General features: G+C 37.9%; 2 protein-coding genes and 1 long non-coding RNA gene across 4 annotated transcripts in view; 2 read left to right on the top strand and 1 right to left on the bottom strand.

The window, feature by feature from the left end:
- Positions 1-31,962: 31,962 nt before the first annotated feature.
- Positions 31,963-42,961, bottom strand: LOC140323670 (uncharacterized). Of its 2 annotated transcripts, none has more exons than XR_011919420.1 (2): positions 42,843-42,961; positions 31,963-32,387 (listed from the first exon to the last, which is right to left on the bottom strand). It is a non-coding gene; the product is annotated as an uncharacterized lncRNA (long non-coding RNA). The 2 variants fall into 2 exon arrangements; XR_011919419.1 differs by lacking the exon at positions 42,843-42,961 and adding an exon at positions 41,895-42,018.
- On the top strand, positions 41,858-105,572 carry ERGIC1 (endoplasmic reticulum-golgi intermediate compartment 1). Its single transcript, XM_072400949.1, has 10 exons — positions 41,858-42,127; positions 60,800-60,861; positions 64,836-64,908; positions 75,430-75,524; positions 76,178-76,302; positions 77,542-77,646; positions 80,833-80,893; positions 82,254-82,354; positions 82,691-82,813; positions 98,246-105,572. Exons 1-10 carry the CDS (start codon positions 42,108-42,110, stop codon positions 98,351-98,353), a joined length of 873 nt encoding a protein of 290 aa, XP_072257050.1. The 5' UTR covers positions 41,858-42,107; the 3' UTR covers positions 98,354-105,572.
- Positions 105,573-142,883: 37,311 nt separating this feature from the next.
- RPL26L1 (ribosomal protein L26 like 1) overlaps positions 142,884-144,179 on the top strand; it is a 5,266-nt gene continuing 3,970 nt past the window's right edge. The window contains exon 1 of the mRNA XM_072400948.1: positions 142,884-143,015. The gene's annotated coding sequence lies outside the window, so the exon portion shown is untranslated. The remainder of the gene's footprint in view (positions 143,016-144,179) is intronic.

Here is a 144,179-nt window from a genome sequence, read left to right as displayed (position 1 = left end):
GCACCCTGCTGACCCTTCTCACCAGCCAGGATCTGCCTGAATTGCTTAGAAAAGCACAGGAAGTCAGTAAAGGTTTAAAGTAGGGAACACACTTAAAATGGGTTTTATTTAATGTAAATGTACATGCTTTATTGATTAGAGGGGGAAAGAGAAACCATGGAAGTTAAAAAAAATGCAGCATAAACTTTCACTTTAAATCAATAGGCAGCGTTAGGTTATGTTTATGCAAGATGGCTCTGTCTTCATCTGTAAAGGATGGGAGTTTGGAGTTCCACTCTAATAATATCAGAGATCTGCATGCCACCATAGATCTAGCCTTCTGAGATTTGCTTACAGTATTATGCTGGCTGTTAATATGAGGCCTTGTGGATTGCGGTGAATTCCTTTAAGCCAGGCCCTGTTCATTGGCCTGATCTGGTTACCGTTACACCCTAAAAGTCAGTGAGGACTGTTATCTTAATATGTCTGCATTCCATTACTGATGAGGCTTTCAACTTGTTACAGAAAAGCAATGAATACACTTTCTAAGCTTAAAATATATGTTTTCTGTTTTTTACTACCTAATGACTTTCATAGTCCAAAAGCCACCTCAAGTCTAAAATTAACCTATCATTGTCCTAAATCTTTTAGGCAGAATCAGATCTGTAAAAGAAGTTAACCAAATTAAATTATTTGTAAGCATAGCTCTCAGTGCCTAGTTATTTAAAGAAACTTTAGAGCAAAGCATCTGATAATTGGATCTTAGTAGATATAGAAAAAACGCTTCACTTATGATATGTAAGTATGGAAAGTATGGCATTCTAAGTCATATCTGGGTTTGCAAAATTCAGTTTACCGATCTGTAAAGATTTGGTATCTACTCTCTATAAATTAAAATTTTCCAGTATACACCCCTTGTAAATGTTTTAATTTACAAGATAGGTAGACAAATTAGACCGTGTAACTTTCTCCTTTGGTTAGTACTGACTCAGCAAAGGCTTTCCATGTTGCTCTAATTATAGGCATCATATAGCCTTCAATTAGAGGATACATGGTCAGGGTAATAATTCTGTACTGATGAATGTTACAGTATATAAAAACCAAAACTTTATCCCCCATTTTAGAGTAATAGATTAGTGAATGGTCAAAACCAGAATTTTATTACCATTTTCCTCCTATTGGGAAGAACTCACTTGTCCCATAGGCACAACAAGAATAGGCACAACAAGAGAAGAAATCTCACTAGTTACCTGTTGACCTAACTGTCTAGACTTTATTTTCTATGGAGAGTTGACAACAGGAAATATTTTGCAAGTGTGTTGTAAGTGTGTTGCAGTTGATGTTCATATATTTGAAGGCATTCGGTGCAGATTTGCATCTGGTGATAGTTCACCAGATGCAAAGAAAGGGGGTTGTGCCAGAGGCCTGCGTCTAAGCGTGAAAAAAAAAATCTGTTGTGCACAGAATAGCTGTGTATTCTGGCCAACTATGCTTGCACACTGCACCACACCTCATTTCCTCTCAGCTCTGCCCTAGTTGGAGGGTCAACCAGATGGGATGATGTGATGCTACTAGATTGTAAGCTCTTCGGGGCAGGGTCCTCTCCTCCTGTATCACTGTCTGTATTAGTCTGTCATTTGCAATCCCTATTTAATGTACAGTGCTGCGTAATATGTTGGCGCTATATAAATCCTGTTTAATAATAATAAATAATAATAATGCCTGAAAGTAGAAGGAACAATAGATGCCAAACGACATTTCCTAGCATCCTTGCATTACAGAGGAAACTATGTGCCTTCATGAGGAGGCAAGACTTGTAGTCACAGGGAGTAGGTTGTGACCAATTGTCTGACCTCAAAAAGTAGGAAACTAAAAGGCACATGAAGTTACATGAAGCTACCGTGTTTCCCCGATTTTAAGACATCCCCATTAAATAAGCCACCCCCGATTTTTGAAAAAATAATTAAAATTAGACACTCACCCGTGAATAAGACATCCCCCGATATTTGATCCTGTGTGTGTCTCCTTGATGCTGGCTGCAGCACGTGTCTGCTCCTGGCTGCAGTGCAGAGTGAAACTGAAAGTAACAAACCGGCATTCTGCACCAGGAAGCAAGCTGCTGATCCCTGCCCTAACGGAGATCCCTGCCCTAACAGAGATCCCTACACTTAATTGCCGGTAAGTGAACAGAAGGGGACAATCAATGGCATAGAGTGATCAGAACGGGACAGTCAATGGCATAGAGTGATCAGAAGGGGACAATCAATGGCATAGAGTGATCAGAGGGGGAAAGTCATTGCATAGAGTGATCAGAAGGGGACAATCAATGGCATGGAGTGATCAGAAGGGGACAGTCAATGGCACAGAGTGATCAGAAGGGGACAATCAATGGAACATGAGTGACCATGAGTGACTTTCAACAATAAATGTGTACTGTAGTCTTCTTCATGGAAAAATAAGACATCCCCTGAAAATAAGACCTAGGGCATATTTTGGCATTTCAAAAAATATAAGACAGTGCCTTATAATCGGGGAAACAGGGTATGTAAATAGGTGTACAACTACAGCCAGGCTTAGATTTACAAAGGGTTTTTGAAATGGTTTGAAATTTACCACGGGTAGTACTTACAATTTATGCTCATAACATATTTGCCTAAATATTTTGCTTTGTTCAATGTTTTAGTCTTAAAGTTTTTTTTACAGCCAAACCTTTTTCTTTAGCTATGAAGTTAGGAAGTAACCCAATAATCTGCAGACAACTTCCATGGGAATCCTTGTTAATTTCATTGACCACATTTGGGGGAAACACGTACCAGAGAACTTGGCCCACTACAACTACAAAATTATGTGGTGACCCATCTCAAACACTAATTATAGTCCCATGAAATAGTTCAAGAAACACTATAATGGATTATTCTTCCTCATTTCCTGTTTCAGCACAGGAAGGGAAAGGTAATCTTTTTAACAGTTCACATACAGTGTTGTGAACCTTTACTATATATATAAGTTACTTTAATTTTGAAAAATGTGTCCTGTACATGGTATTTTAAAACATAATTAGTCAACCATATAGTGAAACATGTCAGACTGCTTTGTTTTCACAACATCTTTCCTACAGATCATATTGATTACATAGAACTGCAAATCTCTACCATACAAATGCTTACCAACACTGAATAGTTATAAAGTCTAAACCTTTTGTAATGAAGCTAGTAAGCAGTGAGGTAGCAGAAATGTGATCAGTGATTGTAAAGTGATGTCAGAGGAAATCGTGTCGGAAGGTGTGTTGTGTCATCATGTGTCAGGAGAATGATTAGTATCAGAGGCTTGTGTGATGTATTGTAATAGCTGGCAATGATTGCGTAAAGGTGGGTCACATAGTGACATCATATGAATCAACCCCCTTCCAGAAAGGCTCAAGGAATGTGGTGGTGGAAACCGGCAGCACATAATCACAATCAGTATTCTTTGTGCAGATCACAGAATCTGTCAATGATTCACTTGCAGATTGCATGATCACTAATCAGAACCAGCGCAGAAAATAGATATGTGGAAACATTGGCTTTATATTAAGTAAGATATTCACAATAGCAAAAATATGTAATCAGTCTCATAACCTGTAAAATACTGAGAAAGACACACTAAATCTTGAAGGTATTAGACTTCAGAATATGTGTAATTTCTACATCTCCAGCATGTGAAGAAGTACTATTATTCTACCAGCATGACCCTACATCCCAGTGAAGCTTTATGTAATAATATGTCATGTTTGTGGCCTTGTGGGGGATTAATGAGACAATTGATTTGGAATGCATATGTGTTCCAAGTACAAGGCGTGTACCATGATGTCAGCACAACTGTTTGGCTAGTTGACGGAGCCATCTCCAACCGAAAACTTCCTATTCAGGGACCTGTTCTTTGTCTGTGACCATAATTTTGTGAAAAATACTGATATTTAAAAGATTGACTAATCCAAATTAGACATCGTAGTTATTTATAGATGGCAATGAGTTGAATCAACCACTCAATCGTTATATGTCCATAGGACTCCAGCAGTCTGTCTGCATCATTTCCTGAGTGGGGATTAGTTAATTGAGTTCAGAAAATGTATTTCACGTTGATGAAATTTCACAAAAAAAAAAATCTCTTGCATAGGCAAACAAAAACAATCAATTCCATTTGTTTTTTTTAAGGGGGGACTTGGGGGAATTTAGTTTAGTTTAATAGATTGCTTTAATGTCATTTGTATTTGTAATGTTTACCTTTTCTAAACACCAGATTGGTATTTTTATACTTGCTCTTCATATTTTTATTTTACGTTTTTTGGTCTCTGTTTACTCTGTGAAAAATTAGTGAGTGACGATTTTGAAGCACAAGAGCAGGTCCTAGATAATTGAAAAATGCTTCTGTAACCTTTAAAAGCTATAACAAAACCACTGCACCCTGTCCCCAGACCATTCAATTCAAAATTGGAAAATTGTTCCATAAAAATATATGTACATACAATGCATTGAATGCATGGTATTTACCTTATTATTATTATTATTATTATTATTATTATTATTATTATTAATATTAATAATAATAATATTAATAATACTAATTAATAATAAACAGGATTTATATAGCCTCAACATATTACCTAGCAATGTACATTAAATAGAGGTTGCAAATGACAGACACATTTAGACAGTGACACATGAGGAAAGGAGCCTGCCCCGAAGAGCTTAAAATCTAAAATTATTTACCTGTAAAAACTTCTCTTTTGTAGACATCCAAAAATCCCAAAAGACTTATCCAGAGCATTTACCATTTTGGATGCCATGCCAACAGCCCCAGTAGACTTAAAGCTGCCACTAAAGTGCTTTTACTTTCAATTTTTAGGTTAATGATAGGGTCTCTTTACCTACAAACAAAACACCCTCATTTGCCCTCATTGTTGCCAAATTTTACCAACAATTTCAGTAAAAGGAAAACTCTCAATCCCCTTTTTGCCACTCATTTTTGACACCATATGAGCATAAGGATTATCTAACTTGCATTGCACCAAGATAAAAGCTGTTCCTGTTGCAGCTAGTTTAATAACACTTCATGGAACTGGATACTCAGATAGAATGATCTCAACAATTATTACCCCTTAGAGATGCAAGAATACTGTGACTGATTCAGCCAACCAGTGTTTCTCCATGATTAAATGCCAGGTTTTGGTATATTGTGGGCAGCATAGTGGCTCAGAGGTTAGTGCTCTGGTCTTTGTAACACTAGGTCCCAGGTTCACATCGCCGCAAGGACACTATCTGCATGGAGTTTGCAGCTTCTCCTCGTGTGTGTGGGTTTCCTACCACATCCCAAAAACATTAGCTTCATTCGATTTCCCCCTAAACTGACAATAGACTGTTTTAAAGGCATATGACTATGATAGAGACATTAGACTGTGAGCCTCTTTGAAGGACAGCTAGTGACATGACTATGGACTTTGTACAGCACTGCATAATATGATAGGGCTATATAAATACTGTGTAATAATAATATATCAATACTTCTGTAGTTATGTAGATGAAACTCAACACAGACCTCCTAGTGTATTCTGAATATCAGAGTGGTCCTAAAACTTGGTATACATAAAAACATTTTAAATCTACCACTCCAGTACTATAACTGAGCATTTTTGGTTGATCTTGCCCCTTTAAGACTACAGAGGTTACATCAGTAGATTCAGCAAAACTGAATGTGTCCTAAACAAGTGTTTGATTGTACTGTTTAAAAAATAGTGAAACCACTGATGTTTTTCAGCATTCCAAAGTTAAAATAGCTGAATTAGGCTGAGGAGGGTTAATGGCTCAGGAGATGGCTCTGTAATATGACTCCCAAAGGATACAAAACAAATAAACAATTGCATATCACACATTCCAAGGCACATCTGGGATAAAGCGCCTGATGTCACAGGAATGGAATCGGAGCCTCTGGAAGGTGCAGTGTTATTTTTTTAGTGTTGAAATTCCGCAGAGACCACCAGGCCTAACTACCTCATCAAATTCATGTATCCTTCACTTTTCATATACAGAGGGGCCAAATCATGTGCGGAATGTATATTGCAGCATATGTCTGGCAGTAATTACATTCCACAAGAGCTGGCCCTCGGCTCACATGCATTTCATTCCCTTTTTAGGGGGAAATATCATTTTGTACTGAGGAGTATGTTGGGTAGGTCTTAGAACAAATTCTTAAAAGCAACATTTTTTTTTTTATAAATCTTTATTTGTGAATAACAAAGGAATATAATAAATACCCAATCAAATTTCAGTTGACTACAGCTGGATCAGTAAAATATGTTGTATTTTCAAGAGCAGTTTTGTTAGGTGCATGTATATAGAATGAGAAAACTAAAGTAGATTTAAACTGGATTTTTCTAAAATTTGGATCTGCAGACCATGTGAAATAGATCACAGATCCATAATTTTTACCGTTTTTAGGCCAAATAGTTGTTTTTGTAACACTTGCTTATTCTTTAATTGGTTTTCCCTCCCCTGTCAATAGAATTCTAGAGTATATTAGATGTTACATTATGCCTTACATTTTACTAACACTACCAGAAAACACCTTAATACCAATGTACGCTGTATGTTTGTGAGTTATTATTTTCAAACTATCTTACAGTATGAAGGCTTCACGTCTATATGTAAAAAATATACAAATGTCTTGTGCATTTTCATAAGTGAAAGGGCAATGAAAGCCTATGTTTAGGTTAATCATAGGTAATCATCTGACAAGAATGAGTCATTTATTTTAATGTTTACACACACTGGAAAGTTGTATGCAAACACCATACTGCATACACAAATGTTACCTCTGGCTGTATACTAAACTTTAACATTCATCTGAAGACTGCAGAAGACAGTTAATGACCCACATCCTGTGATAACATCTCTGAGAATCTCAGGTCTTTAGATAGAATTGGATAATTGTAGACGCTCAGATACCAATCAATGACAATATCAATAACAACATGCAGATTTTGTAACAAGGTAATTATGATGATGATAGTATTATTAAAATGAACATAGTGGCAACATCTGTCCAGACTTTTTGCAAGTCAAAATATGCAAGGCATAAAACACAGGTAAGAATATAATATAATGATTTCTCTAATACTGTCATTGGACTCCTTGTATCTGGTATCCTTGTATGTGGCCTTTTTTTATGAGAAATGCACACCCACATGTATCAATGGACAGAATGGTACCAAAAAGTAATTTGTTCTCCAAGAGTTCTGGTTTCCCTTGTTTTGCATTCTTGCTTGATCTATTGAACTTTAATTTGGGTAAGACCCAGCTACTGTTTAGACTTCAGCTTTTTACTGTTTTATTAGCTTTTGATGCTTTGTTTTCTTCTAGATGCTGTCTTTTGGTATGTGTTATTGTTGCTAATGTTGTTCAGATGCTAGTGCAGAGTGGCTGCATGTTGCTGGGTTTTGCCTGACCTTTTGATTTCAGGCAGACCAGGCTAAAGTCCTGACCAGATTTTTTGGCAGATACTGGGTAACTAATAACCGTTAATTATTACTGGCACCACCTACAGAATGTCTCATATGAAGGTTGTCAGCTGTGAGACAAACCTGTGGACTTTTATTATACTATTATACTGTTTATTTTTTAGTTAAATCCAGTCTTAAGCTACGTACACACTTCCAATTATTATCGTTTGTAAACGAACGACGAACGATCCTGCACGATATCTGCGAACGATCGTATAGCACCAATCCTGTACATACAGATAACGACACGATCGCTCAAAGATATTGTACACACATATATATACACAGTATGCACACAACATGCACGATCACTGAACGACCGTACACACGATAGATGGTCAACGATCGTCGTCCAATCCGATCCGCCGGTCCGGTCATTCATTTCCAACGACTATCCTCGTTTTTTTACAAACGATTTTTAGCCAATCGGTTGTTCGTCGTTTGTTCGTCGTTCATTTCCAACGATAAAAATTGGACGTGTGTACGCAGCTTTACTTGTGAGGATCCATGGTGAAGGCCTATCAATCTAGATTCAATACATCAGGCCAAGGCTCAGTGTAACAATATGTTTTTCTAAAGGAAAGAGGTTATAATAAATACAGACATAAATATGCACTGCAGCACTTATCTATCCCTCCGCAAAGTCTCACAGATATTTGTTGGTCTAGCCAGTGAAGTTTGACAAATGCAGTTCCTTGTGATGGGTAAGGATTGTGAACCTGCTCTGACTTTAGGATCAGGGCAGCATCATTGCTACTTTTATGAAGACTGGGCTTGTTTGGGTTAAGATGAATAGAAGTTGCAGTGGTTGTATTTATCAACATAGTCACCAGGACCAGGCCACATCTAGTCTAAAGCTGCGTACACACCTGCAATTTTTCTCGTTGGAAAGGATCTTTCACGATCCTTTCCAACGAGAAAAGACTGCACGATGCATGAACGATGCTGTACATACAGCACCGTTCATGCTCTATGGAGAGGGGAGGGGGAGAGCGACGGAGCGGCACCCTGCTGCGCGCTCTCCCCTTCCCTTTCATTAGGATCGGTCGTCGTCCATCGTCCATGGATCCGCCAGGACGGTCGTCGGACGATGGACGACGACCGACTGTACACACGGCAGATTTTCGCCCGATAATTGGCCGATACCGATTATCGGGCGAGAAAAATTTGCCGTGTGTACGCAGCTTTACTCTCTTCTTTCTAGATTGAGAGCACAGCATATTCTGCTGAAACCCTCCCACCATGATCTGTGGTGTCTGGGAGTGGGAGAGAGGGTAAGGCACAAATAAAAGAGGAAAAAGCAGGGAAAATAATATTTATTTTTTAACTTTATAAAGCTTGTGCACCCCATAGTAACTGGATTTGTCGCTTATTTACACTGTCACATGGCAACCTTTTGATGTACTTTAACTTAGGTGAGAGGGATATAATGTAAACCATAACTGTAACTATTTATGGGAAAGGTCCCTTTTGATAATGATTTGAGATATTTAAGGTTAGCTAAATGGATAGATGAGGTGAGCATAGATGAATGTCTGGTGGAATGGAAAAGCAAATCTCAGAGACTGGGAGTGAGCGACACAAAAGAAATCTTAGAGGTATGAATGAGAAGTAAAAATGAGGACGGCAAACAAGAAATTTGAGAGGAAGAAGAAAGTTTAGGTAGGAATATTCCTGAAAACAATGCTTTTTCTAAAGAGGTAAAATAAAACTGGCTAGAAATACTGGACTGTGGGGCAACATGGTGGTTTAGAGGTTAGCACTTTGGCCTCAGCAAAGCTGAGTTCAATTCTCAGCAAGGGCACTATATGCGTGGAGTTTGTTGTGTTTGTGTGTGTTTCCACTGGGTAAACTGTTTTCCTCCAACATTCCAAAAACATGCGATGAGGTTAAATATCCTACCCACTAAAATTGATCTTAGACTGTGGTATTGACATATGGCCATGGTGGGACATTAGATTGTGAGCTCCATTGAGGGACAGCTAGACTATGGACTTTGTGCTGCTTAATACGTTGGTACTATATAAATACTAGTTAATAATACCTTCCAATGATAAATTGGTGTATGACTAAGCTTAGAATCAAGTAACAGCCCAGGAGCTTGCCGGAAATCAATAACAATGACAAACGCAGTAGAGGTAAAGGCAAATATTATGAGAAGATCCATTGGTATCTTCTAGACATATTTATTTGGTACAATAATTAACTCAATAAGGTAGCTGTAAAAAAGATGCTGAAAGTTTAGGTTCTTTTGCTTAGGCTGTGGCTGCTTTAAAAAAAACAAACTGTAGGACTTTGCATGCCTTTTGTTTTAATGAACCTGAAATGTATTTAGATTATTTTACCTGAAGGTTTAGTTTGGCCCAACATTTTTTTATATTGAGTACAGTCTCTCAGTACTGTGCTGAAACCATTTTTTGTCATCCAGTCCCAGTCAATAAAGAAGGCTGAAATGATGACTGAATCAGGAAGTGATGGCATTGGATGGGAGCATTGACCTTATAGTGCAGGAGAATCTTCCTTTTGGCAAGTAAATCTGCACAAATCGTTTCTACTTTAAATAATGAACCGCAATATATATTCAACAAATTTTCTGATCTCTGAAGCCAGGTTATTTACAATTTCGTAACCTCGGCAAAGTATTCTAAAATAGCAGACAATAAAAAAACAATAGATGTGAATAAACCATAACCAAATAGGCTGCCCACTAAATGTCAATTCTATCATCTTTCTTTTCAGAGAGAACTTGTTTTATTTATAGGCTAAACAAGGTTACAGAGCTATAATTGCTACAATGTTAAGCAGATTCTAAGAAATTGAAGTGTGGTGTACTGCTTCAAACCACAAAACTTGCAGAGTGCATTGCCGAAGTATTAGAGAAGACAACTTTGCACAGGAAGTCATACGTGAAGTAAACAGCCTTCTATAATTAGCAGAAAGTAACACTGTTTAAACAGTTTGTATGTTTTGTCGTTAACAAAAGGCCAAAATGTGCAGACCACACACTGCCCTCAGAAGTAAAGCATGATCTCATGCAGTAGCAAAAAGGTTTCAATTGTTCCTTGTGAAATTTAAACATTGTAGAGCTAAATGTTTTCTTAGCACAGTAAACAAAATGAAAAATGGTACACAGCCTAGACGAACTGCCGGCTAGGCCGTATCTGGCCTAAAGGCCGGAGTTTGCCGACCCCTGATCTAAGTCATGCCCTTCAACTTTAGAACTTCAGAAAGAGGCACATTGATGCGTAAAAGACATGCAGTTCAAATGTGGGTTTGGCTAAATTGCACTCACTACTGGAGGTAGAATAGAATGCTCTGCCCATTTACTTCTGTAGCTTGTCTAGGGTTGTCTTGCCCAGGGAATGTCCTTATTCTTGTAATCATGGCGTGGCTGCTGCCTATTCACTTTGTGACTAAAGGATTCTGTTCATATTGTGGGACAGTCCTGCAAGATCTATGACAAGTGTGCAGTATGCTGAACGAGGACACTTTTGTCTTATTTGGCTTTGTGTCATATGATTTACTTTTAGTACATACCACCGATATAAGTAACGGAGGGGCTCCTTTATATGTACATTTATTTTCAACTGTGCAAATCGCTAAACAACAAATATTTCCTAAATTTTCTTGGGATCTCTGACTATGTGGTGTCTTTGCCAAACTATTCTCTTTTTGGATTTTTGCAAGAAAATGGCCAGAGGTGATCCTAAGAGAGAAACAAATAGTGGAAAAACTTATCTCCGTTTGTGAATTGGTTCTGCTCCCTTTAACTTTAATGCCCTAGATCTGGCCTCTTTGGCCTCTTCTAGTGAGGGGTTAGTAAAACATTTTATTCTGTAGACTAGTAGGTTGCCAATTTTTAGCAGTAGAATTTCTTGAAGCTCCATTATAACACTGCTAACAGTATTGGTATCATATATTTGATGGCTTGTTACTCCACTGTTATATAGTCTGTACACAAGTGTAGTATTCTTTGTAATATGTTCATCTCTTTTGAATTAAAAAGACTGCTAATGCTTGGTGGAGTTGAGTGATTGGTTATCGTAAGTCAGAATTCACAAAACATCCAACCATTTTTTATCCATGCAAGAATTCATCTTAAGTGCAACTTACATTTCACTGGCAAACCTAAATCACTCAGTGAACTAATAACGTGGTCCAGATTGCATTTGATCCTGGCCTTTTGTAATTAGAGTTACTAAACACAGTGCTGTTAGAATGAATGTGATTAAACAGCGCTTAGTGCATACAGAAGGCAAAAAGCATTATGATTGGGTAAATATTGGCTGTTTTTACAACATGTTTTGTTCTATGGAATGGTGTATGAGGAAATGTCTTTGCAGAGTGAATGTCTCACACAGTGTCAGACCCTTACTAGAACACTCTGTCCTAGGCAAATAGTGTAGGCAAGGGTTATTCAGTGGTCATTGTATCATAAAGACTGGAATTTTTCAGTGATGTTACTGTCAGGCTATGATTTAAATACCGTAGGAATAGTGAAAGGTGTCTCTATGGTCTCTGAACCATAACATAACCTCAATGTTTAAACTGTGTGTCACTTTTAAACCTCCCCTTTACTTTGTTATTTATACAAAGTAGCACATATGTTTAAAGCAGGTAAGGAATTTTGAGGCTATAGGATGTCAGGGCTAAATGCAGCTGTAAGCTTTAAACCAGCATGTTAAAGAATGTAATGTAATAAGGGCCATCAAAAAGTATAAACTGAAAGCATGATATATATATATATATATATATATATATATATATATATATATTAATATACAAACAATACAAGGACAGCAATAATGAGAATCTAAAGATCTAAAGGTATTTCACTGTCAGCCAAGGAGGAAGGAAGGAAAATGAAGATCTATTAGTGACAGACAGTAATCCTATGTGTGGGTGGCTGTGTGGTTCCCCTAAAAGTCCTGCTGTCTCACATCATGGCCCATGTTATCATAGCTTAAATCTTGCACAGCAGGTCATTGAATGGTCTGTAAATGACTTACTGTTTCTATGGCTAGTAAGACAACAGTGTGGATTTTCAATACCTGTGTTTTTTTACTTAAGCTATGTACACAGGTGCAATCATTGTCGTTGGAAAGGTTTTTTTACTTAGGCTATGTACACACGTTCTGCTCTATGGTTCTTCTCTGCCCCCCTTCACTTCCATTATGATCGTTTGTCGTCCATCGTCCGTGGATCCGCCAGGAAGGTCGTTTGGATGATGGACGACAACTGCTGTACACACGTAAGATTATCATCCGATATCGGCCCTGAGCAGATTATTGGACGAGAAAAATTGCACGTGTGTACCTTAGCCTTAGTGGTCTATTTATAAAGCAGTAAATATGACATAACCTGAAACATTCCCTAATGGAGAATCTTCCACAGTTAGAAGCAATTGTTTCAGAGAATGTCAGATTCAATGCTTTTTAAATAGACTCCTTAGTATTCATATGGCTATAAAGAATGAAATCATGGATGGGAGCTTTTGCTGGTTGGTGGTAATTCTTGTTTCTGGAGGGTAGCGCTGCCTGGAAGGACACAATGGCTAAAATTACTTCATAAAGTACTGTGCCCATTACGCCAAGACGTATTCCTCCAGCTGTTAAATTATATCTATAGCTAAAACCTTTTTGGTAGCATGTGAGTTTTATTTTTGTCTGTGTACCAGCTAGAGAGATTTGTCATGTCTATTTGTCCTGGTAACCACTGTCATTGGAACAGAAAGTGAAGGGAAATCCAACACAATAAAAAACAAATACATTTTAAAGATTCAAAGGTGTTTTTTTCCTATGGCATACAAATGAAAGGCTTTGTAAGTAATAAAGGTCCTGTGCCCACCAATGTGGGCTGCTAAGCATATCTTTGCTTACTTTTTTACCAGCATTTTGTACTGTAAGAGGTTACAGCTGTAATATAGAAAAAACAATGGTTTACAGAGTTCATAAAGCTCACAGTATATGTTGTTGTAACGGAATAAAAAATCAATGGGCATGTATTGTAATATGTGATACTTGCACATGCACTTCCAATGCACATGCACTTCCTAACATACCCTCATATACAGATGTGCCTACTTTACTGGAATTTCACAGAAAGAGGTATTATCATACTACAAAGAATGAACTACATCACCACATAGCAAAGATATAAATCTGTAATAGTTTGCAGATCCGGCAAAAGTTCCCAGAGTATGCGATGTTTGCTGAGTTTGGGTTTTTCCTCACTTTGAACTTTGAGTCTACAGCATGTGGTAATAACATTACACGTAACAGGGCAGGGCCACGTCAAGTCAATGATTGTAATGTAACACTTGCTTTTCTGTCCATGAATGTCATCAAGGAGGAAGAATAATGATGAGAAAATACAGGTGTGGGAAAATGTCTACTACCCCACCCCTGGGATGACAGAACATGTGTTATTAAGGATGAGTTTACTCAGGGAAACAAACTGTTCCATATCAGTTTTCAGTCTAAAGAACACACTTGTTTAGTAATGGTAAACCACTTTAGAAACTGAAAGTTCATTCTGTGCAGCTTCTTAAAAAGAGAGTTACGATCCATTTAGGTTAGAGACAAAATGTGTTACCTTTAATTTTCCCAGTAATTTCCCTACTGTAATGTGTTTAGTCAGGTTCAATGTGTACATAAAGCTAAAATCTAATCTTTGCAATATACTCCTAGAAACATGATTTGCTTGAAAAAAATAACTATATAAATGTGCAGCATGAAGTTAAACATACTTAAAATATATTTTGGGATATGTACACTTGTAATTAGGTTTACCTACTTGATTTTTCCAAAGTTTGTTATGTGCTCTGATTTATATGAGCCTTTAGAGATATATTTAGTGACATGATTTATGTTTTTATGTTTTTTTACACCTCTACATTGTAAGCAGTTAGACCAGTGTTTCCCAGCTTTTTTTAACATACGGGAACCCCTTGAGATAACTTTCACGGACCCCTGCCATAATTACTATATCCACAACTCATAGTACATTTTGGCTGGACCTGGCTGGATCAAACATTACCTAAGTGCCCATTCTTAATGTTAGCACTATCTGCTGTAAAACCTGTATCTTAATGCATGTTACTGTAATACATGGTAAATGCAAATGTCATTCCTTGTGACATGTGAACTGTCTTTAGGTTGTAGTGCTATGAAAAGTCTGTTGTGGTGAGTTGGCAATAAATTAGCTGCCTTATAATAGCATATATTTATGCACCACAACATTGTAAATCCGGACTTTTAAGTTCATTAGTTGTTGAGTGCTGACATATTACACTTAGTCTAATAGAAAAAAATGAACTGTTGTATCTTGTACCTCAGGCTGTAGAAAGGGGGAATTGATTCCATGGATTATAAATCTTTTTTTATAGAGCACTTTTATATAAGAATATTATTATTATTATTATTATTATTATTATTAATAATGAACAGGATTTATATAATGCCAACATATTACGCAGTGCTGTACATTAAATAGGGGTTGCCAATGACAGACAAATACAGAGAGTGACACAGGAGGAGGAAAAGACCCTGCCCAAAGAGCATACAATCTAGGAGATGGGGGAGTAATTCTCTTTTTCATAGGAACAAAGTGAATAATCCTTTATCACATGGTCATATGTTTGGCACCAGAGACAAGAACAGCAAGGATTCAATGGTCTTTTAGTGTAACTGAAAGCAAGATTATATTAATGGAAACCCGTTCAGAGTGTATGTTTGCTTTCATATGTGTGAGGCCCCAAACACATATACAGTAAATACAGAAAAGGGCTATGCTTTTGTCCATACCAAATTTATGTCATTTTACTGGACTAAGGGCCTACCCTAAATCACTCAAAAGCGTGTCTAGAATAGAATTGAATAGACAGCGATGAAAAATTATGATTTCCTCCTAAAATGAGTATTGGACCATATCCTGGAAAACACACTCTCATTTAACATTAATTGTTGGTGAACAGGTGTTAAAAATAATGACACTTGCTGCTTGGGAAAAAGATGCAGTGATCCAGATCAGCACAAATACTTCCAGTCCTGTTCCTGTATAGATAGAGATACCTTTAGTTCCCACACAGATTAGCAAGCCTGGCCAGGAGGCAGGAATTGCAGGATATTTCCTATTGCGTATGAAAAAGCACATTAGGTTTTTATTACAAACATAAAGGAAATGGGAACCATGATGATGTCTAACCTTTTCAGTCAATGCAAAAAAGGCACGCTGGGCTCTTGCGTGTGCTAACTTGTTTGCCTAAACATGTGTATCAAGCTGTTATGTCCTGAGAAATGACCTGCAAAATGCCACTTTATTCCCCTATTACATCTGACAAAAGATATGTAACTAATACATCACTCTTGCAGTAAAACCTGCCTGTTTTAAAAGGCATTCAGAAAACAAGTTAATATGTAACTTTTATTAACACTGCACTAAAATGATATGTATGATGTGACCTGCACGTAACCACTGTAACGGAGATGTTGACATCGGTTCTGTATAAAGAAAGAGAACCTTGTAAGAATGGTAAATAAAACAGAGGCATGTGTCTATATACACACATTCATACCATGAACATGTTGGGCTGAGTACAACTTTTGTCAATGTTTACTCCTAAATGCTTATTGTACCTTATCGCCACCAGTTTATCCACATTGTCGGAGAGGAAGCTTAAAAATACTTGTATTTAAACATATAAATGCAGTTAAATGTGCTTCATACATCTAATTTCTACCCCTTGTCCATGATGTCCAGGTACAAAAATCTGACCACTGCTGTCTACTGCCTGTCCATCCATTATGACATTATCTATATAATTTACTGTCTACCTAAAAAAAACCTTAGAGGTAGACAGGAGTGCTTCTACTGGCAGGAGATATGGGCTTTAGCAGTCTATTGCTAATGCTGGAAGTACCTCCTTGGCTATCAGAAGGCTCTGGCTACCAGATGCTCCACCTTGATTTTCCAAAGTTTTCAAAAAATTTTTGGGGTGGCAAAAAGCTAACCATACTTTTGTGTGTCAGTACAGTGATCCTCTAAAGCAGTGTTTCTTAACCAGGGTTCTGTGGAACCCAAGGGTTTCTTCAGTTGTTGATAAGTGTTATCTTGAGACATGGAAAATGTGTGCCTCCCAGGTGAGTTTAACTAACATCAATGATCTTTTTGGCTTACTTTAAAGATTGACATTCTTCCCACTGGCCAGCAATGTAAGAGACATGCTTCCGACTGACCACCACGTATATTTACTGTAAGTTTTGGATATTGTTAATATTATCAGGGATTCCCTAAACATGTTTTTTCAGGGTTCCTCCTTGTTACCAATGTTGAAAAAGGCTGCACTAAAGAGTGGGGAGGAATTTGACCAGTGAAGTCCTTTTTGCTAAATGTGTTCCAGTGAGATTCACCCACCTACTTGTCAATTGTTGCTGTAACAGTGAGTGATGGGAAAATAAAAACAATTGGAACACCTCTCTCATCTGTCTGGGATGGAAGTTTTTATCACCTTGGAAAGATTTCCTCACATTCCCACTTTAGACCATTTAATTTATGCTGTGATTTTTTACTATGCATGAAAGCACAGAAACTAACCAAAAACTGAAAGACAATTTATGTTTAGATTTGTTTGGCAGTATGCAATCATTGAGTTTTCCTAATAAAAAAAATGCATTTTCAGAATTTGGTATGATACTGTAAATGATGAAGACCTAAACACAGCAGATTCCTCCTAAACTTTCTAATGTGCAGTCAGACATCCTCTTCCTGGGTATCCTGCTACTCCCCTGCATTAGCTGGGATTTTGGTTTCTGTTTCCTTTGTTGTCTACTTGTTCCTATTGTTCCTTGTACTTTTTCTTCTGCAATGCAAATTCCCTACTGCATCCTGCCATGTATAACAAAGCATTTTCTACATTCAGGTATACCGTAGACTTTTTTGTGCTGATGATCATCGAATAATGAAGCAATGTGAATCCCCCAGCCACCTATTCCCCTTTTCTCTTCTTCTATAAAGCAGATGCAATTGGAAAAAGGACATTGTGGCTTGTCCTTTAAGAAGGGGACTTTAGAAAGTTTATTGGTATCAGTTGAAGTCTGAGTCATAGTGGTTAAGCTCCTGTGCAAAGTGTTTTGTTTAGGAATTATGAAGGTCGTGTTATTTATTGATGGTTAAATTACCAAATTGGTGAATAGTAAATTAGGCCAATAATATGAGCTTTGGCCAAATGAATATAACCCACAAGGCAATGCCTCCTTTTTTTTGGCTTTGCAATGATTTATTAAAAGAAAGATGATGATTTGTTCGATCACTAAATTAACACTTTAGGTCTATTGATTAATCTGGAAGTAAGTATAAGAGACATCTAGCTCTAAGCAGCTTAATGAGATCAATTTAAATTTTTGTTTTTTACTCTGAAATCTTATTATTGGGGCCAGTGTATCTGAAAAATATTCCTCCCTGTGCCCAGCCAAGCTTGTTCCAACTGGCCATTTAACATCAGCACCTAGCATCTAATGTAAGCTTACTAGTGTAATTAAATATTATATTGTATTTTATTGTAAATTGTTATGTATACATTAATTATTAGTACATACAGCATGTTCAAAGATTCTATATATTCTATATATTAATTGTTATTTGTAGATCTCCTCTTCCTTAGGAAGCAGACATAGACTCTGCGAAATGCGTTGAAGTTGTTGGAATACCTCATTTGGAGAGGTTTTCCACTGGGAGATCTACTGAGTGTTTCTCTTTCCCAGTGTTTGTTTATAATAATGTTTATAAATTAAGTGTAATTTTTTTTTTTTTTATATTTTATGGGTATATAACTTCTGACCCTACAAAATCGGGCTTCCCTTGGGAAACTGCACTGTATCTTCCTTTCTACGATATTTTGGGATGTGGTCAGGATAGATTCAAGTCCTGAAGGGTACTCATGCTATGTACAATATTGTAAAAAGATCACCAGCACCATGGAGATGATCACACACAAAGTGCAGATGAAATCCTTTATATTTATGCTGCAAGGACAGATCACAAATGAAACAACATTGCAATGCAGTGTGGTTTATGTCCCTTTATTCATTACAATGCCACCACCATAGGGAAGCAGGAGTATGTGATGCACATATGTGTTAAACAGTATTCAGTAAGTGACATACAGGATGCTAATATGTCAAAAGGACATAAATGAAAATCATTTCAAAATAAAGAGAAGTAACAGAGCACATATTTGAAGTCATTAATGTAAATACATCTGAAATAACTAACTCATTTTACATGCTTGATGTTTCTATGTTTGAACAGGGAAGTTCAGACAGGTATTAATAGATTTGCACCCCTTCTAGCAGTTATTTCAGACTGTGCAATCGCCACCTTTGTTGAGTGACTGGTTCTATTACAAGATAAGACATTTACATAGTTTACTGCTTTTCATCAGCCTATAGACAAAAAGCGACCACTACTACAAATCAGGAAGTTGTGATGACCTCCCCTTCCATAAGTGGTGTGCCTAGCCTATTTGACACTCAAGGGCAGAATATTTTATCTCACTCTCCGCACCCTACAAATTGACAGAAAATAATGATACAGCAAAGGTTTTCTTTGTTAAATTGTTGTGTGCAGAAAGTCACCAACAACAGCCTGACTTTTGCAGTCCCTATAGTAAAATAAATTGTCAGGACAGTATATTATATAAACAATGCCCACAAAGGTCACGCATCTCACTTCAATAATCATGAGTGGTTTCTCACACAAAAGGATCTTAAGCCTTAACACATTCTTTTAGTATGTTTTAGGTAAGCTGAGCCTATAGCTTCGGACTACAGAAACTTAACTGCTGGTCTGTTTAAAGGTTTATGTGGTGCTAGATGAGGGTATTGTTGGGAAATATAAAGGCTGCCATTGCTGTTTTTTTTTAAATACTAGTTGCTTGGTTGTCTCCAGCTTAAATTCTATTCAGTTCATTGATGTGGAACAAGTGAGATGAACTAATGTTTCTCCTCAAATGTGGATAGGCCTGTGTACACTCCTGAACATCTCTGTATTCTAAGGCTGCCTGAAAAGATTAATGCCTGGTAAAGGTAATATGAACCCACCTCTGTCTCTAATTAGCTATTAGCTTCTATCAGCAAAAGGTAAGGGTGAGTTCACATATGCAGCACAGATTACAGCATTGTGTAAAACAGTTAATAGGCAGTACAGGCATTCTAAATCAAGTTAGCTAAGTTCTGCTCTGGTGCTCAGATTTATTATAATATGACTTCAAGGAATGCTTTTATAAAGCAATTATGGCGCCAAGCTCAGCAAAGGGAAGGAAGGAACAAAATTGATCATACATTCCTTTCTCCTTGTCGCAGAGTGCCTGCAAGAAAAAATAAATAAAGACTTTGAGTTTTGTCCCTCCCTTTCTCTGTTCAGCCAGCCTCTGTGGTTCTTTTATTAAAGTCACAATAGGGTGACGTGGAAAAATAATGAAGAAAATGTCAAAGTAAAAACTCCAATGAGTCTTTACATTGACATGTGGGGATGATGGAAGCCAGTTGGATATAATAACAAACTACATGTATCTGCCTGCCTTCAAGCCTTTATGTTGATTATGATTTGGTAAAAGGAAAACTAAAAGCTGCACTCTTTCACTTTGGGCCTGTCAAACTTGCCATTCTGTTGCTGTCAAGAATTTGTGGCATGATAGCTATGGAGGAAATAGCAGGGCAGGGAAACATTCATCTGCTTTTACATGCTGCTCTCTCAAATGCAACACTGAAAATTTGACAACAAGAGAACAATGTCTCCTCCATCCAGCCAGTGAAGAAGCAAGCAGATAAGTGTACTCCCTACACATGTTAGTGATCCTGAGAAAAGGTTTGTAGTTGCATTACTGTTCTGAGATGCTGAATGTCAACTGAGCCTGTCATTTTGCACATCTTATCAATCGGAGCTGCCATGGCAGGAAGTACATTGGAAGAAGAAACAAGGCAAGATGAAACTTCTGAACTTACCCTTTCACATCTTTGAATGTGTCTTAGCATGTGCATTGACAGATGGGTAAATGCGCAACATTGTGTGTTGTACTTTGTGCATTCATTTTGAGAATGCAACTATTCATTTTAAATAGGCTCCCAATGTTCGTCCACACAGCAAGCATGGGCCTTAACACTCATTAACACAAAAAAAAAAGAAACAGTTGACCCTTACACTGCATTGTGATGGATACAATAGGGTTGTGTGCATTTTTTCAGTAAATGGTCCTGCATTCACGAAATCCACAGAAAATGGATATTATTTCATCTTTTAATAAGCTCCTAATTTTCATTCAGTTATTTGTGAATGGAGTTCTGTTTTAGAGATTTCCCACAAGCTTGAACTAAGATCCCTACAAACATGCTAGGAACGCTTAAACTTAATTTTTTTTCTCAAAGTTTTAATCCTTAATTATGTAACATCTCAGTTGGCTAATTCTTAATCCCTTATTTTGTTACCACCGCCTGCTAGGATTATATAAATGTAAATTCTTTTCAACTAGGAGGGAAAGGCACAAGCATCGTGGCTGTAGATTTCCATATCAAACATGCACTGGCTTAGTCCTGAAGTCACTGGCTTAGCTCAGTTAAGCATGGATTCTTTCAAGCATAGCACATAACATAACTTTTTAAAAGCGGGATGACCTCACTGCTGGACTAAAGTGCCCTCCCGATATTTTAGTCAACAGCTCTTCTCCCCGCCACAGGATGCTAAACACATCTCACTTGACTCTTCTTTCTACACTTAAGGCCCTTGTTATTTTTAGGCTTGTAGCTCAGCTGTCCCCATGTCATTTAGGCAGAGCAGCTCGCACTAGTCTATTTGTTCAAACTGGATAGCTCTGGATCCATTACAATAGCAAACATGTGAAAAGCAGTCTGTTGTTTTCTCTCATTTTTTATGTTGACAGCATGGCTTATCATTTGTTCATGTTTACCTGTCATTTCACTCCAAATAGATTGCTGTTTTAAAATAGCCAGATAAGTGTTTGTCTTGCAAACAAAAGATGACTTATGTTGTTTAATTTACTTAGCTTTTACTCGCTTTTTCTATAACATCATTGGGGTCTGTTTTCCTCATTATAAATTGTTATTGGTAAAGTTCAAAGACAGAAAGAAGCAAAAGAAAAATGAAAAACCAATTGTTCCCCAAATAAGTAAAACGTTTGATGTTTTATTCCCTGTAAAGTGCTGCAATTAAGGTTTTACCTTTATACCAATTAAAAAAATACAATATTAATAAACTTGTTTTAGATGTAAAAACTGTGCCAAAGGTTGAAATATTTGGAGAACCTCACCAAACAGACAAAATAACATGTGCAGTATAATGATAAAATATAACATTAAAGTCAACCATGCCAATACATGGGCATCATGGCAAACTTAACTGTTGCCTTTCTCTAGCATTTGCAGGACAGTGCTACTTTTCCAAGTCTATCTTTTTCCCCATTTGACCAATAGGCAGTCACTGATGATGTACCTTCAGCACGTACACAATGGAGTTACATTGTTCCAGAATCCAGCATCATTCTTGGCTTGCTGAGTGTGTGTGTTGAGATTGTTGAGAATGTAAAAAAGACATGCATTGTCTAATAAAATACCTCTAAGCAATCTTTTTGGACTTCAGTTCCATACAGTGAAGGTCCTGGGGCTCTTATTTTTAATCTTTAAATTTCTTGGTGAGCTGGAAGAAGCAGGTATATACCAGGCAAGTGGAACTGATTCTTGTTGGACTGAAAAACATAGAAAAGAGGTCAGTGTTATCTGCACAGTCCACTAACCAACACCATAAACCTTAGCTTTCTGTATGAAAATGTAGGCACTTGAAGTCCCTTCAGTTTGATTGGGCAAAGTTTTTTCCTTGTATACTTTGTGGTATAGAAGATTGCCTTTTGATTCCCTTACAATTTTATTGGTCAGACGCAAAATTAAAACAATAGGCCAATAGAAAGATTGGGTAGATGAAGAGAGTGGGCAAGCTTTGACAATATCAGAAAGTATCAGAGCTTTGCTCAATTGTATGGGCTCAGCATTCAGGCACAATAGTGGGACCAATGGCGGCAGTAGATATATGGAAGCCTGTAAATTGCCTGTACTACATTTGTCAGCAGTATTTTAAAGTCACTTATAATTGGTCACACATTTTGCAACCTTTTGGCAGTTTTTTATTCACTCACACTTACTAACAACTTTCTAAGGCAAAGACCTACCTAAAGAATTGAATTCATCATACATCCTGTTGTAAAGACCCTTGCATTCTAAAATTTCTGAAACATCCAAAGGAGTTTGCACAATTGGACAGTGGTCAGCTTTAGGCATAAAGTTGCCTATAAGCATTAGATAAAAGTTTCCTGTTTTACCTGTTTCCAGCACATCTACTATTAATTACCCAGCAGCAATTAACGAACATCCTGGAGATAATATGATGCCTGATTGCTCCTTACCTTATTGCTCCATGGCCTAAACAGGAATTCTATCATTTTGAGCATTACCGTTTAGGAAAGAAGAGAATTTATGAACTGGTTTATTATTATATATATATATATATATATATAGGACATATATATATATATATGTCCTATTTGCATTGCCTCATGGAGAGCCCAATAATAGTCAAATCAGAACAATGTGAGCACCTGTATTACAGATAACAGAGGCTGATCTAATTTCGTGACATACAGTATTTTGTACATTTAACATTTTACAGCATGTATTATTTGTTCTATACCACAATATGTACATCTGATAAAGATAACAGTTCTAATACATGTGCACAATTCTATTAGGTTGCATCAACTATGACATTTTTTGCAAAACATAACTGTTGTGAAAATATATTAGGAAACCTGACCTTTGTCCTTCCTTTTTTAGTTACATGATGTGCCTTCCACACTATGATGCCCTTTTATTAGACGTAAATGTGTACTTTAGAAACTGAGGGTGTGAACAACTTGAGTTCAATAAAGTGAAGCTCACATTAGAACAATAATCTGCAAGTCAACTACATATTTATAAAATATGTTTTTGTGGCATTTATTACCTAAGTTCCTATATTGACCTAATGGTTGACCAATTACATTAAAAAATATGGGTGTCATGGTGTGGAAATTTTAGCCACAAGACATCGCCATCTGATAGGTGAATAAAGAAGCACCTTTACTAGCTTTCTTTTAAGAATAGTCAGCTAAATCAAATTGCTAATCTTATTTGACTTGGGCACCCTATACCCTCTAGACCAGAGCTTTCAGGTCTTCAGGGAACCCCTGCTACTATTAAAATAACCACAGGTTGCAATAGGCTCAGTAGGAAGAATGCCTCTTACATTAGTGGCCAGTGGAAGAAATGCAAAAAAACTAGCAAACTCTGGAGGAACCATAGGGTTGAGAAACGCAGATCTAGACTAAAGTAAATAGTTGATGGGTTTCATAACTTACTTTTATTGTTATAAAAAATAAAATAAAAAAAGCAAATGCTAACGTTAGTGGATACAAAGACTAAAATTTAAGGTGTGCAGCCCAGCAGCCTGCGTAAAACACTGTAAGATCTCATCTCTTATTAACTACTTAAATGCAAACTCCTATGGAAATATATTGATACTGTGGTGCTGAAAGCAGAGGCAAAGGAGGGCATTGGTGCAGACGCAAATGAAGATGGCGTATGTGTAAGAGGTGGTGAGTAGGGATAAGGGAGAATGCCTCTGGCATTCTCCAGAAAATTTCCTCGAACTTCCGATGGTTCTGCGAAATGCTGGCGAACCGATTTCACGAAACCATCGGAAGGTTAATTAACCTCTAGTGCCTGGGGATCGTAGTGGAACTTCAAAAAAACTCTCAAATGGAGAAACTCCATTGAGAGTTCTTCTGCAGTTCCACTGCTATCCCCGGGCACTAGAGGTAATTACCTCTAGTGCCCAGGGATCGCAGTTGATTCTCAGAGCTGCAGTCATTCTTGCAGTCCTGGGAATCCGGTTTGCGATCCCCGGCACTAGAGGTTAAATGGGGATATTAGCTGGGGAAAGCTTTCCTCAGCCAATCAGAGAGCACTAGAGGTTTTGAATGGGGAGACTTGTAAACCATTTCACCTCTAGTGCCGGATATTGCACACTGAGCTGATCAATGAATGCAGCCGGCGCTGCATTAATTGATCAGCGCAGCCCGCAATCCATTTTTCAAATTTTTCAAACTGCCAAATTCCCAGCGAGATCAAGTTTTAAAAGCTCACTCGCTCATCCCTAGTGGTGAGACAAGAAAAAGGAGGGGGTCAAATGCAGCAGTATAAGTAGGGGTTGGTGTGTATTAGGAGGTGAATTGGGGGTCACCTGCATTCGAGAGAGTGCAGGGCATGGCTAGAAGGCACAATGGTTTGGGAGGTTGCAGGAATCTTGGTATAAAGGGTAGTGTAGGTACAGTGGTAATGAGGGGGGTTGGAGAGGGTTCTGGAGCAATGAGGTGGATAGTTATAGGTGCATCAATATAAGTAGTGCCTCCGCAAGGAGCTGTCAGTTGTTACTGCAACAGAAGTTGTGATAACATATAACAACTTTATTACCTACACAACTGAAAAATGAGTTACCTAGTTTTTGGTATTGTCATAGATGAATGATTTTTTTTTGGATTTTACTAGAACTTTAGGTCTGCTTTAAAGATGGGATTTTACTGGGTGTCACCAAAGAAGTACATTTTGACTTTCCCACAAGACTAACAGATTACGTTAGTTCCTCATTTTGATGACCTACGCAGAGAAGTCTGACTACTGAACCGTATATCATATGACTTCATTATGTTTCCCAGACAAGACCTTTGGAAAATGATGCTCAGTAGTCAGAGGACTAAGATTTCCATAAACACCTTCAAGATGGGCAAGAAAACCACAATGTATATTTTTGCCAAACAATAAAGGAAATTGTTAACAAAATTCCCAACTGATAGGCCAGTTCTAGGTAAAATTCAGTGAAATTCAGAAATATATTTTTATTAATCTGACATGTTATAAATTTAGTAAAGTACAGCCTACAATGGAATGGCTTAAAAAAGAACAAGAATTAGGGTTGGGAAGTAATTTTGTCATTTCGGTTAAGGATATATGTAGAAAAAATGTTTTTTACTGTCATAGTTTTCAACCCCAAACAACACACTATTACCCTCTATATATGTTTTTGGATGAATCACGTTTCTATCTAAAACTGTGATCTGTATGATCAGTTTTTGATGTCAGTCCATTCAAGATATTTTAGTAAGCTGAACTGTAACCTTGCCTTGCCTTCGGTTTTGCACCCTTTGCACGGGTTCATCTCCTGTACTGAAGTTGCTTACCCTGATTTCACTTCACATAGATAGAATCTACCTGCAGAGTGTGGTCCATTCCTTTTCATTCTGACTGTCCCTGACCTGCCTCTTCCCTATTTTGCAATATTGTTCTTTCAATTATGAAGCTTCACGTGTGGGTGTGTCCTAGGGTAGTCCGCATGTCCATTGAACACCCATTATCAACTGGTCAAGGCATTTTATTATCACATTCCCATCACTTTCTGTCTTGGTGACAATGGTCACCTAGATGAATCGAATAGAGGGACATAGACAGCAGGAAAAGGAGTTCTTCCCTACTATAGTTAAAATTTTTACCTATATATTTATTCTCTGTAAATGTTATTCAAGCAAGTTATTATTGTTACAAAACATGTATTACTTTTACTATTTAGGAATCCCCCAGTTCTAAATGGGGGAAGCAATAGTTTCATTGTGACAGGCAGAAGTTTTGGATCTTTGTCCTGTTTAAACTAGTTAATTAATAAAAAAATGTTGAACTTTTTCCTAAGGGGTTAACTGGAAATATTAAGAGGAAGTGACTTTAGCAAGCCACAAATTTGCATCACACATGAGCAAAATGAATGGCTTTATCCGGTAACAATGAGGCAAAGAGGAAACGCAGTGAAATCAATGCACCATATATGCTAATATACAGCTCCTTGTAAACAAAAGGTTTGTCCCGTAAGTTACACATTATGTAAATATATGTTATATATGTTATATATTTGTATACATTTATTGTTGCTCTTCCACCACATTGCACACAGCTTTACGTAAAGCCAGTTTATCCAAAAAGGTATGTGTGTGTACAGTGTGTGATAACCTCTGTAAAAACAAGAGTAAAATCTGGGTCTGTCCATGCCATGTTATGGTCAAGTATGTGCGTGAAAATAAACCTTAGCCTTTCAAAGCAAAAAGGCAGAGATATATGTCAACCCAAAGAGAGGTTTACCTGTGTAGAGAGGATTTCCCTGTACAGACATTAGTAAAAATAACATCTCTGAAAGTACTAGGCTTAACAAAACCCCTTCTTCACAGGATACCCCCTCAGTCTCTACCCAAATCACCAAAGTCAGATTTTTAAAACATGGACATACACTATCCCCCCCATACAACCTTAAATTGCACTCATTCCTTTAGAGCCCCAATATTACAGTGTGCTGGCCATTCTTGGCCTCTTTATTAGCTGCATTACCCCTTACAGCACTCTCTCCTCATAGCCTCCACATTACATTGCACTTTCCCTTCATAGCTCTGTTATAATATTGTACCCCTCATAGACCAACTACAATACACTGCTTCTCCCCTTTCATAACACCCCTTAGACTGACCCCTTACTTTATAGCCCTAATATATTACCACAATCTCTTTTCCCCAATCTAATAGCCATGGACATTACCTGGAAATGACACTGTGCCCCTCCCCTCACAGCCTGCACACAGGCTTACTTAAGCTACGTACACACTTCCAATTATTATCGTCGGAAAACGAACGACGAACGTTCCTGCACGATATATATGAACGATTGTATAGCACCGATACTGCACATAGAGGTAACGACACAATCGTTCGTAGATATTGTACACACAATAGATACGATCGTTTAAGCGATAGAGGAACTATGTGCACGACAGGAAAGTGAACGGACGTTCGTTCATCACGCATGCTCTGAACATGGACGATCAACGAACGACCGTACACACGAACGATGTTCAACGATCGTCGTCCAATCCGATCCGCCGGTCCGGTCGTTCGTTTCCAGCGACTTTCCTCGTTCGTCGGCGTCGTTGGTTACTTTTTTACGAACGATTTTTTGCCCAATCGATCGTTCGTCGTTCGATTGGAACGATAAAAATTGGAAGTGTGTACGCACCTTAAGCCCCATATAACACTACAACCCCTATTACCTCCCACAGTATATACAAAGCCCCCTTAGGGTTTTCCAAGCCTCCAGAGTATGCATATTACACTCAATATCTGAACTGGTCTCAGTTCCATTCTGGTTCTAATCTACAATACACAAGGTAATGTCACACACTGTACACCAACCAACAATATCAGGTACTCACTGGTCCATGACACCAGGAACATGCTGTCTTAAGGATAGGTGCAAACATTAGCCTGTCAGCTGGTTAGCCTGTGCTGGCTTACGTCTGAGATCATCTTGTGTCACATCCAAAGAATGAAACTAAGTAAGTTCTGTAAAGCACCTGGGTGAAAAATTACCTTTGGATCAGGTCAAGTATTCTATGTGTATATGAAAGTGGAAGAAAGGAGAAGAGAGTATATTCCCTTGCCTAAAGAAGTATTTAAAGACCGACCCCTTATATAAACATATTAAATTATATTAATGGAAGGAGACAGAGAAAACAGGGTTTTGTTGGGGTGTGTAAAAATACAAAATATTAATAGTATAATACAATATACAACTTATGTCTTTAAACGATGCTTTAACCCATTTCTCATGACGGGATTCAAAGGCTTAGTCTGGACAGATATTACTCTGACATATACATAGACAGTTTCTCTTCCTATAGTGAATGATGAGGATAAGCAATGTATGTTTTACACGGCTCATTAACCCAATGTATTTCTCCCTTGGGCTTCCTCAGGGATACTGGAGAGGCCGTAGAGACACAACTAGTACAGATTATATAATAGTAAAATTAGTTTAATAGTCATAAGTCAAATTTCATGTAGAAAGTGTAGAGTTAGTTTGATAGTAGGGTATCAAATTTCATGTAGTGTGTAGTTAAAAGTATAGTAGAGAAAGTTGAGAAAGTAACTACAATTCCATGATGAGATAATGTACATGTGAAGGAGTATATTAGAGTATCAGTAAATGTGAGTTATGATTCTTGTTTTGTTATTATAGTGTGAGGGGGTAAATGAAAAGGGTTCTTACATGTTGTCTGTAATGAATGGTAAGAGGATGTCCATAGGATTCACTGGGGTTGACGCTTAACCTGGTTGGCGAAAGATGTAATAATTCAAGGTAGTGGTCATAAATACTATTACAATTAATTCTAAGAGTACTTAAATGGGTGAAACAATGACTGGATAAAGCTTGCATTAGGAATATTGAGGGTTTGTGCTGGTATGATGATAAAATTAAATTTAGTAAAAGGATTCCTAGTTGAAACGAATTGAATAAAGATTGGCATAAATTACAATAATGCTAAAGCCTTTAAGAAGTGCCAGATAAGAGTTATAATTGTGAAATAATAATGTAAATGAAAGTAAACTTCAGTACTATCAGGGCCATATAATGGTCAAATATCCCGTACATGAATGACTAATGCTATTACCGCTAACTTTTGCAATCTTTCCTCTGTGCCTTACAAAGGGAACTTTGGGTCTGAATATTGAAATGATCCCCTAAAGGTTTCTGAGTCATACATTTACTGTTGTCACTGTTCATTCCTTTTAGTTTTCAGCCTTTTCTTCCAGTTCTTAATGTAAGGTTTTACAGTGGTTACACTAAAAGCACTAGGTTATAGTTCTACGCTATATAATATTATTGTTATATATAGAAAACAACACTCAGGGCTCTATTTGTAAAAGTAGGAATCTGACAGTCCCTCAGACATTCCCTGCTAGGAATCAATGACTGCCATTGAAACACATGGACCTGGAAGATACCCATGAGATAATGTTTGAGGGAATGTCCGATTCCTTGTTTTATAGAGTTCTAAAATAATATTAATACAGTTTTAATGACTTGTGTTTACTAACAGTGAGTAATTTAGTAGCCCATGAACATGGCAAATTGTTCAGTAGAATAACCAGGATTGTTACGTTAAATTATTTTGACCATGTATAAAAAATATAAAAGGGAATGTATGAAATAAAGCACAATTCTCATAAAACTAACATGTGAACATTAGGTTCATAATTAAGGACAGTCCACTTCCAAATGATACTTCAGTGTTTGGTAGATGATAAAAAAAAAATTGATAATTTCTACCTCTTAGGGACTTGCTGATGATATTTCTGGGCTTAAGTTCCTTGACCAGTACAGCGGAAGTACAGAAATATCACCAACAGTCCCTAGCAGTTAGATAGATAGCTAGATAGATAGATAGAAATGCATATTCATATGCTAGCTTAAAAATGAATATGCCTTATTTCCATATTTTCCCAAAATATTTTTACCTAACGATCCTGGTTATTCTACCAAACAATTTGCCATGTTCAAGAGCTACTATAATACCTAATGTTAGTAAACAGATATCAATAAAACTGTATGAATAATTATTTAGGGCTCTTTTTATAAAACAAGGAATCTGACAATCCCCCAAACAAATTGTGTTGTGAGAATCAATTACTGCCATTAAAACACATGGACCTGTAAAACCTTCCCATGAGGGAATGTTAGATTCCTTGTTATATAAATAGAGCCCTTAGTGTATTGCTATTGAAAAACCTTACACTAAGTAACTGGATACAACAACAACAAAAAATGAACAACTAAAAAGTGTCATTAACATTAAATGTATGACTCAGAATCCTTTAGAGGATCATTTCAATAATCAGACCCAAAGTTCCCTTTGTAAAGCACAGAGGAAAGATTGCAAGAGTTAGCTGTAAAAGAATTAGTCACTCATGTACGGGATGCTTGACCATTACTTGGCCCTGATATTCCTGAACTTTACTTTCACATAAGTACAGAATATTTCACCATTACATTACCTGATAGTCATAAAGGTTTTAACCATGGTATGTCATGAATGGTATGTGACCACTACATTGTTCTGGTAGGGCTGAAGGTTAGACTACGTATGATCCTTTCCAACAACAAAAGACTAAAGGATGCATGAATGAGCGTGGTACATACAGCGCCATTCTGCTCTATAGAGAGGGGAGGGGGGAGAATGAGCAGGGGGCACCCTGCTGCGCTCCCTCTCCTTTACTTGTATTATGATTGTTCGCTGTTCGTGGATCGGCCAGGACGGATCCATAGATGACGTCAGACTAGTGCTGTATACACGTCACTGAAAAGATGAGAATCATCTGACGCGTGTATGTAGCCTAATTTTCATACACAATGGGGGTACTTGACAATGACATACCAGTCATATCACCCTGAAAGATTGGGAGTCACCAAGGATTTCAAGGTGGTCTCCCAAGAGTTTGACATAATTTCATTGTGTCATTGTTGGGATGTGGCACAAGATGATCTCATGCTTTAGACAGCACTGGCTAACCTTCCAACATACCAACTTTCCTCTATCATAAAGATAGCACTGTCTTGCTATCATGGGCTAGTGAGGACTTTTTGCTTTTGGTTGGTGGACAGCGTGTGACATTACCCTGGGAAAGAGAGGACGTAATGACTTGACTGACTTTAGAATAGAGCTGCTGTGTATTGTGGATAAGAACAGGGATGGTGAATAAGACAGACGCATAAAAAAAAGAAAAAAAGCAGTTCAGGTATGGTGGGTAATATGCACATATAGTGGAGGCTTGGAAAGCTCATAGCTAGGCCTTGTAGGAGGCTATAGGGTGGCTCAGCTCAACCAGAGCACATTTCCTCTTACAGGCAGCTGAATTTAGTTTGTTCTTACAGGACTCCAGAACTACAGATGCTCTGTACAAATGCTAAATGATTGCTCCCTGAGACAAACAATTGTTATCATCTTTGGTGAAAATTTAATAAATTTGCAATAGTAATAAATCCTCCATGGCAGATCACTAAACAACTGAGTGGGGACCACTGCCGTGTGCCAACCGCTTGTCACTCCCCCACAACCTTCCCAATACGTAGAACTGAACAGAGTTTTGTATACAGCACTTTTTCATTTTACTCTCAGGGAAAACAATAAAAAAATTGTTTTCAACAACAGAAATGTAACTTCTGTGAGCAGCTTTAGAATGGAAAATAGGCGATTTTACAGGTGTATCAATTTATGGGTAAATACTAAGAGTATATATTGGTAGCTGCTTGTGCATACATTTGTCCGTCACTTTGAGAAAAGACCAGTTTGTGTCCCCATAAACCAGTTTTATAATATTGCCTTTGCTTTTGTACTTCTGTGATCGTAGCCTTAGCAAAGATGTGATTGTTTTAAATAAGTGGGCATTTTTCTGCAAGCAATAAAAACTGTCAGGGGTCCAAATCAATTTCTATTTTTTATTAAATTACAAACATACAATACAATAATACAGCTTCAAAATGACCCCTTGGATGTCAAGCTGAAGTGAGCTATTTGTTACAATATTGACATTTTTTTTTCTTATATCCTCATTGCTCCTGAATGTTTTGGTGTACTGTAATAGCAGAGTAATAGGTTTACACACTCTTTCAAGTTGCTTAGTCTGGTATCACTCCTCCAGAGAACACTTGATATAGGTTTGTCAAATTTGGAAGCTGCTCACTTCACTTCAGACACACTTTCTATGTTTCACCCCTACGCTCTACGTCTTCAAGCCTTGCCACGCAGTTCATTCTCTCTCAGACTCTCGCTCTGTCCCTTTCAGTTTGATGGCGTTTCCAGCAGTTCATATGAAAGCCACCTGACACCAGTTGTAAAAGAATCATGCTCCCTGTTGGAAATCAAAAAAAAGTAAAAAATGAATAGCTCTCTGTGGAGTGTTCAATACAAGGCTAGACTTTATTTCTACAAGAGGGACCAACTGCTAGAACAGCTGACAAGTTCCTAACAACTAGTTCTTATTCGAAGCTATAAATACATTTGATATGTGTTGGGTCATGGTCTGTTACCAGCTTTTTTTTTTTTTTTTTTTTTTACAAAGAAATAGTCAGTTCATTGTAACATTTCATTTAATCTCTTTCACCTGCTTTCACTTTCTCCAAAAGCAAAAATATATTTATTTTTTGTGTGTTGCCAGCCATCTCCAATGCATGTGCAGCAATGTACCGTATAAATTCTTCAGAATTTAGTATTTTTAGGACTGTTGATTATCTAGTTCCCCTTATTACTAAGAGGTTCCATTTGTCAACCTTTGGTGGGAGGAAGTTTCAAACAAAGCAAAAGCCAGTTAGTAGACTGGAGTTTGGTTGTACAGGCAGATGGAAAGATTAATACTTATTCTCTTCTTTTCATGTAATAGATTTGTTTTTGGCATAGCTAGTTACCTCTCTACCTTCAGCCTGTGTTTGAGCAGTGAAGAAACAGCACTCAGCCCTCTCCCCCTGTCCTTATTTCTCCCCTGATATAGGCTTTAAATACTTACCTTACTTACTTCTGGTTCTATCTTCACTGTGGGGACCTCCCCAGCTCTTCAATGTAACCATCCCCACTGGATTCTCTTTAAGTATGCTTGCACGCCATGTCCCTAATTATTTCAATGGGTGAGCCATATAAAAGACATCCATAGGAATGAATAAGTGGGGACACACCAGGAGCTGATAGGTTTGTGTTATGCCCAACAGGGTCACACAGTAAAGATCACTGAAATGGTTGCACATTAGTATTTTTCTCTACTTGCAGGGGGAGGTGAAAACCTTTTTCCTTTTATTCCTGCCTGTGTCTTCAAATCATAGTAACAACCACTCACTTCAGATTTTTTGTCCTCTCTGATGTCACAGGGACAGGTAGTGAGGATGATCTCCTTAAAGCAGACCTACCACAGAGAGATTATGTAAACTGCCATTGCTGAGCTCATTTTAAAATATCATTGCAATGGGACTCCCCAATTGAAAGGAGTAAATACTTTAGTCTCAGGAAAACACAAAAAGCACTTTTACTTTGACTAAAGCTACGTACACACTTCCAATTATTATCGTTGTTAAACGAACGACGAACGATCCTGCACGATATCTGCGAACGATCGTATAGCACCGATCCTGCACATACAGATAACGACACGATCGTTCGTAGATATTGTACACACAATAGATGCGATCGTTTGAGCAATACAGGGAGTGACGTGCACGACAGGAAGTGAACGAACGTTCGTTCGTCACGCATGCTCAGACCATGGACGATCAACGAACGATCGTACACACGAACGATGGTCAACGATCGTCGTCCAATCCGATCCGCCGGTCCGGTCGTTCGTTTCCAACGACTTTCCTCGTTCGTCGGCGTCGTTGGTTACTTTTTTTACGAACGATTTTTGCCCAATCGATCGTTCGTCGTTCGTTTGTCGTTCATTTTGAACGATAAAAATTGGAAGTGTGTACGCAGCTTAACTTCATACTTTGTGCCTTTGGCAGATTATACTAATCTTTATTTATTGCACCAGGCTGTTGGAAGGCCATTGGTTACCTTTACACTTGCGATTACACACCTTGTGGTAAACCACTCTCAGGTGCATAGCAAACTGCACCACAAACACAAGGGCAACATGGGCAAACATATTAACCAGAGAAAAAGCAACCAGATGTCCAAAAGCGAGATGTTGCTTCCAGGACCTACACCATTATCCAACTGCAACTTCATGCTCAAAGTGGTTCCCAACTGCTCCAATGGGAGCAGTTGGGAGCGCAGCTGAAAATGCGGTACAATCCTGTACAATCCAAGTCTGAAGTTGACCTACAATGCTAAGCTATTGGGCTTGCATTGTAGAGGATGACTTCATTGTCCTTGGACCTTAACATCCTACATATAGTAGGTTGTGGGAAAACAGGTCACACTAGGAGGGAAGGAAAAGGTAAATGAAAGTTCTACATATGTTACCCCTAGAACTAACTGATCATTTAATACCTATCAAGCCTATTTTTAAGCTAGAGATGAGCCTAGGGAACCTGAGGAACAGTTAAGCTCTGCCTTGGCTACAGAACAATGTCCTTTTAGTTTGGATGAACAGCATACTGTTCTAAGAAATATCATACTTGTATCAGTTACTCCCCTCCTGCATTTTCCCATAGAAAGAGATTGTCTGCACAAAGAAGATAAAAGAGGAACATGTCCTGCCACTTTTGTGCCACTAGCTTGAAGTCAGACATCAGTAAAATTGGCATCTATATGAAACATTTTCATTTGGCGCCTCAGACTGAAGCAGGAAGCAGTGTTTTGTGTTACATCCTGTGTAAATGTTTATCTAACTTCTACAACGTGCCAATATTCCCTTTGTGTCACTGTGACTTATATCTTTCACTGCAAGAAGATATGTTTACTATACAAATTCAGAGGAATTCAGTCTAAAATACGTCTTTGGAATACAGTCACACCAGGCATATTGTGGGAACGGAGAGTCATTCACAGAGCTTGGAGTCCACAATGAAATTACAAGCTAAGAATGTGTTTTATAGTCTGGAAATTATTTTAAAAAAGAAGATTATAACTGTGTGTAATTTTTTAAAAAGATTCTCACCAAAGTCCACATAAGAAAGCATATGATGGAAAGATGCTTGTTTTAAGCTGCATACACACGTGCATAAATTGTCGTTGGAAAGGATCTTTCACGAACCTTTCCAACCACTAAGAACTGCACGATGCATGAACGAGTGCTGTACATACAGCACCATTCTGCTCTATGGAGAGGGGAGGGGGAGAACGACGGAGCGGCACCGTGCTGCACGCTCTCCCCCTTCCCTACTATTAGGATCTTTCGTCGTCCATCATCCGTGGATCCGCCAGGAGGGTCGTTTGGACGATGGACAACGGGCGCTGTACACACGCCAGATTCTCATCCGATATCGTCCCCGAGCCAATTATCGTGCAAGAACCATTGAACGTGTGTACGTAGCTGTACAGTGTGTTCTAACAAATCCAATTTTTCCATAATTGGGAATGTACTGAACAGCGAGACTGTACTCCTATTGAGGAAAATGTTATGAGTATAGCATCATTTTTAATGATGTATTTAAACAAAACTGGAATGGTTTTGGATCATTTCTATTTTTAACAATCTGTGTTTAACAGTAAAAAATGTCATACATTAAAAAGGATTTCTAGAAAATGTATTAGTTTTCCAAAAAGATAGCATAGCAGTAAGTTTTTTTTGGAAGTGTTTTTTCTGTTTAAAATGTCAGAGACTAGATACTAGAAGAGGTGAATGTTATGAATGAAATTGCTATTGAGCTCTGTAAACAACAATCTAGGAGGTAAGCATGAAATGGAAAAAAGTGATCTTTAAGCTGTACCTGATGAATAAGCTTTGGTTTTTTGGATCTAATTGTGATTATAAAATTAAGATTATTTTTCAGTATAGTATATCCATGTCATAATAATAATACGTATCTTATATATCATGCCTCTATTCCCGATAAAGGGTGATCAGTAAAACCCCCTTTTAGGTGTTAGCTACTTATGATTTTTTGATTATTAAAGAAATATTTTTAAGTACATCTGTGACACTTTTTGCTCCACTATACTTATTGCTGCTCATTTATTGTTAGTTTTAGGTTACGTAATATTAGCCACAATGAGAATATATATTTTGACAATCAGATTTTTTGTTGCAAGAGAACAGATTAGCATTAGATGCCAAGCTATCAGAAAGCACAGGCTGCATATGGAACAGAACACAAATATAACTTGTACAATTAATATTAAACATTATACATATAAATTATATTTTACAACCATTATTGCAAATAATTAATTACAATGAAAAACAAAAAATAGGTATATCTTTATAAATCTTTAAAATGACTAAATATTTCCTTTTAAAATTTACAAGGCCAAACCAATCTCCCATAAAGGAAGTGGTTGTTTGAACAAGGTCATTATGTGCTGAGAAAATTAGAAAGAAGAAAAAATAATCAAACCTTACTTTAATAATGGGAGGGTTTTACTGTTTATTAAACTAGAGGCAAACTAAAACTATTTTTAAGAAAGTGATAACGAGAGCCAAAGCTGTCTGATTAAATAAACCTATACATGGCAGATGTTGACACTGCCTAAAAAAAAAAAAAAGTCACACTTTAATTTTTCATTGGACCACATGCTTTTAACTATCTCACAAACATATTGTCGTGCTTGTGCAATATCACAATGTTTGAGTTCAATATTTTGTTGCCCTGTATTAATGATGGGAGACCTAAATTCTAACTAGACCTAGATTCTCAATGGAGTTAGTGTCTGGACTCTGTGGTGGCCATGTGTGATAATGATGTCTCATGCTCCCCAAACCAATGTGTAACAGTTTAAGCCCAAGGAATTTTAGCTTTTACATCTTAGAATATGGCCATGACATCAGGAAAAAAAAAAAACATTGATGGAAAAACCTGATCATTCAGTATTTTCAAGTGGTCAGCTGACCTCATTTTTTGGGGCTTATAATGTTGCTGAATCTAAAACTGACCAAATTAAACAACCCTTAGATCATAACACTACCCACACAGGCTTAGGGACTTTGTTTGCCATGATGTGTAGATATTATTTTTCTTGGAAATAAAATCCTATGAACGTGCGTTCAACACATTTTTATGAAAGGCGTACTTAGTTTTGGAGTTAAAGTAGATCTGAACCATGAGTAAAGCTGTAAAACAGACCTTATTCATCAACATTATATAAATGTGTGGCTATTGCTTTTATATAATAGAGAAAATGTCCCCATCTCGCCTGTCTTTACCACAGCAATAGAGGAGACTAAAGGGGAAATATACAACTTTCTGGGATACTTGCATCACATATTCCAGGAGGCTGTGGGCTGCTCCTTCTGTGGGTTTGAGTTATGTAAAGAAGAACTCAGAAGAAAGAAGATGGCTGCACTGGATGGAACGGCTAGGGCAGGGGTGTCAAACTCTGGCCTGCAACATCCTTTTTTTTGGCCCCCAAAGGAATCCTAAATATGATCTGCAGCTGAAATAGTGCCGCTACTACAATTCCCGGCATCACTCACCTCTATAGACCAATGGCCTTTCTGCCTATGCATGGCCCCGCATTGGACTACTTTAAAGATGCAAGTAATGCCAGGAATTGTAGTAGTGGCATCACTCACGTCTATAGACCAGCGGCCTCTCTGGCTATATGTTTTTTGACTGTTTTATAGACGCAGGGAATGTAATAGCGGTGCTATTTCAGTTTCAAGTTTGGCCCATGACTTTGTCTAATTTTTTTAATTTTGGCCCACTGTGTATTTGAGTTTGACACCTCTGGGCTAGGGTAAAAAGAAGCAAAAACCAAGTGGGACTCACTGGGCTTAGTTATTGGATGAAGCACAGGTTTTTCATTAATAATTTAGGAGGTTTTGTGCGAAAGTCCCGCCTACCACAGATAAAGGTTACAATATAATGCAAGACAAAACCTTAGGATAATGCATCTCCAAATGCAGAGTACTGCTGAACATCAGAAAATGTGCCCTTTAGATGCTCCCCATTGGAGAAAGGCAGGGACCTGGTATGGGCAAATTGGAAGGGGGAGGGTGTAACTTGCTGACCTTATCATTTATCTGGCCAACCTGGTCCCAAACCTGAGAAAAAGTTTGGTTTTAATTTTGGGTGGGTGAGGGGGGAGGTGGAACCCTGAGCAGTTTTCATTTTTTTTTTTTAATAAACACCAACAGCTTTAAGGCATTCCAAACATGTTGTGTATTTGATTTGTGTACTACCATGTTACAAATATTTCCCCCCAGCTGCAGCCAGCAAGTGTCCCAAGCACTAAAAAATTAAATTTTGTATTGCTTATCTCTACATTGGATGCCAATGAGCTAAAGTCGCTCATGCAAATTCTTTACCACTGAAATAGGAGATTTCATTAAAATTACAAGATAGCAATGGTAATGATTTAGAGTGTATTCAATAAAAACAAACAAGTAACATTTGGCATCCTGCCAATTTTTCTATTGCGGCTGGATTTGTTTTTTTAGCCCTTTTCTTCCTGGTTACCATCTCCCAGGTCTACAAGACTTATTTTTGTACATTATCTAAGAAGCAACATTGTCACCCTAGGACAGTGTGTGACCAAATAACACCTCCTTCTTTCTTCATCTCATAACACAAAGGGAAAGTGGTCTCTAGGTTTAGAGATAGCAGTGAACAATGTAACTGATAACATTTAGCACTGGTGGAGGAGTTTGGCTTTTATTTGTTTGTCCCCTCTTTAAAGACAATAGAGTACAAATGCTGTTGAGCATTCACACCCTGGTAATGTAAATGAACCATTCCAGATCTATTGGCAGACTCAACAGGTAATAATGAAATGGAATGATGTAACTTGGAAGATGATAAGAGTCAATGTTTTTGACAGATTGTATCATCTATTTATTATCAGATATTCCCGATAATATAATCCTAATTTGTAGTGCCTGTGTCCCACTGCAAGTGATGAAAGCATGTTAGGTTTATGGGGCAGCATTTTATTGCTATGATTTTAATAACAAATTGCAATTTCTTTGTCGGTTGGGTTTACAACATTGGGATCTCTGCAATACCAATACACAGTGTGAATCCCTTCCTAGTCTTGCAGAACAAGAGAACAATACTCATGTCATAGCCTAGGCTGTTGCAATATCAATGTACTGGGAAAAAGATGCAAATTTTAATGAAATGTTTAGCATCAATAAACATACTAATAACACAAACATAAACCTAACATGACACTTAGCATAGTGATAGCCATTGCGATTGCTGCTAAAACAAAACAGAGGTGTTCAGAAGCTTATTGCTTAAGTTTCATCTGCCAATAGTTTGCCTTCCCTGGTCTCACACTCAACAAAATGCTTAAAAAAACATTTTTCCATTTTCATCCGATTTTAAAATGAGCATCATTGCTGGGTCTCTGTGCTTACTAATGCAGGCGGATTAGGAGTTATGGAAGGGGCTAAAAGATTGCTGTACACAAGTTCCTGAAAATACCCGTGGTATTGCCCCCATGTGACGGCAAGGGGTGAGCCAGGGGATGTGCAGCTCGGGACAAAAGAACTAGATAATGCTGGATGTCCCTCAGCCAGGAATTGAGGCAGGCTCTATCTGACTTGTTGGGGTTTCCAATGTGTGGGTTACAGTGTGCAGTGAAATCAAAGTAAGCCATTCCAGAACTGGAGAGGAGAATGTACAACTACGCAAGACTAAAGGTAAGAATGTAGTTCAACATTAGGGCTCTATTTAAACAACGGAATCTGACATTCCCTCAAACATTCCCCAAGTGAAAACCAATTACTGCCATAAAAAATATAATAATAAATATAAAAACACATGTACCTGGAAGATTCCAATGAGGCAATGTCTGATTCTGTGTTTTATAAATAAAGCCCTAATGTCAGATGTTGACACAAATGGAACTTATCTTACACATAATAGCAGACACTTTAGGCATATATTCGATGAATCTTATCTATGTCGCAGAAGCCAGGAACCTAAAGTACTTTAAAATATTGGGCTACGTACACACGTGCAATAATTGTTAGAAAACGAACGATTAATGACCGATCAACGATTATTCACGATTATTTTGAACGATTGTATTGTGCACGATTCTGTACATGCTGTAACGATACGATCCCTCCAATATAATCCACCAATAATGTACACACACTAGATACGATGGTTTGAACAATGCAGGAAGTGACATGTAAAGGAGAAAGTGTATCACAGAGCCATCCATGATCACTGAACGACCGTACACACAATAGATTGGGCATGATCGTTGCCCAATCAGATCAGTCGGGATGGTCGTTCCTTGCCAGCGACATTCCTCGTTCATCAGCATCATTGGCCAGTTGTGTTGTTAACAATTATTGGACGATTGGTCTTTAGTCATTCGTTTTCAACGATAATTATTGCACGTGTGTACGTAGCCTTAGTTACCCCTAGATAGCGCCTCCCTCTCTCAGATATAAACAGTAATGACATGGGGCACTGCAAATGCATAACTGTGCATATTTGTAAATTAACATATACTGATATGAATAGCTATAGGGGCTGCAGATCATTTGTCCTGAATACTAATTAACGAAAAAGTGAGTAAAGCAAACAGTTTAATCATATTTACTGTGAATGCTCATTCTTTAACATAAACAACCCTTAATCCTTTAGTAAAGAAACCCCCAATGTTTATGAGCTGCATTAAAAACATATTGAAATAATCAAAGCGTATCTAAACCCGAATTATTCTACTTTAACTAATAAAGATAATCTCCATTACATAGTAATAGAGATGAACTTTTAAAGTTAAAGTAAATGGTTAAAGTGATGGAACTAAGACTACATAAACACACTAGAGAATTGTTGCTCAGGATGAATGGTCATAATCATCTCAGGTGAGAACCTAGGACAGCTGTCCCATGATGTTCGGTAATGAAAGCGGTGTAAAGCTGTAAATTTTATAGAGGAAAACAGCAGAATGCCTCCCGCTTGTCCTCCCCTTTCCATAGAACATTGCTGGATGTATAACACTGGTGTTCTACTGTCACTGGAAATGATCATAAAAGATGGTTTCCTGTGATAAAAATCTAGAATGTGTTTTAGGTTATGCAATAAGATGTTTGCTTTTTTTCTCCCAAACTCACACTTAATTTCTAGCAGGATTAGTTGCTGAAAATGTTCTTGGTCAATAAAATAAAAACAAAAAGTACAACCATGTTTTTGGGTTTAAATACACTTTAAACTTTTTACTTTCCTTCTAAACATGTTGCAATCTGACCTCCATTGCGTCCTCTGAAAAAAAATCAATAAGATGCATCCAACTGGATCCGCCATACTCTACCTTTCACAAAGGTGAACATTTAATTTTCCACAACTGAAAGCCTCTCAGTGAACCTTACAGGGTATCTGCTTACCTGCAGACAAACAGTATTTGTAGAACAAATCTGCAAAGTGTAAAGATCAATATTTACTACCCAAACAGAAGCAGCGAGTCTATAGAGTGACACCAAATAACGGATTCTACGGCGACTTTTATTCACCCTAGGAAGCCATTATATTGCAATATAAAGATCTTATTAAAACGATGAAAAGGTTTATGTCTGAGATTGCTAGAAATGTACAAATGATGCAAGATTCACATTACAGAGGCAATAGCTGCTCCTGTGCGCAGCAGGGGAATCATTCTAAGAAATGTAATCATGTATTTTTATTAGGAATGATGATGACTTGTTCCCTGGCAGCTATAACAGCATCCGTGGGCTCAGTATGAAAAGTAAACACAGCACATCCGTGTGATCGCCCTGCAGCCAAGTGCCAGGCACGTCTAATATTACCCCACGTGGCTCTAGCGGAGTCTCTTTAAACCGGGCCCGGAAGTGTCCTGTCCTCTGCGAGCGGCGACCAATCAGAGGTCGCCCGGCCAGCTCTGCTGACGCCAGTTCCTTTGTGTCTAGCCGGCAGGCTTGAAGAAGAATTCTGACACAAGCTCCTAGCGCTCAGGCGGGGCCCTTTAAATCAGTGCCGGGTGTCAGTAGGAGGCGGCCACAATGCCCTTTGACTTCAGGAGGTGAGTAGTGTGGGCACCATGGGAGGAATGCTGCCCCCGGGGACATGGCATGTTCTGCAAGGCACAGACACTGCCCCATCCCCTGTCAATGAATGAGCTGCTGCAGGGCTCTCTATACCTGTCAGCTGTGTGCAGGGCAATGCAGGGCTCCCTATTACCTTCTATTCAGCTGTGTACACTGGCTCTGTATAATCCTTACACACATTATACTTCTGGCCATGAATTGGCACTGGGATGTCTGTGCTGCATTATCTTTATGTAAGGATGCATTCTATGATCAGCCAGGTGTTCCCGGATCTAGCATTATATCAATCAGCTGAAAATCCAACCTGCCTGCTGTACTATTCAGAGATGTAATATAGCTGCCCTATAAACACTCCAAATGTTTTATACTGCAGCTTTCCTTGGATGTAGTGGCTGCATTAGTTTTCCATCCTTTTCCTTTATGCACATGACAGCCTTTTCTGAAGTGACAACGCTTACTCATTTGACTGTAGAACTGGCATAGTTGTCACCCTGGGATAAAAAGTGTATCAGGATTACAGAGCACCTATAATTTAAACAGGTAACTAATGATGCCTTACATAACACTATATCGTATAAAGGAAGCGCAATGGATTTTTTGCAAAGCAACAGGTGGTATGGAACAGATGAGACAAGGCAAGAAAAATGTTTAAACAGAAACACCTTATAACCTGGCTCCCTGCACACTCACCTAGGTAAGGATGCATTCACTAGGACTGAGAGCCGTGTACCTCATCAGATCTCTCTCCTGTATAATGCTGGAACATGATTCTCACATTTCCTGGGATATCACAGGGATGTCACCTGTGCCTGAAAAGCTTGGAAACCTTTTTATGCTTGATTCTGTTTATTTTCCTAGTTTTTTGTATAGATAATAGATTGAAAATTGTGTAGATGTAGATAGATTAAAAGTGTAGATTGGTCTTGCTGTCACTTTCCTGTTTACATACCAATACACTTTGGATTCCAAATTTCACCAAAATGTAGAATTTAACCTGAAAATCAATCTCTTCTCAATACAATCTGCTGTGCTCAATGAAACATAGCACAATCCATAACACATCAGGAGGAAACTCAGAACGGTCATCTACAGCTGTGGTCCCATTCCTCTTTTTGCACCTCGGACCATGGAGGGAAAGAATGTTTGTCCTCATTGGCTGCAGTCTTTACAGGAAAGATCTGTGCCCTCTCTTCTGTCATTCTGTGACTCTGTGATTGGCTTCATGAAATGATAAGAGAGAGGACACAGATCCTGTGACAGTGAATACTGCAGCAGACTAGAACAGCTATATCTGGGTCAGCACAGCCCATGACCCGGTACCACTCCACAGCCTGGTTGTTGAGTAGCTTTGATTTACACTACAGCATTGAAGAAAATGGGGGATCTACTAACTGTAGTTTGCTACTAAACTGTAAAATAGTAAAAGTCGCTAAACCCACTTCCAAAGTAATACATGGTTAGCCGTCCCTCTTTAGATAGGTAATCACTTATAAATAATAGAATAGAGAGAACGGGGGTTTCTTATGTGGCAGGTATAGGTTGTATTAGACAAAAGAGTAATATTTATCTAACCATGATAATAACAAAAGGTTTCTTAGAACATAGTGAGTGTCATATCCCATTAAATTCATGGGGGACACAATTCTAAGCTAGACAAGGGAATACCCTAATTGATAGCAAAGAGCGCTGTCTTTCACCCGATGCGTTTGGCCATCTGGCTTCTTCAGGGGATGTTTCTAGAGGCCGTTTATATGATGTAGGCACAGAATAATGTTCATAGAGAAGGTAAAGTGATCATTTAGGGTTATTGGATATTCCAAGCAAGGTCTTTATTGAATACAAAGGATTGGCAAGGGAATGGTTAAAAACCTAGATCCATGCAGAGTGTGTAGCTAGCTAGGACTGTGTTTACTGCATTGTTCAAATGTATGAAAATAATGCCTGTGTACATGAGCTCTTACAGTGGAAGTAAATAATACCAAATGGCAGAAAATAATCTTTTTGTGTTCTTACTAGATTGGGTAGGGAAAGGAACAAATCTAAAGTAACAAGTCAGAATTCCTATTTTAGTGGTCTGAATTGAATAAACATGGGCCTGATGACAAGGACTTTCTACAATTTACACATTCCCTTTTACCTGGATCCAGTTAGTCTCCCATTGGGCACTGTTATGTTTACTTTTGTACGGTTTAGGAATAAAGCCAGGCTGTCAGTCACCGCTCATTTAGTCTTTAATAAAGACATTAAAATGTGTCTTTGTATATTATAAGGTCCAGGGTAGTGCTCTGGTACAGAGATAAGTTTTTTTTTTTTACTTTTTTACATCATTAATCTGCAAAGGCTGCACTTTGGGTGAAGAAGACATGAATCTGAAACTGATGTAAGTAATGTATAATAGTACCACTCTAACTACATGCTTGGGAAAGTAAAAGGTTCAGTTTGAGGCCAATAATGATTGATTCAGGAGTTTGTCTTTTGTGGTCCCATCTGAAAGATGTACCCACCTGTTGTCACCAGACAAATAGGTTAAGGTGAAGGCCCCCGAATGTAGGTACAAATGACAATAATGTTTTGACAGAGGATACAACCATCAGAATAGTTTTTTTTCTAGTATAATGAGGCAAGGCTGGAATTGCAAGCTTATCTTTGATGTGTTTGTCCCTATTAGATGTTTTTCCTTATTTACCTATTGTCTTTCTTACAATGTTTTCACTGGGGAAGAAAGTGAAAGGATGTTTCCACAATACAATATTTCCCTGTGTGCTGCATCTCTTCATCAACCAAATCTGGGGACATGTACCAACAGATTTTGGCATGTATTAAGAGCAAGCAGATTGCTCCCTCCCTGCTTTTTTCAAGGGGACACCTGTAGAATAACTATCCGGTTAACTGAGTTAATAATGGGGAAATTAGGAATCCCATTGGAGTAATTGCAGTGCATATGTTACTGCAGGTATTGCATTTCAGTTTGCATGATGCATCATGCGCAATTTAGAATTACTGCTTTGGTTTGTAAATCTGATGTTTCAAATGGGAAATAGATCTGCACATATCTCTCATTTATGCTGTCTTGTCTTCACCTCATTAAGTAGATTGTATACAGTTGTCAGTATTTTATCTTGCCTACCCATACACTTTAATAATGGTTTCAGTGATTGGAATATTGCTTCTATATTACTGCATGCATGGGTAAAACATACTAATGTCAGTGGGTTTCAGATTGCTCAAAAAATGAGGCAGTGCCAGAAAACAGTCATCAGGCAAATTGATGCCTCAATGAGAAAATGATAGCTATTTTATATGGAAATGATAACTTGCTTGTTTTGTTTTAGCAGTTGTTCAGATATTAAGCTTTAGGAGCGTTTTTTGTATTGGTAAAGGGATCGCCAGTGATGGTTGCTTGTAAGTCAACCCTACACACACTTTTCTATATATTTACCCAATTTGTGGTTAAAGGTAAAGTTTTTTTTGATACAGTACAGACCCAACCCATGCTGGCTTGTTTGCTTAAATTAACATTTTTAAGAACCCCTGAGACATTCTGATAATTGCAGTGAAAAGTAAAAATCAACATAAGACTAGGCCCTGCTTCCTTTTTAGAACAGGAAAGAGGAATAGCAAATATAATAAAATCAATAAAATAATCAATCAATGTTTAAAATGCCGAAAATTGTTAATCTATTTTTAATTCAAAAGAAGGTAAAACATTTCCAGCTAAGTGAAAATGTCTCTATGAAAAGTCCAATGAAAAATCAGTTATTCAGAAGGTAACTCTTGTCAGGTAGATAACACATTCCATGAATAAAAATTATATAGAACAAGTCAACAGACATTAGCATTATAGTGAAGGTAATTCAGACTGAATGCATTATTTTATTTATTCAACAATACTCAATTTATTCAATAATATGCCTATTATCTGGCACTATATATCAATATTTTTTTATGCTGCAGCTCAATGCACAAATTGTACTCTATTGTCAGTAGTCTGTAGTGTTCTTTCATCCTTGTTCCTGGAACTGTATCCTGGTTGCCTTACCTAGCTGGCATTCTTCTAATTTAAGGTGAACAAACATACTACATCCTTGAGCAAGTTTTATTGCTGGCTGGCAGAAGAGTACAACAAACAATACCTATACAGTATTCAGTTGTTGGAAATACTTGCTTGTTATTTTTATTTAACCAATTTTTTACCAGTTGTTGTACATACACATGGGTTGGTTTCTTTAACAAAAACTCCAGTGGGTCTGTTTTTAAAGCAGGGAATTTGACATTCACCAAAACATTTCCTGGTCGAGAATCAATTACATGCTTTGAAGCACATGGACCTAGATTTTCCACCAGGGAATGTTTTAGTGAATAACAGATTTGCGTCTTTACAAATATACTCCTCAGACTCATTTGCATGGCCAAATATTTTTTTTACATGTTTTACGGACATATAGGGTTTTTTTTGTATAATTTTTCTATAGACAGGCAAATATGCAAACATGGGGGGTTGTCATTACAGGGAACTGTAACAATGTAACATTGATTGTAACTAATGCTGCTTGTTTAAAGTCTATTTAAATTTAACCCAAGCAGTCAATACCCACCTGTAGTAAGAAAAGGACACGGGATAAAAATCTGATGAAAATAAGGCTACAAATAGGCACTTGTTTCCGGAAAAGCTGCTTCTTCATTGTGGGAGGAATGGCAACAAATGATGGGGCTAGTAGGTACATTAAGCCATCCAATTTGGGAATTCATGAACCAGTTGGACAACAGTAAAGCAGTGGCTTTTCACGGAAGTTTTCTTTAAGCAGGTTATATCCTTAATTATCTGCCACTAGGCTGGCCTGGGTCAGCACAGTGGTTCAAGTGGCTAGCTGGGCTGGTGTCCCAGGTTCAAATCTCAGCCAGGACACAATCTGTGCACAGTTTGCATGTTCTCCATGAGTATGCGTGGGTTTCCTCCAGGCACTTTGATTTCCCCCACACCCCAAAAGCATACAGTTAAGAAAATTGGTTCCCCTACAAATTGTCCTTGGTATGTATGGAAAAATAAGACCCAAAAATGCATATCGAGAGCTTCCATAGTACTGGGTTTGATCTAAATTTGCAATATAGATGATATTAATAAATGAAATAAAAAAAACAAAGTGTTTTATAATAGAATTCAAGAATCTGAAAAACTGTGTTACTTTGCTTGAATACAAAAACCTTTATGTAAAAGCAAAAAGTTAGTCACCATCTCTACTATTACCTTTAGAAAAACAGTTTTGCTTACAGTACCTTATCATTGGGAAGAACAATAATCATGTTTATCCAAAAGGTTGCATTCTTTCATATTTTATTTCTGCTTCTGTTTCAGAAATTAGTTTCCTGCCTGCCTTCTTTCCTGTATTATGTAACCTAGCTTTTTTTTGTGGACTTTTTTTTACTGAACAGGTGTTACTCAGCTCTGAATATCCGCTTTTGGCTCTTTTGGTTTTCCTCCTACTTTCTATACCTAACTATAAAAAAATATACAGTCAAGTTAAATGGAAACTTCACCTCATGGAAATTTTTGACTTTAACATATTTGAATAGGTTTAAGATGTTCATTTAAACAGTGCCTACAGATAAGAGTGGTAATATTTGAACAAATGACACACAACATTGTCATGGTATAATATTTCTCCTAATATAATTTTTTTTCACATGCAAAATACACCACAGCCCTTTAAGTCCATCAAATAAGGTGCTCCAGAATGTGAATGACTAGAGTTCTTGAAGAGCATGTAGGTGGAACCTAATTTATTTATTTATTATCTCCAGACAAATGTTTTGCCTTATCTTTAAAATCTTTGCTATTGATGAGTGTTGGATCATTATGACCTGATTAAAAGGGCCTTAGAATGAAGGTTGGGGATGCAGCAGTCTTTTTTTTTTTTTTGCAGCATTTTTTTATTTTTTATTTTTGGCAGTCATTTCACTGTAAGGAAACCTACTTTTGGGACTGACTGGCCCAACATCTTTTGTCCAAAAGATGATTTTGTTAACGTCAAAAAAGTCATCTAGATCCCAAAGTTGATGCAGAGTTTTTCAGGTAACTCTTAGTTGGAGTGTGTGTTCCTGTGATCCGAAAGAGATTGCACCAATCTAATTTGCATGCATGGTGTGCAGGAAAAAGGCTTTCCTCTCCAATAAGAACATTAGCAAGAATATTATTGTTATATAATATTATAATTGTTTGCTCTTTAATTGGTAGCCACTTGGTAGACTTCCCTCCTTCTGATTAGAACACCATCTTTAAAAACCTCATTAAAGGTTGCAGTTGGCTCTTCTATGTCATGTTGACTTCAGAACTATGCAGGCTTTAAATGGAAAGCCATAGTTCGAGGAACCCCTGCCTATGGAGGAACCCTGGTTGAAAAATGCATGCTGTACCACTCTTTGTTGTATTTCCTAGTTTGTTTGTTTGTTTTTTGTTTTTTTAGAAAACCCAATTGTCAACCTAGTTAGTAGCTTGGCTAGAATATGTTTTTTTTTTTTTTTTAATGTGAATAGTTACAAATGATAGTAATCAGTTAAGGGATAGTTAAACATCAGAAATGCTTTACAGACATATGATAGTTTTGTATCTTGTTTGATAACTTTGGGTTCATTTAACAGATAGTAATATATGGCATTAATGTTTCCTCCTTAGCCTTAGGTTTTTGTAAGGACAGTATGTGCATTGTACTGTTCCCTGTGACGCAGCATCATCCTTGTGTCGGACATCAAAGCAACAGCATGTGCTTCCTGTCTGTTAGCATATTCTTGATTTAATTGTTTCTGATTAACTTACGGAAAAACTTAACAAACTGCAAACCAAACACATAAATGTTCTGTCTTTCCCTCATATCCTCCCAATTTTCCCTTTTTTTGTGTGTGTGTGTGTGTGTGTGTGTGTGTGTGTGCTGGCATAATGATGTTACCAGTCATGGGACATTCTCATGATCCTCGCCCTCGTCACAGTTGGCTGAAGAGTGAATAATGGCTTAATAATTTTAACAGACCTTGAGGAGCCTATGTGTTTTTCTTTGCTTGAAACACTGTCGTCATAGGAATTAAAAAGATTGAAACAAGTGTTCTGGATAATCTATATTTTAAACAAGTATAAACATGTATTCTCTCTCTGTTAGGTTTGTGTGGCTACTATGCTTTTTTTAATTGTATGGATGTGCTGGTTTGTCCTGTTTAAATGCAGGATTGTCGAGCAGGGGGTGTGGCAGCGAATGGAATGTGCAGGAAAGCAGAGAAGAGGGTATAGCGGTAAGCGGAATGTGCAGGAAAGCAAAGAAGAGGGTATGGCCGCAAGAGGAATGTGCAGGGGAGGGGAGGGAAGGGTATGGCGGCAAGCAGAATGTGCAGGGGAGGAGAGCAGAGGATATGGCAACAAGTGCAATGTGCAGGAGAGGAGAGTGGAGGGTATGGCGGCAAGTTGAATGTGCAGGATACAAAGTGCTTGGAATATGTTGGTGAATCTGGGGGCTAAAATACAGTTTATGGCTGATTACTGCTTTTCTGAGATAACAACAGCAACAGAATTGGTTGTGCTGTGCATCTACATGCAAGTTCAACCACTGTAAACATGAATGTTTATGCCATTGTGCTGATTTTCCAGCCCCCCCATTTCATACGTGTGGCTGGCTCAGGATGAGTTCTAGTGAATGGTATTACTTCCCATTGGAATTCAGAGTTTATTGTTTTACCTTGTGACGTGATTTTTTTTTTTTAATTCTAACCAGTTATTGGTATGTATTCAGATCTGTTTGTTCATGCTGAAATTTGATTTTGACCATTTCACATGAATTACTAGACATTGGTGCTGATAGTTTCTGCTGCAGAGCTCTCTAAGGCCTCTTTACCTCCCTTGTAACTCTAACCCTAACTATAACAACTATAATATACATAATAATACTAACTATGCTAAATCACAATGTTTTTTTTATGTATTCCTTTCTTTGTTTAAATCTTTTACACTGAAAACTATCCTTTTGCTGAGTTCTTGGCATCTCTTACTTTTACCCCTCTATCTCCCCAGAAATCATGGTTTACAGTGAAAGCATGTTAAAACTTGATGATGTGATTTGGCCAATTTCAGTAGCGAGTTACACCTAAAAGTTAAACATTTAATTCAAAATTGCTGGGGAAACAGGTAGTGCTATAATGCCACTGTTTTTAATTGTACCTTAATAAATGGTTTATTTTATCAGTCCTAAACTTTATAAAGTAAGGTCAATAAATGTTTTTCTTAAGGTTTGTATTGGGTTAGTTTACAGTTCTAGATGTGTTTTTTAGAGACATTTAGAGACAGTTTTGTAAAGCATTGGCAAGCACGGGTATTCAGAGAGGATTTGGAGTATTTACTTTGGATCTCTATGGGATCTAGAAGACAAAATATTTGGTAATTCGCAATTTAAAGTGGTACATTGTTGCTGGCTTACACAGATAATCAACTCATGCTATTTTTATGTGATTGCATTATTAAAACATAGAAAATAAGGAAGTAGTGCAGAATTGGTCATTCCTGACCAATTCGCTAGCCATCTAGTTAGTAATGCTTATATTCATCATGGCATGTACCTGCTGTCATGTAGAAGGAATTTCCTAGTGATCAGCTAATATCTTCCTTGTATAAGCCCAGGAAACAGACTGTGAAATGCATTCCTTCAACCCATCCTGTTCTCACCTTCTATGCTCACTTGTTTGTCTGGAGGAATGGCTGTGAGCCACCACTGGGCGTCAGTGCGCTGTATGCAGGAAGCCCATTGCTTTCCTCTGAGCAGAGCCATGATGTCATGCTTTTGGCTGTAATGTAAACAGAGAGTGATGGAGTATAGGAAGCTGTCATTTATTTCAAGATTTAGATGTGAGAAGTGGCCTATGGGACAGAAATATTAATTAAGAACAGGTTGGATCTATAACCACATATCTCTCCATGGTGATCAACGACTATTAAACAATTTATCACAGGAATAGCATTAGGAAGTAGTCGTATCCAGCTGAATAATAATAATGAATGAGGAGTGGAGAGATGTAAAAACTTTTCAGAAGCTCCTCTTCAAATCCAAGGTCATATTTTTGTGTGCTTTTTGTAAACACTGGGTCTTCTAAATCTTGTGGACATCTAAACTCTAGCCACAGATAAAAATGTGCTATAATGCAGCATCTCTTCCTTCCTAGGACAGGAATCCTCGAATATTTCTTGTACAGCTTGCCTGTAATCCTATTTGTAATGAATTTAAATAAGGAGCTCTTCTCCTGTAGAGGAACTGGTCACCCCAGACAGTTCTCTAGGTGATCAGTCACCTTAGCACCCCCTGAATTATCTTTAGCCAGAGCCCAGAGGTAAGGAGTATGTCTGCAGACTTCAGACAATTTTCCTGGGTCACTAGAAAATTAGGTAGTCTGCCCAGTGGATTCCCATCTCCTGAGCCTACAAGATTTTTAAGTCCCCTGTGATAGATAGAATAGGTAATTCCTGAGAAAAATTAGGAGAATAAAGGTAATGGGTCATCATATACAAAAAGAAGGGGAGTTTTAAGGTTAAGTACAGATGCTTCCTAAAAATGATATGTCATTGGTATCGGTACAAATCTAAAATGACAATGTTTCTTCTCCTATATAAAACCATACTATATGATTTTTTAATCTTCTAGTTTGGATGTGGCAGTCAATTGTTTGGTGGAATTTTATTGATGCATATAGAGGAAATATTCCTCTGTTTATCCATAGGTCTGGTTTCAAAGGCACATGGACCTGATGAATATTGTGATCTTGAAAAGAGCTGATGAATATTGTGATCTTGAAAAGGAATGTACACGGGCAGCACGATTGGCTCAGTGGTTAGCACTCTGGCCTTTTCAGTACTAGGTCACAGTTTTGAATCCTGGCCAGGACTCTATGTGCGAGTTTGTATGTTCTTCCTGTGTCTGCGTAGTTTCCTCTGAGTACTCCGGTTGATGTCTTTCCCTCAAAAATAGTCCTTAGACTACATTAATTACATATGACTGCCATTAGATTGTGAGCCCCTTTGAGGGACAGTTAGTGATGTGACTATGGACTTTGTAAAGCTCTGCGTAATATGTCGGTGCTATATGAATACTGTGCAATAATAATAATGTACACAAACAACGCAGATTATCATAGACTTAGTGTGTCTGTAATAACATATCATAGACTAAAACATACCTAAACTAAGAAATTCCACCTTACATAAAAAGGTGGACAACCCTTTTATATTAAGTAAAAATTCTGTTTTTGTTTTTTTTAAGTGCAACACTTTAAGAAAAATAAGAGTGCAGCACCGCCCCCTAATTCTTGATCGCCTAGCCAATCGAGAATGAATGGGAGAGCAAAGCTTCCCGGGATACCTATGTCAAGCATCCCGCAAGCTCTTGGGTGCTCCTTCTGCACATGTGCTGGTGCAGAAGGAGCCTTTTCGTGGGGAGAAAAAAATTGCCAATCTCCCGCATGTGCCGTGAGATGGCAAGTTTTTTCCCCCAACCTACGTCACCTGATCTAACGTCTGGCTCAGGTGAAGTAGGAAGAAGAACCCAAAAGCAGAGACGAAGATGGCAGTGCCCAGCGTGGCGGTCCGTGGGGGGATGCCGTGATGACGGGGGACCCGATGGAGGAGAGCTCCAGATGGATAGGACTGCCCTGCGGGATTGAAGGTAAATGGATTTTTTTTGTTTTAGGCACTTTTGGGTTCCTCTTTAAGAGTGAACTAGTGCCAAAAATCGATCATACAGCCAAGAAACTTTTGTCTTTGAAATAAGTTGCAGTCAATCAGCAAAGGAAGGTTTGAAGTGTGGGCTTGTCATGGGAAGATCATAGAAGTACAGTCATGCCTTGCGTCAACACAGGGTTCTCTAGATAACCTGTTTTAAAGTAAAGGATGCAATGAATCTGCCTGATCACACATTTTTAAAGTGGAAGTTTAGTTCCTCTTCAAGAATTGTAAGCTAAGATGTCTTTTTTTGAATGATGCTGATAGTAAAATTTTATAATGGCAGTTTCAATCATCCAGTGGTTTGCAGGTGATTTGTCTAGTCTGTATCTATTCATATAATCACCCACTCCTATAGGCCCACACAATATTCAGCATACAGTCATTTGTGTACTCCCACACACATCCTCTGCTTGGCATTGTACCAACCAGACCCATATAAATGACAGATAATTGTGACAGGTTCAGTTCATTCATCTCGTTTTGTTTATACTGAATTGGTATTTCTTTCAGACAGACAGATATTGTAGACAAAATATTTTTTTTTATCAATCAGAAAACCAAATATAAATGTGGGATTTGTTTTTTGGCTTGGTAATAGATACATTGTAACATCACTGTGTGTTGGTGCCACTAGACAATACTAACAGATTGGAATGGTTGTTATTGGTCATTTATTGATAGTGAGTAGAGATTCAGGTCTCTCAGTATGGATAATGTCATCTTGTCACATATACAGGGGATAAGGAATGTATTCTGTGGAAAAATGTATATGTTTTTTTCTGGATTAATATTTTTATTGCACTGCAAGATTTTTTTCTCCAACTGTTTTTCAGACTATAATAAAATAACTTTGATAGATTTGTATGATAAATTGTATGTTGGCTTTGTCCTTGTTTGCATCTTTTTGTTGTGTTTTAGCCTCCTTGTTCATATTATGACAGCTTTCCTTAAACCTCCCAACCGTTAAGCCCGGACTTTTTCGTACTAAAAAAAGTTGCAATTATCGTTAACCCCGTACTTTTCTCACTATATTAAAATATCACTTACCTGGTCCCGCTGTGCTCATCCAGCGTCGTGTCCGTGTTCCAGCGTCGTCCTCCAGCGTCGATCTCCAGCGTCAGGTGCCTTCTCCTATACCAGCGGGACCGGTAAGATGCCGGCCGGCACCATGTGTTCCGCCGGCCGGCGGGCGGAACACAAGATGCCGGCCGGCTTCTTACCTGGTCCCGCTGATCATCCAGCGTCGTTCTCGTTCCAGCGCCGGGTGATCTCTGAAACAAGAAGCCGGCCGGCGGAGGAAAAAAAAGCCGGCCGGCTTCTTGTGCGTGCGTGCGCGATGACGTCGGCGCAGGTGCGGGAAATTCAAATTGAAACTCAATGAATTTTGTTCACATTTTGTATTGGATTGAATACAAAGTCCTGTATCCAATCCAATACAAAATAATAGAAAATATATTTATGTGGTTTTGTCTATACGTATGTGACGTTGGACACTAGGGAGGTGTTTTAGAAAAATATATTACTATACAGTATACCGAATTATCTCATTTTCAGTATTTTTCATTTATTTATGTATTCTTGTTTAAGCTGAATTTTGTGTTTTTCCTTTAATTTTATTAAAAGTAATTTTTTTTTTTTTACATGATTGTGTGTTTCAAACCTTTTTTATATTCATTATATCCACTAGACCCCTATTCGGACATATTTCTGTAAGTTACAGGTCTACAATTAAAAAAAAAAATTTCATGAAAACCTGTAACGCTTTTGGTACAGAAATCTAGACCTCAGTGTAACGCCAAGGTGGTTAATATCTATATTTCAATGTATTGCCTGTTCTGAATTGTCAATTCCAGCAAGTGTGACTAATTTAATCCAGGAAAATCCCCAGTGACCGCAGATTTTTGCATGTGGGTGAGGAAATTTCCTGCCCTCTGTTATGTACTGTCATATAATCAGGATATAGATTTTATGGTGGATTGGCTATATCTGGCAATGTATTCAGCGATAACAGTTTCTGCTACAACAAAATGATCTGGAAGTGTTCAAGTCATAATGATTTGGCTATAATTCCATATTTCCAAGCTGTGTTTGGTATACCCAGAGTTGTGCTAAAGCCGCTCATTGGATGCATTGAACCTTACTCGTAGGACACATACTGAGTACACAATCGTATAAACTACAATTTTGCAGGTATTGTTCTTTTGTATTCAGCTCGAGCCAATATTGCCTATTTGAGTTACCAGACAAATCTTGATAGGCACCATTAGGGCCATTTCACATTTATCTGCTATGTTGTGGTTTTCATTCATCCCCCATGGGTGAAAGACAATGTCACCACCTGTAAAATGTTCTCATAACAAGTTTATTTGGGCTTGTGTGTCCTAAAATAAATTAGAAATGAATATTCCACTTGTAATTTGTCATTTACTGAAATGATTTGGACCTATTACTGGAGGGAGTAACCATTAAAGGATGTGGATCACTCAAGTCAACACTCATTTATAACCCTAAAATAGTGTCAGGAAGGAGTTTGCATCCCCTAGCAGGGGAAGGTCTTTTCTGTCCTTTTCCTGGCGGCAGTGCAGGGGCTGTGCCTTCATCAATGATTTTCCTTTCCTTTGTAAACCGTAACACTTTTCCTTTGTAACACCAAAACACTGGCCGTGTACTGTAACATGACATTTGAAAACAAAAAGGTTAGAGCAGGTGTCAAAGCCAGTGCATCTTACACTGCTAGAAAAGTATTTGAAGAATGATTGTTCTTGATGAAGTTCATAACCATTTGAATGATAAAGTTCTTAACCATTTCTGGGGAATAGTAAATGAGTAAGGGGTACCCATTGCTCTCCACATTGTGAGTGAATATCTGGGGGCCTTCTAGATTTCAAATACCTCCCTATCCAAAGACCTCCACAACACTATATTTATATTGTGGGAATGATGCCTTTCCAACGTTGGCTTTCCACACTGTTTGAGACAGGCAGGGACTGTTTTTTTTCAGTCAAATACAAACTGGGACCTGTGGCTTCATCCAGTATCAAAAGTACAAAACATATATAATTAGTAACTTTTAGGACCATCCCTCAGTAAACTTCTAGAAATATATCCATAAAACCATAATTTATTATGCAATATAGGACATATAAGGTGAATATAACTGTTATGTAAATCTTTCAACACATTGTGCAAATATGCTTCTTTAGGAAAATATGATGAAACCGATATAACAAACTAATTGCAAACTTAGGACTTAGTGCCTTCAATATATTAATTTAATCAGTTTCTAGGTATCTCCTCTGTAATGGGTCATATGGCAGAGCGGAACAGGTGGCACTGGAAACTGAAGGTTTGGTGTTGCACATTTAAAAAAAAAGTCTTCCCATGCATTTTGTAAATGCCTTTACCGATGTTTTAAGCATTTGCAAGCAGTTTCTATTCAAGTATATGGAGGTGGCAGGGATGGCAAACTGCCCCTGCACACTGCGTTGAGCATATTAAAAAACAAACAAGCAATGGTGCTGCTTTCTGACACCTTTCAAATAAAAAATAATGAAGGAACATCTATTCAGTCTGATGTTTTTTTTGCAAATTGTTTTAAGTTGTCATAATGCTAGTCTGAACATAGATTCTGCTTGGCTCTTTTTAGATTTGGCTTCCTTTTTGTCTCTCTCTTAAACCTAACCTAAACCTTGCCTCTCACAGATTCTTCTTTATATTAATCTCACCCTTCACTAGGAACCACTAGTAAACCTTGACCACATGTTTACTGTCAGAGCCTTTATGTACATGCTTGCAAATGTCCTTCTGCCCTGAAAAGTTCAGTGGACTTCATATAAACTTGAACTGCTCCTTTATTTACCTGGAAAAAAGGGAGAGCTAAACCGATGATCATGCATGATGGTGAAAATTCAGTCGTTGAAAAGTGACCAAGGACATGGGTTGGTGTACAAAAAAATTAAAATGTATTTTACACCATAACATATTTATCCAAGCACATTGTTCCATTTATTACAGACACACTAAAAGCATCCCATGTAGTTGATGCATTGGGCTTGATTTACTAAAGCTCTCCAAGGCTGGAGAGGATACACTTTCATCAGTGAAAATGGGTGAACCAGCAAACCTGGAATGGATTTCTTAAACGTCATTTTCTATTTGTTGGCAAATGTTTTCAATCCTGGACCAGATCCATTCCAGGTTTGCTGGATCACCCAGCTTCACTGATGAAAGTTGTGAGGGTGTCTTAAGGGTGTTGTAGGCTTTATCTGCTGTTCTCCTGTAATTATTTTAAGTTAATGTGTATATTTATTGGTTTTTCCAAAAGACTGCTCTAAGTAAATTATGTTGCAATTAAAATGGTAGTACAGTCCTGTATGACCAAGAAAGGGGAATTGAATTAATGATTTACAGTTTGTTGGCTCCAGTAAAATAGTGGCTTTTTTACAAAGGTGACTTACTTTTACAACTTTGAAAGACAATAGCGTAGGAGACAGGAGACCGAGAAATGATAGGACAATAATTGTCCCTCTACTGGCAGACTACTCTAAGTACATTGAAATGTCAGTCTACAATAGGGATTCAATAATGTATTTAGAGACTTTTTCTGTAGTGTATACCTCTAGTCAGTCATTTTTAGTGTGTTGAGTGTAGGATCAAAATCATTAGGTGATTAATTGTTTGAATTATCTCATAAATGTGCTACCCTTAATTTTCAATAGTCTATTGGTAAGAATGGATAGCTAGGGCATGCATGGTTGAGGAATGTTTACTGTTTGTTGAAATAGGCCTGGAACTCCATAAATATTTTCTAATACATATATTAAAATTTCAGTTTCAACTTAAGGTTTTTTTTTTTTTTTTTTACCTTTTTTAAGTAGATAAACAATTTTCCAGAAATACTTGGAATTTGCAATCATAGGAATTGACCAGGTGGTAGTGCTATGTCCCGCTAGTAATATCTAGTATTCCTTAACAACTAATAAAGAGACCCTTTTGCCAGCCTATAACATTGCAAGTTGAAGCATGGAATAATACAGTATTTTAAAACCTTACTGTCCTTTTCATTACCAGCATTTTTTATTTACTTACAATGTACTTTTAAGCAATCTTAACTTCTTAAGGAGGAGTTGCTTTCTTACCACATTTCCCTGTAATACTTTAGCCCTCTTGTCTTTTACTAACCTAACCCCTTTGTTCTTCACTTCACCTCCCTCCATATTCTTTTAAGCAGATGCTGGTAGGGGGTTGCTAAGGGAGATATTATGTGTATGACAGCTCGGATTCTGATGACATTACCACCAAAATGGTGGCATCCCTGAGCAGTTCCAGGCTTCTGGATGTCTACACAGGGAAGGCTTTTACAGCTTAATAGCATGCATGAAATACAATAAATGCACTTATAATGTTATAGATGTAAGCTGGTGACTAATCGTTACCCTACATACAACTTCTAGTGATATTTACTCTACCCATTTCAACATGCAAGTTTTTATCCTACACAATACTAGAAACTGCTTCTATATATATCAAATTTACTTACTATTTGAGATGGATTCTGATTTAAAAACTGGTAAGTTAAATTGTAAGATATTTTTAAGACATCTTTTAAATGTTGGTGATGCTTCCCGTGTTTAGGTAATGTGGAGTGTGATAGGCAGAAGGTAATGGCTTGGTTCATTAAAAGCCCTGAAACCACCTTTCTAAGAGTGTTTATTCTATAACGGATTATCCCAAGAAGTTTAACCTCATGCCCCACTCATTGCATACCTAGATTAAGGTTCTTTTAACAAGCTCCAATTGTACACTGTTCTTCATTTGTGAAACACATAAGCTTAACCTTAGGATAAACTGCTTTAGCAATGGCATGTCAAAACCTTTTTATTAAAGTCCCTGCAGATCTGTGCCAAATCAGTGAGCTGTCAGCTTGCTTGGCTCCTGGCCCGTGTAGTCATTTATGTGGACCTTTCTAAATCAGTTTACATGAAGGGAGTAGGATGGCTTGTTGATTTTGGAAGGGGAAGTGGAAAAAGAAAGCTGCTGTATCTTATTTTTTTTCTGGGCCACAAGAGATTTGAATGGCATAATTTTGACACTGTCATAAATAGATTAAATTGGCCTATGAGGGAATCATTCTGTCCCCCCGACCTGGCTCTTACTGCGTCAGCTCACTTTAAGTTTGTGCCAAGTCAGGCATTAGCTGTCTCACCTGCGAATAGCAGGCAAAAAGCAGAACAATGGTCTAAAACGCCAGAACTTGAAGAATCTTTCCCATACAACACTTTTTCCCCCCCAAACTTGTTGATATTTCTTTCTTTTTTCTGTTAATATAATGCTTTTAAATGTACATACTGTTTTTGATTTTAATTTATTTACTGCAAGTGTTGTCTAGGAAGAATTTTGACTATGTTAAGTGCATAAATCCCCCTAGTTTTTCCCATTCTACACACGTGCAATAATTATTGTTAGAAAACGAACGATTAACGACCAATCAACGATTATGCACGAATATTTTGAACGATCGTTAACTATTATCAAACGGTCGTTAGTCATTCATCTCCAACGATAACTATTGCTCGTGTGTACATAGCCTAAGTCCTGGGATTTTTGTCAAGACCCCTTTAAGTGTTTTTCTTGGTAAAGCTGGTACTCATTCAAAAGGTTGCTGCTTAGTTTTGACTGCATTGATTATGTTAAAGTACTATATCTTTATATACCGTTTGTGTGTACTTTTTGACCTAATTGTGTTGTTTAATGAAATGACCCATCTTGGTCTAATTTAACAACACTATGTTGCATCCAAAATAGCGTCTTGTGCTAATGAAGGATGAGTAACTTGTATCTGATAGAATCTTTCGCTTGACGCCTATGGAGATTAGTTGATGTATTGAGCTTAGTAATGCTGCAGTTGTATTTGTGAAAACTGACCCCACTGGATACCTTAAAGCATGAGGACCTCGGCATTGTTTTAATTTTTTTAAAAAATAGCTTTAAAAAAATGTCATCATGGCGAGGGTAAGTTTTGCTTTGTTTACGTTCAGCTTGTTTGGGTCTGTACTGTAAAACAGGGGTCCCCAAGTGGGCCGCGAGAGCACGGAGACAAGCGGTGGTCCCCGGCTCTGACCCATGCACCCCTCAATGACGTCAGGGAAGGACCCAGCTGGGGGTGGGGTGGGGGTGGGTGGCATTTGTGCACTGGCCAGAGCCGCGCGCCCATGTCTCTATCGCGGGCTGAGGGCGGTGAGCGGGTTGTGTCTCTGGAAGTTTCTTCCCCTTTGAGTGACACACAGCTCCCTGGTCCAGGGTCCATAGATTTAGTGGTCTGCGAGTGCTAAAAAGTTGAGGACCATTGCTTTTGAAGACAGTAGATGAGGTTCTTAGCTTATGCATCTCCTTGTTAACTTTTTATTCATTTTTGACAACTTTCTTATTGTTTGCAGTTGCTTCAGTTTTTTTTTTAACACAGATTAGGGACATTTTTTCTGTACCCAAAAATGTGGTCTTAGGTAGTTCTGCAATAGAGCGAATAATAATTTTTTTGCACTACCATGCAAATTGGAATCTGTTGCTTAGGTTGCAAAACGGACACAAAGGTTAATGCTAATATTTTGCATGAAGATTTTGCAAATTTCACAATATTTGATATTTAATCAAGGTAATAGAGTAATACTTTATATATGAGCTAAGAGGAATTCAATCTGGCTCTAGTGGTCTTTTACTTCTGTTGTTTGCTTAGATGAGTTATGCTCTTCTACACAATCATAATGTATGTAAGATTCAAATTTGACAGAGTGGGACTGTTCTTTGAGATGGTTTCCTCAGCAAAAACTGCTGATGTGTACAAAACAAAGTATGTGTATGAAAATGTTTTTTTATATCTTATCCTTTTTTTTCTTTGCCTTTAAAGGTTTGACATCTACCGGAAGGTGCCCAAAGATCTCACACAGCCAACTTACACTGGAGCCATCAGTGAGTAATACTATGCTTATAGTTTTTACTAAATCTTTTAGCAAGAAACTGTTAGAAGGTAAAGAACCCTCCAGGGCTGGATGCATTCAGGGATGATCGGTATTATTTCTAGGCTAATACCTTCATACATTGATGTTCATTGCCCTGCTGCTCCTTTTATTTACGAGAGTGCTGAGAAATGCCAAATATTTTTTGCTCATCAGAAGAGCATGTGTCCTACCCTTTCTTCTCTGATGTAGTACTTGAGTCTGAGTGGCTAATTGCAAGTCCATAGTGATATACAAGCCTCGAGTTTAAACAAGGGCCTATTACAGGCAATAAAACTGCTGGGGATCATGAGAAAGGTAGGTATTAGTAGGTCCTATCAAGAATAGGCCCTATGCCCTATGAAGAATTCCTGTCACTTTCCCCTGCATATGCAAAATTACAGGAGGGTGATGGTTGAGGTGATTAGGAATAAGGTAAGTACTGATTTCTATTCCTTCAGACAAAATGAGCATTTAACCCTTGCAGTGGAGGAGGAGGTTCAGCTTTTAATATTTATTTTTAATATTCTTTTGCATCTTTGCACAGCCAATGTTTCTGAACACAAACACTGTGATTATCAGCTGAAAATTGCATTCACAATGAAGTCACATGTCTCCTTTCTCCTGGCTAAGACATTTCTTCCTGGTATTTATTTTTTCTGACATCAGAACTGATTTGCACAAGTCTGATATCTGAACAATGGCCTTTTTGTGTCATGTGCATTAATCTTTTAGGTTGTGCTTCCCCGTGGCCAAGAACATTGATTACTGAGACTGATGCAGTAACTACTGTTTTAATATTAGGAAGTGTACTTTTTTTGTAAAAGGGAACGCATGCAATAATAGAGTTGCTAGCTTTATGAAAAAGCCATTGTGCATTATTATTATTTTTATTATGACATCAGAGTGCGTGGCACAAAAAAAGGCTTTGGGGACTGGTCACATGGCGATGAGGTAGCTGTGCAAATGAAGGATAAAGGATCAATCTGCAGTCAATAAATTTTGTAGTGTTAATTTTGCAGCTATTTTAATATTTTTTATATACAATTTTAACTTAATTAACCGTGTGACAAGCTCAGCTTTTATGTTGTATAAACATTACAAAAACCTCTGATATTCACAATTTGTGATATGTCACGTGCTGCTAAAGAGACCCTGCTTATGGGCGCACACAGCAGATTGTCAGAGCGTTAACAAACAAGACTGATCTTAGTGTGGTGGAAGAAAAATACCTAATGCAGTAAAGCTGTTTTACCCTGATAGCGGTCAGGCATGTTCCTCCTGCTATTATTCCTGCTGCCACCCTGATGACCAGCTGCTCTGCCAGTCTGCTCAATCTGCTACTTAAGACATTTAAAAAACACTGATCTGTGAGACAGATTTAATGCAAATAAGCTTCACATAGCCAGCTCTTGTTCAACAACTAAGAAGCAGGAGGGTTTGTAATTTTTTTTCATATACAGTGCTGGTTTATAATCCAGAAGGAACACCGGTGATGGCACAGCATTGCTTAAATGTCTTTTATTGAGTAAAGAGTGGTCAAAGTAAAAAAGCTGATAAGCCTTTTGCTTATTTAACACTAGCCAGGGTTGGACCTTGAGTAGGAGCTGCCTAGAATCAAGCACATTAAAGGCTTGCTAGCTTTTCAATCTATACTACATTTTATTTGATAAAAGGAGTTTATGGGGTGATGTTTCCGTGTTTCTTTTGGATTACCACAGAACGATGCTGGGCTGGATCTGCAACTGACATTTTGGCTGCTGGCAAACACAAACTTGGTTGGGGTATATGAACCTGTATACTCCAGTACTGATTATTGACTGTATATTGGTATCACATAACATACAATATTTTTGTTTTAAATTGTGCTTTTAAAGTAGAACTCCTGACAATATACTGTACTACACTTTACATCAGAATTTGGCAATGGGAATGCTGTTTATTTTATCCAATACTCATTTACCTTCTTAGTTTGTCAGAATGGCTTAAGTGGGCAATCGCTGTCAAATGTGTACGTAAGAGCTTAAAATTAGAGCTATACAAAAAATGTTAGAGCTATACAAACAGTTTGTATAGCTCCAACAATGTTATGCAGCGCTTTACAGCATGCCACCGTCTAATGTCTGTAGACTAGCATAAGGAGAGCCAGCTCTTGTTCAACAAAAGTTGGCTTTTTTGGGGAAAAGCCAAGTGATCCATTTGCGTGTTTTGGGAAACCCACACAAACAAGGGGAAAAACAACAACTCCTTTAATTTAAACCTGTGACCATAGTTCTCCAATGTGAAAGTGCTAGCTACTGAACCACTATAATGTCCAGACATTATACCTGACCTGAGCCTGTTTGTTTACAATCGATCTACATATTTAAGTTACTTTATATTTCTTTTTTTTGCTGCCTTTTAATGGTAACTTTGGAGTACAACACGGTTAGATTGTTGGTCTGAGTGAATCTCTTTGTCATTTAGTAGGACCAAGGACCTTGTCAGCTGTGAATGCTGATGCCCAGTACGTAAGCTGTGGAAATGAGTAATCGGCTTTGCTGGGATTTTGAGCTGGGCGGAAGTCTCACTGCCTCACCATATTAATGAATTTAGTCTTCTTAACTCCCCCCTCACAAGCCACAATAACACTGGCAATAGACTGTGGGATGCCTTTTATGTCCGTGTTACTTGTTTCTCACGTCATGAGTGGATTGCGCAGAAGGGATGCTGGGGCTATAGACTTATATCTGAAATGCATTTACTGTTTGCTTTTAAAATAGGAACCATGCAGAGATCATTACTGGGAGATTTAAAATAAATCTACATTTGGATTGATATTTATTATTTAACTTCCATTTCCACATACCCTGCAACAGAGTTTTTACCTGCATGGGATTAATGTAAACATTATATGTGGCCATTCAATTTAAAATCTTGTAATGTGTTTAAAATGCATTACTTTGAGCAATGGGTAAAATGTACATCTTACAGGCTGTCTCCTTTCTTGGTGATATCTGAAGATTAGATGATGGCTGTGTGATATGTATAAAACCTCAGATATACATACATCTGATTAAACCTTTAGAATTATTGTGGTTTAACCTAAAAGCTGAGGCCAGATAAAAGGCTGAATATACATATGACATATTAAATATCAGCTATTATTCTTACTTTCATAATCATACTACCTTTTAACTAGTCCAGAAGTGTACACAACAAAATAGCTTCAAGTTCTGTGACTGGACAGTGATGGAGAAACCTATGTGGTCATCACCATCCTGTATTTGACCCCAAGTTCTGCTTCTTCAGTTCTCATGTGCTGCTGTACAGGGGATTATAAATGACCAAAATAGTCAAATTCTGTTTTTCATATTGGTTGCATTTTTTTTTGCATTCACTGGGTTTTTTTCTGTTTGCCTGGAATTGAACTTTAGTTTCGTACCCTTTTTCTTCGACCCAAAGGATGGATTTTCCTTTTTTTTGAGGACCAAAGACTATTGCCCATTATTGCGTAGACACTTATCCTTGTTTTATCCTACATCTGCATCCTATCAAGGATCTTACATCTGGTCTTCTGAGATTTGATTTGCATCTTTGAAAAAATTATCAATGTGTATAGTACAGCAGGCGTGTGTGTGTATGTATGTATGTATTTGTATAAATATATTTATACATATGCACACACACTCAATTATCTTTGCCTATGATTACACTTCTGTAACTAGGTAAACCGTGAAGACCTTTTGAATGTTTGCATAAAGAAATCTTGTTTTCTTTCAGTGACGCTAAGCTAGTTCCTGATGTGTGAGTCATCCACAGCTGCTATCTGAGCAATATTTGGTTAATGTGTGCGATACATGTTGTGCCTTTCTCTTCTGACATAGGAGATCTCTTCACATGATGGTGACTATGTTTTTAATTTGTTTCATTTCTTCCACTGACACCATTGCTCTTTCTGTCTTACAGTTTCCATCTGCTGCTGTCTCTTCATCACCTTTCTTTTCTTGTCCGAGCTGACTGGGTTTATTGCCAGTGAAGTGTAAGTATTAACAGAGAAACCAAAGTGAAAATGTTTCTGTCAATACATAAAGTACTAATATTATGCAGCAATCCATAGATAGAAATAATGTATTCCATTATAATAGTACTTTACAGTAAGCACTGTTTGAATTTTAAATAGCCACATAACAGAGCTGTTGAATTTTTTCTTGCCATACCTGTAATGCTCCAGAGGCCCAGTGAGTTTTAGGTTTATAAAAAACTTGTTTCTCTGTGAGAGTTCTTATTAATACAGGTTATAATAAATGTAATAGTTAATAACATTAAAACTAGATTCCAGCCAAAATGATGTATTCAACTTGAATTTGGTCTAGGGATGATGCTTACCTTACTCTTCACTCCCGTAGCTTCTGGCTGCTGTGCTCCTTCACTTTGCTTCACTTCTCCCATGCCATCCTGACTGCTGATATGCTCACCTTCAGTGCACAGATGGCAAAGGAAAAAAAAATATATTGACTGCAGTTCAGCTTTAATGTCTAGTTGACTATGACCAACTAATACTAGCGATACCTATTTTGTGAGATATAAAGGAGGGATATGGTAAAGTCAGGTTATATGACCAGGTATGTATGTATGTCTTTCAAAGAGTGTGGAATGGTGGCTCATTTATACTTAACCCCTTTTGGTTGTTTCTTCTTTGCTGCCTTTGAGATTGCCAGGACAAGATGTAAGCAAAATTTCTCCTACCAGAAGAGGCAAATAACTTTAATAGAGAAGGTTTAGAACCCATGTCTAGTTTTTACATATATATACAGCTTGTTTGGGGAAATACATTGTTATAGGCAGTTCATTTAAGGCTCACATTAAGAGTAGCACAAAAAGCTGAAATGCGATGATAAATACATCGCTACCCTATAAAGCTCGGTATCTAGGTAGACTCCGATAGATAGATAATTGTAGCTCAAACCTGCTTACTGACACTAATTCACTGCTTTATGACTGGATCTGTTGGACATGCAAGGGTTGGCTGAAGGTAAAGTTAAGTAGACTCTATTCCTAATGTTTTTATTACTTTTTATATATTTTATCTCTGTAAGCAGTCTATCAGTGTTTTCAGTAAGCATGAACAAGAAAAGCTCTCTGAAACTAGTTCTAAAATAACAAGTAAACAACATGGGTAAAACGTACAGTATAAGGCTTCCAAATTTATTGTTGCCGCCTTAATCCAGGAGACTTGCAGAAGGCTGTTTCCTATTCACTTTCAGCACATGTAAACCCAGAATCAAAATATATTACAGCCTACTATAATGTAATGGTGCATTAGTTTTCTTTTCTATTTTTTTTTTCTTTTTAATTATTTTTATATGGTAATCCTTCACACATTTCCTGTCCTAGATGACAATACCTATTCACCTGTACTGTGTCAGTGGGGGAGTACCATTGTCCCATTAGGGCTTGAACTGTTTTTAGAACTACGGTACAAAAACATAAAATGGGGAAAGAGAGCTGGGAACTCTAGCTCAGGAAGTTCAACCCACAAGATTTCTGGCATGTATAACAAATGCTTTCAATGGTATAATAACCGATCCAAAAGGAGCAAAAAAAAAAAAATCTGATTGTTAACTTTACCCCACACTTTATTCTACAAAGTATCAGCAGTGATTGAAGTCTGTCCTTTATTGCCATAGTTACCATTTTTATACAGATATCTACTGTATAAGTTGCTGAAACTTTCATATGTTTATTTGTGAATATTAATAAACCTTTTCAAAACTTTCTGTTTGTGGTATTTGTTGCCAATCTGTATGTTTATCAATTTGTTTTTAATGTATTCCATTTTTTTAGGCTAGCTTGGCATTCTGAGAGTAGTTACACTGTGTTTCCTTAGACATTCATATTCACTGGATTGTCACTCACCTATTCTCTCTCTATGCATCATACTAGTTACGCATCAAAATCCTCTCCAGATATCTGGAATATCTTATTAGTATTCACCCTCGGGATATTTAGGGTGCTATTATTTCTTAGCAACCGTTTTAATGCATAGATATAGAAAGATGAACACACAGAGTAATGCATTTCTGATGTATGAGCTGTCAATCCTCTTAAAGGAATGTAGTAAGATGAAAGTTATGAAAATACAGTGTGCCCTACTAACACAGCGGAGCAAGTTCATACTCCAAGGGATTTGTCATTTCCTGGGTGTTGCATGGGAATTCCAGTCTGCTTGTCGGTTACTATTGTCTTTTAATATATTCCATTTTTTTAAGCTAAGTTTCATTTTTTTTCTTCTGGTAATCTAGGTCACTAACTATTATCAGCAGCAATGCTACTCAGGAAAACTAGAAGTGACAGTGATTTTAATAGAAACTGGTTACTGTGCATGTGCATTACACATAGACTTATAGCTCTTGACCCTTGTGTAGCCCTCCTACCTTTTCCTCCACCATGTTGTCAATGTCGAGTATGTATTTATGTATGTATGTTCAATGAAATTTCCAAAGTACTTTTGAAAAAGAGTGGGGGTTTGCAGCAAAGTGCTTTTATTTAAACCTATTTACATATTCCACATATAACAAGAAGGCTATTTGAGTTGGATTAGGTTTATGTGGTATGGATGGGGCCCTCTAATAAAAAGTTTATAAGTAATTATAGTATTGATTGTGGTTCATTTGCATTGCATGCATGGATTAATATTATTATTATTATTAATATTAATAAACAGGATTTTTTTAGCGCCAACATATTACTCAGCGCTGTACATTAAATAGGGATTGCAAATGACAGACTAATACAGACAGTGATACAGGAGGAGAGGACCCTGCCCCGAAGGGCTTACAATCTAGTAGGTGGGGGAATTTCACACACAATAGGATGGGAGATATGTAGGGGTGGGAAGTAGTGGTGGTTTCAAATGACAGAAGAAGACGGGTAGGCAAGTTTCAAAAAATGGGTTTTGAGTGCTCTTATCTAATATTTTGTTTTTTTTTTATTATTTTTTATTTAATTATGCTGACATATTATGTGGCACTTTACAAAATCCACATTCATGTCGATTACTTTCCATCACCTTCTTTTTATTTGCTTTATTTGAAAAGCTAATTACCTTAATGCCCAGAGAAAACCATTGGAAACACTGGGAGACATACAAACTGTATATTGACCTGACTGGCATTTGAACATTGGACCTTTGTGCTGCAAAGGAAAAAGTACTAGCATCTGAGATATAAAATTCTAATTCTTTAATAAATTGGATCATTGGAATACCCTTATTGTTAGGACAGCTTATCTAGAAGTGATCTATCAGTTTTTAGTAGTTGAAGGGGACTTTTTTTTTTTAAAGGCTTTATTATGTGTACAGGTTTCTTTCTTCCACAAACAGATAACCTTTGCAGTTCCCCTGGCTCCCATATCATTTTGGCCATGCTAAGCTTTGAATCAGATTAATGCTGGAGTGGTCAGCATGTGTGCTTGTGCTTCTGTGTAGGAGATACGGGGGACGCTGTGCTGACCTCTCGGCGAACCCCCGCCTGCTGACCATGCTACCTTTTTGATTGACAGTAGCTTTCATCTGGACATAGTCCCAGGCTGTGTATTGGGTAACTGCTGGTTAGGCAGACATGCACATGGGCCTCAGGAACAGGAAAGATTTGATGACTATGCAATCACATGACTGCAGAATAAAATCTTTTTAGAACAGGAAAAACAAACTTTATTTTAAATAAAGGAAGATAAAATTGAAAGCAGAATAATATATTGGTGTTTAGTAATAAAAAATGTTTTTGTAAATCTAAACCATAGGAAAAACATAAAATGTTCCTTTCAATAGGGCTACCACCATGTTTCACACTGGAGGGGGCCATAACAAGAAAGTCTGCAGTCTTCTCTGTAAGTTGCTTAGGGCTACGATCACAGACACTGACTTCATTTCTTACAATGCAGGACCAATAGCTGTTTATTGGCCCTTCATACACAAGACTAGGCCACTAACTGACCGACTAACCTTACCTCAGAGAATCTGAGCCAGAAGGTGCAATGGTCAATAGGGAAGGAGCTAGCTTAACCGTTTTGTTTTTTTCCTGGAGTTCTGCTTCAAATTGAAGGAAAGCCAGCTTTACTCCTGTTGTTAAACTTAGAGTGCTTGTTAAATCACTTAGGAATGTTCACTGTAGACTCTGAGTACAGAAAGAAAAACAAAGGCTTGGAGTATCTTATCTGGTCAATTTTAAAGTACTTTTTACATTCCTGTGTTATTACACTGGTATGCAACTTTGATGGAGACAGATGCTTAAGATGCTTGACCCATTTTATACCTGGCTATAACATTCCAGCAAATACCAGCACCGATACAGATTCTTTTACGTAAGTAACTTTATTAGGAAGATTTGTAATTAAATGATCTTATTTTAATAATATTTTTTCAAACAATTTCATGTTTGTACAGTGTGTAAGTAATAGCTTAATTATTAGTCTCTTGTATTTCCATAACCTGCAATTATCCTAACATGGCAATCTACATTTAAGTACTCTTGTAATCATAGAAGTATGAAGTTTACCATTGCTGGCTATGATTTAAAAAAAAAAAAAAGTTGAAAAATAGTGTCAGAATTTCTTACCACTATGTTTGTTCCAGGTCCTTGATTCAGAAGAACTGAGGATTAAAAGACAACAAGGGGACAAACACTGTCAAAAGGAGAGGCCTTCTCCCATGACAGGTATACAGTTAGGACCTGGTTTTGGTTCTGTACATTACCACAATTAATTTTAAATGAAACAACTCAGATACAGTTGAACTGCAGACCATCAACTTTAATTCAGTGGGTTGATCAAAAATATTGCATAAAAATGTGAGAAACTAAAGCCTTTTTTTACACAATCAATTCATTTCAGGGGCTCAAAAGTAATTGGACAATTGACTCAAAGGATGATGTGGGCAATTCCTTTGTTATGTCATCATCAATTAAGCAGGTAAAAGGCCTAGAATTGATTTTTTTTTTTTTTTTTCCACCCTTTTATATAATGTAATAAATGTGGTACTTGGTCAACTTTAGGTTCTTAAAAGTCTCAAAGACAACAGGGTGCTTTCTTCTATATACCTCTAAAGCCTTTTCAGTGCTACCTCAAGTGCATTTTACCACTATGGAATAAAAATATTCCAATTAAGAGATAGTGCTTTTAGCAATTCCCAGTAAAACACTGTCCCTGTCATGCAAAGTGCCCCTGTTGTTTAGAGTATGGTTGGGATAAAAGGTGTCTATACCAGAGGTTCTCTAGTGAGTACCAACAGTCCTTACTGATTTTTATAGAAGACTTTATGTCATGCTGACAGGTTCCCTATGCTCCTGCAAAACTAATATCATAGCATATGTTCCAAAGTAATTTTAAGATCCGTATGCTACAATCTACCCATGACAAGTTTGAAAACAAACATGACAAAATAATCAACAAAGGAAAAATAAAATACTCTTCTATACTGATGAGTATAGAAAGAAGTGTGTATCCTATGAGATTTAGAGTATAAGGGGTGTCTAGGTTTTTAAAGCGAGTAATTAATATATTCAGCCATTCCCTGAATCTACCCCCAGGAGAACCATGTAGGATGGAATTTCATCTCTGTTGAATGTATGTTGACCATCAAATCTTCCATCAACAAAATCTCATTACCTTCCTAATCTAGAGGCCAACCATAGGAAGAGCGGGTTCTCTCTACAGCAGTGGTATACAAGATCTGGCTGCATTTACTAATGAACGCACAACAGAGCTGTGATGAGCCCTCAATGGTCTGTCATTGTGATGGAGAAGGAAGAATGGATAACATGTATTTAAACAAGAGTTGAAGTTTGTGATGTACTTGGCAGTTAGGAATGTTTTTGCTTTTACTGTTCAATTTTTGCATATAACATGATAAACCAATCTTTGGAAAAACAAAAATACAGTTTTACATGTGTTTTCTTTAGAAGAAACCCACGGCATGCAAGAGTTTGAGTGTAAGGGCCTTTTCTAAGAAGAAAAACTGTAGTTTATAGACAATTCGTTGATTCTGCTGTGTTAACATGGTACCAGAGCTAAAGAAAACCTGAACAGAAATAGCTCCCACTATAATGTTAAAGGTGAACCTGGATTGCTTAGACAAAAAAATTAGTAATTTTACGTGTACAATATTTATTGTATTTAATCTGTATTTGCATCTCTTGGTCTGATAACCAAAATATGTTTGCTTGTTCTGTCAAGAACCAGTTTTACTACAAGCACCCTTTGTTCTAATTCACGTCATGAAGTTGCTCTAATTATTAATCAAAAGTACTTAATAATGGTGTCCTAGTTTCTGTATGATAATTACAACTCTTGCTTATACCCATATTAAGCCATGACTGGAAATACACCATACCATGTTATGTAAGGCATTTAATGAGGTTCAGGACAATAAATTATGTAAAGTTTTACCAGGATAAAATGCATGTCTATGTTTCTTGCTAGCATTTAGGAACATCCAGTTTGTTGAATAATATGCTTTTATAAGTTATAGAGATAATCTATGGGCCTGCTGGTTGGTTGTTTGGAACATGTGTCACAGTACCATGCAAAATTCTGGTAATTACCTCACCTTTTCATTCTCTGTCACGTATAAAAAATTGGTAAATTTGAATTCATCCCTTTGTAATGTTATATTTCTGCAAATCTTTGAACACTAATATATAACACTGATGATAATGTGTTGCAAGAGCCAAAGTGAGCCACAATTATTATTATTATTATTATTATTATTATTATTATTATACAGGATTTATATAGCGCCAACATATTACACAGCGCTGTACATTAAACAATTGTTTCCTTTTATTAAAAGTAGACCTTGAATCCTTTAGTTAAATTATTTTTTTTAATGCATAAACCCTGTAAATATATTTACCCCACTTAGCCTATCCCAAGCGGCCTTAATGGCCTGGTTTGCCATATTTCTTTTTTTTCTGGTTTTCTTTATGTTGCTTACGACAGTACCCAATGTCACTGCCATGTCCTCCGATGTCATTCTGCAAGTGTAAATAGCCTTGCGCTGATCTTGCTGTACACATATACATTTGTGGAACACTCACTGATGATGCCGCACCCCATTGTCACACAGAACAGACACTTCAACCAGCATCGGTGTTGAATCATGTAGTCTCCTAGAATAGTATACTAGAAAAGTATTTTTAAAGTAACCATTGTAAGAGAGCAAGCAATCATGATTCAAAATGACATGTTTGGTGATTGGTCTACTTTAAAGAAAAAGGAAACACAGTAAAAACACAAAGTATCCCTGCCCTACTTGATTTAAAGCAGAGGGCATACTAAAGTTTATATTGATCATTGTTCACTCAACATGTCAAGATAAATGTTCAGGTGAATTTTTCAGTGTTTGTTAGTCTGAACTTCTGTATATGAAGTGGTTAGGGGAAAAGAACTTGTGTAGACTGATGCCCGATCTATAACAGCATGGATCTGGTTGACTTTCCTATTTGCAACAATTACATATCCTGGTGTGTTCCACCACTAAATGGATAAGCTGGATGACTGTTTTGATCGCTTTAAACCAACAGACAAGTGGCTTGAATTTACTTTGTTCATTGTTCATTTGTACAGTCAAAAATACTTATTATCACTGTAAAAACACATGATTCTCTTCTTGAAACAATTGGTTTGCTTTTAACCAGTCATATTGTTTGTTTTTCTTGACATGTGACACACCTAATGCTTGGCTAAAATAGGTTAATAAATAAGGACAATGTCAATGTTCCTGTGTAGTTTTCCAACCTATACTGTGAATCTTGTTGTAGCGTTCAAACTAGTGGTGAAAGATGTCTTTGTCAAGTTTTGGTAAAATTATCAACAGTTAGATAAATATTGCTTTTCCAAACATAACGGCCCCAAATAGATAGAAATTACATAAACTAAATGATTTCATATTCTTACAGAAGCAATGTTTTTTCTTCCTAGTATAAGATGATATTTCTGTACACCAGTCAGACCACATACACACATGATTTGTCTTGCACTTTAGACGCTTTGGAAATAGTGTCATTGCTTCAGAATCTCATACTTTCCATCATTTTATTTCCTCTTAAGGCTTTTATTTTTTGATACTTTCATTCCTTATATTATATTTCACTGACATTTCTTCTTTGTGACCCAGTTTCTTGGTTTTTAATCACCTTATGAGTAATGATTGGAATGCAATAATTTCACCCACCCAAATATTCCTGTTCCAAAATAGCAGTACACATTCTGTCCAGCCTGCTGAGATATTACATAACTGTTTTTATTAGTGGCATCCATCAGCTTCCACTCGCAGGTCTGCCAAATAAGATTAACAGAGTAGATTTCCATGAATGCATTTCAGCTAAACCTCAATGTAAAAGAAATTAATTTTTTGGTCAACTACCTTTTTTTATTGGGATGATTGTTTATCTGCATTTTTCCTCTTGTTTTTACCTTGGCTCAACAATGAGTTGTAACAATGTAAATATTGCCTATTAGACTGGTAATAGCTGGAGATTTGAAGGTTGTAAGTCCCTATCATGTGTGTTCGTATTTATATGTATGTTCAATTTTTTAAAACCATATAGACAAACTGGTCTTTTGTCCCCTGCATCTGACATTCTTGCATTGTTCAGTTTACCCAGGAAAACTGTTATGGATTTTTGAGCATTGAACCTGCAAGACATAAAGTTTTGATGAGCTAAAGTGGTCAATAACTGGCCAAATATGATGTTACATTTAATGACATTTTCTTCTATTTTTTTTATCTTTTTCTTTTTGAATACAGTATTCTCATAATTTCAGCTTTCCATATTTGGAGTTTATTGAACTATGGCCTAAATCGCCCATAATCTTAGAGCTGTTGTAAGCTGTATCACGCTAAAGACTCGGACTTCAGAAAGACCATTATCCATAGTGGATTTTCTCATGAATGGTGACAATCTTCTTTCTCTAGATTAAGATCTGTGAGCAGGCTTCTATTCTGATGTGCCCAAGCTTGATCATGTTTATTTAAAAAAACATGGTTGAAGAGATGGAGAGTAGATACACTTTGGCTGTACAGAACAAAAAGCTGTTTAAGATTGGCTTTGTGGTTAAAAGAGAATACAGCAAAAAAGCCAAACTGAGATGGATAACAGAGTAGCCAACTGCTTTACTGTTTGTATCTGTTAGACAGTTAATTAGGATGACAAATTTTAGCACACAAGCCCATCTGGTTCCTGCAAACTCTTCCAGTTTCATTTTTTTTTGTTTTAGAAGGCAAAACAAAATCTCTTAGGCGCCTGTTGCCAGTTTTTCTTTCTAGGGAGAAGTTTAACTATTGTTTTAGTAATTAAAAAAGTGAGTGCTATGAGTTATTCCTTTTCTTGTTGTTTTGTGCAAGGTATTCTATTATATCCAAATAGTTTTTTTTTTATATATAATTCTACATCATTTTGTGTCATCCATGAAATTTGGCATCATTACATTTGGTCAAACCATAAGGTTAAAAAATTATTAAAGAACTGGGTCCAATACCAATACTGGTGGTGGGACATTGCTAACTTTATTTTGAATATCTTCAGTTTACAAATTCCCTTAGGGGCTTGTTTAGACTTGCGGTAAGAAAAAAACATGAGTGTTACTATTCCTGGACACCTACTGTGCACAGCTAAGGGTCCAGGGTCGTTTTCATACAAATGCTTGGGTTCTCCAGGCACTTTGCAACTGCTTGTTTAGACACGTTTAGGCTTTTTTTACCCCCTTAAAAAAACACCTTTTTTAGGTGTTTTTAAACACTACTTATTCAAGTCTGTTGAGGGGACAGAGGTGGCAAACTGCCCCAGATGCTGCTTTGAGTATTCAAAAATTTGGCCTACTGGTAGTCATATCTTCTGAATCTAGACACAGCAGTAAAACCATATGTTCCAACCCTTTCCTACTACATCTGTATGCAACCAATGTTTTTTTTGTCTGCGCTTTTAATTTAACCTAATTACAACTTAATGTCCTACTCCAGGCTCATCCTCATGAGGGTCATATATTCTGCCCCCTTTTCCCCCTTCATCTTTTTTTTATATATCCTAATATAATAATGCTAGATCTCTTTAGGCTGATCAGATGCAGGGTCCCCTACCTCTTTGGAAGTTACCCAATTGTGGACAGGCCACAGAATTGAACACTGATGTGATGCTGGCTCCACTTTTTGCATCATTGTATGTGAGTGCAGGGCACTCAATGATTCCATACACAGAGAAGATATTACCACCATCTTTCCAATTAATTCTTTCTTTCCTATTTGCTTTGGGTTGACCAGTTAGGTCTAGGAAATGGGTTTCCAGATGAGTTTCAAGACTTTTTTTTAGACAAGCATTTTTTATTTGAATGATTTTATCTGCTTAAAACTTGTTCATGGGTTTCATGCTCAAACTCTTAGTAGGTTGCAATTATTTTTGCCAATAGAAGTTGGATTTAATGAACTTTAGGATTAAAAGTTGGATATATTTTGCCTGCTGAATTTGGCACTGTTTCCTAATCTTTTGTGTCATGTCTTCTCTTCTAGTGTTAATGAACTATATGTAGATGATCCTGATAAGGAGAGTGGAGGTAAAATAGATGTAAGCCTGAACGTCAGCTTGCCCAACCTCAACTGTGAATGTAAGTATATGGTCACTGAAATACATTGTATAGTTTGAAATTGCTGCAGTGGCATTGGCAGTGGTTTCACACTTACTAGCAATGAGCTTCTACTGTACCACTTCTTCAGCTGTCTGTGTGAACATTGCCTAAGTGTCACTGTGCCGGCTTACACCATTCACATTTTTGTAATGATAAAGTTTCTCTTTCCTTACACTACCAGGGTTTCCTGGTCCTTGTGGTTGACTCATGCACTTTGAGCATCATAGTGCTTTTCATGGTGAATGACTGATAATAATACTTACTGACATCCTCTGACCCAGAATAGATCCCCCAGCAATAGGATGCGTCATGGTTATTAAAGTTTTAATTGGCATGATAGTCAAGTCAGTTACCATTTTAGATGGCGAAAAACTACTGAACCTTTGTCAGGTTTTTAAGTCTAAGTGAGGCTTCCATTGTTATCTGGATCTCTGATTTTATTTTTATATCTTGACCTGTGGACCACATAGCTTTTGTGTGGAATCTCCCCAACAACAAACCAAAAGAATATTGCCAAGTAGACCTTTGTCTAAATGCTTTTATTTTGGTATCTCTATAAAATGAGTAGTCTTGTAGAGGCCATTGTGTTGTATCAGCTTACTTTAACATGTACCGTTTATTTTGTCTTGTAGTGGTAGGCCTGGATATTCAGGATGAAATGGGCAGACATGAAGTTGGACATATTGATAATTCAATGAAAATTCCCCTTAATAATGGCAATGGTTGCCGATTTGAAGGAAAATTTACTATAAACAAGGTTAGTTGCTTTTGCTTCTAAAAGTTGTAGTCATATTTATTTATATTGCAGACATATTTTGTTTACAGTACTCATACAAAATGTGTAATAAGTGTTTGTTCTCTTTTTGTATTCTTACAACAATAGGATTAAGGCTTATCGTCACAAGCCTTTATTCTTGCCAGACAAATGTAATTTATAGGACATATAATTATGCCATTTGTTTAATTTCTGCTGCAATTGGATGTTCTAGCATTCCTGAGATAATCACTGTCTGAATTCAAGTTCACATACGTTGATGACGATCTGTACTTTTGTTGGCATATTATGTATGAATAATTTGCCTAATATATATAGCATTTGTTTATGGGTTATGTGAAAGCCCATGGCATATTATATGGGTGAGACAAGAATTATAACATCATAGCCTTTCTACGCCCTGCAGAGACTGCTACTATGTAACAGTTTGGAGAGCTTGGACCTGGTACCAAACATTCATGCATGAATAAAATACAAACAAAATTATTATAACAGCCCTATTGTCGGTTGGTTACAATGTTTTTTTCCACACTGTCCCTGTCTTTCAATGAATAACTGACAGGGAAGTAGAACAGATATCTACTTTGGCTATTGATTGGTACCAAAATAATGATCAATATGATTTGTTATTATAGTGATCATGGGCCCTGTAGATTATTATCAAGATTCCTGACCACTGCCCAATGATAAATAAGTAAGGATCATTCCCTGCATACAACAAACGCCACATCCCATATAGCATATTTAGAAAAATATATAGAGAAAAGGTCATAGACCTGGGACTTTAAAGGAGTTTGAATATACATATAACCATTGCAAAAAGTTAACAGTAATTTTTATTACCTAATGTACATAATGGACCACAAACGATCATGAAGTAACACTGAAGAGGAAATTACTTGAATTTTAGGCAGATGGAATAGTTACAACGCTGCAATAAAGTTTATATTTTCAGTATGTTTCCACTACAGAGCTCCTAAAATGGTGTTGGACAGTATAATACCCATGCTCATCACTTAAGCGTAGTTAAAATTAAAAGTTTTATACTTATCACTATAAAAGAACTAAAGGGAAAAATCTTCATGTGGGGACACGAGTGGCTTATGTAATTTATAAATGAGGATGAATTAATACAAATTGGTAACGAAACTGGACGCATTTGTGGGATATTTACATCAGTTCATTTTTTTTATTTAATAATAATCTTATTGTTGTTATTAGGTGCCTGGAAACTTCCATGTATCCACACACAGTGCCACAGCTCAACCACACAACCCTGACATGAGTCACTTCATTCACAAGCTAAGTTTTGGTGACACTTTGCAGGTGAGAATGTTGTTGCCTAAATTAAAAACTAATAAAATTAACTTTCTGTATATTGCCAATTCAGGAAAGGGCAACGTGCAAAGATGCTGCTTTAAATACTTTAGTTCCCCATGATATAGACTCATGTTGCCCCCCAAAGTAGTATCATGGAAGGAAAAAAACGTCATTACTTGACATTTATAGCTTTTAGTAAGTCCCACTACCAAACCCCATTTAATGTTTGCATTGTGTGCATACTACTAATTTATAGCTAGTGTTTGCTGTAGAATGTCTTTTATGTATTGACTGAAGAAAGCTCTGTTGTGTAGAGCCTATTGGGAAAGGGACAAACATCAATGCATTTAGATTTCAAATTTGCATGAAGTTCCATTCTGATTGTTTACTCCAGTTCAGTTAATTTTCTGTTGTATAAAATGCAGAGAAATAAACTACATTGTTTCTGAAATACTAAATTGAGCAGTTTTGGTGGAGTACTTGTGAATCAGTTTGGGATATTTTAAGACCCTGTTATGGATACGTTTTTGAATAAAATTTCTAAAACAACAAACAAGTAATATAAGGTAAACATGTATAACATAGTCTATCTCTATGCTTAGAACTAAAACCAATTTTTGGAGGGACCAATCATTTTAACATAAATTCAATGCAATTGAAGAACTACAACTGTCAACCTGTGTGTGAAAAATCTAGCCATACTTTAAACAAAAAAAAAAAAAGGAATTATACTATGTTGCCATTCCCTCACCCTACATTATAAATTAGCTGGTCTTTACATGAAAAGGCTCTCCTTCTATGATGCAATGGGAGATTCCCCTAGTGCTATCTATAAGCCATGGCTTTAATCTGGCGTGACATAGGGTAAACACTCAAAATTATTCAGGGTGTCCGTTCTAGACTGTACATAAGTTTTTCCAAAAAAAAAGTTGGAGTCCTTGTTCTAGTTTTGCTTAGAACTAAAATGTACTTTATAACACAATACTAAATGATAAAGTTTTGATCTCATGATCCTTTGCAAATTAATTTTATTACTTAAAAGTATTGGGCCTTTTGAATTTTCACAAAGATTTGATTCTGATATCTCTGCTGGTTATATATTGTTACAGACCTTTGTATGCTTTTTGTTTATGCAATGAATAACGTTTTGTGGTTAAACACCTGGAGCTATTACATCATAAGAACACTGTTGGCTGCATGATTTTAGGGATGTGGTAAGATGTTCTAATTAAAATGAATATTGGGCGCAAGAAAGCTGATCCAGTTTTTATTTTTCATACATAAATAAAGATGAGCATAGTCTGAGTGATTGTGGTCCGGGGTGAGCTCAGTACTTATCCTTACAAAGTAATTATGTATTGTCTTGTGTATTATATAATAAACTTACCCACCCAGGAACACTCCCAAGTAACACATGGTCATTGTGAAAATTCTGGCAGGGCACCAATCCAGAATGATGTATGTTGCCTTACATAGAAAATAATAATCCCATTGTACAATACACGCTTGATGTCAAGGACACAGTGAGGTGTGGTTTGTACCTGTGGAGCGATTTTTTTTTTTTTTTTTTTTTTTTTTATTATTATTTTTTTAGGGTTGCAAATGAGAAATTACATGTTAAGTTTGCATTAGGATTCACAGCCTTGTATTTGTAATGTACATCAAAACAATGTATAACAGAAGCTATAATGAATGCGATGTTACCTTTTGTTTTTGTTCCATTACCTATTTGAAATAATATTTGAACCTATTTGAAAGTGGTTTTCCAGATAGAACTGGACCTAACTTGGATACAAATTCTGTTGAAAGAAAACATCAGAACCATATATTTTGTTTGTTTCATGAATTTATTCTGTCTCCTTACTATCCTCTTATTAAAATAGGGTGTTTTAATTAGAAATGCTTTTTAAGGGGAATTCATATTAAACCTTTTTCCAAGAGAAACAAATAGTATAGAATCTGTGATCATACCATGTTCAAGTTTCTTTACAATTTAGTAGGTTTTCTTCTTTGCTTACAATCCCTTGATTTTGGGCAGAGTGTTTAGGAGTAGGCGTTTATAACCATGTTTCAGCGTTTATAACCGTCTTTCACCATGTTCTTAATCATTTATCTTGGCACATTTAACCCCTACCATAGGTCATTACCTTTCTAATTTATCTGGCACTGTAAAGGACCTACCACAGCATTTGGCTCTTGTGACAACAGCTCTAAATGCCTTACCCTGGGCTTACTATAGACTTAAAAATCCCAGACTTGTTTTCTCATTTCAGACTGCCACACAACTCATGCTATACAACATGCTATATATATATTTATTTGCCGGCGTATTATTTTGATTCCAGTTCTGTTGATCACACTAAGTGGCATAACCAGACACCTTTTGGTATCTCATGCTGGTGTGGTTATGCCACTGCTCCTGTGTTAACCCTTTAGGCTGGCAGTCCCAATACTCTCCATGACATCTGTTTGTGTGCAGATCCTGTATAGCATTTGCTCCATTGAGTCCTACCTTAAAGTGTGACACCCTTTCTGCTTCTTTTACACTTTCTGTTTCTATGGTCTCTTCTGCAATGACACACGCCCATACTACTGACGATCCCCTACACTTTTCGGGTCCACTGCTGCATCATCATCATTCCTCCTCTTATTACTCTTACTATCTAACACAACATAACCCCTGTTTCCGGGCCAACCACAGTCATTTTATCTATTGCCTATACTGTGCTAGTCTTAGGGTGCCCATTATTCATCTGTGCTCTCATCTCAAAGACAACATGGCCACAAAAAGTCCAGTTTTTGCAGTTAGGAAAATTTTTAATGCACATATGTATTTAACTTTTGGTGAAAAAAAAAAGTTTAAGCAGGCAATAATGGTGCCATTCTAGTGGGAAAGATGAATGGAGAGTATTGAAAAGTGCAGTGGTATGTCATTAGAGGTATGGATTCATTAGAGTATGGATGGCAAGACTTGCTTGACATTTTTCAGAATAAATAGATTGGTAAATACATAGGCTCTTTGATATTTCTAGACATTGTTTTATGACTGAATGAATTCTATGCCATGGGTTCAATGTTACACAATGTAATTCTTTTATTAAAATACAGAAAACTAAGCCTACACACAATTTACCAGGTTATCTCTTATCTAACGTCCCTGTTCTAAAATAGTTTCTCTCTCATGTCTTTTAGGTTGCAAATGTTCATGGTGCTTTTAATGCTCTTGGCGGAGCAGACAGACTGGCTTCAAACCGTACGTACACAGTAATTGCAGCTTCATTGTTAAAGATGGTCAACCTTTTTTTTTAAATATATTTTCTGCTGGTAATTCACTTATTCTGCTTCTGTGGTCCACGTTACATGGTTTCAATCTCATTTGACACGATTTGGGCACAGTTAGTTAGTATTTTACTGGTAGCTGTGTGGTAATAGGTCATTTTTTTACAGGGTCATCAATTAATCAATATCCTAAATGGTCTGTCCTCCCCCACCGCCCCTAGCCACTGGAATCTGATGTTTGAGTTGCAGAAATTTCTATGCATATCTAGACTTTTTGAAGCAAACATTTGTAGAAATGCAACTACACCTCCCATATGCCCAAGTCATTATTTTGTAGAAGAAAGGGATACTTCATAGGGGTATTACAGTTTTGGATATATCCTTTTTGAAAGAGTCTTTTAAGTGCTGGGTGATTTTGATGTATGTACTGTGAATGTGTTTTTTTTTTTTTACATTTTTAAGAAAAGTTTTTAAAATATATAGGTTTTTATTTAATTTTGGTGTTACATCTATGTTTATGGCCCAGGAGATGAGGCAATAAAATGGTTAATGGAAGAGAGCTAGACCTTAAAGTGGAACTGAACTGAACAAGCTAAGGTTTTTTCATGGTATAGAAATAATTTTGAAGTGTTATTTGTGTTTTAGTACCCTAAAAATGCAGTTGTCTTAACTTTCTTGTTTTTATAATATGTGAATGTACCAAGGTACTCTTGCAAACGGAGCTTTATAGTTTTATTTCTGCAGTGTGAGCTCTGGCGCACTGCTGCATCTGACTGCTAGCCTCTGCAGATTTGGAGTGAGATTTAGGGATGTTGCTACTGTGCTGCCCACTGTCCTCTTGTGGAAGCTTTTCTTGTGGAATTAGGTCCTGCCTCTACCAAACATAGCTATCTCCCTACAGAAAAACCATGCAGAACAAGCCATGGTAAGTCAGTAATAGTGGAAGGATTAGCTGCAGGGATACCGCAGGCAATACCAGCGACTAGTCCTTCACACTCTCATTTTTTGATTTGGCCTCATACTTTAAGAGTTCAGTTCCTCTTTAAAGATCATTGGCCTAGTGTATCATCTGCACTTGTAAAAGTGGTTCAATGAGTATTGGTATTTTTAACATTGTGCTCAGGTTTTCATCTTTATATTGACTTTAGAACTATACAGATCCTTACACTGCTGCAGTGAAGGTATTTGGTTTCTGTATCCCATATATCAGTGTGAAGTAACATGTACTGGGATGTGAAAGTCCAAATGGTAGCTTTATTAAGTGAAATAAACAGATACAGGAATTTCATGTCCTTGTAATAATTTACATTGACCCTTCTCTTTTATTTGTGCAGCTCTGGCCTCTCATGACTACATCTTAAAGATCGTACCAACTGTGTACGAAGACCTTAGTGGAAAGCAGAGGTTTTCATACCAGTACACTGTAGCAAATAAGGTAAGCCTGTCTGCAGATTTGGAAGAATGAAAGCTGGCACTTGTGCTGGCAACAGGAAATGTGTGCTGTAGACATATGATGTCAGTTTTATTATTAAACTGTACAGAAAAAGGTTGCCAAAAGGCAATAGTCTGAAACGCAAACTTTTTAAAGAATTCCAAGAAAGTTACATAGCTGCAGAGTAATGTTATGCTCAGATAGCCAAAGAAGGCTTCTTTTCTTCACATGTTATTTAATCGTAGTGAGACAATGTTCATTTATATTTCTTCTATATGCCTCTTTTTTATTTGAAAGTTTGAATAATTAATCCAAATTGAACTTCCATATTTCACGCAGGAATATGTTGCATATAGCCACACAGGTCGAATTATTCCTGCGATCTGGTTCCGGTATGACCTCAGCCCCATCACAGTCAAATACACAGAGCGACGGCAGCCTATGTATCGATTTATAACCACAGTGAGTAATGACTATGTTAAATGCCGGTGCTTTTACTGGGGAATAGCTAGAGGTGTTGTAATGTGTCAAATTAGCAGTTTGTTTGGACATTAGCTGGGGAACAGTGCATTATAAACTTCCTCAAAGTGGATCTAAAGCTTTTTGGGCAAGTTAAAACACTTCTTAGGTTTTTTTTTTTTTTTTGCTGTTGTTGCATTTCTTTCTAGAGACACAAAAAGAAATGAGTGGCAATGAGTGAGATTTGTGTTCTACCTATTCCTGCCAAGCTATATGACAAGAAGAGTGACTCTTGTCTGCTGTGAGTTGAGCCATAACAGTCTCTTCTAATTTTGGACTTAATCATTTCATTCCTTTTGAATGCAGGAACAAAACATGAAAAACCATACTAAACACTTGGGGCCTATTCACCTGTTTGTGCTGGTGGGCTGTAATTTTACATATGTGAGGTAATGCATTTTGTGTAATGCGTTACCATGTATTGCATTAGGACCGTGCATACAAATAAGGTGGGCTGACAATGAACCAGAACAAATTCTGCAAGTATTATTTTTAATGTTGTGTACCACATTGCAAGGTAATGTGTAGTTATTAATAAACTGTATTTATATTGCGGCAACATAAGGCCTTAAGGCATTGGAGTGTTATATAGAATGAATGGTACCACAACATGCTCCCTAACATGCAGTTATATGTATATGTATGTTGCGTCTATGTACTATAGCTAGAATAACCACAGCTTCTTGCATATATAGTGGCTTGTCGCATCACACAGAAGCAGACAAGTGGCCCTTAATGACCCAAAGTGGCAAATTGCATTATTTAATAGTAGTATTTCAAACTGGATTGCAAGTCCTTGAGAGTGGAAAATGTATTTAAATGTGTGTGTGTGTATATGTGTGTATATGTATATATATATATATATATATATATATATATATATATATATATATATATATAGTAGTTTAGCTGTGTACAGAAAATGAGGTAGGGAGGCAGAAAAACAGAAACAAAATAAGGAAAAGTTATAACGTTATAACTGTAAGAACAGAAAAGTTAAAAGAAGAGGAAAGGATAAGTTGGAAATATGTTAAAGGCTGTATACTTCAAACAAGGAATTCAGACTTAATGAAATACATATGATGTCTTTTGACCTGTTTAAATAGAACCTAAGCCTAGCTACCCCCCTTTCCCTCATATTATTATTGTTTTATATCATATGTGTTTCTTACTATATGGTCTATTGCTCTATTGCTCTATTTTTATTGTTTTTTCTTATGACTGTACTGTTGGAATTTACCTTTTGAGATGCAAATAAAAACCGATTACCCATAAAGGGAACCTTAGACAAGTTTTCTGCATAATGCATAGCGTGTGGTCATTACAGAATGGATAAATGGATAAAGCCACTTCTGGTCCTGTGTTCAATGACCAGGTTTTATATACTTTAACCTCTCAGCTAAAATTACATTGACAATGTTCCTTGCTTGAAAGATGTTACTCACTCTAGTGGCAGATTTGACCCATTACAAAGGTTTTATAGGGCACCATAGGATACTACAAAAAAGGTAAACATTTCTAGCAATGAACTGGCAGTATAAACTATCAATATAATCTTCATTTTTTTTAACTCGTTGAGCACCAGCTAAAAGCCTAAAAAAGGAACTGCCTTCTCCCAAATTATAGTGCCTAGGCCAACTGATCAGTCACTCCATGATCAGCATTGCATTGTAGGATCTCTTCTATGGGTAAATGGAGAATTTTCATTGCATTTTCAGCTGGTGCGGGAGTTTGGAATTTAAGTGCCTTTTTTATTTCCCACTCGTCTGTTTTCAGTTGCCATTTTTACAAACTTTGTACTGCTCAATCTGCACCCTGAATCTAGGAAATTCAATGATGTCTTTTTCTTTTAGTCCGCAATACTAACTTCATACATTTAATCGTTCAAGTCTCTGTAAGTCTTATTATTGGCATACCTTAGCTAGCTTCACAAACAAATAACTCTTCAAAGACTAAATGCATTCAATATTTATGCATCAACTAATATATATATATATATATATATATATATATATATATATATATATATATAATTTTTTTTATCTTTTTAAATATGTGACCATTTTGTAAGTTGCCTAATATTTTAACTTACCTGTGCGACTAACATCATTCAAATACTTTAACAAGTGTACTTCTTGTTAGTTACCTTACTTATACTTGTTTGATTTTATACTTTACACTTGATTCCCCTGAACAATGCCACAGTGTCTTCCCTACCTTTAAAATCTTCAGACAACATAGACAATTTATTTATAGTTTACAAATTCCACTTTTTTCACCTTTCAGAAATGAGAGTCTGCAGAGGTAAAATGGATAATAATTTATGCTCACTGATTTGCCACCATATTTGGTCCAGCTAGTGAAGTATTTGGAAAATATGATTGTCTGTCACTTGGTACATTTCTCCTTGTTGTTGCCAACTCCATAGAAGTTTTGTAGAAAAAAGAATGTATTTTTGGGTAAAAGTGGAAGTGTGATGCTGCCAGAGTTTTCTTAGTATGCCATCTTTTATTTTAAGTACATGAATATAGCATTTGGAAGTGCAAGAACCATCTTGGTTGGGATTCATCCCAGTAATGTTATTTCAGGAATTAGAGATTCCTGTAATTGCGTCATGGAGCACTGCTCCCAAAATAGGATTTTTATGATTTCAGCTTCTGCACCATGCCAGCTAATGTAAAAAAACAAACAAACGTTATAAAGTAAAACTTATCCTAGAGATGGTTTGCACTTATGTCATTCTGTTTAAGAATTATTGTCTACACCCACATGAGGGATATGTAGAGATACATTTAGGGTGTAAACGCCACGGGTTAATTTTGAGAAAAAGTAATTTTTACCTAACATTTCAATGGTATGTAAATGGTAATATAGAGATTGTATTTTGCAGTTTCCTTTTTTCCTTGCTGCACTGATTTTACCTACACCCTACTGTGTGTTTGTAAATGCTGGCTGTATAAAAAAACTACACACAGAAGGGCCTAGGTCATCAAATTTTGAACAACAGTGTTTGCAGTGGACCAATGCACCACAATCATGTCTGAATCTATTAGGTAAATTTTACAATTGAAAGTGTACCTGTGGTTAGAAAAAATGTTTGCTCTGAATACATGTTTGCTCTGATGTTAACATTGAGAATTGCTTCCATTCTAACAGTGAGAAATGGCTTCCATTTCTAGCACAACTTCTATGCCATAAGGCATTTTAATGAGCCTTTAGTAAGTCTCTGCAAGTGCTAGGAGGTCAACCAGATCTCATAGTTAGTAGTAGTAGCTACTAAAATAATTATTAAAAATAATTATTTTAGTAGTAAAATAAAATAGTTGAAATTGTAAATATTTTTCCAATATACCAAATGGGAAGCACAGAAATTGGCCAGAGTTGGTTAAGAATAGCAAAGAATAAAGAGTAAACTCTACTTGGAGGGAATGACCTTATGGCCTTGTTAAAAAGCATTTTTTCCATGAGATCATAGGACTTGTGTAGAGGTTAGAAATGTTCATATTATCACATGTCAAATGTTCCACATTTTAAAAATGTCACTTGGGAAGTATGATTAGCTTGTTGTAGCTTTGTTGGTCAGTAATGGTTCTGTGAACATGACCTCAGTGTTTTTCTTCTCCTACGGCTGTTATAATGGGGATGTGGCTACAATAAGACACTCGCCAAACAAAGTCACAGTCACTGTGAAGTTAATAGGAGCCATCATGTTCTGCAGGGTCCTCCCCTGTCCTGATCGCATAATCTCCATCTGCCAATGATCCACTTTGTCTTTAGCATGTGAACTGTCTCTCTAAGAGAGGACATTGCTCTTCCACCCAACAGATGGTGTGCGGATTAATGCGACATGGTGACTGGGTGGTGGGGGTTGTAGAGAAGCACCTGCTGTTCGGGCTGCTGCCTCATTCACAAGCTCTTGTTCTGTCCACGAGACCAGCAGCATCTCCTCTATTCATCCATGTTTCATTGAAGAAGGGGGAGATGATAAACAGAGAATGAAGAACTGCTGCCATATATATTGTAAGGGACCTTTTGTAGCTCCTTGTTAAAAGGAAGAAGAGAACAAAGCCAACTACATATAAATCAGAGGAGTTTCCCAGCATCCGTTAGACATGCTGTGCCCTGGCAGGACGGATATAATTGGCCTTTAGAAATTTAAAAAAGGCACTGCAGTAAATGAGGTGTACAGTGCTAGGCCCTCGGTGCTGTGTTTTTGTCAGTGGTGGGAAATGAGAACATTTAGCACTGTGATTTTCATACACATGCAAACATTGTAACACGATTAACAGTTTCTTACTACTTACAGAGGGCTTTTGTATAAACTGTGTTAAGTAGTAAATTTCTTGTTGCCTGTAGCAACCAGCTTCCAACTGTGACTTTTGTAGTCAAAAGTTATATAGCAAGAATTCTAAATGGTAGCTGTGGGCAACAAGAAATGTTTTCCTTCGCATACCTTTCATACAAAAATGTTTTGGTTTTTTTTTAGTTTATATGAATATGATCATTTTATCATTTCAAGCTTATTTTAGAAGACAAATTTGAAACTCTGCGGATCATAAATAGGAATTCTATTTTCTGTGAGCAGCTTCAATTTTAACCTTGCTCTTACTTTTTGCTTTTTAACTCTCTCAGACATTCAGAATACATCTTGTACTGGTCTGCATTTTGATAAAAGACTGAAAAAATAAAGACAAATGGTTTGTCTTCAAGATTTTGCTTGAAAACCAATTTGCTGACCAAGTATTGTGGGATTATTATACACATCTGTTGTTCTGAAGATGCCCATATAATTTCCAATATCCGAATGATAGTCACTGGGCTTTAATTCAACATGTTGTAATTTTTTTTTTTTTTTTTTGCATGTTAGCTAAGTTGTGATAAAACAAGGCCAGATAGAAAACGCATAGATTTGTTAGGCTTTACATTGAATGTTCAGCTGTAACCATTGTTAAAAGGGTCCAAAAGTACACCATCTTTGGTTTAGTTTTGTTATGTTCCTTTAAAAAGGGTGTGCCTGAATAGTGTAGTGTAGATAATACAGCGTTAAGGATGACACAAGCCTACAATATAATCTTCCCGCCCTGGTGTCTGCATGTCTTGTTCTCCGCTATCACCTCTGTGCTTCCTCTGCCCTTCACCATGCTGGACACTGTATATCTGTGGGCTTGGCCTGAGAACTGCAATGCCTGCTGATTCTCACACATCCATTGTGTCTTGATTTTAGGCTCCAGTCCATGGGGTTTAGTGAGTTCTTTATTAGGAGCATCTGTGCTTTTGATTCTTTTGGGAACACCCATGTACACTTACTCTACACATGTGTGTATTCACTACAATTGAATATGGATGAATTACAAGACAGAAAGTTTGCTGTGGTCAAGTATACATTACCTAATTTGTAAAACACTGTGTAAATGAATTGCAATGAAAGTTCTCTTAATCTCAGATCCTTATTTGAGGGCATCCATCAATCAAGGGTAGAAGGGGGCAAGCAGCAGTTGTGAATGCTGGTATGGTTTATGAAACAAGGTATGGCACCTAAATGGTGAGCAATCTTTTGTTATAGCCTGAAAATATGTCCTGCAGATTGTATGAGTTAATGATGGCTGATAAACGGCAAAAAAAATATATTCTCAAAGATCTTACAAACACCTTTATTATAGATCAATTATAACCTTAACCCTTCTGTGGGTGGTGGGAGTTGCCAAGCTTAAAAAGTAGCCAGCTTTACCTTGAAATTGAGTGACCACCCTGGATAAATACCTTGGCTGCATTGGCATGGTAGTTTAACCCAGTTACCAAAGCCATTGTTCTTAGTGTTTTTGGAAGTAAGATATTGTCTCCTGTTCCTCTAAAAGTAACTACATGTTTACAAGTGGGATTGGCAAAGAGTGGGGTTGGGGTAAAGAGTGAAATTGATAATTTTAGTACTATAAACGTTGTAGTGTTAATAGAAAGGTTTTCTGCCTTATTGCTTGGGAATTCTAGGGAATTGTGTTTTATACGGCGTGACAGTGAACACTTAAAACTGCTGGAAAATGTAGAACAAATAAACTATTGATTTTCTACATGCATTTATATATTTGTACATTCTTATTGTCTATTTAAATATAGTGCTTATTTTGTATGATTCTGTACGTTTTATATATATTTATGAACCTGTTAAAATGTGTTTTCGTTATCATGTATATTACTATGGTACTATGATACCACCCCTAGGTATACCATATATCCTATATATTCAGAGTACTATTAGTGAAAACTGTGGTTTTTTTTTAAAGATATCTCATAAATTGCAAATTGATTATAAACCAGTACAGTTATAAGAGCCATATGGCCAGATGCAGAGTTGTATTTCTGGCGTTAGAAAATCAGGCGGTAAAAATCTTGCACAGCCATATTATATAAAGTTAGTTTTCTGATTCATGGTTCACCAAGTTATGAACGGTTCTTTCTTACTATTCTGTGTCTATCAAAATTCTTTATCATGAAATAGGGGAAATTGAAGCAGATAGAAAGTTGTGATAATAAAGTAATACTATCTTGCACACGAGAGGAAAGACTGAGTATAATTCACTTTTAAGGAATTGGCTAGACCAAAACATTAATGTGACAAATATGAGGTATCAATGTTGGGAAATGTCAAATCTTGTCGAGTAAAACTAGGGGTTTGGCAAATACCAAAGTACTAAAAGTAGTAATGTTTCAGAACTTTTAAATAGTTATGGGGGGGGTCTAATTTTGCCATTTTTTGACATTCAAGAGATAGTCTAGTTAACCATTAGTGTATATAGGTTTTGGTAAAGCAGAAAATAGGATCCATGGGCTGTCAAATGGAATCCTATATGGGGTCATTCTGTTTTATGGTGTCCTTTACTTACCAAAAAGAAAAAAGGTGTTGTGGACTGTGCATTTAGAAACTTAAATATTTACCTATATAACTTCTTCTGCTTGATGTAACTGGTCATTTGTGATTAAGCAATAGTTAGTGTATATGAATGTTTGGGATACAAGAGCATCCAGGAATACAGATAATGGTATACATCTTTGAAACAAGGCAAAATATATATTTTTCTTTGGATTTAAAAAAAAAAAAACTTTGTGAAAGAAAATCATGTTAAATGTCAGCAAATCTGTATTTTTATAACATAGCTGGAAGTTCCATAAAAAAGCCTGTTAGCTATTCCTTTCCTATGCTCAAATGTCAACTGTAATGAGTGTGCTATTTTAGTCCAATCATTTTATTCTGGGATAATGAGGAATTCTTAAAATGTATTTCAAGTTTCTGACGTATTGGCAGTTTGGGGCACCTCCTGGTATCTTGTGTGGGCTAATGCATTCTAGTGACAACTGTCTTTCTAAAATTAGGTGATCCTTGTAGGAAAATCTTTTCAAGAGTGTATATTATTTTTAAGGACTGTTTTTTTTTTTTTTGTTTTTTTTAAATTGTGATAGATCAGTCACTAGCTCTAGTTATTAATGTTCACAAATTACATTATATAGTTTTATTTTGTAGATTTGGACAAATCCTAGGAGCTAGGTAGGTAATGTAACTACTAAAAAGTAGACTTCATTTTTTTTTTAGTAGGCAAAATGTTAACCCCCCTTCCTCTGAAAAGTTTTGTTGGCTGTTTTATACTGACCTAATGGCTTCAGTGCTGTCTGACCTACGACAAGTAGAAAAACTTCAATTCAATAACCTTAAAATATATATTTTTTCAAGTATATGTAAGTATTTACAATTTTGACTATATTTCTGTTCATCATTAACAGTTTCTACCAGAGCATTACCTTTTTTATATTTACCTCCCATTTCAATTAAAATTTACCTAGTAGCTCTACCAGTAATTTCCATGTTCTAGGATTTCCTGTTACAGGATAATAATGTTTTCTTACTGGCTACAAAACGACAAGGCACACATTGGGCTCTCCAAGACTGGTTAAAATAGACTATCATGGAAAAACTGGGTGATGGATGGAATTTTAAAAAATCATTTGCCATTAGTTGCCAACTATTTTCAATCCTGGAACAGATCTATTTCAGGTTTGTTGGGTTTTTTCTTTTTCTTCAGTTTTGGAGAGTTTTAATAAACTATACCCAACGTTCCTTCACATACTGCCGTAGTCACTGAATTTACACCCCGCCAAGATTTAGTTGAGTTACCTCCAGATACTCAAGGTGGGGTTGGCTTGTTTCTCCAGTATTTTGTTTTCCATTGGGGACCAGATAGTCAGATAATGACTTAATAAGTAAATAACCCTTTACTGCTGGCACTAATAGTGATTTTTGTGTTTGCTAAACCCATAAAAGCAAAATCAGTTTTAAAAGAAATGGGCTCTAAAGTCACTGTCATACCTGGGTAATTTCACATTCATCAGTGACTCCAAAAGTAATGAAAGCAGAGAATCAGCATGGCTATCAGGCAAAACTGGAATTTCCATAAGACATTCTGCAACAATAGACTTCATGGTTTTCTTAGAACAGAACTGTTTTTAGCTTCTGTATTGAGTTCTTTGGCTGAATGCATCTGCAATCCTATAAAAAGATAAATACATTTATATTCTAGACGAGTTGGAATGTTGTGTTTAGAAAAAACATTGAAATTGTGTTCGATGCGGCTTTAGTCTGTTGAGAATATTGATTAAAGAGATTCTGCCTATGGTTGTTGATCCAATATAGGAGGACAATGTTGGATTGTAGCTGTGAACTATTTTTAAAGGTTTTAGGATTTTCACTATTTGTACCCATTAATGTTTTATTTGAAAAGCGCACACACTGGAAGAAATGATCAGTGTTCTGAGTGATTGATTGATTGATTACAGTTGTCAGTTATGATTGTGGTTCTGATGATGTTGGATGGCTGTATCCCAGCTGTCAGTTCAGTTTAAGCATTAACACTTTCTATTTTTGATGTCCAGCAAATAGTGATTTTTAGTGGTGAGTCAATGTTCTGTTTTTTTAAATCACTCAGTCATTTTTTCCCTAGCTCTGCACTGGCAACTCTGGTCCCACGTCACTGCTAATACTCATTCTGTTTGCTGGGCACACAAATGATTAACACCTCATTTGCTTTGCCAGCCAGCAGTGCTTAAAAACAGATCACATTTTTGGTGCTACCTATATAGTTCTGTACCCTTAGCCAGTTTTATTAGTACTTTTGGTTTGTAAATGGTAAAATGTTCAGTGGTATAATTATTGTGAGTCTCTGACATTTATCATCTGTTGTATCAGTTAGTTTTATTCTATGAACTGATCTGCAGTTAAATCAAAAATGTTTGAATGGACTACATAGAAGTGTGTATATTTAATATACATATATATATTATATATATATAGATAGTGCGACACCATGAAAATTAATTGTAAATGAGTATAATTGAACCTAGGTTTAAATTAGCATAATTGAACCTAGGTTTAAATGAGCATAATTGAACCTAGGTTTATACCTAGGTATATACTTGTTAAATATGGTTTCACTTAATCTTTATAGTATACAGATGACATCCAGAATATAAATACTTAACTATGAATTTCCTGTATGAGTTATTTGAAGATTGGAGATGAATGCTTATTAGTGGTTGTTACTTAGTAGACTTTGTTATAGGATGCGGTAAATCAACAGTTATCTGACATATCCAGTATTATTCCGATGGCTACTAAGTTTCCAATAGAGACCAGTGTGTTCTGGCTGGTATGATTTCTGTGTTTTCTTTCTGGTGCTCCAAGGTGAATGTATTGCCTACAAAGAGCCCATCATTGTTATTGTATGAGAACACTCCTTTGTGTAGGGTTACAGAAAGGCTTTCCTTTGTTACTGCTGGAACTGAATGGCTACCTAGAGGACAGTGAAACTATTAGCTTTTTGAAGCTTGCCTTTAAAATCCTGGAAATGCCTAAGATGAGTTCTTTCGTGTTTTTTCGCATTTTAACATATTATTATTTTTGCATATTAAGTGCTCATAAAGGTGGGAAAACGTCTATTGAAATCAGTGGAAGCGTTTACACATGTTATAGGGTGTTTTCCAGCATTAACACTGTGTTTTAAGATAAATATTATAAACGTGCCTCAAGGAAACGACCTGGTGTGGATTAACCCATTGTAATGCATAGGGATTTCAAACAAGGGCTTTAAAACCCTTAGGTTAAACACTGGGAAAACAGTCCGTGTAGACTAAGCCTAATGGTAAAGCAGCATAGAAGAAGCAAGAAAAAAGGTTTTGTAAACACAATTATTACAACATTAAGTGTGGAATATATTTTAAACTTTGTGATTCCAGTCATAGAAAAAATGAAGTTGAGCAATAAAATGTTTTTTTTTTGTTTTCCTATTAAGAGAAATGAAACTAAATTGTTGGTCCTATTCTTATCCTCCCCATAAACATCCTACTTTCTGGTGTTGTCTGGAAGAGAGAATAAAAATAGGAGAGCTTGGATTGTATTTATTTTAAAACTGACACCTTGTCTATGCAAAAGGGAAAATAAAAATCCTTCCAACAAGTATTCTCCTCACCATTCCTTTCTGCCTTTCCTAATGCATCATGGATAGCAACTTTACCCAGACATGACGTAATGTGTGACATTTCCCCTGTGACAGTGTTGAGATCTAGCAGCCAATTGCTTGGACCTAGCACTGTCAAACAACCCAAGAAGTGATTTCACTACCCTTCCACAGTTTAATGGTGGCTGTGGAGAACGAAAGAGCAGCAAGGAAATGCTAACAAGATATCTCTACCAGGCAATATATGGAATATCCCAGTGTTGTTAGTTGTAAAAAAGTGACCTTTGATATTTTTGTTTGCTTTTTTAGGAGTTATAGCTGTAAATATAGTTGATAACAAGGCACCGACACATATAAGATGACCTGCCTCTTCATCAGGTTCAAACAATAATAAATTAGTATGTGGGTTTAAATAAACCTTAGAAGATATCCCCCTTTCAAACATTGCATGGCCATTAGTCAATATGGCAGCGTGGATTTTGTCAACCTTCCACATTTCAGTACATTAGTTCAAAGAGCAATGATGATATAGTTAGGTAACCTAAATTGATCACTGATCTGGCAGAGGAAATAGAATTTAGAGAGTTTGCTGTGGGTTAGTACACTTTGCAGTCTTCATATCTGCTTGCCTGTTTGCTTTTCCTATTGAGTAAGCTTGTTTGTCTTGTGTGTGTGTATGTGTATATGTATATGTGTGTGTGTGTGTGTGTGTGTGTGTGTGTGTGTGTGTGTATAATATATATAATTACACACACATTTACTTTTACATATATATATTTTTACTGAAATCCATTATCCGACCTTTGCATGATAAAGTGACACACACTAAGGAGGACTTTTAGCCATTTCATTTGAGAAGGCTGTCCCTATTTTTGGCTGCTATCTGCCCTGGACATGTTTGTAAAGGAAAGGATAATTTCAGCTACCAGATTAGAATACACTGGCCAAATTTAATCTGGCCACATATTTTGCATGTCAGAACATGGCTACTGAAACAGCTGTTGCTCTGGGAAACAGAGAAATGTTTTAGTAAACAGACCATATATACACTAACAAATATAAAAAAGGTCAGTAAACCTGTCAGTCTTGAAATTGCAACACAATATGGAAAAACGCTGGATTTGACCAGGACAGTTTTTTAACTGGTTTGTTTACTTAACTTCTTTTTGTCTTCGTGATTTAAATGCCAGATAGGTTTTAACTTTTAGAGAAAAATGACAGTTGAATGGCACCGCATTGTGATAGACATTATTTCATTGGGTGTCCCATCTTTTTTTGTACTGCGAGTGGCACATATTAGTGACTTTCTAAGGCTGTGGAGGCCAATAATCTGACACAATTAGACTCCATGATGGTAGCACTGCTCAGAGAGAGAAAGGTGGGTGGTGGTATTACTGCTGCTGCAGAATTAAAGACATGGACAATGAGAGATATATGTAGGCTGCCTTTGCTGACTTCTTCTCAAAATGCTAGTCAAATGGCTCTAACACTAGCATTACACTAGGGAACAATTTTGAAAAACTTTTTTGTTGACTTCAATTTTTAAGCCTATTTACACTAAAGTAGGTATGCTGATTCTGAAAGTGCAGTTAGTTTTCTTCTATCACGTAAGATTTTTTGTCCACCGCTTATATTTGTAAAGGCTATTCATTTACACGCAAACAGTTTGGTCAGAGGTTGTGCACTGCTCTACGTAGTGAATAGGCAAAATTTATTTTTCTACTTACACACGTATTTCCTCTTTCAGATTATGTCTGGCTCTGCTGTTTCTCGTCATAAGTGCCTAAACAACCCTGATTAGTTTGTTACATATGTGGGAGTTTTACCATTACCAGGCAGGGCGAACATCAGCACCTTTATAGAGCAAGCCTATTTGGCATATTTTAAAGTTAAACTTGGTAAACAACATAAGTCTTGGGCCCCTCAAAAGGTGAGCAAATAGTGTGTCAAGGGATTACGGATGTGGACAAAGGGAACATAGGATGCCATTTGGCATACCTATGGTTTGGCGAGAGCCAGGAAATCATTTCAGTGACTGTTACTTTTGTATGGTGAAAACTTCAGGATATACCAAGAAAAATAAATGTAACATAGAGTATCCTGGTTCCAGTGGCTCATTCAGATGAAATCCCAGTGCTGTTTTTCATTACACTACCCTCTCTTGAATAACATGATTATGGTGATGAACTAGATGACAGCAATGATGAAGAGTTTGAAATTGAAAGGGACTGTTCCTAAATGGATTTGATCAGCATGAGTTGAGTGATTTGGCACATGATTTGGGACTATCGAAGAAGGCTTCAGAACTCCTAGCATCAAGACTGTGTGAGAAAAACTTGAAAAAAGAAGGTATTGTACTTTAGAACCAGAGAAATTTCATTTCTGCAGTACTTTAGAACTGAGAGCGCCTTTGTGTATTGTCATAACATACCTGGTTTAATGGAGGAATTGGAAATTCCAATCTATATTTGAATGGTGACTATTCATGGATAGCTCAAAGCGGAGCTTAAAGTGTGTCCTCCTTCACGATGGCAATATATTTGGGTCAGTCCCAATTGGCCATTCAGTTTCTCTTTGTGAAGAATATGTAGACATAAAGAGAGTCATTGAGTTGTTGCAATATCACCAACACAATTGGGTCATCTGTGTTGACCTTAAAATGGTATGCTTCCTTCTTGGTCAGCAACGCGGATACACCAAGTAACCCCGGTATCTGTGCATGTGGGACAGCAGAGCTTGAGAAGCATTGGGTGGAAAGGAATTGGCCTCCATAATCTCCCATAAAACCAGGTGATCTAAACATTCTACATGAGCCACTTGTTGATAGAAAGAATAATATAGTCCCGCCTCTGCACATGTAACTGGGTCTGATGAAGCAGTTGGCTAAAGCTTTGCCTAAATGCTTTTCCTAGCCTGTCATTTAAAAAAATAAATGCCGGTGTGTTTGATGGTCCACAGATTCAGCAGCTCATGAAAGATGAACATTTCATCAGGACAATGTCTGAAGTCAAAAAGAATGCTTGGTTATCATTCAAAGCCATTGTCAACGACAAATAATTACACAGAGATTGTCCAGAAACTCTTGGAGAGCTACTTTTGTACTTTTTTTTTTTTTTTTTTTTTTTTTTTTTTTTTTTTTTTGCTTGGTACATTACTTTTGCTTGGTTGCAATATGAACATCAAGGTGCATTTTCTGCATAGCCATCTTTCTAACTTCACGGAAAACCTTGGTGCAGTCATTAATGAGCAAGGTGAACAATTCCACCAAGATTTGAAGGTCATAGAAGGATGGTATCAGGGTATATGGGATGTACATATGATGGCTGACTATTGTTGAGAGCATCCGGCCAGTTTGTCCTAACACTGAACACTCCAGGAAAAGCTATAAGCGTACATTTTTACCTTAAACCCTTACCCGATTAATTTTCATATTAGGATTTTACTGTAAAAAAAAGTCAGAGTGACAATAAATCCTTTGTATGAACAAAAGAAATTTAAAAAAACCGTACTTATTTATTATACTTATCACGTTATTATTTCAATATTTTTTCATGGTATGTAAAATTTGTATGTTTTTTTGACAAAAATGGAGGGTACCCTGTATTGTAAAAACTGGATGTGATAGCAAAAAACTGGGGTCATTTCTAGATTCACCACCCGAAAAATAGTCAAAAAAGAAGTGTGAGATCTAGCTCAACAAAAAATGCATTCCCCAGTGTTTTTAAAGTACTATTACTATTTCACCAGTTGCGGGCTTCTTAGACACCTAAGAAGCTAGCAATTCCATAAAAGGGTTAGAATAGCAGCTAACATTTTTTCAGTACTATTTTGTTGGCCTTTGCTGACACCTAGGAAAGCTTCTCCCAGGTCTAGCAATTGAAAGTGTCATCTGTTCTGGAGTTGAAATACCAGGTCTTGTGGCTGAGCTTAGAATGCCAGGCCACAGAAGACTTTTTCTATATGCCTCTGCTCAAGTTTGCAAATGTGGTTACTGCTCTGCGGTAGGTGTAGTGTCACTTGCTACACCACTAATGTAAATGCTCCCAAGAAAACAGCCTCCTTCAAATAGTTGTCCTGATACTCACAAAACACTATACATGTTTTCAGTCAAAATATATTTGTGTACAGTTGTCATTAGGAAAAAAAAGGGCCACCTGTTCTGATCAGTGTTGTTTTTGTTAGGACAGAAATAAAAGGAAACTCTCATTCTATTGGCAGATTCAGACAGCTCACTGCCACTTGCTGTCAAATCTGCAGATGCTGGTTCTTTAGGGCAGGCTCAGACCTGCAGCGGGATCCAGTGATCCCGCTCAGTTCCCAGTGACTGGCACCTTACCAGCCACTCAGTGGCTCACGCTGCAGGGCTGGTTCCTAAAAAAAAACAAAAACAGTGTTTGCACATTTGCCAGTAGGTGAAAGTGTGCTTTACTGAACCACTCGCTGCAACCTACAGCATTCTCGGTGACTGCCGCAGGCAGAACTACTTACGATGGTTCACTGGTATAAGGAAGCAGGAACTGAACTGTAACCTCTTTTCAGTTTGAATATAGGCGTAATGGAACCCAGTTGGTCAAAAATATTATTTGTGTTTGAAACAAAGAACTTGTTTATTGTCTAATTTTTTTTCATTTACATTACATTTTTTTTTTTACAAGAATACCCTTCTGTTGCTGCTCACTTTATTTGTCTTTGGCTGAAACTCCATAGGGCAGAAGGTTGAATGTAGAATCTTGCCTTTTACTCATTCTGGTGTGGGTGTGTTCCAAATAGCTAAAACTACAGATTAGTTGCAGTTTGGTAGAAAAATTTGGTACTCGACTGTCTCCAATGCGCCCCTGCTGGCTGCTTTAAGCATTTGTGTTCTTGTCTTCTTTTGCAGGTTTGTGCCATTATTGGAGGAACATTTACTGTAGCTGGGATCCTTGACTCTTGCATTTTCACTGCCTCTGAAGCCTGGAAGAAGATACAACTTGGAAAAATGCAGTAGGAACAGTTCACATTCCTGACATCATCCAAACAACAAGGAAGACTTTAAAAGAATTTTGACTTGGTATTCTTATCATATGTAACAAGGACATAAATACACAATTGATATGTTGGATATGTTGTGACAAGACTTTACTAAATGGGCATTTTAGGAATTTCTAACTATAATATTTAGGGCATACATGACCATACTCCTGGCACTTTTTTAGAAATTTAGAGGAGACCCAGCTTTAATATGATACAAAGTAAGTTGTTTAACATACTTAAACCCATGAACGACTTGAAAATAGTTAAGATCTTGTTATCATAGATAGGTCTGTTCCAACGTTTGAGATACCTAGTTACTTTACAAAAAATAAGCTTTATATTTATTATACAGCTCTTCCACAAAAGTAAACCTTCCTGCAAATGTAAATGTGCCAAGGGACCATAATAAAGGGGAACTCCAGTAATTTGTGTGGGCAGTCTTTAGTGCATTTAGTACTAAAATTATTGCCACCTAACTCCTAGACTTTGTCTTAACACTTATTCCTAGCACACTCTAATAAATGTGACCCTACTTGACTGTGGGGAACACTGCTGTTAGCCTATTTTATTTTTATTTACAGTCATATTGCCTGTATAAATAATATGAAGATTTAGTCTGGAGTTCCTACCTAAACAACAAACAAAGCCTCCGATAAAAGCAGAAAGATGGTGATTCCTGGGGCAGTGATTCCATTGGTTTCATTTACCTGAACCTATTTCATAGATGTTGAGATTAACTGGCTGGTTTTTATCTGAGGCTTCTCACTCAGGTTTTTTTTTTTTTTTGCAGTTTATCCCCATACCTTGTCCTCTTTTAGATCCACCTGTTCACACTTCTAGTTGTGATTTTTCCTACATATACATGGACACTTAGGAAGTTAGCACAGAATAACTTAACAGGTGTCTCCACCCTGTGTAGGCAGAAGGTACTCATCACACTGAGTGAACTGTAGATGTGAAACTTTGGGTTATGATGTTCCTGGACTCCAAAGCACTTTACGATTGTGTCACAGATCTTACCTTAAAGGGACAAAATTAAAGGGTTTCCTAGTTTTCTATTTGCGCACATTACGTCCTACAACCAGCAGGTTCAATAGTTACATCAGCCTTTTAAAATTAAGGTGTTTGTATATTGGTAAATCTATGCAAACCCTTTACAAAAAATCTGAAAATATTTGAGAATATATTTTTGCTGCTTGCTTAACTTATATGTATTTTTTTACATTACAATTTGTAATATAGTTATCATCTACATTTTGGACAGAATGGATTATCTATCCATTTTGTTTTGCATTACCCAGCCCCATGGAGATTATCATTCTTTTTCATCCTAATGGTCCCTCTTCATGTGTTCAGTGCTTGTGGAGGTTTGCCTGGGAGCAAGAAGCAGCACAATTATGCACTTCCAAGAAAAAGCAGCTGCAATCCAGCCACTGTACATATTAACACCTAAGATTGCTTTTTATTGTTTGGAGAACATTGTTTTTTTTATAGTGGCTGACTGAAATGTACTTTATCAGGATGTCTTCTGCTCAAAAGCATCTGGGTTGCAGGAGAAAATATAAAAAACATTCCTTTGTATCAAACAGGCTTCATCACTAGAGGTAGGCATACCGTTTGTGAAGATGGTGTAGCTACATGAGGACCATTTGGAATTTTGGGGCAGATTTTTTTTATATGAAGGTCAGATGGTTCCTGGAAACTCATCTTGTCTTGATAGACATGGAATACAGTTTTTTTTTTTTTTTTTACTTGACCAGTAGATGAATGGTTGGGTCCAAAATTGATCTTGCAAAGGGATCCCTCAGTCAGTCATTTTCTTTGTCTGCCATTGTTTACCAGTTTATGATGTCTCCAGAACAGTAATAAATACAGCACTTTTACTAGAATGCTATTTAGGGATGTAAAGTTATTTTTGTTTACAACCAACGTAAAGGGGCCAATGATCCTGCTTTCAGGCAACGAAGCCTGATAAATAATGGGTATCTCATTGATCTTATCATACTTTTATTTAGTCTTGGCTCTTCCTATGCATGTAGCACATAGTAAACTTATGGGATAAGTAAATCATATAGTGCTTCCTCAAATACTTCTAAAAGAGGTTGTTTTCCAAATCCCCTGTTGAAAATTCAGCATCAATAACATTTAACACTGCTTATATGGCTAAATAGAATCCGTTTTATCAGGCTTTGGAGAAACACAATTAACCTGTGACCAGTTATGATTTGTGGACATATTTTTGTGTAAACAATACCTAGGGTAGTTTTAGTGCCATTTGTCATTCTTTTTTTTACCAAAATAACATGTTAATTTGTCCTTTGAACACGGCGGATATTTTTTGAGGTAATCAGAATTGTCTGATACTTCTCTAAGCTCTGAGTAGTCCTTTTCTGCATCTTACAATGTATCCAAAATTGATAAAGGAAACAACTATTGTTTTCAGATGACTTGTTAACAGTAAGAACAAACAGAAACCCATGGTTTGTTTATTGATATAGAGTGCATACCCCTAACATGTGAGTTTGTACATCTTTGTCACTGATAGGCCAGTAGTAAATCTGGACAAGGTTTGCAGAAATAATTTAGGAGGAATGAGGTGCCTAAATTTTCAGGCTACAGTCTATAAAAGGCAAAATAGTAGGTTGCAAACATGACAGTGTAGATGTACATTTACATCTTACAATTTTATATAAGACAAAATATAAATTCAAGAGTGTCACTTAATTCTGAAGCATAGCCTCAGGATCTTAAAAATCTAAAGATCTTGATCTTTATTAAAGATGAAATATGTATTCAAGGTTTGAGTAAAGGAATAAATGTCTCCCATTTATCAAATATATCAGACATTACTTTGCATCAATACCAATTATGTGGCTGATTTATTAAAGAACATTTTTACTTTGCAAAGTGATTTTTTTATATATTAGAGAACCGTTACAAATTCACGTTGTGCTGAATACCCAATCACATTTAGGGCATTCAAAAATATTTACTTTCCCATGATTGAATGATAGAAGTCAGCACAGATTTACCTATTTTACTAAGCTAGGTCGAAAATTCAGTTGCAAAGTCAACATTTTCTCCTTTAGCAAATCGGCCTTAATGTGTAAATTTAGCAATAATGAAGGATGAGTTAGGGAAAGAAATGCAGATATGTAAAAAATTTACATAACTGTACATAATATTATTACTCATTCCTGTCTTGGCTCCTAATGGATATATACAGTAGACAGTAGTCTATGGACTGTGAGCTTTGCTGTATTTGGTTACTCAAAGTTTTTAATGTTGAGCTTGGTATGGTAAAGGTCTGTTACTTACCAAGAAAAAAACAATCCTGTCATGTACTTACATAGAGTTACAATGTAGTAGTATTAGTAGTAGTAGTCTCTTTGGGTAAAATGTTTTTTCTGCCTTTTAGGACACATTAGTAACACTTTATAGGATCACAGGTCACAGCATCATCTGTCCATAGAAACAAGGGCTATCCTCAGAAACATAAATCCGCCATTTTATTCTGGAATGTCCATAGAAGGCATCCCAAGTGCATCCTCTTGGCAATGTATCCAGGGTTTAGACTGCGATTTTTGTCATTGTAGCTGTATTCTATATTAGGGGCCGGCTTGCTGCTAGTCAGATGTTCTATCTATAGCCTTGTTGTATTTAATTACATATCTAAAAGAGGCAGGCGACACCAAGGTTCGTATTTACTAAACAGCCATGTTGCAGACATCTGCCAACACTACAGGATGACCCACAGTCTCACTTGAATGAGCTCAGCTTGTCATATAGCATTCCACCCTCCGGAAGCCAAGTATAACTTGTTAAGAGCAAACAGAGCTTAGCCTGTCTTTCAACAAGTCTGTCATAACTGCCAAAAATGGCACATTACATATAAGCAAGATAGCAAGTGCCCTGCAGTATGAAATCATTTGGATGTTGTGTGCCAACAGTATCTCATTAACAGATACTGCAACACAATATTACATTAGTGTCAGCTGTGCAGTAAGATTGCATTGAGATTGTAGATATGGATATGAAAGAGTTTATGTGAAGGCAAAAACCACCTTACCAAATAGGTAATAATTCATCGATCTAGTTTTGAGATTAACACAACCACATAGCTATAACCACATGCCACATAGTCCAATCGGGTAGAAAAAAACGTTTACAGTTACTGAATACAGTAATACCCTCCCTTCACCCTCTATCTAGTCTATTTCTCTGCTTACTCTGCCCTTACCTCCTATCGGGATGCTGCTTGTTAAGAAATTTGCATGCAGAACACCGGATAGGAAGAGCTAGGTCTGTAAATGCTGATTCAAAGCACAAGTCAGGCACTTACACTAGTTGCAAAAAAATGTCTTTTTTATCTGCCTGGCGTTCAGCGTAATATGAGAATATTACAATAACTGCAGTGACATTTGCACCATGTATGGTGTACATTTGCTTGTATCATCAAACAGGCATGTGTTGCAGGAGATTTTGTTGGTTAGAAAATAGTTGTCTAATTTTTGATAACTATCTGCCATTAATGCAGAGATAAAATCTGTCATCATATGGTACTGATATATAGGCTGTAACTTAAGTTACCTCACAGGCACCAAATATTGAATGTGCATGTTAGATGAATGGAATTGTGTAAATTTCTTATTATCTCACTTTTTAGGCTGCTGTTCTTAACAAAAGGCAATTTTAAAACATGAACACTAATTCTCAGCCTATAATATATCCAGACAAGTTACATATATATTGTAATAGATTCTCATTCTTCTATTTCCGAGATAGAACTGGAATAAGCTGTAATTTATACTGTTTTCAAATAGATTATGCTACGGTATGTATTGTCAAATATGGGAAGGACTTCTATGAAGGGTCTATGACCTGGTTACAAACTGACTGTTACATGTTTACAAGTTGTTTGTTTTGTTAAATACTACAGCGCTTTGCTGTATGCTATATTGAAATGTTTTTTTTTCAGCAACAAAAAAACTCACTTTAGTAGTAATTTCTGACATATTAATATCATGGAGCTTTAATGTGACTATTTACTACAATACTGTTTTTTACAGGTGGCTTCCAGCTCTAGACAAATTAGGGAGTTACGAGACCCATTTCTCCATGCTACTAATTAGGACCATAGTAATGGACATTTGGAATTGTATCTCCACCTTTATTGCTCCACAGAAATGAATCAGATTTTATTAGTTACATGTTTTTAAAAAAGTAACTTTTAATTGCCAAGGTCAGCACAAATTAGGAAATTTAATGAAAGCAGTTTTTCCTTGGTCATTTATTAAGGTTGTATTAAAGGAAGAGTGTCTGAATCAGTGGTGCACTTTTCAGTGCATCACTCAAAAGTATAAACATAAAATTTGCTTTAATGCTAAACCATTTTATCCTTGTTGCTTTAAAATCTGATTACCTTTTTCTGATTCTTTTATTCTGCTTTAACACAAACCAATGCTAAGTGATAGTTAGCACCTTGTGAAAAAACGAAGGAGATTATTTTGCTTTCATGTTTGTTTGTTTTTTTAACCCAGTTTAGCTGGTTTGGAGTAAAATGTGGGCTATTTTAGGTATAAATCAGGTGTGCTAGGCATTTTGGTGATATGGTTTATTTTTGTGCTACATATTCATAGAGATGAAGGATGTTTGAACTAGTGTGTTAATTAAATCAAGGTGTCACGTTTTATCTACCTCTTAGATGTTAGTGTTCTATTTACTCTGTTTTATGCATTCCCACTCCACCAAATATTGCCCTTTAATCCACAAAATTAGATTGAATCTAGCTGATCAATTTCTTTAAATCTCTAAATATACTGAGGGGAGGGGTCACCCAATGGGTCCACATTGCTGTCTGTGATTATAACTTGTAGATTTGCCCACCCTGTGTTTACTTTGCTAGGCTGAACTTGGGTTTTACATGAGCTACCATTGTAGTGTACCTTCATCTTTTTATTTATATATATATATATATATATATATATATATATATATATATATCCCTCCACAGAGTATAACACAAACCAGATGACACAGCATTGCTTTGCATCTTCAAGAAGTTCTTAAGTTCTTCCATTTTCTTTAGGAATATATTGTTTTGCCAGTAGTACATTTGTTGCAAAGCTGAGCCTGGTTTGGAAAAAGCTATAGGAAGATTGGGACAAAGGTGCCCCAGTACTATACAATCCAAAATATCTATTGGATGAATACATCTTATCTCTTATCCCACTCCTATCTATAAATCCCAGAGTTTTACTTTTGTCCATATTTTTGTAATAAATTGCAAAATGTATGTATTTTAAAAAGGGTTTTCAATTACCAGTCTTCGGCTGGTGACTGCAGGATGAAATTTTAAGGTTTTTTTCGATTGAACCTTGTCTGCTAGTTACAGAAGTCCCCAAGCTATGGGTTGATAAGAACCCCAGAGACAGCTGGATGGCACTGATCATTACCTACAAAGCAGAACCAGACATTTCTTTACTATGCCACATACTGCTTCTGGGTCAATGACTCAGTGAGCAGATTCTTCTATTCACTAGAACCATTTTAGACCAAACAAGCATATATTAGCTACTCCAGTCATGTATGTGTGACTCAATAGCTAGATATTGGAGCCAGGTCACTTTACCTGCTTTCTAGTTTTATCTAGCTTACGTTTCTGTCAGTCAAGTCAGCCAATCAACCAAGTAGGTTAGAAAAATTTGGTAGCCAGTTGGACCAGCGCTTGAGGACAATTCTAAGGAAACTTACGGTCTGATTTGCCATTTAATAGATAATCATCATCTTTGGACCCACAATTACAGTAAAAATATTGAAATGTGATATAACCCCATGAGAGTCATTTCTTCATGAAGGCAGGCTGTAAAAAAAAATAAAAAAAGTGCCCAGTGTTACAAGGCCACTGTTAATATTCAGCTCTTTAGATTTGCTGTGCACTGTGATTCTTCCTGTCGGCTCATACATCCCATAGTGATATATGGACTGGTGGGAGGATTAAGCCTGCAATGGAGGAACAGGTGTTCTTCACATATAGAACTGTGGAATATATACAGCAGCTGAGGAGCAGCTTTTCCCGTGAGCTGCTAGAATTATGTTAACTCGTTAGGTATGTTAACTCTTCTACAGACTACCTTAAATCAAGGGATCTCTAAAGCAAGTGAATAACTTTCATTAAACTGGTTTGTGCAAAACTATGTATGAATAAAATATAATACATAATAAATAAATTGAGGCACATTGGAGGTTAAGAGAAAAGGCCTGTGTCGTGCTATGAGCATGTTAATATATGGATAAAAGTATTTTGAGATCATTCAGAAAAAAATGCAATTAGTTAACCTGATTTTTACCTGCTATGAACAAACTGCTTTCTAATTCTCATCGACTTGTATGAAAATAAAATACGTTCTAATGGAAAAAAAGTCTTTCTAATGTAGACTTTTATGTCTCTTGTCAGTAATCCCGTAGAAGATGATTGTGATGTTGGTGCCTGCATTTGATTTTTAGGCAGGTAACATATATCATTCGAATAATACAAATGTTACATTTCCATTTATGCATTTCTGTGGAAATATTTACTTGCAGCATTGTACATGGTATTAGTAGTCTGTTTTTTTAGTTTTATTAAAGGTGAATCATCTGTCAAGAGTTTAGTGGTTCTTCAATTTAGGGTGGCCCATCTTTCTGCTGTGGGGTTTAGTGGTTATTTTTAACTAATAGGTGATCAAACCTTGCTTTAGGGAATCATCACACAATCAATAGATGCTGTTCATGACATCTGCTTTAATATTCAATATTATTTTATAAATTACACTTAGTTGGATCTATCAGTTTAATATTTATTGGCTCATCAGATAAGAAACATGTTTTTCTCTGTAACATACATTATGTTAATAGAGCTCCTGACTGATGTCCTAATGTATTTCTTGTTTTTATACCTTAAATGAAGGGAAAATAATCTAGGCTATGGGGGGGGGGGGGGGGGGATAGTGGAGCTTTGTGCAATTTAGTCTGTTGATCTGTTTCTGAATTGTGTTTTTGTAAACTTTTGAAATAAAAATCGATTTTAAAACATTTTCTTTTCCAGTCAGTATGTCTTTGTATTTATGAAACATTGCATGTGCAGTGTGATGGGATATGTTTGATGAATGATTTTGGTTAGCATTATTAGTCATAACTCCTGCTCCTCCAAACATCTGTGCATGGCCCAGGGGTCATCCGGACCAGTCCAGTAAAACTGAGTCAGAGCTCTCTTCTCACCAAACATGTGATAAAGCTTCAACTGGAATGTAAAGGTAATTTTCTAAGAATCATTGCAAGTTACACAAGTTATAATGAAATGTTCATTTACATTAGACAAACTGCAGCAATCTAGTGCCACATGCATTTTGTCATGTTTTACATAGATACATTGACACATTTACATTAGAGTGGGTATGGGATAATCTTATGCCAGTTGAAAGTACAGGTATTTGTTAACCTGCCCTGAAGTACTATACATTTTTACCCATTTTTCCATTACTAGATCAAATGGGTAGTAAAGATAACCACAAGCAGCCAAAAATTAGAGGTACTAGTGGTCTTCTAAATTGATTCTGTGAACCAGGTTTGAAATGAAACAACTGTGCTATGTGCTGGAAGCAGATGTCAGTGCTTTTCTAATGCTTGCCCATACATTTCAATGCATTGCACCAGCGAGATCACCTAATGAGAAAACATAATGAACACAAGACCAGCCATAACATTAAATGACATTGGACATGCAGGTATGATCCTACAACTCTTAGGCCTTCACGCTACAAACTTGTGAACTTGGCTAACTGGACAAAATGGGTACTAACAGACATGACAGATGATGGTCATTTGGAGAAGTACATGATTTTTAACATAAATTACTGGGGCAGCAAAGTGGCGTAGAGGTAGCACTCTTGCCTTTGCAGCATTAGGTCCCTGGTTCAAATCTCAGCCAGGACACTATCTGCATGGAATTTGCAGGTTCTCCCGTGTCTGCATGGGTTTCCTCCAGGTACTCTGGTTTCCTCCACACATTCCAAAAACATGCAGTTAGGTTAATTGGCTTCCCCTCTAATTGACCTTAGACTACAATAATGACATATGAATATGGTAGGGACATTAGATTGTGAGCTCCTTTGAGGGGCAGTTGATGACATGACTATCGACTGCGTAATATGATGGTGCTATATAAATACTGTATAATGTTATTAAAATTACTGTAGGGTACCATTACCACAAAACCACATTCTCATAGAGCAATGAATGATTAGTACTTTTTTTTTTTACTGCTGTAATTGCCCCTCCTAGTAACAACCACACAACATATTTTGTACATGAATCACTGGGATGGGCGATGAGGCATATCCCTCCAGTGAATTACAGGCATATCAACCTGACCAAATTTCAATTATTTAAATTCTTTTATTTTTTTTAAAAAATGGGTTTAAAGATAATGACTACCTTGGTTCATTTTTATTGCTAAGTCTTCCACCTCCCTCATGCCACCTGTGTTATAGTTTGTGTCATTGTTGTACATGAAGAAGCACATGTTGTGTAGTAACCTATTAAGGTCATCGCTGATGACAAGCACAATGCCACTGCTAATGATACAATATTTGAAACAATTTAATTTTATGTTACATCAACTATATGTAATTGCCTGGACAAGTTTAAAATTCAAACCTCCCTTTTAAAAATGCTAAAACGGAACATAGAGAACAAAAGTATACTACAAGCACTTTTGTAAAACTTTGATGTTTGATATTCATGTATGTAGCCCGGTGGGTAAGCTTTATTAACTAATCTGCCCAGAAATCAAGACTTATTGGGGTTACAGTAGATGTAACACATTGATAAACCAGTACCACTGCTTAGCTGCCTACTCAATAGTCCTGTACTGTGGTGTACAATTTTTCAGCCATAACATGATGATTAAAAAAAAATATATAACTATCCAGCAGGGCTCATATACATGCAGTTCTGCTTTGTGCCAAACACTTGGCTAGTGAAACAAGTGGCTTGGAATCAAGTGGAATTAGAAAACACAGTTACATGTTTTGTAACATGTACATTTGGAGTTGTGTCTAACTTGGGTTGTGTATGCTTGACTGACTGTCAGTTTTGTTTTAAATAGCTTTTTTTTCATTGAGTGGTCAAGGTTTCACATGTGATTTAAGTTCCTGGCAGACTCACCTTGAGCTTGCTTACTCTTGGCTGGTGGCTTGGAATCAAGTGGAGTTTAAAAAAAAAAAGTTTAATGCTTATAGTAACCACAAACTGTAAGTAAACTCCTTGTAAACAAAGATAGTAACTGGGGAAAATGAGTGGTAGCAAGGTGGAAGGTTTGGTTCAGTGCACAATCTGCCATATGTATGCACAAATGGAGCAACATCTCCTAGGTGAATACCACTGTGACCAATGTGAGCAAGTCACCCTTCTGGTATCTTGCATTGGAGAACTGGAGAAGCACATTGCAACACTGAAATAAGTTGATCACCTTGATATAGGGGTCTATCCAGGATGAACATGTAGGGAGTTGGGTTACTGTAGTTAAAGAAAGTGGTTGGGGCACCCAGAAAAGGAAGGCCAGCCCTATGTTTTTGCACAGTTATGTGAAGATGTGCAGGTGGCGGACCCAGTGGTAGCAACTCTAGATGTTACTGCTACCCCTAACAGCCGGGAGAGCAGCCCATCCAGTAGGGGAGGGGAAGGAAGGAAAACACAGTTGGTTGTCATAAGGGATTCTATTATCAGGAGGATTGATAGAACAGTTTGTCGCCCGGATCCCTTCAACCGAATGATTTGCTGTTTCCTTGGTGCCAGGGTTCGGCATGTGGTGGACAAATTACTGGGAGGGGCTGGACAGGACCCTGCTGTCTTGGTCCATGTTGGAACCAATGACTAGATAGATGGAAGATGGAGTATCCTTAAAAATCCTTTTAAAAAACTAGGTTTCAAATTGAAGAAAAGGACCTTCATGGTTATATTGTGCCATGCGCAACACAGGAAAGGCAGAGGGAGCTTAGACAGCTAAACACATGGCTTAAGTCCTGGTGCAAAAAGGAAGGGTTTGGGTTCATAGAGCACTGGGTTGATTTTTCATTGGGGTACAACCTGTATGCCAGAGATGGTTTGCACCTAAATGAAAGGGGGTCTGCTGTGCTAGGGGAAAGATTTAGGGGAATGGTGGAAGGATATTTAAACTAGGACAGAGGGGGTGGGACAGTATAATAAGGTGGCTGAAAGGTTAGTCAGGGGTCAGCCACTAGTGGAGGGTGGATTGGGGATAGATTGGGGGAGGGTTATGGATAAATGTATAGAGCTTCCAATGTTACAAACAAAAATTGGATTGTGCAGTACTAGTTGTAGTGAAAAACAAAACAATTTGGCAATCAATGTTGGTAAATGCAGCAATGGTTTAAAGAGCCTGTTCACCAATGCTAGAAGTCTAGCAAACAAAATAGGGGAGTTGGAAGCCTTAACGAGTGAAGGGCATCATGACTTAGTTGGCATTGCTGAATCCTGGCATTGTTCTTCACATGACTGGGCTGTCAATATTCCTGGGTATACTCTCTTTCGTAAAGACAGAGTAAAACGAAAGGGTGGTGGTGTCTGTATGTGGGAAGTGATCTAAAAGTGAATGTGAAAGAAGAAAATGCGGATGGAACAAGCAATGAGGTTGAGGCATTATGGGTGGAGTTGAATGTGGGGTTGAATAACACACAATTAATTATTGGAGTCTGCTATAGGCCCCCCAGTGCTAGGTAAGAAATAGAATATCAACTACTCGCAGAGATAGAAAAAGCAGCAAAAAGTGGAAGTGTTTTTATCATGGGAGATTTCAACTACCCTGACATTGACTGGAGTATTGGTACTACAGGAACAGCAAAAGGGAGGAAATTTGTGAATTTAATACAAGATAATTTTATAGTACAGTTTATAGAAGCCCTAACTAGAAATGATACTCTGCTGGACCTGGTTCTCTTCAACAATGCAGAACTTATAACAAATGTGCAAATAAAAAAAAATCTGGGTAGCAGTGACCATATTATGATTTAATTTAATGTTGTACACCGGAAGTAAAAACAGGAAAGTTAAAACATTTAATTTTAAGAGAGCATGTTTTCCACTATTAAGGGCAGCTCTCTGTGACTTGGACTGGAAGAAAATATTGTCCTCAAAGAACACAGAACTGAAATGGGAATGTTTCAAGTCTGTTCTACAAAAGCACACTGAAAAATGTATTCCAATGGATAATAAATTTAAGAGGCTAAAATTAAAACCTATGTGGCTCACAGCTGATGTTAAAAAGCCTTAAGGTACAAGAAAAGGGCATTCCAAAAATATAAAAATGAAGGATAAGAAGGAGATAAAATGTGCAAAACTTTAAAATGAAAGACAGATTGCAAGGGAAAGTAAGGCAAACCCCCAATTTTTTTTAAATAGAATAATAGCAAAAAGATTAGATCTGAGCATGTAGGCCCCTTAAAGGATGTCTCTGGTTTGTTAACTAGGGATAAAGAAAAGGCGGATTTACTAAACACTTTTTTTTGTGTAAATTCATAATAGCAATGTGACTGCCTTAAATGAGTCACAATGGCTCAAAACTGATTATTATTGATATGATTGAGAAACAGTTGAGCAAAATTAAGGTTGACAAAGCACCAGGACCTGATGGATTACATCCACGTGTCCTCAAAGAGCTGAGCTCGGTTATTTCAAAGTCATTATTTCTAATTTTTGAAGACTCTTTAGTCACTGGCATGGTACCGATGGATTGGCGTAAGGCAAATGTGGTTCCTATCTTCAAAAAGGGAGCAAAGTCATTACCAGGTAACTACAGACCAATTAGTTTAACGTCTATACTTAAAAAAGGTCCTAGAGAGTTTGATAAAGAACCACATAGGGGAGTTTCTGCTAGAAAATAATATAAGTGATAGTCAGCATGGCTTCAAGAAAGACCAAAGTTGTCAAACAAATTTACTCTCTTTTTAGGAGGAAGTAAGTAAACGGGTAGACAGTGGAATAGCAGTTGATATAGTATACTTGGACTTCGATAAAGCATTTGACACCATACCCCACAGACACATTTTTACACCGTACCCCACAGCCGGTAATATGCAAGTTAGGGTCAATAGGTTTGGAAAAATCAATTTGTAAATGGATAGAGAACTGGCTTAAAGATCACATCCAGAGAGTTGTAATTAATAATTCATACTCTGAATGGTCTAAGGTTATTAGTGGTGTACCCCAGGGTTCAGTGTTGGGACCTTTACTGTTTAACATCTTTATAAATTATATAGAGTTTGGGATTTAAAGTACCATTTCTGTGTTTGCAGATGACACCCAGCTTTTTAATGGAATTAAGTCCATACAGGATGTCTATAATCTAAAAACAGGCCTGGATGTAGTGTTTGATTGGGCAGCCAAGTGACAAATGACATTTATTATAGATAAATGTAAAGTTATGCACTTGTGGGCTAACAACATGCATGCTTCATCCTGTCTAGGGGGAATACATTTGGGGGAGTCAGAAATGGAAAAGGATCTGGGGGTTCTGGTAGATCATAGACTTAATAACAGCATGTAATGCCAAGCTGCAATATCTAAAGCTAGTAAGGTTCTTTGTTGTATTAAAGAGGAATAGACTAGAGATGGAGACATAATCCTGCCCCTGTACAAAGCATTGGTCAGACCACATCTGGAAAATGCCTTCCAGTTTTGGGCACAAGTTCACAAAAAGAACATTGTTGAATTGGAGAGAGTGCAGAGAAGGGCAACTAAATTATTAAAAGGAATGAAGGAGCTCAGCTATGAGGAGATATTATCTGAACTGAATCTATTCTCCCTTGGGAAGAGACGTTTAAGGGGACGTATGATCACCCTGTAAAAATAAATAAAGGGTCAATATAGAGAACTCTCTTCTCAAGTATTCACTTTGAGATCATTACAAAGCACAAGTGGGCACTCTTTGCATCTGGAAAAGAAGTTTAATCTCCGGATAAGGAAGGGATTCTTCACTGTAAGATCTGTTCAAATGTGGAATCGGCTCCCTCAGGAAGAAGTTTCAGCAACAACTATAGATTGCTTTAAGAAAAAGCTGGATGTTTTTTCTAGAAGCACAAAATATAACTGGGTATTAAGGCTTTAAAGTAAAAATAACAGTAACATGATCCAGGGAACATCTGATTGCCTCATGGAATCAGGAAGGAATTTTTTTTCCCCTGTTGAAGCAAATTGTACCAGGGTTTTATTTACCCTTCCTCTGGACCAACTATGTCTTATAGGGTTTTATATCTGGGATATGTTTATTTCCCTAGTGGTTGAACTTGATGAACTTTTTTCAACCTAACCTACTATGTTTATTAAAGCATAACAGATGGACATTTATGTCTCCTTTTCAGTTCCCTTTTATTTTTACCTGTCCTAAATTATGCTTTTGGTGCATTACCAAAATCATGTTTACCAAATCATAAAATAAACCAGCATTTACTTTTTAACATGGTGAAACCCTTGAAATATGAAGTAGGAGGAATGCTTCTTACATTGTTGGTCATTGGGAAGGTGATCAAAAAGATCATTAGTATCCTTTAAACTGACCTGAGAGTCACAGACTGCTCATAGCTCAAGGAACCCCAAGCAACCTCTAGAGGAACACTGATTGAGAAACACTGATATAAAATGTGCTCATACAGAAGTATTTCAAAATAAAATTTAAAAAAGGTTACTAAACTAAAAAAAAAAAACAACACTTCAAGTGAATATAAAGCCAACATTATTTTTAGTTTTAGATGTATAGTTTAGTATGGAAGAGGTATAGGACCCATTAGTTTTTAGAAGGTTTACGGCACTACTGGAACAAAGAGAAAATCTCACCAGAACAGAATTCCCATCTTGGAATTTTCACAGAATCAGGTGCTCTCATTCCAGGACTCTCCCTAACCTTTTGTACTGGTGACAACACTAAATGTTTGAAATATTTTGTAAGGATTTTTGGATTTATCCCTACTGTTGTGTCTTAATAGTCACGAAGACAAGTAGTGAGGATCCCTCCTTATGAGGGGGACACAGACAGCAATTTAAAGTTGACAGTCTAGCCCAACCTTTTTAATATGGGGAAAGCCTTGGAATACCTTTCAGGTCCTCAGGAATCCACTGACAATATCTGCAGCTCACAATACATTAACATGGTGGTCAGTGGAAAAAATGTCACCCTTACCGAAAGTCAAAAAGATCATTTGTGTCATCTAAACTGACCTGAGAAGCATAGGTTTCTTGATCCTCCTAGCAACCTCTGGAGGATGAAAGCTTGGTTGAGAAACAGTGGTCTAGCCCTTCTTTACTTTATCCAGAACTAAAAAGACACTTTATATAAACCATGCCAAAAAATTGACTTTTCAAGTTGATAGTTATACGTAAGGGAATTAAATGGCTAAAACACAACCCGAAATGTTTTTTGCTATAATGTGCACATGTTCAACCTATTCATACATTATGACAGAATTAGCTGGAAAACAACTCCACCTGCTCTAAGATAGCTCTTGGTTGTCATCCAGGTTCAGGATCCATGGCCATCTTGACTGGCTTTGCCAAGATGATTTAACTCCTTACTTAGTTTTACCAAGATGATGTAACTCCTTCCTTGGACAGTGTCTTCTGCCAAAAAGATTGCCAGTTTGTGAATTTGTCTATATTGTTCTTAAACATGTCTAGATAATTTACCTTCTGACTGCACAACCTCCATAAAATTTCAGTTGGCTTTCCCAATGACCATGTAGTAAGGTAGCAAAGAAATCTATTTGTTTTATATCCAATCAGGCCTGCCCTTGCTGTGTGCAGTTGTTGTTAAAGCTAAATGAGACCGTAAGATCAGTTTGTGTGGCCAACATACGAGCTACTGTGGTAGGGCCATTACATTGTACATTTTTCCAGGTTATGGACCTGTACCTTTGAATGAAACTCAGAAGGTTTTAGTACTCCATAAAAATCAGATCATGTGCTTGCTTTATTAGCAAATTCTAGCAATAGTTTTTACTACAGTAATAACATGACACAAGGGATGAAGGTTGTAGAAATGGATGGTATGGTTTTACCTAGGGTATGATTTCTAAATACAGCCTTAAAAATTTACTTTTTTTGCATTCCTTTTTGTCCTCTGCAAGGTCATGCTTCCTACAGTATGTAGGAATCATTAAAATATTTTTTGCATGTTTGAAGTATTGCTCATCCTTATGGAGAAATTAGGTGGTGCAATGATGTTCTGACACTTGGCTCTTTTTGCTCAAACTCCTGTATTACACATCAGATAAATGTGTAAATGTTTGTCAAATCCAATCCCCTTCACTTTTAGGTCAGCAAAGAGAAATGTGCAAGACTAAACAGTATGGATTCCTTTGTCTTTATCTGACATCTACAGTGATATAATCCAGCTGGAGGAGCTACAGTAGAGTATAAATGAGCTGTGGCCATTCTGGCTCAATAGGAGCACAACTAAAGCTGTAATGGAGTGTCTGCCCTTTTTTCTCTGGGATCTGCTGTTTCTCAGTTGTTGAATAGGAAATCAGACTGCCAAGAATCATAAAAGCCCAGAGCCATGGCCCACCTGTCAGACGACTAGGGGTTGGGGACCTCCACTCTAACCCATGAGTTTGATGCAGGCTTACATTTAAAGCCTTACTCTAGGCAACAATTACTCCTTTAGTAGGGCAAACCTAAACAAATGCTTGTAAAATCCAGGTTTTTCCCCAAAAAAGGGAAATTATCCAGCGAGCTGCAATTCTCTGGGTGAAAATGCTTTGTTGCTGGACTGAGCTGATAGAAAGGCAACAGTAAGTAAAATAAGTACTTCCTACTGAGGTAAGCGGAAGAGCATCACAACATGTTGAACATAAAAGCAGAAGGGCTAAAGCAGCAGCAGACCACACAAAGTCTGAACAGGCACCAGACACTACAATTTGCATAAACTCACTAAATTTGTAGAGAAGATTGGAAATAGTTGCCAGGTCCAATGACTCCTAATTTCTGATGCCACATTTGGATGAAAGGGTTAGATTCCAGCATCAGCAACATGAAATCGTTGATCCATCTTGCCTTATAGCTACAGTCCAGGCAGGGGGTGATGTAATGGAGTGTGAGAAATTTTCTTGGCACACTTTGGGGTCCTTAGTACTAATTCAGAATTGTTTAAATGCCACAGCCTACCTTAGTATATTTGCTGATCATGTCCATCCCTTTGTGACAGCAGTGTACTCCTTTTCCGATGGCTTCTTCCATCAGGATAAAATGCTACTGTTTGTCCCAAATTACAAATCATCTCAAACTGCTTTCTTAAACATGAAAACGAGTTCACTGTTCTCAAATGGCCTTTATAGTCACCAGATCTCAAACCAATAGAAGAATTAGCTCCAAACACACTCGCTGGGAGTGCGCATGCGCCACCCATGATGATGGCAGCAGCCTGATCTGCGCGGCTCCCCTCTGTCTCCTAATCTGGCTCCATCGTAGCCCTAAAACGACGACATCCAGCATGATTTCTGGACAGAGATTCTTTTTCTGACTCGCATCCACCTCGCAGGTATGGTTGGAAAGGCAGGGGGCAAGCAGAAAGACTGATCTTTTCGGTCACAGGCACTGGGGATCAGATCTAAGATGGTAGAAGTGCCGGACAGCGTGACACAACCTAAGTTGAAATAAGCTCCCTGCTCTCCCCACAGTACACTCCTTGAGAGGGGTAAACAAATCTTAGCAGGTACATACTCACCACCAGTATCACCAACACAGAGATCCCAGATATCCTCATCCCAGTCCTCACCATGGTATGCATGCTTCTGTACCTCAGAGCACTAATGTCTCCCCGATTTCTGGAGATGATGAGCAAGTACCTGACCAGTTTTCACCTGCTACACAAAGTTTTCAGGTTCCTCCTAATGTATATGTTCCTGATTTTCAGTTCAGTGCTGCTTCATTCATTATTATTGAAGGGGAAAACAAGCTGCTTCATCACATGGCTGCACTGTTACAGATGGAGTTGGCTAAAACGTCATCCTCCATTGCTACAGAAGTACAAAAAGATCTTCCAAGTTTGGGCATAGGACTAGACCTAATTGAGCAGTTGTTGGATGACACCATTTCTAGAGTCCTTAAAAATACTTCTCAAATCATGCCACTGGAAAATCAAATTGAGAATCTTCAAATTAAATTAGATGATCTGGAAAATCGTTCCAGACATATTACCTTCAGTATTAGAGGGGTTTAAGAGTCAGTGAAAGACATTTTAGAGGCAACCGAGAGATTAATGAGGTCAAATTTACCAGATGTTCCAAAGTTGCATCTAGAGCTGGATAGAGCTCATCGTTCACTGACTGCACCTAAGGTGGATGGTCCTCCACGCAATAATATTGTGAAGCCCCATTATTTTTCAACCAAAGAGGCTCTTATTAAGTCAATCAGGAATATGGAACATCTGCAGATTGAAGGTCTGTCCAGATTTTTTCTGATTTATCTCCTTTCACAATCCAAAGAAGACGAGCCCTGCACCTTTTTTTGCAGCAAGTTCTGCTATCTAATAATATATAGGATTCCTATATATATATATATATATATATATATATATATTGTACTATGGTTTGCCTTGACTGATGGCCTCTGCCCTCCCACTGATACTGATCTACAGTTCTTACTCACAATGTTCAGGGCCTAAACTCCCCGTTGAAAAGATCCAAAGTTTTCCAATTATTATAATTTTTTGAAAGTGGATATATTGTCTCTTCAGGAAAGTCATTTCTCCCACACTTCAAAACCTGGGTTTTTCCATAAACATTATCCTATATTTTATCAAGCCAATACTCCTAAGAAAACGTGGGGTTTTCTCTAAAAATCTATGTTTTTCTCCTAATGAGGTTTTTGGGGATCCTAGTTGGAGGTTCCTATTGGTACCGGAAGAGTAGATGGCACTGAATTAACTGTGGTTACATAATATGCTCCTGATGAGGGTCAATTGGAATTTTTTTACCAATTGCTTTTAAAGTTCACACCCAGAATTAAAGGCAATTTAATACTTTTGGGAGATTCTAACCTAGACTTGGATTAAAGTTTGTATAAATGTTACCTCCCAAAATATAAATGTCCCCCAAAAAGAAATACAAATTCTTCCTTTTTTTCAAAACAATATGGGGTAATATTTGGAGGGAAATGAACCCTTCAAAGTGAAATTATTCCTATTACCCAGTGGCTCACAAACCTTACTCTTGGATTGATCATATTCTTTTGCGGGTTACCTTAGTGCAAAAAAAGCTTAGTGAAAAAAAGCTAATATTCTCTCTAGTCCTTGGTCTGACCATGATTCAGTCTTTATGCAATTGACTAGTTTGAAATGATCACTGGTTAAGGAGGAAATACATCTGCATATTCAGAATTTCTTCTCATTCAATAAATCTGCAGATACTTCCCTGGGTATTAATTGGGAAGCTAACAAAGCCATGACTAGAGGCAAAATCATCAAACGAGAAGCTAGATTAAAGAAAACTCAAAACCAACAGATAGATCTCAAATTTAAAGAATACCATAATATTCAGCGTCATCCTAAAGATAATCCTCTCCCTGATTCCCAAGCCCAATTGGAGTCAGTTTGATTGGAACTTAATATGCTACTGACCACTAGAGCCGATAAATCTTTACGCAGAGCAGCCAATGCCTTTTATAGATGCATTGATAAACCGGGTAGACTTCTAGTCAACAAATTAAAGCCTAGACCCAAAGTTCATGTTTTCCCTAAAATCAAGCTGAAAGGAGGTAAATTGTCACTACACCCTGATAAAGTTATGACTATGTTTCATGACTTTTACAATCAACCTGATCTTGACAACTTCCTCAAAAAGTATTCCTTGTCCAACCTAAAAAACAAACATAAAGCCATCCTCAGTGGAGGAGTTGTTGAAAGTTCTCAAGCTACTAAAAACTAGTAGTGCACCTGGTCCAGATGGATTTTCAATTGCTTATTATATCAAATTTTGTCCCACCCTGGCGCCTCACCTGGTAGACTATTTTAATTACCTCAGAAAAAAGAATCCCCTTCCTCCTGGGGCATATTTGGCATATATAAGCGGAATTCCTAAACTAGGGAAAGATGCCACTGAGGTCTCAAATTATAGGCCAATTTCTCTTATAAACTGCGATTTGAAAATTATGTGGAAGATTTTAGCTATCCAAATCAATTCCTTTTTTTTGGAGCGTATATTCATCCGGACCAGGTTGGGTTTTTGCTTCATAGGCCCCAGACCGGACAAGGAGGTCTATTGATTTAATATCTCTCCTAAACAGCCAGTGGGATCAAGGGCCTACTCGGGAAGCTTTATTTTTTATCATTGGATATTCAAAAAGCTTTTGATAGCATATCTTGTCAATACCTATTCTCATTATTGTCTGCAGTGGGGTTTGGCCCGCACTTCACCAATCTTCTCAGGGCACTATATGATACACTTTCAGGCCACTATCCCCTGGGAAGCTTTCTGTCCTCCTCCATATTGATTAAAAAAGGTATTAGACAGGGCTCTCCTCTCTGCCCACTCCTCTTTGCTTGAGCGAAAGAGCTGTTGGCGATTGCTATAAGATCCAGTCCAAATATTAAAGGCATTATATGTGGTAACACCAAACATAAATGTGCCCTGTTTGCAGATGATGTACTGATATTACTCCCCCCCCCCACCACTTTACCCAATATGTTCAGGCTTCTGGGAAAATTTTAAAGGATTCTGGGTCTATGGGTTAACAGTGCTAAATCCCAAGCTTTCAATATTAATGTCCCTGCTAACCTAACTGATACCCTTATAGGCTCATACAAATTTCAATGGAGTGAAAAATCACTTCAATATCTTGGTAATAAATTTATCCCCTCTTTTTAAACTCTATACCATGCTAACTAAGAACCTCGCTTTAAAATCATTCTTTCAGATGCATAAAGTCGCCTTTGTCATGGTTCCAGTGGATAGCTTCCATTACCATGAATGTTGTTCCTAGACTACTTTATCTCTTTATCACTCTTCCAATTCTTACTATAATTTAAATTATCTGCAAACAAAAATTATGCAATTTATTTGGAACCAGAAAAAAGCAAGGTTTAAAAAACCGCTCTTTACACTCCACGTACCCAAGAGGGTTTGGGAGTCCCCCACATTATCCATTATGATAGAGTAGCGCAATTAACCCAAATATCACGATGTAATGTCTCTGGTCCCAAGCCCCAATGAATAGACTTGGAGGGGCTAGCTTGTCCACAACTTTCTTTATCTGCCTTATATGGACTTCATCCAAAGAAATATGGACCTCAGATAACGTGCCCTCACTGTCAATTTGGGATAAGCTGCTGTCCCATCCACAAACATTCTCGCCCCATGCTCTTTTGACTTCATTATTGAATAATCCAGGGTTTTCTCCTGGAAAGAACTGTGACTTTTCTCTCCCCTTTTCTTTTTGTCCAATTCCTTCCTTGTCTGTATTTTTCCTGTCCCCCTTCCCTTCCTCTACTTTTTCATATATGTATGTTTACCTTCTAGTCCCATTTCAGTTGGATCAATATATTAATGCTTTTATTTTTTCAGTATGTGACATTTTTCGGTTATCCCACACTATGTTTGCTTTATTTTTGCTTTTCTTGTATAGTTCAGCATATTGTGCCCTACTCAATGCCTGAACTTGCCATATGTCACAATGTTCATTGTTTGGAAAATATTTTATTCTTTTATCATCCAACTGTTTTGTAACCTTTTGTTAAAAATTTTCAATAAAAAGATTAAAATACAAACACACTTGCTACAGAGAGGCATTTATTTCAGGTTGCTCTGCCCACTTTAATTCACAAAAAGCATAATAAAGCACATTCAAGGGTGTTTACCTTGCAGGGGAAAAGTATATTCCCAGCATAAAAACAACCCACAAACTTTAGCCTAATGAGCCTATTAATATTAGCCTTTTATTATCAGCCAGGTTCCTAGTTATCTTCAATTTCTGGACTGCCTGGACTGTCTAAAACTCCTACCTTGTTCCCACGTTCCAGCGGCATCCTCCAGCAGTGCCTGCGGCGTCCTTCAGCGGTGCCCGGCATCTTTTTCCCCTAGCCTGCATCTGTGTAACCTGGCAATGCTGGTTGGCATCTGTGTCGTGTGAACATTGGGGACACTAGGCCAGGGGAAGCAGATGCCTGACATGGATCAAGTGATCCGCAGACATCAGTCCCACCAGCGGAGGGAGTGCTGTTGCTGGGATGGTCTAAGGGGTTATTTAGGTGTTGGCCAGCAGAGGAAGTGCATCTGCAGAATACTCTGGTTCTCAGAGGCAAGGGAGCAGCTGACAGAGAATCACCTGACTTGGAGCAGGAAGTAAACAGAGTGTTGGATCCAGAGGCAGAGATGGTGCTGGCACCAGGGGGCTGCAAGGAAGGTGAGCAAGAAGGAGGCACAGGTGACTTGGACTTGCGGGAATCTCTACATTAATCCTTTTTTCCAGGTGAAATTAAGGTAGATGGCGCAACATACCATCTGAATTCAGGTAAAAATCAGGTATTTTATTCTACTACATTATACCTCTTCCTGTCACATGTTTTGTTTTCTCTTGCTCGGCTGAAAGCCACTACATGATATATAGGCTCACAGGAGGAATCACAGCATGCCACCTCAAGCAAGCTCAACATCATTTCCAGATCAACACATCTGGAAATGGTTTATACTTGCAACAGTTGTTGAGCAGCAAAGCTGTATACAAGGCAGTATAAATATATTCCTTTTACAGGCTAGTGTTAGTTTAAAAGGAACCTTGTGGAGACAGGGTCACTTTATGTAAAAAATGGTTTAAATAAACGTTTAATACTTTGAGTGGCAACTTTTTCAAGAATTGGGGGGGGGGGGTTCTACTGCCATGCTTCTAAGTAATACAATGCTGCCACCTAGTGGATAAAGAGGGGAGTGTAGGTCCTCAGTCCAGTGGTAAAGCTGGTTATATCTTTTGTATCACCAATATCCATCAAAACCATTATCATCAGCAAGTTGAAAAAGCTAAATGTAAGTGTTAGTAGAGTCCCAAATGTTAAATTGGATTAAAAGTCAGATGTTGAAAGACAAAAAGGGACAAAAACAATGGCAATATTTTATTCATGTGCCGTAGCAAATGATTGGTGTAATCCAGAAGGCAGGGAAAAGTTTACCTATTTAAAAAAAAATTTTTTACAATATTTTGAAATATTCTTTATATGTTGGGAAGGATGAGGAATACAGCAGGTGAATTGCTGCAACCTTTTGTAAAGCATAAGATTGTAATAAGTCTGAAGATGTTTCTGTGAAAACTGAAGCAATTCACATGCAAAATATTGTCTTACCAACATGTAAATTACCTTCTGTCACCGTGCCTCAGGGCAGGATGGTGATCCCTCCGTGTCACCACATAAGTTGGCACAGACATGCGCAGGGTGCAGAGTCTAAGCAGCTGCCTGGTCTTCACCGGAGCCTCGAGTGGTGAGGATGTTACGCTGCAGGCAACTGCCAGGTTGTGGCCCCCATGCAAGCAAAGGCAGGTGTCTGCTGACAAACAGGAATTAGGCGAGGTGCAGGAACGTCAGACAGAATCGTGGTCAAACAAGCCAGAGGTCAGGGCAGGGGTAGTCAAGGTCAAGCCGGGGACGGTACATGAACATTCAGGAACAGGAGACACAACCTGGACCACCAGGAACCTGGGAGCGGAGCAAAAGGAACTCCTTGTTCAGGCAACTTCCTGTTGCCAGTGACATCCTTTTAAAGTGAAGATGGGAATCACATGACCCCCAGGTAAGAGAACCCACCACCAGAGGGAGTGCAGGGGAGCAGGGTCAGGTGGCGTTCGCACTTCTGCCAGCAGATGGAGTGCTTCTGTGGAATATTCTGGTTCTCTTGGTTAGGAGGGCAGCACCCACGGGATCACGTGAGCAGGAAGTGACCAGTGGACATGATTCCTGAACAGGCTGCTGCTGCTGGATTCAGAGGAATGTGAGGTGGGTGGTACAGACACAGATCCCCTGGTCCTCCGGGGATCTGTGACACCTTTATTTTAAAACTGTTATGAACCATATTTTTTTAATCTTTGTTAGGCTTTTTCTACATCTGCTGTAATCATGTAAATCAATAAAACATCTTCAAATATCTGTGTAGGATGTCATTATTAGGCAGAAACACAGAGACCATTCAGGTTGGATACAATTAATAAATACAATTATATCCTATGTCAAGGCCCGCGGGCTGGAAGCTGCCAGATTCTGCTCTCTGCTCACTCCCTCCCTGTTCTTTCTGGCCGTTGTCTTGCGATGGATGGGGTGAGTTCATTTCCTATGTTCCTCTATGAGGTTTTGCTACCAGAAGAGGGAACTTCCTGAGCATGCTCAGTGTGAGCTCCCTGAAAGTGGGGCGTGTATTTTAGACCTGGCAATCAGCTGTGACTGCACTGCACCCACTTTCTATAAAATAATCCCAGCAGCAGCAGCATGAGAGCTGTGTCTGTGTCAATGCTGCTGTCATTATCCCCATGTGTAAACCTTCATATCACCTATACCGAGTGTCATTAAAACATTACATTTTCAGGGTACACAGGGGACCCTGAGAGCTGTTACTAAACCAAACTTCTAAACATATTAAGTTGCTGGATACTTGTTACAAAAATCCTAATAACAAGCAGAGAAATTTTCACATTAAGGGGGCTTTTTCAAGACCCCAAATTGAGTTTGCATGATGAATGAATGAATGATCAATGAGCATTAGGATACTGTCAATTCGCTCTATTCTGTGGTGCTTTAAATATAAAATACTTTGTCTTTCACAAAACATAAACACTGCATTCAGATTGGCAGTGAGGTTGCAGTGTGGTTACCCCTTCCTCATGTCATAGAACCCTGTCTAGGGGGAGATGCTCAATATCACTTACTGCCACCTGGGTGCCTGTTACATATAGAATTTTGCAATTTATTTGCAACGGGAAAAAAAGCAGGGTTCAAAAAGCCTCTCCTTACGCTTCACAAACCCAAGAAGGTTTGGGAGTCCCCCACACTATGCATTATTATAGAGCAGTGCAATTAGCCCAAATCTCACAGTGTAATGTCTCTGGCCCAAAGCCCCAATGGATATACTTGGAGGGGCTAGCTTGTCCACAACTTTCTTCATCTGCCCTTTTATGGACTTGAAAGAAATATAGACCTCAGATAACTTGCCCAGCGCATGTCCATTCTCTGACATTTTGGGATAAGCTGCCGCAAATTATCTCCCCCCATGCTTCCTTTGACTTCACTATAGAATAATCCAGAGTTTTCCCCTGGAAAGAACTGCTCCAGCTAGAAGATATTTCAGATTTCGGCAGATCAAGTTTTTGATCCGCTCCAAACATAGAATGGCTTCCCCTTCCTATAGATCCACCTCTTTCAAAAGCTTTTGCTGATCTCTAGCTGATACGGGAGGCCAGATCTCTATGCTATACTTTATACTCTATGCCCTTGCTACCCCCAGTGCAAAACCTATATACATGAAACAATGGGAACAGCATCTAAGTGTATGCTGGGAAAAGGAAGATTGGGATGAAATACTTTTAGCTCTAAAGTCTAGCTCCAAAGACCATGGAACTAGATCATAGTCAATGAGCATACTTACCAATAAATGGAGAAATTTGAATTTATCTGGTCTCCGTGGATTAACTATAATTCTTCTTAATGCCTCTCCTTCTGACGATCTATACTGCTTTTCTTTCTTTTTTTGCTATTTTCTATATAGGTCTCCTCCCTTTTCTTTTTGTCTGATTCCTTCCTTTTCCCTCTTTTGTCTGTCTTTCTACTGTCCCCCTTCCTTTCCTCTACTTTTGTTCTTCTTTTTCATATATTTACTTTCTAGCCCCATTTCAGTTGGATCATTATATTGATGCTTTTATTTTTCAGTATGTGACATTTTCTGGTTATTCCACACTATGTATGCTTTTTATTTTTGCTTGTATAGTTGGACATATTCTGTCTTACTCAATGCCAGAACTTGCCATATGTCACAGTGTTCATTGTTTGGAAAGCATTTTATTCTTTTGCTAACATGCTACTGTTTTGTAACCTTTTGTTAATGTTAAAAATTTTAAATAAAAAGATTGAAATACAAACACACTCGCTGCAGAGAGGCATTTATTTCAGGTTGCTCAGCCCACTTTTATTCACAAAAAGCATAATAAAGCACATTCAAGGTTTTTACCTTGCAGGGGAATAGTATCATCCCAGCACAAAAAAAACCCACAAACTTTAGCTTAATGACTCTATCGGTCCTACAACATTGGGAGACTTCCTGACCCCTCCCAGCATACAGGCTGCACAGAACCTTTTATTATCAGCCAGGTGCTTCCTAGTTATCTTCAATTTCTGGACTGCCTGGCCCACCTATTCCTTCCAGGATACCTGTGCCTGGATCCCAAATAAAAAGCTGCAAAAATTCTGCAGAAATACAATAACTCATGGCCTTATCCAGACCCTTTAACCTCCCTGGCTATACTCTCGAGTGTGGCTCGGGGTGGATTTTCCATACCAAAAGCAGTAACCCCAAGGCAGGGTGTTTAAAACTCCTACCTTGTTCTCACGTTCCAGCGGCATCCACATTCCAGCAGTGCCTGCGGCGTCCTCCAGTGGTGCGCGGCATCTTTTTCACCTAGCTTGCATCTTTTTCTCCTAGCCGACGTTCCAGCGGCGTCCTCCAGCGGTGCGCGGCATCTTTTTTCCCTATCCTGCATCTGCGTAACCTGGCAATGCTGGTTGGCATCTGCGTCCTCGACGTGTGAACATTGGGGACACAAGGCCAGGGGAAGCAGATGCCGGCCGGGCATCTACTCGCAAGTCATAGGCTTAGGCAAGTCAGCTAGGCGGGACCTGAGGGTATATTTAAAATAATGAGGATTTTTAAACGTACCGCATTTACATTTTAAAATGCTCATTAATCATACCACCAAGGAGGTTAATTGTCATAGCTCCACAAGGCAAAGTGGTGGACCCACTGTGTCACCCACCCTGTGGGTGGAGACCTACACGGGGCGCAGGGTCTAAACAGTAGCTTGGTCTTCTACAGAGCCTCTAGAGGTGAGGATGTTGTGCGGCAAAGTACAACCAGGCCCCCGTGTCCACCAAGGCAGGTGACTGCCAACAAGCAGGGACTGAAGCGTAGTGCAAAAGGGAAATCCAGTAGGGTAGTCAGGTAGAGCCAAAAGGTCAGGACGGGCAGGGAACAAGAATGGTCAGGAAACAGGCAAGAGGTCAGGACGGGCAGCAAGCAGGAGTAGTCAGGAACAAGCCGGGGACGGTACACAGAGAATCAGGAGCAATAGAGATAAACAACAGTAACTTGGAAGCACCAGACATCTATCCCACCAACAGAGGGAGTGCTGTTGCTGGGATGGTCTCAGGTGTTATTTAGGTGTTAGCCAGCAGAGGAAGTGCATCTGTGGAATACTCTGGTTCTCTGAGGCAAGGGAGCAGCTGACAGAGAATCACCTGACTTGGAGCAGGAAGAAAACAGAGTGTTTGATCCAGAGGCAGAAATGGTGCTGGCAGCAGGGGGCTGCAAGGAAGGTGAACAAGAAGGAGGCACAGGTGACCTGGACTTGCGGGAATCTGTGACATTAATCCTTTTTCCAGGTGAAATTAAGGTAGATGGTGCCACATACCATCTGAATTTGGCATCAGGTATTTCATTCTACTACATTATACTTATCTTTCCAGTGACCCGTGTCTTTATACGTCACTGATTTGCTGCTTTTCCACCACTAAAAGTATTCCACACTTTTGGGTCTTATGCCTCCTCCTGTCACAGGTTTTGTTTTCTCTTGCTTGGCTGAAAGCCACTACAGGATAAATAGGCTCACAGGAGGAACCACAGCATGGTTCCTCAAGCAAACTCAACATCATTTCCAGATCAACACATCTATAAATGGCTTATACTTGCAACAGTTGTTGAGCAGCAATATATAAGGCAGTATACAAGGCAGTATAAATGTATTCCTTTTACGGGCTGGTGTTACTTTAAAAGGAACTTTGTGGAGACAGGGTCACATTATGTAAAGAACTATTATAAAAATGGTTTAAATAAACTTTTAATGCTTTGAGTGGCAACTTTTTCGAGAATGGGGATTCTACTGCCATCTCTCCAAGTAATGCAATGCTGCCACTTAGTGGACAAAGAGGGGAGTGTAGATCCTCAGTCCAGTGGTAAAACTGGTTATATATTTTGTATCACCAATACAAGAATAAATTGTAAACATCTAAAAGTGAGTAACCCATTATCATCAGCAAGTTGAATAAGTTAACTGTAAGTGTTAGTAGAGTCCTAAATGTTAAATTGGATTAAAAGTCAGATGTTAAAAGACAAAAAGGGACAACAACAAAGGCAACAGTTTTCTTCACATGCCTTGGTAAATGATTGGTGTAATCCAGAAGGCAGGGAAAAGTTTACCTAATTAAAAAAATATATATTTACAATATTTTAAAATATTCTTTATTTGCTGGTGAATTGCTGCAACCTTTTGTAAAGCATCATATTGTAACAAGTCTGAAGAAGCAGATGTTTTTTTTTAAATGCAACACTTTAATAAACTGCAGCAGTGTCACTAGCTCAGTTGGCACAGATGTGCGCAGGGCGCAGAGTCTAAGCAGCTGCCCAGAGCCTCTGGTGGTGAGGATGTTAAGCTACGTACACACGTCAGATTTTTATCGCCCGATAATCGGCATCGGCCAATTATCGGGTGAAAATCTGGCGTGTGTACAGTCGGTGTCGTCCATCGTCCGGACGACCGACCTGCCGGATCCACGGACGATGGACGACAGCAGATCCTAATGAAAGGGAAGGGAAGAGCGCGCAGCAGGGTGCCGCTCCGTCGCTCTCCCCCTCCCCTCACCATAGAGCATGAACGGTGCTGTATGTACAGCACCGTTCATGCATCGTGCACTCCCTTGTCGTTGGAAAGGATCGTGAAAGATCCTTTCCAACGACAAAAATTGGAAGTGTGTACGCAGCTTTATGCTGCGGGCAACTGCCAGGTTGTGGCCCCCATGCGCGCAAAGGCAGGTGTCTGCTGACAAACAGGACTCAGGCAAGGTGCAGGAACATCAGACAGAATCGTGGTCAAACAAGCCAGAGGTCAGGGCAGGCAGCAAGCAGGAGTAGTCAAGGTCAAGCCGGGGTCAGTACATGAACAATCAGGAACAGGAGACACAACCTGGAACACCGGGAACCTTGGAGCAGAGCCAAAGGAACTCTTTGTTCCTCAAAAAAACCTTGTTCAGGCAACTTCCTGTTGGCAATGACTTCCTTTTATAGGGGAGGTCATTAGCAGATGGGAATCACATGACCCGCAGGTAAGAGAACCCACCACCAGAGGGAGTGCAGGGGAGCAGGGGCAGCCCAGGTGGTGTTCGCACTTCTGCCAGCAGATGGAGTGTTCTGTGGAATATTCTGGTTCTCTGGGGGAAGGGGGCAGCACTCATGGGATCACGTGAGCAGGAAGTGACCAGTGGACATGATTCCTGAACAGGGCTGCTGCTGCTGGTTCCAGAGGAATGTGAGGTGGGTGGTAAAGACACAGGCACAGATCCCCTGGTCCTCCGGGGATCTGTGACACATTTTTAAAACTGTTATGAACCATGTTTTTTTAAAAGTAATCTTTGTTAGGCTTTTTCTACATCTTCCGTAATCATGTTAAATCAATAAAACATCCTCAAATATCTGTGTAGGATGTCATTATTAGGCAGAAACACAGAGATTATTCAGGTTGGATACAACTAATAAATACAATTATATCCCATGTCAAGCATGCCCAACCTACGACCCACGGGCTGGAAGCTGCCAGATTCGGCCCTCTGCTCACTCCCTCTCTGTTCTCTCTCTGCTCGTTGTCTTGCGATGGATGGGGTGAGTTCATTTTCTTATGTTCCTCTATGAGGTTTTGCTACCAGAAGCGGGAGCTTCCTGAGCATGCTCAGAGAGAGCTCCCTGAGAGGGGGCATGTATTTTAGACCTGGCAATCAGCTGTGACTGCGCCGCACCCACTTTCTAAAGGATAATCCCAGCAGCAGCAGCATCGGAGCTGTGTCTGTGTCCATGCTGCTGTCATTATCCCCATGTATAAACCTTCATATCATCTAAACCCAGTGTCATAAAAAGATTTTCAGGGTACACAGGGGACCCTGGGAGTTGTTACTAAACCAAACTTCTAAACATAACAAGTTGTTAGATACGGGTTACAAGCATAAAATCCTAATAACAAGCAGAGATATTTTCACATTAAGGGGGCTTTTTCAAGACCCCAAATTGAGTTTGCTACTTTCATGGCAATAAGCATTAGGTAACGGTCAATTCGCTCTATGCTGTGGTGCTTTAAATATATACTTGCTCTTTCACAAAACTTAAACACTGTGTTCAGGTTGGCAGTGAGGTTGCGGTGTGGTTACCCCTTCCTCATGCCATAAAACCCTGCCTAGGGGGAGATGCTGAATACCACTTACTGCCGCCTGGAGTCAAATCTGCAGAAGCTGTGGTGTGACAGACTGAGCGGCTGGTGGGGTGCCTGTTACACATAGCTGACAACTTATCTTCTGTGACCTTCAATATCTCTGGAACAGAGGGATGTTGGCAACTGGAAATGTGGGAGCCAGTAGGAAATGCCCTTTGTCCCGTCCCCAATAAAATGTTATACCTATTATGTCCCACTACCCTGTCACACATAGTTATCCCCTTACTCTCTATGACCCCCAAAAGGAAAATGTAACTGCAAGTAGGGGTCTCATCACTACGGCGCCATCACAAGATACAAAAACTATACTTGTCATACCGTTACACATTTCTGGCCACTTACTTTCTGTGAACCCTAATTTCTCAAGAACGGGTAAATGTAGAGACATGAAGATATAGTAGTAAGTATATGTCCCCTTTGACTATCTGTCACGAGTTGTATTTTGGGGTACAAAGAAGGTTAGCTGCCCCCTATAACTGATAGGACGCATTGTATGGTGTAGTTTCTGCTTTTTGGTAAGGAATGGTGAGCGGGGGAGCAATATATGACTGGCCAGCACTATATGATAGATTTTGTTTTGTATCGTTCATTAATGAAATGTCAATATGGTAAAAAAATAATTAAATTTGTTTTCATTTGAAATTAAAACTATTCTAGTTTTAAACATTTATCTCTTTTTTTTTTTTATATTTGCACTTTTTTTTTGGTATATACATTTTTTTGTAGTTATGTGCACTTGTGTTTATGTAGTTATGTGCACCTGTTTTTACAACGTATGTTAAGCATACTTTTTGGTTGGAATCATCTATCTTACAATAAATATGATTGTCACACTTACCTCGTCCTCACTAAAGGGCACATGCCTCTCTCATGTGCATGTGGGCAGTTCCTTCACTGGGCATGCCTCTTTTCCAAGCTTTATCAGTTTTATCCAATCAGCTGGCCAATCAGAAAATAGCCTCTTGACCAGCCCCTGGCTATTTAGCTAGCTAACACACTGCACTCATGCAACGTGTCTCCATTGTGTCGAGCCCCTAGTTCAGTGATCTAGTTCCTGTTCATCTGGTGCTTTATTCAGTGGTTTCTCTGTCCAGCTCCTGCGTTAACCCCTCGTTGTCCAGTTACCACACAAGTTATACTTAAAATATACTTAATTTTCTTAAGTTATACTTAAGTTATACTTAAATATACTTACATTCTGCCAATTACCTGTTATATATATGCATTTAGCAAATTCATGTTTATAATTGCATCTATTCATATCTTATAGTTCTCTACTCTCCAAATCCCCTGAGGAAGCCCGGGCAAAACGCGTTGGAAAGGAGAATTATGGTTATACACTATATATATTCAGCAAAATAAGTTCAGTACTTACGTCCAATGTACCCAGTAGTATGTCTATACTTATATATCTTTATATTCTTTATGGATCATAAATAAAGTTAACTATTTTATCAGCTAATCGCAGTGCTATTTAGAAGCCTTCTGTTCTCTCTCCTACTATTAGTCCACAAACAACTCAAAATTAATGGGCCTCCGAAATCTGTATAAAAGTGTATTTCCCCCTTCCAAAATTACAGAACCTCAGCCTAGCAGGAAGTGTTCAGTCAATCTGGCCAGATTGGCTACACAGAGATAAAAAATGCATGGCTTGCACCCTTCCTTGCATGAAGGAAGGTGGCACTGAAGTGTATAGCCCTCTCCCAAATTGTCAGGAGCTCAGCCTAGCTTCATTTTTGTTCAGTCATTCTGGCCAGACTTTAAAAATGGTTGCAAATAAGTAAACAATGCTGGGATGGCAGAGGTCCTCCTGTCATGTTGTTCAGCGTGAACAGCCAGGGACAGCCAAGAATGACTGTCACAATCACAAAATCCTACCGAAAGTGTATACCCCCCTTTCTAAAATGATAGGACCTCAACCCAGCTGGACATTTGTTCGGTCAATATGGCCAACCTTTTGGAATTGCTGCACGTGGGTAAACAAATGCACGGCAGGCAAAGCTCCTGTGATTGAGTTTAGCCATTCCAGCTGGGGACAGCCATTCTTGGCTGACCCTGGCTGTTCACATTGAACATCTGGAAGCTGAAATGGCCACTAGAAATCTGTCCTTTTACTCTGAGTAATAAGCCCAGTGGTACCTAGTACCATTTACCTATTCCCACACAGCTTATGTCAGTCATAAACAGACAAACACTACATGTCTGTCTAAGATGTCCCTCTTAAATCTTTTTGAGTGGTGTTTATCATTGCGGGATCCAGTGAAGTCCAAACATGACATCCCATGTAGATTGATCACTGTCTATACAAGGAAAGCATTTACAGGTATATTTAATCTTATGAGAGAAATTTGAAATTAATAATTTTTGACAGCATCTTTTAAAGAAGTATAACTTTCTAGGATTTATTTATTTAATTTGGCTAGGGTCAAATTGTGAGGGTCGACAGGTGAGGAGCATCTCAGGCATGCGCAGAAGGAGCCTTTTCCTGGGATAACAAAACTTGACGATCTCACACATCTGAGCAGCAAATTTTATTTTTCATCCTACATCACCTGATCTCGCGCTTGGGTCGGGTGATGTAGGATGAAGAACCCGGAAGAAGAGACGAAGATGGTGGCGTCCAGAGCAGGGATGACAAGGGACCAGATACAAGACAGACCCGGAGGGATCGGACTGCCCTGCGGGATTAAAGGTAAATGTATTTTATTTTGGCGGTTTTTAGTTTAGTGCTTTTTTAAGATTGCTTTTAAAATGAATATTTTTATGAAAAAGTATTTTATAGAATTTTATGCTAATGTTTCTTTCTAGAATTTTTAATTTAATTCTTTTAATCTTCAAAAAAAAATAAAAACTGTGAAATCTTTCCTAGTATTAAAATCATGGATAGATAATGGGGGCAGCAAGCACATGTTCCCTGCCCCTAGCCATTGAAGGGCTGTGGAATCAGCATTGCCAAAGAAACAATGGGGCTAAAGAAGAAGTCCTGCGATTCTAACCAATTTTTCCTAATTAAATGTTTATTTATTTATTTTATTTATTTATTTTTAAAATTAAATGTAGGAAACATTGGGCCTGATTTACTAAAGCTCTCCAAGGCTGGAAAGGATACCCTTTCAACAGTGAAGCTGGGTGATCCAGCAAACTTGGAATGGATTTTTTTCAAAGCCATTTGCTATTTGTTAGCAAATGTTTTGAATCCTGGACCAGATCCATTCCACGTTTGCTTGATCACCCAGCCTAACTGTTAATAGTGTATCCTCTCCAGCCTTGTATGGTTCTAATAAATCAGGGCCTTTGTGTAAGGTTCTCCAATTCTTAAAACCAGACCCTTTTTTATCTTGTGAACCTTGTAGATAGGAAATAGGGGCAGCAAGCTTGTGTGCCCCCCTCCTAGCTATAAAAGGCCCTGTGTAGACTTGCAATATAAAAAAAGAGGCAAAATGTAGGTAGCCAACTTTTCTTTGGCAAAATCAGACCCCTGCCTGTGCCCAACCTAAGGCATCATCCCAACATCCTGACCCCAGTGCTGTAGGGTCTGGAGCAAAGAGCTAATTGGAATCTGGCAGCCTCTTTTATAAGGGGAACCCCCAAATGTTTACCTCCACAGGAATGAGTAATTGGGGAATGTAGTGCTCCTTACACGATTCCTGAAGGAGTTAAATAAGCCCTAGAAATAGGGAGACAACCACTTTTTATCTTAAAAAATAATTACCCTTGTGGTGTCCAAATAGACATATGAGATCCCACGAAGATTGATCCAGCACCAGTTGCCCCAAAGGATGCTGTGGCTTGGTTGTGTCTCAGTCTGTTGGTCATTAGCTGGTATATCCCAAAACATTAAAGGCAGCAAAAAGCTCTCCCTGTTCATTGGTGGTGATGGAAACCCTTGCCCGTTCAGCTATGACCTTGACGTTCTTCAACCCATAAGTCAACCCTACACATACCATCAGTACCTTCACCCTGCGAAGAAACCAGTCAAGGAACAGGTAGGTTTTTGCTTTATCCATTTCCAGATGCAGGCATCAGTTTGTTTAAATCTACTATATGACATCACAGCTGGCTGACCAATGCCATCGCCCAACTGACTCACATGACAAGACATTTTCAAAAATGACAGTTTTGTGGTATGCCCATAGTGGTCAGCCTGTCTGCACAAGACCTTACAATACAGCAAGCACATGTGCCCCCTTCTAGCCAATTGCTGAGTACTCATCTAAATGTGAATCATTTAGACAATGCCATTGGTCAGTCAGCTGAGTACCCCACAATTGGCTAAAAAAGGGCCCATGTGCTTATTGGTTTCTATGGTCTTGTTTTGGGAAGCGTTTGGACGATGTCATTGGTCAAAGCAAGACTTTCTCAAAAAATGACAGTTACTTGCTATGTCCATAGAAGTCACCCTGGCTGCACAAAGCCGTACAAACGTTTTTTTTATGTTTTCTCAACAAAGCTTTAACAGCTTTTTGAAAAATGACATTTATTTAGTATGTCTATTGGGATTACTACCTGGCAAATGGCTATGTCCAACCATTTATTTTATTTTTTTCAACTTACAAAGCTTTAACAGCAAAACCTTTTTGTTCTCCCCTCCTAGCCAATAAAGTAGCATCCAATGAGGTGGCAAGAAATCTCTAGATTGCTTAATACAGACAGGTTCTATCTAGATTGTTTTTAATTAATTTAAACCAAATCAGCCAGTACTGCATACCAAATAATGACTAATATTCATCAGTTGACTGTAACAATGATTTCCCCCCCTATTTGAAGATGTAACAGGGAAAGTTATACCAAATGTACATTGCTGCTGGCCTTATCCAGCAGAGTCAGGGCCACATTACAGCCTAGAGCACCTAGGCCTTGGCCTAGGGCTACACAACCTATAAGGCAACACCTTGCCAGCCAGAACATTTTTTCTTTATTTTTTGTTCACCACTGATATGTTTCTGTCAGCTCTTAAACCAGGACTGCCACTTCCACACAGCACAAAAACACTTCCTGACTCAGACTAACTAGCTGCTATCACTTCCAGCAGCAGCAGCTTTCACTGAAGATTGTATCTTGATACACACTCTAAATCAGAGTTGACCCTGCATACTGTTAAAAGGGGTTTGCTTGCATTTTATTAGATTCAAAATGTGCTATGTGTTGGTAGATTAGCTATTCTGTCTTTGTGCACAAGTTTCTGGCCATTTCCATTTGGTACTGACTGCATTGCTGTAACTAGTACTTGTGTCTCTGTAGTCATTACACTAGTTGTGATTTTGTTGATTGGGTTTTGATTCAACTGTCCCTTTTGTCTGTCCTTTCTGCTTTAGATGTCATCCTTTGCATACCTATGTCCTGGGGGACAACAGAGTGCTTAGACATCTCTACTAGCCTCAGGAGACTGAGTAGGGGCTTCACTATGGGTAAAGATAAAAAGGGAGGATGCCATTTATTCGAACACTTGTTCTTGATCAGGTCCGCACAAGAGGATGCTTCTGGCCTTTTTGGCCCTCCAGCCAATCCATGATGTAGTTATAAAAAAAATTGCAAACAATTGCCTTTTGTCGGTTCCACAAGTCCGCAGACTGCAGCTTAGCTTACCACAATGTCCACACTGAATCAAGGGGAATCAGAGGGAAGAAAGAAGTATCGTTAGGAGCTGCCAAGTTGACCCAGCAAATTCTTCTCTTCCTTCACCTCCCTACATAACCTGTTTGGTAGCAGCTGAGGGAGGTCTATCTGTGCTGTTGACATCATCTCCAAGATGACAGCACCAAACAGCAGTCCCATAGCTTTGGGATGTCTACACAGGGAAGGCTACATGCACATGTTATCACTTTGTTATAACACTGTGGGCTACCCCTAAGTTTAAAACCAGACTCTTGAATGAGCTAGGGGCCACTATGAATTGGGAAAAGGGGATGTGATTGTGTGTCTCTCTTAGCCTTGAAAGGGCCCCTGGAATCTGCCTTTCCAAATAGGAAAGAGGGCTAAAAGAGTGAAGCGCTTTACCTTTTTGGCAAAACAAGATCCCTGCCTGCCCCCAGTGATAGCAAGGGCCATTCTTGGGGGAGAATGCGCCATCCCCAATACATGACCTTAGGGTGGGGCTTGGCAGTTGAAAAGCTTTATGGAACCTGGAAGCCTAGTTTCATAAGTGGGCCACCAGATATCTGTCCCCGCACCCTAGGTAATGAGCCCAGTGTTGGCACCAGGTATCTATTCCAGTCCTAAACAGTAATACACTACATAACAGATAAAAAATGTCCCTATTACATTGTTTTTTAGCAGTATTCAATCTTGCAGTGTCCAGAATATCCAAACATGAAATTCTAAGAACATTGATTACTGTCTACACAAGGAAGGCATTTACAGGTACATGCACATCTGTACATGACGAATGTCCTAAGCTTGTCTACCGTGAAGCACCTTTCTCCTATAGACCATTTGTACCTGAACCTGACTCCATGACCACCTTAGTAAAAGGTACCTTCAAACGTGGGCACTGTCACTAGTAAAAATGGATTGAAAAAGCACAAATTGTGCGGCTACTGAATAGTGAAATACACTGCCCCAAACATCATGTGAACTGTGGTTCATGTGTGGTCATCTATTCAATCACGTCAATGTGAATCATTTTATATTGGCAAGACTAAGAAAGCTTTTAGAAAAGGAATATATGGGCATATGTATCATATAGTCTAAGAATTCTAACCCCAATAGGCTACCATGTTGGCACTCGCCTTAATTATAACTCTAACATGATCAAATTCTCGACCCTAGAACATGTTCCACCCAATCCAGGTGGTGGAGACATTGGGCTGGATTTATTAAAGCTCTCGAACCCTGGAGAGGATGCTCTTTTAACGTTGAAGCTCGGTGATCCAGCAAACCTGGAGTGGATTTGATCCTGAACCAGATCCATTCCAGGTTTGCTGGTTCACTCTCCAACCTTGGAGAGCTATAAATAATCAGGCCCATTGATTCTAAACTATTACAACTCGAAACCATGTGGATAATAACCCTTAGGGCCCTCAAGGCTCAATGATACACTAAGCTTAAAATCTTTCCTAAAACTTCATATTTTAATATAACACATACCCAAGCCTTGATTTACCCATAAAATTTACTTTATATTCACTGCCTACTTTATATTCCACCTGCCACTGATCTAAACACACACCAGTAATGTAATAACTGGTATCCCTCTAAGAATGGGAGTGATTATCATCAATGTACACACATTTTATTACATCTCATTTTTCTGGCAATGAGAATATGTAGAAGTAATATGTTTTATTAGGATGTACAAGGGAGTGCTGATAAGTTCCTGGCTTTGCCCAGAAAGAAGAGAGCTAGAGTTATAAAAAAACACATTTATTCAACATCCCCCCCCTGAGACTGATGCACTTAGTACAGAGTAGTTGCACCTTTTCTGGACCGTTCAAATAAAAGTCCTTTGGTTGGGCCGCAAACCAGCTCTCAGCAGCATCTTTGACGTCAGAAATGTCCTAAAAACGTTGCCCCTTCTGGTGTTTCTTCAAATTTGGGATCAGATAATAGTCCGAAGGGGCAAGGTCAGGTGAGTAGGGGGGATGGTGGACCAATTTGAAACCCAGGGTGTTCAATTTGGCAGCCACAGCATTGGACGTGTGCGCAGGTGCATTGACTTGCAAAAAAAGGATCACTTTGGTCAACTTTCCACAGTGTTTCGTCTTAATTGCCTCCTTAAGCTGCTTCAGGAGGTTAGCATAATACTGTTCTGTGATACTAAAGCCCTGAGGTAGGTAGTCCACCAACAGAATACGGTCTTTGTCCCAGAAAACAGACGCCATGACTTTTTGGCCGGAACTGGGTTCGGAGCTTCGTCCGCCGCGGAGAACCCGCTGTGGCGCCATTCCTTTGACTGTTTCTTGGTTTCAGGATCATAGATGTGGAGCCAGGTTTAATCCTCAGTCACTAACCTTGCGAAAAAGTCCTGTGCAGCCTCAAAATGGGCCAAAACGGCTTTAGATGCTTCAACACGTTCGCAGGATCGCAGGTTGCCGGGTCAGTTGAGTTTTTTGGGCGCCCACTGTGGGGCTCATTTTTAGCCGTGAAATTCCCAGTCTTAAAACAAGATATCCAGGTTTTGACAGTGCTGTAGGAAGGACACTTTTCCCCCAGTGTTTGTGACATCTCAGTGTGAATGTCCTTTGCTGACTTTCCCTGGAGAAACAAAAACTTCATGACGACCCGTAACTCCAACAGTGTGAAACTTGCTTGTGCCTCTGCTATCACAGCTTGTCACTAAAAAAAAACACTTTTAAGAATCGCAAAGACTTAATATTTGCACAGTTACATACTAAGATATTACACTGTCATATGGCTCCACACTCATTTTTCTTTTTCATCTGGAAGGGGGCAAAGCCAGGAGCTTCTCAGCACTCCCTCCTACAATAAATTTGTTCATTTTTATTAGTCTTAATCTGCCTAATACATACACGATTGATGCACTTCATATATTTTATTAAATCTCTGACCTTTTCTCATGTATTGTTTATCATTACTAATAACCACCATTATTAATATTATTATTTAATATTAAACAGGATTTATATAGCACCAACATATGACGCAGCACTGTACATTAAATAGGGATTGCAAATGACAGACTAATACAGACAGTAATACAGGAGGAGAGAACCCTGCCCTGAAGAGCTTACAATCTAGTAGGTGGGGGAATTTCACACACAATAGGATGGGAGATAGGTAGTGGTGGGAAGTTACACACACCACATTTATATCTGTTATCCCTGTATGTCCGCAGACACTGCACTCCCAGACCCCGCTCTCGCAGCAATTTCCTTCATGTGCAGTACTCCCTGACGCACACGTGGACGCCAAGACCCAGTCTTTTTAGGCAGCCTTAACTCCACACATGCTCCCTTGTCTGTCAGCAGTGAGGACTCTGACACACATTTGTTTGTGATACCACCTCCAACATCCTGGTAGGCTTTTCTTCTCTTCTACAACTTGGACCTAACTAATTATTATATACTTCATTTTGATAAACCAATATTTAGATACTCTTTAGAAAACTAAATATTTACCCTTTATAAAATTCCCCATTTAACAACTCTTTACCTGAATACTCTTAACCCTTTTTCCCTAAGAGAAAATAGGCTATTAAACTATTAAATATACTTTACTACAACTCACTTGCTTTTCTATCTCCCCTTATGGTTTTACAAAGATTGATATGATGTGATATCAATATAGACTTCTAAGCTACCATTTATTTTCCTACCTAGGTGTCATTTGCTGATTTAAATATTACCTCGACTTTAAAAAGTTTTTCAAAACTGTCCGGTATGAATACCTACATTTAAAGATTAACTGACCATGGGTCTTACATATTGACCATAATTACCTCTTACCCATTTTTTACCCCTTTTATACCCCTATATCTAGACTAACTCTTGGTCTATTGGTCTTATTTCTCCACCCAGATGTTTTACACACCACAAGTGGGTAGGTGTCATTTTCCTATCTTAGTGCGCTTTCTCCTAGGGCAAGGAGGCCCTAATTGTCACAAATTGAGTTTGCATATTAGGGACACCCGGGGGCCACTTCCATGGCATTGAGCATTAGGATAATGTCAACTTGCTCTATTCTGTGGTGCTTTAAATATATTTAGCTTGTTCACAAAACCTAAAGACTGCGTTCAGGTTGGTGGTTAGGTTGCGGTGTGGTTACCCTTTCCTCGTGCCATAGAACCCAGCCTAGGGGGAGATGCTCAATACCGCTTCCTGCCGCCTGGAGTCAAATCTGCAGAAGCTGTGGTGTGACGGACTAAGCAGCTAGTGGGGTGCCTGTTACATATAGCTGGCCACTTACCTTCTGTGATCCTCATTTTCTCTGCAACAGAGGAATGATGGCAACTGGAAATGTGGCAGCCAGAAAAATAAAAACCTTTTGTCCCTCCCCCAATAAAATTTTTTTACCCATCATATCACGCTACCCTGTCACACATAGCTTTCCCCTTACTCTCTATGAACACCAATTTCTCTGTAAGAAAAGGGAGATGTAACTGCAAGTGGGGGATTCTTGTGGATTACTCCCCCCAAAATGTTATCACTACGATGCCATCACAAGATACAAAAACTTTACCTGTCATACCATGCTAACATGTCACACATATCTGATGTAGGGACCTCAAGATTTAGTAGTAAGAACTTGTCCCCAGAATTGATTTTCTCTGGAAGTATCCATTCCAGGGTTTTTGGGACACAAAAAACACTAGATGAAAATAGGTTGGGCATCACTGTACTATGTGGTTATTGACATCATCTAGGGGCAGCTGACGGATTATTTTTTTGTATTATTCAAAAAATACGAAGTAATTCCTTCGAATTTAATATAAAACATTTTTATATGGAAACAAAGAGTTATTGCTTAACATGCAATCTGGAACAAGTCCACTAAAAAAGCATTTGGGATGCTTTTGTCTTGGCGTCACCTTCGATTCTGTCCTCTCATTTACCCTTCATAGTCAGAACATTTCCTGCAGGACTGCAGTTCCTGGCAATACTTGCGACTATAGAACTTTGTTGAGGTAAGTGATGCCCTGAGTTGTTGTAGCGGCATCACTCGTTGCAGAAGGCATTGGCGGGCAGGCGGGCCAATTTTCCCAAATCCTTGGGGGGCCAAACAAAAAGAAAATGGGCCAGAGTTTGACACCCCTGATCTAGGATGAAAGTGAACACAGTGCTTTCTAGTGGACAAATTAAGAAGGACACTATTACAGCACTGCATCTGTACTTTAGCTCATGTCTACTTAATACTTTTTAGGTACATTAAAATACATTTTATAAAACTAAATTTCCACTGAAGTATAAAACAAGCACTTTCCTGGAATGAATTACTATACAAATTGTCAATTAAATCACTATACAAAGTCAGTAGAAACCAAAATCGTTAACATGGCTGAGGGCTGGATTTAAAATTAAACTAAAATCCAAAGTTAAAAAAGTTAAAATCATGACAGGGCTCCATTAGTAAAACTATGTGATGCATTACTCAGTAGCGAAGCACATAAGAGTTAATAATTTTTAGAAATATAATTTTAAAGAAAAAGCATTAGCAGTGACCCACAATATACAGTTCAAAAGATGACCTGTGAGGGTCCAGGTCCCACATTATTAAGTAAGTGAGTATTCTTCAAATGTTGTTTTTTTACAGTTTTGAGAACTTTTGCAGGAACCCAATTTGGAATCAAGATCTATTTTCATGCATTAGAAGAACACAAAATGTTCTGGTTTTGCACTAAGAATTAAAAAAAAAACATTGCCAGAGCTCCATTTATAAGGACCTTTATCACCCAGAACACAGCAGAATCCTGTTTTTTATGTATATTTTTGTTAGAGCATTGGTAGGGTCCTATTACTTTAAACATTTACTTTTCAGTTGATGCACACAGTAGAATTAGTTTTTTTGCAGCACAGTTCTTTTGAACAAGCATTGGCAGAGCCCTACCTTGAAAGCAAGACCACATATCATCTAGTGGAAAACATAGGTGAATGACTCCTTTTTTGCTGTCTTTGTGTGTATTTGTCTGTGGAATAAGCACTGGCAGAGCCCCAAATTGACAGCAAGGCTCTGCATCTTTCCAGTAAAAAAATCTGTAAAACAATCATTGTCAGGGGCAAACAAGGGCTCACAACAGCAAAAGGACCATTACTTGACCCATTGAGACCCAGTCAACATAAGAAATAAGTACTATTGGCAGCAGCAGGATGTTAAGGAAAGAATACTCTCTCTAGGAATTGGCACCCACAAAACCTAGGGGACACCTAAAAATAGACAAAAGACACTTTTGTGACAGCAGTAGTCCAGGCCTTGGTCCCCTGAAAACCTAGACAACAGAAATAATGTCAGACACCGGTGAATCTAGCAGCATGATAACAGGTAATTGAAATAACAGGTCATTGGAATGTTGTGGCAATAGTTATTGTGGGGTTTCCATGTTTTGCCTTAAAACACCCATTCATTTTAAATGGAGTCCAGTGCAAGGCCACACACAGATCATTCACATTGGTGTGCTGCTCTTTGTAACAATGCTGCAGTGTGTGTTTTTACTACACTGGGATGCTTTTTGAAATGAACAGCAACACATTGCAGTGCAGTACAGGTATTGCCATACACAGAAAACTCTATTTATTAAACAGTAACCAGACATTCCTTTGCGGGAATCTTCCAGGTCCATGTCTTTCAATGGTAGTAATTCATTCACACGAGGGTTTGAGGAAGTGTCAGTTTCCCTGTTGTAAAAATAGATTCCCATATAGTGTATTGCTGCTGCATAGTAATGTAGATGTTTCCAGGTCATGCTTTCCACATGTTCCACAAGCCAGTGAGTTGTCCTGAAAATCTAAAACTAGAAGTACTTTGCAGCACTTATAGACAGATAACATTTTGTTCTTTGTTTCAAACAATATCTCCATTAAAGCAACTCCCGAAGTCCCTCAAATAAGTGTAATATATAGATTTCAAGCCATATTCATACCACTGTAAATAAGCTTTTTTACATATTACTATCCTATCTATATATATAGTTCTTACAGAGTGTATAGCCATGTCATTACCTGTCTCTGAGAGGAGCTCACAATCTAACGTCCCTATTATTGTTATATACATTTTAGGTACCACTTTTGTAAATGTCTTACCTCCTGTGTTATAAATGCTTTATCAAAACATAACAAATAACTTCTGATTGATTATAAATACCAAATTACCAAATCTGTTGCACTAATGAACCATTTGCTGGAGCAATATTTTCACACCAGGATTTTGTGGAACCTTAAAATTTGTTCAGTGAATGCTGGGGGTTCCTTGAGTTTTGGCTTGCTGACCTAACCTTGTGATGGTGGCCTCATAGTTTTGTGACCAATGCCACTTAGCAAAGTGTTATTATTGAAAGTGAGATAGACATTTTTGGGAGCTGATATTTGTTGTGTGGCAAGCTACATAGCAGCAGAAGGAGTGTATTGGATAGGGTGTCTAATCCACACATGCTGTCAATAGGTACCAGTGCCAGAATAAATATGCTCTACAGGTATTATTTCTGTATCACGGAGCTGAAGCCAGTCTTCCAATGAGATCCTATAATTCGACTGATGATACAAAAATGATCCCGATAGGTTGTAAGGTGGGATTTTGAATGGTTGCAGAAAATGTATTTGTTTGGTTATCATTATCAGAGATAAAAGCCCAGAAGTGTCATATTTGTCAAATGTCCTGACGTCACTTCTCATCCATGTTTAAAATTAGTGATTTCAAAGCTACAAAATCTGTAAAGCAAGACACAACCAAGCTCAGGCTACATACTGTCACCAATACTGGGAAAGTGTTGTTGCAAAAGATCTAAATACTTCCGTAAATTTGATATTTTTTACTATATATATTGTGTATATTAATCCTATTCAGTAAAATACATTTTGCAACAGTTATCTTTTAAGGACTATTTACTAAACAAAGGGCTCTATAAAACAATGAATCTGAAATTCGCTCTAACATTTATGGGTGGGAATCAGTTACTGCCATTGAAACACATGAACCTGGAAAATTCCCATGAGGGAATGTCTGATTCCCTGTTTTATAGAGCCCATAGAGCAGATTGTTTTTGGTGGTTTGGTGGACTCTAATATTGCATTGTGAGAAAGAAAATACAAGGAAAGATTTTAAGCTAAGAACTCATAATTATAAATTTCCTTACATACAGATAATTTCTCATTAGGTTTATGGAAAACATTCGGTTAAAGGGCCATCATCATTTGTAGATGCTTCCTTTTCTCCATAATCCTATTTTAGCCACCATTGATAAATGAACACATAACAATACTAAAGTCAGCAGCCTTATTTATTTGAAGCAAGCACGTTTGTGGCAGCACTCAGCTCCTCAGCCTGTAATTAGACATGGCGCCTCTAGGTGTCTCTGCCTCCAATGTACTCGGTATTAGCTGGGTTCACAGGCCGCTCTGTCATGTCACAGGAAGTGTTCAGGCAACTAATGTGAGAGGAAGTCGCTGCTAGTCCTCTTTTCCGGCGGCCATAGTGGACTGTGCGGCTTGGTAAGGAGCTCTGGGGCCGATATGGATTATAATCAGTTGCCATCCTCTGTCATCCTGCTCCCTTTATACATTATTCTTTTGGTAATGGAAAGAGGGGCTCTCGGAAAAGTTTTTAGTGTGAATATTAGCTTAGTAAAGTGAATACAGAGCTGATAGATTGGAGATCTCTCCTTCGTACAGTGCTGGGTATTTCACCGGGACGTAGAGGCAGCTTAGTGCCGCCTTGTGTTCTGAACGTCAGGCCGGAGATCTGTCAGCGGCTCCGGTTATTCTCTCCTCCCGTACTTTGTACTTTGATAGAACGGGCCACACGTCTGACTGCTCTTATTAGGTTTAGGCTTTGATTCTCATTTTGCGGGGGTTTCTCTATTCTAAACAACATTCAGGGGTGGCCATAGAGGATCACATGAACATAAGTAAAGCAAGGGATGATAAACCTTGCCGGGGTTATAGAACTCTGCAAGCTTTCATGTTGTAGAAGTGTTGTATGTCAATCACATGGGTCTGGTTTGGGAATGCAGCTCCCTAATACTGACATTAAGCATTATCGAGCTGCTTGGTATATTGCAAGTGTGTGTAAATAACAAAATTGCACTTCTGCAAGGATCTAATGCGTATTAGAGACCCTGTGAGCACTCAAAAAAAAATCTTAATGTTGTGTCCTGCCATAGATCAGGGATAACCCTCGCCTACCTGGTGCCTTGTGTCCAATCTTCCCCCATTTCAGCTCTTAATGCTGTGTGTGCCCTCTCTCCGGGCATTCCCTGTGGTTACATCTCCTGCTTGGCCCAATGGTACTCAGAACATGACATAGCAGGCCAGAGCATGGAGCCACAGTGTTTGGCAGGGCCATAGATATCCCACATTCCTCAGTGTTAGACGGAAGGTGGTAGGGACATGGCCAATATTGTCATATAGATGAATTTTGTGTCGGGGAAGGTTTTCTGATGATATGTCATGTTTTCATGCACTGCCAGCCATTTCCCCTGTAAACAGGTTTTAGTATAAAATAGGATGCAATCTTTCCATGGGTTACCCAGCAGTTGTATGGCATGCAACTACCAGTTTACAGTATTCCTTTGCTTCAGTAAATCTGTGCTATTTGTATGATAGGCAATTTCCCTACATTTTGCTTACATTGTGTGACTTGGCTGATCATGTGAC

This window comes from Pyxicephalus adspersus, chromosome 2 (assembly GCF_032062135.1).
Source record: "Pyxicephalus adspersus chromosome 2, UCB_Pads_2.0, whole genome shotgun sequence".
Classification (NCBI taxonomy): domain Eukaryota; kingdom Metazoa; phylum Chordata; class Amphibia; order Anura; family Pyxicephalidae; genus Pyxicephalus; species Pyxicephalus adspersus.
This window is presented reverse-complemented; position numbering and strand designations above follow the sequence as displayed.

Excerpts from the sequence above, each read along its gene's own strand:
- ERGIC1 (XM_072400949.1), top strand. The coding sequence starts at position 42,108 with ATGCCCTTTGACTTCAGGAG. Across the intron at positions 42,128-60,799 it reads ATGCCCTTTGACTTCAGGAG|GTTTGACATCTACCGGAAGG; the intron begins GTGAGTAGTGTG and ends TTGCCTTTAAAG. Across the intron at positions 77,647-80,832 it reads GTTTTGGTGACACTTTGCAG|GTTGCAAATGTTCATGGTGC; the intron begins GTGAGAATGTTG and ends CATGTCTTTTAG.